Source organism: Cimex lectularius, unplaced genomic scaffold (assembly GCF_000648675.2).
Source record: "Cimex lectularius strain Harlan isolate CLEC.00 unplaced genomic scaffold, Clec_2.1 scaffold241, whole genome shotgun sequence".
NCBI classification, from domain to species: domain Eukaryota; kingdom Metazoa; phylum Arthropoda; class Insecta; order Hemiptera; family Cimicidae; genus Cimex; species Cimex lectularius.
This window is the reverse complement of record NW_019392841.1, coordinates 306350-450528: the sequence shown is the minus strand read 5'-3', so window position 1 is coordinate 450528 and position 144179 is coordinate 306350. Positions and strand designations below refer to the sequence as shown.

Below are 144179 nucleotides of genomic sequence, written 5' to 3'. Positions count from 1 at the left end.
TTCTCCCTCACCCCTCTCTTTCTCCCTTTTTCTCTCTCCTTTATTTCACTCTTTCAGTTGTTCTCTCTCTCTCTCTCTCTCTCTCTCTCTCTCTCTCTCTCTCTCTCTCTCTCTCTCTCTCTCATCTCTGTCACTCTTTCAGTTGTTCTCTCTCTATATTTTTTCATACCTCTTTCTTCCTCAAATTCTCACTTCTGCACTTCTCACTCTCTCTCCTTTCNTATATATCACTCTCTCTTGCTCCCTCTCTCTCTCTCTTTCAATCTTTAAGTTGTTCTCTCACTCTTCTCTTTCACTCGTTCAGTTGTTCTCTCTCTCTATTTCTTTCTCACCTCTCTTTCTTCCTCATTCCCTCATTTCGGCTCTCTCTCTCTCTCTCTCTCTCTCATAATAAAACCGTCAAAAATTAAATCACTATGAAATATGCTTAATAAAACGGTTTGTACGGAGAGAGTTGAGAACGTCAGAACTTTATTGTAGATTTTCCCCTTGGGCGGAGGGAAAAAATTGAGTCCGCCCCGACGAATCACGTACCTTCATATATCCATCCGCCACTTGACTACTGGTCATCCCGTTGTAATAATTCAAACGTCAACGGCCTCACTCTGTTTATAATTCTGAGGGTGGATGGTTCTAAAGACCGTTTTTTTTTACTTTCACACCCGGTCCGTTATTGCGCCCAAGGCTATTATTTATTTGCAATTGAATTTCCCCCTTAGTTTTTCTTTCACGCTTTTCCAGGTCAATTGGGTTATTTGTTTTTGTTTTAAATATTTATTACAAGGCAAGGCCAATTGCTGATTTCATGGAAATGGGCCAATGTTTTTAACCTATCAAGGTATTTCAGGAGAGATAATACTGTAATGTAATTATATTTTTAAAACCTATTTTAGTAACGGTCTTTTTTGTTGACATAGGAAACTAATTAGAAAATGATAGATATTGATTGATTCACAGCAAATTTTGTAAAAGGACGGAATAAAAATGGTTACGTTATTGAAAGAACAAAACAGTTCGTGAGGCAGAAACAGGAAATTAGAATAAAAATTAGAGGAGAAAAGAGTTACATAAAAAGAGAACGAGAGAAAGGGAGGGAATGTTAGGAGAAAGTTGTGGAGTGATAAAAGGAGAAAAAGAGTTAGACAGAGAGTGAGTGAGTGAGTGAGTGAGTGAGTGAGTGAGTGAGTGAGAGAGAGAGAGAGAATATATCTTCAGAGATTACAGAAGAGAGTGAGAATGTGTAAGATTGAAGAAGATAGGTTGAATAAATAATTAGGATAAATGAAAGATCACAAATAGAAAGAGGGTGAGAGATTCAAAGAAAATAGGAGAGCGATTGGGAAAAATAAATGAAAAGAAAAAAGAAAAGAAAAATAATAGGAGGAATAGACATTGTGGGAGAAAGAAAGAGCGAGTGAACGTTGGAGTGAGAAAAAATATGTTGAAAAAAGTAGATACTGCTCAGTATTGGTATAAGATAATAGTAGTAAAAAAACAATATTACTGATAAAGAAAGAGGGAGGAAGAGAGATTGAGGGAAAAAGAAAGGGTATGACAAAAGTAGATAATGTATTGCCATAAAACAATAGTAGTATGTAGTAAAAAACAATATTAGGGATAAAGAGAGAATGAGAGAGGAAAACGAAAGGGAGAGTGGGAGAGAGAGAGAAAAAAAAGATGATGAAGAAAGGAGATAATGCTCAGTAGAAAAGAGAGAGAGAGAGAGAGAGAGAGAGAGAAATAAGGTATGAAAAAGTAGATAATGCTCAGTATTGGCATAAGACAACAGTGCTTTGAAGTTAAAAAAATTTACATATAAAGATAGAGAGAGGAAAAGAGACTGAGGGAGAAAGAAAGCGAGAGAGAAATAAGGTATGAAAAAGTAGATAATGCTCAGTATTGGCATAAGACAACACTGCTTTGAAGTTAAAAAAATTTACATATAAAGATAGAGAGAGGAAAAGAGACTGAGGGAGAAAGAAAGCGAGAGAGAAATAAGGTATGAAAAAGTAGATAATGCTCAGTATTGGCATAAGACAACAGTACTTTGAAGTTAAAAAAAAAATGACATATAAAGATAGAGAGAGGAAGAGAGACTGAGGGGGAAAAAAGATGATAAAAACGTAGATAATGCTCAGTATTGGCATAAGACAATATTATTGTTGTATGAAGTTATGAAGAGATGATAGGAGAGAAATTGTGTACGGAACATTGATTGAAACGAGAAATTCGATTTTTTTCAGAAAAAGAATTCTTATAATTATTTTTTCGGTTGAAATGTGCCAGAAAAAATGTACAAACAATTTTTCGTATTATTCCAAATAATTCCTATACACCTAAGTAGGATTAAGTGTTTTAAGTACACTTGGTCCTTCTATATAAGTAAAACTAAGAATTCAATTGTCAATCGCTTCACCCAAGATGGGGGTCCGGAGGCCATCGGCGTTCAGTCGGCGTGGTCGACTATCAGGAATTGTTGAGTTAGGTTACTAAACGAATGGTATGTCCGGTGAGTGAAGATTTTTTGAATCTCGATTTGATGGCGTGGGAAACATAAGGGATACTGGTATGGTAAATGGTACGATTGGGCACTTGGAAAGGAGCTTTTGCATTACGCGGAAGGTTGTCGACTGGAAGGATTGGATTGGAGCTCCACATTTCCATACAGTAAGTCCATTTTGGTTCAAGTAATCTGATATAGATAAGTCTTTTATCCCTTAACAATAAAAGACTATTGTACAACACACTACTCAAACTGACTTTTCCCTTTCCTATATTGATCATGCCATACTATTGTGAATTTCAGGCAATTTATATGTTTCTATTACTGATACTGCTGTTTTAAATGAAAAAGAGAAAATACAATTCATATTCTCGTACTGTTCTCTCATAAAATTACTTGCTCATTACTTTTGCCAAGATTACCCTTTCTCTGTCTACCTGTCGGATTTAATTATATTTTAATATTTAGACTGGTACACAAATTAAAAATACATTTTAAAAATGACGCAAATCGGAGCGTGATAAATATTTCATTTTGTTGAGCTTATATTACTCATAATTGCGTTCAATATTACTGTACGCTTTTCGATTCGAAACTCTGCTTAAAAGGAGAGATAATTAGTACTGAAATAAGTTTAACTGAAAGAAGAAATGAGAGAAAGGAATAGAAAACCAGAAATGTACTAATCAGCAATTAGCGAGCCCTTCCTGCCTGCAAAGGGGCTGATTGTCGAATAGGTGAAGACAAATAAAACCTGACTTGAGTGAAGTTGGATTTTAGAGGAAGGGAGTTAGCCGGCGTTGCCCTTTTCTGAAAAGAGAACTTCGTCGACGACAACTTCTGCCTTTTAATTGTCCAGGGGACCGACGGTTCTATTGGGCCCACTAGCAACTTACATTCGGGGATTTTTCCCATCCCACCTTCTCTTACTTGGCTTTTCTTTTAGTTGTAAACCTTGTCGACTTCAGAACGGTTCATATTTATTTTTATAATAATAAAGTTATTGTATTCCATAATTATAATGTAATAATTATATTCCAACCAAAACCTAACCGCAAAAAAGAGCCAATTTTCAGATCCCTTTCAAAAAATTGCTTAACAAGGTGATACTACATTGTGGCCAACCTCACTGCACTCCTACTTTTATAAGCAAACTGTTTTTTTAATTATTTTTATTGTTTAACGCTTGGAAACTGAATGAGGATTAAAACATCTGTGTTTAAACAGGAGAGGCAGATGAAGGGATGGTACTACCGTTCATCATGGTAGAGAACTCACAAGAAAAGAAAAAAGTTCCAGACTCCTCATTGCTCATTCAGAAACTCGCATTATGGGAAATGTAGATATCACTGCTTTGAAAGGATGAGTTTTTGGGACGGAGTCTGGAACTTTTATCTTTTCTTTTGAATTCTCTCATGTTTTGGACTAAAAAAAATGGATTTAGCCAGTGTAGATATCATTAAATGGATAAGCTAATTTTTTTGGAGAGGGTCTGGAAATTAGCCTCTCTTTGTCAATTTATTAACTTCTCTCTTAATTCATCAGATTTTATAGAGCTTATTGAAATAGTGAACATTACCTATTTTTATCTTCATCTCTCACTCTCTATCTATCTATCCAATTAACTCTCCCTCCCGTTTCATTTTTCCTATAAGTCCTCTATTTTCTTTCATCCGTCGCTAAATACACTTTTCCTTTACTCATTTTCTCCTTGTACAACTTCATTCTCTCTTTCTCTCTCTATCTTTCTCTCTCTCTCTCTCTCTCTTTCTCTTTCTCTCTCTGTCTGTCTGTCTGTCTCTGTCTCTCTCTCTCTCTCTCTCTCTCTCTCTCTCTCTTTTTTCAATCTCTTTCTCAAATTTCTTACTCTTTATCTCTTTTTCATGTTACTCTCATACCCTTTCATTCTTCAATCACTCTCTTTCTCTCACTCCTCTCTCTCTACTCTCTCCTTTCAGTCTCTTTCTCACATTCTCACTCTTTCTCTTTTTGCAGTTTACTCTCATTCTCTTTCATTCTCCACTCACTCTCTTTCTCTCACTCCTCTCTCTCTCTCTGCCTTTCTCTCTCTCTCTCTCTCTCTCTCTCTCTCTCTCACTCTCTCTCTGTTTATCTCATTCCCTAACTTTCTCTCTCTGTTCTCTCTAATCTGTCTCTTTCTGATATTTCTTACTCTTTATCTGTTTTTCATGTACTCTCATTCTCTTTCATTCTCGACACACTCTCTTTCTCTCACTCCTATCCCTCTCTCTCTCTCTCTCATTCTCTCATTTTGTCTCTACTCTCTCCTTTCAGTCTCTTTCTCACATTTCTCACACTTTTTTTTTCATGTTAGTCTTATTCTCTTTCTTTCTTCAATCTCTCTCTTTCTCTCACTCCTCTCTCTCTCTACTCTCTCCTTTCAGTCTCTTTCTCACGTTCTCACTCTTTCTCTTTTTGCAGTTTACTCTCATTCTCTTTCATTCTCCTCTCACTCACTCTCGCTCTCTCTCTCTCTCTCTCTCTCTCTCTCTCTCTCTCTCTCTCTCTCTCTCTCTTTCTCCTTCATTCATCCATTTATCCATAACAATTGCCAACAATTATCCTATGAAATAGTTTACATAATTCTAACTAAACAATAAAATATTAATTTACATGGATCATTAGAAGATGAGGCCAACTGTGCGAGAAACGTTTGTAACGTTAATGAACATTAATTTGATTTCGCTTCAAAGTCTTTCCGTGGTATCGCACCCTTTTACAAGATTATGATGTAATTATCGATCTGCCAGTTTGACGTTGACTAATGCACCCCGGTGAAACGTAGACGTTTAACAATTTATAACAACCCTTCACCCCGTTGAGCCAGCAACATAATTAGTTATAAAATTGAGCATAAATGCCACATTTATCACTAATTACCCCTTGGGCTATGGTATTGTACACTACATAAGGAAGCTGATTCTTCAGTATTTACGAGATCGTACATTCATGGATTATTCTTGTGCTAAATTTTACCGATGTACATCCTCTCAACCTCCTTACTTACTCGGGTCGTTAATATCAATTTACATCACGGTGGATGGGAACAATCATTTATATAAGGAATATTTTAAGGGGAAGGATATTTCGTCAGGTAAAGAACACTCGTTAACCCGTTCCGCTTAGAACCACGAGGATCAATTTGTAATTATTCTTCTCATCGCTCGTTGGACCGGATTTCATTTTTATCCTTCTCGTTAGTAATGAGAGGGTTTTCAATTTCATTTCTTTGAACATTTTTGAAGAGTAAATTGAAAAGCTTCAATTCAATTTGAAGTATGAACAAATTATCATCTAATTGTCCAATTTGTCCGGGCAATACCAAAAAAAGATTTTTACTTTCTATATTCCATTTTTATGTTATAACAGTTAAATAAAGGGAATGTACGATGTTGGCTATGTAAAATGTAACCACAATTAAATTACAAACAGCAGCATGTAATCATTTTCCGTGAATGCATGCGAACAAATAAATTACTGAATAACTCTCTTATGTCAATCAATAACCCACTCTCACTTTCAGTGAAACTCTATCACACACACTCACTTTCTCTATTTCTCTGATGCACTTTTTGTTAATTCATATCTTCTATAACATGACCTCATTATTTAACCTATCTACTCTGCATCTATCTTCCAGACTAAACACTTTTCTGTCTTTATGCTCGGTGTTCGGCTACTCATGTCACAAACTTTGCCAGGAGATTCTACATTTAAAAAGGAACGAAAAAGTTCTAATTCACTATGGTCGGAATCTCAACAGTTGGGGAGTTATTTCACTTTTTCTTATTTTTAAGATTTCACATCACCATTATCATCGTTTATTTGAAGCAAGCACGAGAAATCTGAAAAATCATAACGAGAACTGCTGAGATTCAGACCGTAGTTAATTAGGACCTTTTGGTTCCATTTTAAATGTAGAATCTAAGGGCAAAGTTTGTAACACGAGTAACCGAAATATTATCTATCCTGCTCTAACATTCTCTCTCTCTCTCTCTTTCTCTCTCTCCACTCGATAATTGTCAGAGGTCGATCGCGACCTAAATTTGTGATTTTTTTTAAATAAAACGATATTCATTCATTCTCTCTCTCTCTCTCTTCAACTTTACGATCTCTCTATCATCTATCTATCTACCTAACTATCTATCTATCCAAGTAATCTATCTATCTATCTACCTATGTATTCTATAAGCCGGGAACACACTTACCTGATACAACGCTATGCGATGCTACCCGACGCTTGCCACGTTTTGGTGGGATGTGCACATCTATGCGAAGTCAAGTGCACGTCACGTACAGTCACACAGCGTGTATCACAAATCAGTATCGCAATCGCAACGCCTCTTTTGTTCTTAATGTATTATTTTGAGCAAAACCTTGTAATAAATTGTTAGTTAAATTTTATGAGCTCAACCATGTAATAAATTGTTTGTTAAACTTAATTGTTTTAAATAAAGTTATCCCGGTGTTTTGATAAATTTTCTGCCTAACCATCATAATTAAATAATTTTTATAAAAACTAATGAATTTTTGATCTCAGTTAATTTGGTTTATATTAAAATAAGTATGTTGTAATATAAATATTGATATAACGGCAATGATACATGTATTATGAATAAAATTATGAGTGTCCTTTTGTCTTCGACTGTACTCCATCCGACCCGACGAAAATCTGGACGGTGGGAATCGCATAGCGTGGAGTAGGGTAGCATAGCATAAGCATAGCATCGGGCAGATGTGCACGGGGGTAAAACTTATGGAAAATTGGACTTTAGATTTGCGTCGGGTAAGTTTGTTCCCGGCTATACGCTTTGTTTCATGACCTAATTCTCTTGAATTCCGGCAATGAATATTGTGAAGAGGGTAACTTCGATGCTTCTCTGAAATAACCAGACAACTGTGCGATACCACGTTAAATATGATGGGCATTATTTTACCAAGTTTATGGGATAGTTATGGTAGACCACATTCAACATAATAAGGCAATAGGTAAGTTCATAAGAAAACGTGACAGGAACGTGACAGGATGTAATTTGGAGAGAATTAGGTGTAATTTCATAATGGGCAAGGAGGGACTGGGGTAAATGGTTGGATGTTAGAATGATCAAATTATACCAAATTTTCTCGTTCTCTCTCTCACTCTCTCTCTCTTTTTCTCTCACTTTTTCGTATTTCGCTATAATATTATTTGCATATTGTTCTGCCGCTACATCTTTAATGCACTATGCCTTTATACCACCAGCCAGAGTTCATTTCATTCTCTTCCATCAGTGTATACATCAAGAATAAGGAACCTAAGATACTTATTTGTGTTGCTCGAAAAGCGGTGCGAGAGCAGGTTGAACATTTCCTAGTATGAATATTTTACAATGTTTAAGGTTCCATTGTGTAATGATGATCCATATTCAACTTTATCAGTTTTTATAAAAGTCCAAATGAAAACGTGACAGCATTTTGTCCAACAGTTGGGTTTGGAAAAAATTAGAGAGAATTGCAGTATAACCTTTGGCCAAGGAGGGATTAGTGTAACCTAGCAATTTCATCGATTTTAACTTGGTACCTTGATGCCGAAACGAACCGGTACAAACGTTAACTCAATTAAATTGATTACCATCGCAACGCACCACTGTGAAAATGGGATTATGCGGATCGGATGATCACGTGCTAAAACCCACCACATAAGACTAACAAGTCGATGTTGTTAATTTTAATCAACTTTCAAAACTGCTATCAAAAGGCATTCATTTCTATCTCTTTTCAAATTAGAAAATAATTCGCAAATTAATTATGAATGACTATTGGTATTTGGATTTTAGCTTTTGTCAATCCAGTAGTGTGCAAATAAATTTAAACTTTGCCATTACTTTTGTTTTTATAGTAACAAATGTTTAATGAAAATTGTCCAAACCGTTAATCTCTAGGGTTTTTTAGTTTTTGTAGACTTCTGACAATGTAAATATCAGGTTTGTCTCTTGGCCGGTAGTTCACTTCCTTCCGACCCCCTCCAATCGATCCTCTTGACTTTAACTTCCGTTTAATACTCTTAAAAAAGAAAATTTAAGAAAGAAAAACTTAAACCTTTTGTGAAGTATGACGCAAATGATTTGCCAGCTACAATTACAACTGGTTTTTTCCCAACTATTTACACCCTACGACTAGCAATTCATTAATATGCATTGCTTGCAGGTATTACACATAATGATTTTGACATGTATGAAAATAACAATATGAAATCCAACGAAAGCCGGGAACACACTCGATGCAACGCCATGCTACTCGATGCTACCAGACGCAAATCCAAAGTCCATTTTTCCATAAGATACCCCCGTGCACATCTGTCCGATGCCACGCAATGCTACCCTTCTCTACGCTCTGCGATCCCCACTGTCCAGATTTTCGTCGGGTCGCATCGAGTACAGTCGAAGACAAAAGAACCGGACACTCATACTTTTATTCAAACTACATGTATTATTGCCGTTATATCAATATTTATATTACAACATACTTATTTTAATATAAACCAAATTCATTGATGAGATCAAAAATTCATTAGTTTTTGTTTTATAAAATTAATTTTAATGGTTATAATGAATTTAATTAATAACTAACTAACAATTTATTACACGGTTTTACTCATAAAATTTAACTCACAAGTTATTTCATGGCTTTGCTTATAAAATTAAATTATTTTCGTCAAGTAGCTTCAGAACAGGATACTCATATTTGTAGTTAATTTCAAATTATGTCTATGCAATTTTGTCGTTATATAATTACAATATTCCTATTTTAATGTAATCCAAATTAAACGAGATCAAAAATTCATAAGTTTTTATAGAAATTATTTAATTATGATGGTTAGGCAAATTTATCAAAACACCGGAATAACTCTATTTAAAACAATTAAGTTTAACATACAATTTATTACATGGCTGTGCTCATAAAATTTAATTAACAATTTATTACAAGGTTTTGCTCAAAATAGTGCATTAAGAATAAAAGTGGCGTTGCGATTGTGATACTGATTTGTGATACACGCTGTGTGACTGACGTGACGTGCGCTTGACTTCCCAGAGATGTGCACACCCTACCAAACGTGGCAAGGCGAGTTCATGGGGTAAGTATGTTCCCGGCTTTATAATTTTTTGAAAACCATTTTGCTCACTCCACAGCAACTTTATTGAAGTCCGACACAAGTCTTGGACAATCGTTCAGAAGTGGTATCTTAAGCCCATAACATGATTCTGCTGTCGGAGTATCACAAGGAAGTGTCATAGGTTCAATCCTCATCAAATTATACACGGTTGGAATTCAGTAGCATGATGTCAACATAGAGAGCGTACTAATTAAGTAGTGACTAGACTAATAAGAATAGTTTTAGTTTGAAATTCACGAAAGATTTAATGGGTAAAATGGACAATCCAGTGTATACTGAAGATAGGTAGGGGACGCCATTGATCCGAAGCTACCTATTAGTAAGAAAAGTTCCTTTGTAAACGTCGGACGTTTAGATAAACGTTGTTTGATTTCTCAGAAATCGCACATTGATGATGGCAAAATGCCGAATATTCCTGACAGACTAGCCCAACAGACCAAAATGATCGTTTAGAATCAAATTTTATCAATGTGATATGTAGGTAGATTGTGCGAGAGAGCGAAAGATGGATAAGCAGAAAAATTTAGAAAAAATTTAGAGGTTAAACACTAATAGACATGTAATTTAGAGTGGAATATGATCTACCTGTATAAAGTTCATTACAGTTTGTGGTCCGATTGACCAATTAACTTTTTTCAATTAATCATTCTTTATGAAAGGTATTGGTTGAGATAAAAACGTCAGTGTCACGAGTGGGATTCGAACCCACGATCTTCGGCTAAATACGCTGCTGCTCTACCAATTAAGATACCGTGAAAAATGGCAAGAAGGAGGGAAAATTCGAGATGTGCGGTTGAGATGGGAAATTAGTGCCCGAGCGGATCGAAGTCACGATAGCTCAAGTGGTAGAGCAGAGGCGTATTTAGCCGAAGATCGTGGGTTCGAATCCCGCTCTTGACACTGACTTTTTTATCTCAACCAATACCTTTCATAAAGATTAATTAATTGAAACTAGTATAAAATATAGAACTAGACTACTATAAGACTTTTTATAACCGATTAGGTTCTTGGTTGTTTTATGGAGATATTAATAAAATAATTACCTGCTTAACTGATATAAAATCAACTTTTTTACCTACTCCGAAGGAAAATATTGATAAATATGTATTTCACTGTTTAACATTTGATATCTCTTTATAATAAATTAACCTGTTGTAATAACGCCAACTAAGTACAACGATGTAATTTGAAAAACAGATAATTATTAAAGGGGGAAAAATGAAATCTCGTTCGCTCTCCATTGAACAGGATAATTACAAATTTATCCTCGGGTTATAAGAGGGATGGTAGGGGGTTTAAAGAGGTGCTTAACGACGTCATTCAGGAAGAAATGGGCTATGCAAAGTAAGCCCCAGGCGGTTCATAAGTGTCAGAAACAAAAGCCAGTCCGGGGTGCGAGCGAATCTATATAGAGGTGTGTTAAGAGTTTCGAAGATCATTCACCAACTTTATGATAAATGAGAATTACGTAAAGTTAAAGGAGTCACGGTTGGCAGCGATGAGGGCAACGATATACCACTCTTCCATGCTCGAGCCAATTTTCCCACCTTTGAAATTGGCTTAGCCTCTTACATCAGTCATGGCAACTCTCTAAAATTCCATTTTACTATGATACAAAAATTCTCCATGTTCTTTCATCCAACCTTCCTGTCCTAATAACACACTGCTCCTATTCGAGTATACTTTGCACGCAGGTGTAGGCTGAGCTCGATCGGTGGCTTTTACCGTAGGAAGTATCCTAGGGGGTGTTAGCAATTCCACTTTAAACAGCGGATCAGGTAGTTTCTATGCTAGGGTAGCCCCACTACTCAGGGAGATAGAGTGGCTTTCTCTATCTAGGGAGTGCGTGGGAAAGCAGGCTGATGTATTTCGGTCTAGGTAGGCAGCCCTTTGCGCGCGGCATACGGTTTGATGCTGAATGCGGACCCGACCACTCGGAATGGGCAAGCGCAGAGCGAGATCGGTCTGTCTTGGCCCCTCGGGGTTGGGACAGCCTCTACACCAATGCTGCGGCTGTAACACCCATCTGTCGTATGCGGAGGTGCGTCAGCTCTCATCTTGAGAATCCAAACGTCCGATAAGGCCTGAACGTCTAGGTGCGGACGTTAAAGAACCTCATTGTCCTTCCTTCCAACCGAGAAGCATGCAGGAACCTAATGTCCTAATAATACACGAGGCCTTACTTTTCTTTCCAACACTAAAAAATCCCTCACACCAGGGCCATTGCGAATTCCACGCCAAATGGTGACAAATGAGAAGCACCCCTTTTCTTGATAGGAGAAAATATCTACAGTAGAGTAGGAAAACCCGTCACATTACCAGTACAGTTCAATAAACTTCATCCGAGGATTCAAAAGACAGAGTCTGTCAGCGATGCTCAGGAGGGATGACGTTCAACACGTCCTGACAGTTACTGGCCCATTTTCTCTAGGAAAAACAACAGGCTTTAAATAATTCGGTGAGCTCGCTTTGTTATCGTAGAGCTTCTTCTTTCGAGTCTGCACCCGTAACTAGATCATCGATATACATTTGATCCATGATGGCGTGGGATGCGAGGGTGTAATTTTTCCTTCATCGATTACAAGTTGTTGCATCACTCATTGGGCCAGAAAAGGACAAGAGGAAACTACATAATTTACAGTGTTCATCTGTTATTCTTGGACAGGCTCGACTGCAGAAAATAAATTATGCACATTCCGCTAGAAACTATAGTTACGCTAAATAAACAATAAATTGTTATGACTCTCTATCGTTGTACCTTTCGGTACATAGCACGCGGAAGATGATAATGAAATGCATCTTGCTTTGTTTATCAAATATTTAAAAGTAAATTGATCTGTTTATTATTTTGATTATTACTCCTTAATGTGTAGTGTTTAGTGACCGTTAGTCAATGATTATTCGGAGATCGTGAGCTGCGGTCTGGTGTGACATAGGTTTCAAAAAACATTTCTTTATCGTACCAACGTTTCGATCTTTTACAAACACATGTATGATGTGAAAAAATCAATTTATCCACTGCTAGAAATTTTATATTAAAAGGAATGAATTTATAAAATGCTAGAATTTTTTTTCAATCGAATCTTTCTAGCATTGTGTAAATTCACTTTTTTCCACATCCTACATGTATTTGTTAAATGTAAACAATGTTTGTAAATCCCAGGCCCTGAAGATGATCTCAATAAAGATCGAAACGTTGGCACGATAAAGAAAATGTTTTTCTGAAACCTACGTCACACCAGACCGCATCTCACGATTTCCGAATAATCATAGACTAACGGTCACTAACCAACAAATAAATTAATTAATTCAAACATACGAGGAATAGGCTTTGAGTGGCTATGTTTAAGTTCGAAATAATATGGGATTGGTGTTTTATGCATAGCTAAGTTTTTGTCAACATAAACCGCTAAGTATTTGACATTTTTGTTCAATTAAAACTAATCTGCGCGAAGTATTTAATGTATGGGGTGCTGGAGGTGAGAACAAACTTAGGATTTGTGTTATTGTTGATTTGTGTCCATTTTTTTAGTCCGATTCCTTTAGTTTTGCTGCGGTGTTATTTGCATATAGTGTCAGTTAAATTTTGGTTTTGATTTTTCGCCTGGTATGGGAAAGTTCAAAAGAAGGAATATCAGCTTGAATTTGTGTTTTAACCGATTATGTTTACATTCGACTTCGAATGTCCTAGTTTTGAAGTAGTTAAATAAAAAATGCATCAAACATTTTGTGAAATTATATAATTCTAATTTATATAACAAATCAAACCTAATTTCTCATTCAGATACATATATGATAGAATTCTGTAATCATGATCATTTCTAAATTTTAAAAACCTCTGAACCACACATCTACAGATACATGAGGTTTCTTCCTGTGATGCCCACAATCCTCAAAAGGCTCATTTTGAAAGCTTAATGCTATCCTATACTCAAATAAACTCGTTCCTTATCAACATTTCAGATATAGGTAGGTAGATAGATGCTGTTTATGTACTCCAAAAGAAAATAAACCGAATATACCGTTACTTTAATATCATTTTAACCTATTTTTTATCGAAAAGATCGAAACGTTGGCACGATAAAGAAAATGTTTTTCTGAAACCTACGTCACACCAGACCGCATCTCACGATTTCCGAATAACTCTTTAAGACACTTAGAACTCAAAGAAATTGAAATAACGTTTAAGATAGAAAGTCAGGGAAGAGACAAGGAGTTTACGAGTACGTACGAGTTTATGACCCCTTTATGCAAAGATATGCGAGCGTTTCCCAGGTCCTCGGCCCGATTCTATGCTCAGTATATACTTCTGATATCCTGCAGTTCACCATACTATCTAGACAGACCTATTTTTACTTGATTATATGTTTAAAAAAAATTGAAAATCAAACTCACACCCTAAAATTCAAACCATAATCTTTATCCACTGTCCCAACACTCTATTTTCAATCTAAACTCACCACCTTCCTTCTGAGAATGTCATCCGCTACTTTTGGCTATATCAAGACAGGTGACTATCCTAGAATCCTCTATACACGATTCAAAAGGTCAGAACTCTAAGTATGAAAATACGATATTACTATAAAGACTACAGACAGCAGATCTAAACCATCCTGGACCATACAATACTTACATATGTCTCAAATCTGAAACCAATATACAAACTATCGAAATAACTGCGGGCTCAACCAAATCTTCCATTGTCCGCAGGATCCAGAACCTGCAATCACAAATCCTTAGATGCATCGTCAACAACCCGTCCTATCTTTCCATTCATAACGATCTTGTTCTCTTTAGGGATAAAATATGTTGTTCAATTCAAATTTCACACGTGCAACGTACACCTTTTCTTCAACCCATTTATGTTTTAGTGGTCTAATTTAGCATATTCATTATTTCAAATAATTATTCTTTTTATGTAAAGTCTTGGTTTAGATGAGACAGGTAGTGTAACGAGCGGGATTCGAACCCACGACTTTCGGCTGGGGTCGAATCCCGCTCGTGACAAAACCTTTTTCATCTCAACCCAGACTTTACAAAAAAAGGAATAATTACTTGAAATTCTCTTCAACGTCGAAAAAAGCATTAGCGCCGTGATGCACTGGAATTGAAGAATCATGGTAATAACACATGAAAAAATGACTTAAATAATACCAAATATGGTAAGAGTATACAAATTAATTAAATGGATTGCACTTTTTTTTTAATAGTATATCTTCGCGAATAAAGTCACTGTGGTGTTTTAAATTATCATAAAACCTGTTTCAAAATCTACATTATGCTTAAATCCTAATGAATGTAAATAGTCTGTGGTTGGTAGTCTAGTCCTTATGGAAATACGGGTATCATTAGAAGTCCCTGACTAATGTCTGAAACTCTGAGACCTCTCGGTTTTGGCACTGGCTAATCTCTGGTCTCCCCCCGGAAGGGAATTTATACAGTTTATTCAGTGGCTAAGAGCTTAGAGAATAAACAGTCTTTTCAGGACACCGTTTGTACACGTTGGACGGTTTTCTCTCGGGTGGGACTCTTTGAGAACTCAAACCGGTTAAAAGGGGCGGCGTATTGGAGCGGATGAAACAAAAATATGCCGCCTTGGTGAAGTACGAGGTCTTAAACAAGCCTATCCAGGAAACTAGGAATAATAATAACTGAGAACTTTGAAACTTCTCCTTTTAGACTGAATTTTACTTCAGGGAGTGATAAAAATACTCTTTGAAAGACGAAACTCGAAAACGTTTTTATTCTCCCTATTTCAACTTCTGATTCCACTTAATTCCAAAAGTCCTATCCAGTGTCGAACTTGAAGACGTATATAAATACCGTTTCTCTATTAAAACGAAAATACGTTTTCTCTACAGTTATAAGGACTTATTTAAGGCGACAATAAGCAGGTTAAAATTTTCGAAAATGAAAACCCTAGGCATTTATCTTTTGTATAACATTCCCAATAGCATTCTAATAATAACTATTTATTAATATATCGAGTAATCAATAGTCAGTTTTGTTAAAAACTTGCAACAAATTGCATATATCGAATATATTTCGGCATCGAATATAGTGTATATATATATATATATATAAACTTTTGACAGTTTGAAATTGGGGGCACATCTTTCCAGGCTCCTCAGGAAAAAATCGATAAATCAACAATTTAATCTATCCCGTATTTTTCGTGTTTTTTAACTTCCTCTATTCATTTAATAAAAACTTTCTGCACGGGGACCGCGGTAGCCGAGTGGTTAGCATGAGAGACTCTCACGCCGCGGTCGTGGGTTCGATTCCCACCGTCACCTCTGGCCCTTTTTTCCCGATAACCCCCGATTTGAACAACACTTATATATAAGAATTCGTCATGGCTAATATGCAAAGATCATAAGGCAAAAAAAGAATTCTCTCCTCTCATCCTCTCTCTAGTTATATAATTATGCATATATCTACCCATATATCTATTTACCTATTCATCCATCTTTCGATTTATCTATCTATCTTACTTTGTCTCTTTTTGTCTCGTTTGGTCCCTTCTTTCAGAAATAAGTTTTAATACATTCTATTTCGAAAGACTGTTTTCCATTTACCTTTATATTTTCTCTTAGCTTCCCCCCCTCTCTCTCTCACACTCTCCCTCTCACCTCTCTCTCGCTCTCTNTTTACCAGAAATCCATAAGACTATATAATGATTTAAATGAAAATATATGTTTGTCAAGCCACAGTAAATTTAAAAATAGATATAGACTAAGGTTGTTGGACAATTACTAACTAAAGTATCTGTTTATAAATATAAAAACATAATATAATTTAATTTATTAGATATAATGTAATTTAATTTGAATGATTGTACATAATTAATAAGATCGATTGTGATATTTAATTGTGATAGAAAATGGGTATATTTGAATTAGTGAAGGAAATGTAATTAAGAATACAGAAAAAAAAGCCAATGATATTATTAATAATGTATATAGAATTAATAATTATTAATAACTTAGGGTATCAACTAGGTGTCTGTGTGTGCTAATAATGAATTGTACTGAATATGTGTAAATCTCGTTAAATGTAAGAGTGGTTTATGTAAACCAAATTTTGCGAGAATAAATAAATCATTAATCAATCTCTCTCTCTCTCTCTCTCTCTCTCTCTCTCTCTCTCTCTCTCTTTCTCTCTCTTTCTCTCTCTCTTTCTCTGTATAGTTATATATCTATCTACCAATATATCTGTATATGTATTTATTTATCTATCCATCCATTTTTCTATATCTCATCTATCTAAATTTTTCTATTTCTTACTGTTTCATTATTTGATTGGTTTTATGCATGATAGTTTATTTTCCTCTCTTGTCATTCACGTTCTCTCTATCCATCTACCTACATTGAGAAGCAAAGCTAAAGTTGCAATCATTATGATTTTTTTGTTCTTTACTGTACCTTTTTAAAGAAAAATATAAGGTAACTAAATAAAAAATTAAACTGAATAAAACCAAAAATATTACTATGGAAACAATGAAGAAAATATCAATTCAGTAGAGAATATTTCCTCCTTTTGTGTTGTCACCGCTTGCAATCGATGAGGTATCAATTTTATGAGATTTTAAATTTAGTGCTATGGAATATTTTCATATTCACTGGGCGACTTTTTACCCTCCTTGACAACTCGTCCCGAAGGTTTCGATAGAATGTCAGGACACGCTAGCTACTTCAAACATTGAACTGAAGTCCGTTCCAAGTAGTCACGAATTATCCTAACGGTGCGGGGCCTTGCATGCATAAAAATAAAACCGTTGCCAATTATTGGCATATAAGGAACAAATTCTTCTGATAACAGAACTTAAATAGGGCAGTTATCTCTTAGGGATGAAGATTACGTTTGTGCGACCTTCCATAGGTTCCATGCATGCCCAAACCTAAATACATCACTTCCATAGTTCCTCAGGAATAAAAACGTTGGGGATATATTGCTCTCCAGTTCTTCCCTCTGTATTTCCGGTTTGTTGGTATTTTGGTAGACAAGACCCTTCGGACAGTTGTTCTGGAATATTAAGCATTCTCGCCACATACTCTTGACTTCTTCGACTTGATGATTCTGGCCTCAAACAACATTGAAACTTAAAAATGGTGTAATGTTAAAAAAATCCAACCACCTGATCGTTAGAAAGAAGCTTTACAGAAAGCCTAACAAAGAAGCGATTAACTTATTCAGGAATAAACTTTCAAACCAAATTCTAATTTCGAATGGTGTAACGTCAGTTCAAGGAACGGACCAATGTGGATTTTTTGTTAATCAATTCCCAGGTGAGAGCCTGGAAAATTGCCGAATTCAATCAATATTGTAATTTTCCACGTGTGAGACTCGAGGCCTGGTGATTGGAGGAACAAACACGGCCGGCGTCACAGGGAGATTAGGTGAAATCCCCCCAGATGAAATACATGTACATGTTGCATAAACCAGGTTTTTTTATGTTGTGCGACACTCTTTGAACACGGTTCGTGTCAAAACAACCTGTTGCTGTTGACAATCTTGTTAAGCGTAATATCGAATTGGTTTTACATTTTACGAATGATAAAGGCGTTTCTGTAAGTGCTCTCAAAGGTTCAAACAAATAGTAATGATTTTGGTAAAAAAATGGCAGTAAAAGGTTAAAATAGGGAAGTAAAAAAATGAGATTAAGTAAAAAATATATACTTGGGAGTCACCGGAGTATGGCAATTGAGACGCAAAATCTGTTAAACTAGGGATAATAAATGGTTAAATTTTGTTATCTGATAATGCAAAGTACTTTTTATTTCATAAAAATATGTTTCGGAGGGGGTTTACAAATCGCTGGAGAAGGAACAGTGTTTCTTTATTAACACACTCTCCTAAATTTTGTGGCATACATGTAAACCGGGAGTGAAAGAATTTTGTATTCAACTTTAAATTCCATTTGAATAATATTAGAACTGTACCAGGGATCTGTAAATGTCGTAGAAAGAGAATATTTAAAGAAATACATCATTTGTTGAAAAATTGAATATCACAGTATTAGATTGCAAAGAATATATAAATTACATTCTCAACTTTAAAAATTTTAATCGACGAAACGATAAGTACAAACGATTTTGTTACTTGTACCGTCCAAAAGAAAGAGAGATATAGAGAGGGGGTGAGAGCGAAAGAGAAAGCGAGAATGTGAGGAAGAAGGTAGAAAATGAACGATGATGCATAAAGGCAAGAAAAGACTGAAAAACTGGGTGAAAGAGAAAAACATTTCATATGACAAAAATGAAAAAATGATAGTGAGAAATTTTCATTTTAAGAAGAGAACGGAATAAAATACAAGATAGAGTGAGAGAGAGAGACAGAGAGAGACAGAGACAGACAGACAGACAGACAGACAGAGAGACAGAGAGAAGAGAAAATTAGTTCTACAGAGAAAGGAGAAAACATTGCGAGATATTGGAATTAGAATATTGGAAGTCAACGGCAGGTTGAGAGGAATAAAAAATACGATATGTAATAAAAAGATTTTGGGAAATCAAAAAAATTTGGAGAAGTGATTTTCACTTTTAACAAAGAAAACGGAATGAGAGATAGATAGATTGATAAGCAGAGAGAGAGAGGGGAGAGAGAGAGAGAATGAGAGAAGAAGGGAAAATTGGAAAATTTAGAACAAAAAACTGTAACTTTTTTCTTTTCTTTTTTTGGTATATGGCCTTGTTCTACAGACGTTGGCCAGTGCGTGAAGTAAAAAATAAATATAACTGAGTCAGACAAAGAGAGAAAAATAAGATGGATAAAAAATAGATAAATGAATCTAGCAAGAGAGAGTGAGAGAAAGAGAAGGGAACTTTATTAAATATTTTGTCACCACAGCATGTTTTGTATAATATTAATTTTATGGTGAAAGATAATAAGAAACGATCTTTCCCACACTTTCCACTTCTCATTGTAAAATTATTTTTTGGCTCTTATTATTTTCCTAAGTAGCAAACGACATACTTGACGGAGTTCCATGTTTTTCCCTTTTGGAAGAAAGCCTTTTGAAGGATTTGTGAAGTGCATTGCGCCGTCCGTTGGTAACAGTTGTCCGGCTTTATCTCAAGTGAATTAGTATAGCAGAGCGCCCTTCACTAAGTGGATTTCGCTATAGTTCACAGGCCAGACTTAACTAAACGTATAAAACTTGAGTGCCCTCTCAACTCGAGGAAGCCCCAAGTTAACAATTTCACGAGAGATAAGTTTCCCTTTTAGCTCAGCTACACCAGGACCAGAGAAGATATTGCAATAGGTCGGAAGGTATCGCCAACTATCAAATGGTCGAGATGGAAACCAGGGGTTGACAATTGCATCATGGAAACCATATTTACAATTTCTAAACTGACTGTTCAGGAGGGGCCAATATTACAATTTAATTCTAGATAGGCTCCTCTTCACACATCTGCCAGACAGAGATACTAGTAGAATACTACATAACGTTGTAAATAATCCATAAAACAATGCCTTTGTGATAACAATGATTTAATAATTGTAAAGCTTCTAGCTTCTAATAAATAGTCGGAGATCGAGAGGTCAGGTGTGATGTAGGTTTTATAAAAACATTTATACATTTTCTTTATAGTGCCAACGTTTTGATCTTTATTGAGATCATCTTCAGGGCCTGGGATATATAAACATTGTTTGAATTTTCAATTACATGTAGGATGTGGAAAAAATTATGAATTTATACAATGCTAGAAAATTTTATATTTTAAAAAAGAATGATTTTATACACTGCAAGAAACATTACATCAATATAGATAAACACAGCAACTCAGTCGCATCTACGCCAATATCAATAATCAAATTCAATATCGATAACATACATATATCATCATCACATCGCCCAAAACATATAATATAACATAGAAAACAATAATCACATTCCCCACATAAAACATTTCTACAGAGTCTAATTCTTCAACAATTTGGCTGTCCTTTCCCTAATTAACCCCGTCTATACAATCCTGAAAAGATAATCAGGCCGAACCATTACCCACATTTTTTCCCATACCTCCTCATATAAAAATATCTTTCTATCCGGACTTCCCTCCCCACCCCTTCAAAATCCAACGTATATATGCATAAAACGGCAATATCTCACTGGCACTCTCAACAAGAGACACGAATGACACATCTACCCGGAAAAAGATACACTTTGACGATTGAATTTTCAAGTAAAGCTAAAATTTTCTAGCATTGTATAAATTCGTTTTTTTATCTAAAATTTTCTAGAAATGTATAAATTCATTTTTTTAACTCTAAAACTTTTTACCATTGTATAAATTCAATTTTTTTAATCTAAAATTTTCTGTACATGAATTGTACAAATTCATTGTTTTTTAACTATAAAATTTTCTATCATTGTATAAACTCAATTGTTTTTAATCTAAAATTTTCTAGAATTGTATAAATTCATTCTTTTTTAACTCTAAAATTTTCTAGCATTGTATAAATTCAATTTTTTTAATCTAAAATTTTCTAGCATTGTATAAATTCATACATTTTTTCCACTTCCTACATCTCCTCTCCACATCTCAATAAAGATCGAAACGTTGGCACGATAAAGAAAATGTTTTTCTGAAACCTACATCACACCAGACCGCATCTCATGATCTCCGAATAATGGAACGGTCACTAAACACCACACGCATCTAATAAAAGTAAAGCTTAAAATTTCTTGCCAAAAATTCGAGAGAGAATCAAGAAAAATAAATTATCACTGTTTAATTGCCTATCGAAACCATTAATGATTAACATTTGGCTTTGAATAACTACGTTACCGGCTAAATAACAATTTTTGAAATTTTATATTAGCAAATATTCTTTTATGTTTACAAACTTATGTTTCCTCTATTTTAATAACACTCTCAAGTAGAAAATTTGTTTCCGGTCTTTTATCAAGTCTGCTTTATATTAAAATTGGGACAGATTTATTTGACGGAGAGGAGGCTTTAAATTCGCCAGGAATAAAACACTTAAATTTTAATTGTAAATACGTCCTCGACTAGGCCAGATATGGAAAATCGTTTTTCTCTTCTTTTTCTGGGTGGGGGATCTCGAAAGCTTTTACAGTGTTTATAGAAGAAAAAAGTAAAATCAACTTCCACCCAAATGCACTCCAAGCAGGCAGCAAACAGGCTTTTGTTGTTTAAAGTTAAGTCAAATTGATCGGCACGTTCATGGCAACCTAAGGTCGAACACGAATTTCAATGAAACTTATTGGAGATTCAAGGTGGCAAAATGAGAAATAATATAAGCCCTATTCCAGTCTTCTTGCCAAAGGGCATTAGGTGCAAAAAAAATTGTGATTTGTGCGATGGCTTTACTCACAGATTTTTTGGTTACAACTGGCATATAAACAACAAATCTGTGAGTAGAAACATTTATAAAAACTGAATCTACATGCTGATCACATCTTTCATAGTTTCCTATTGTTGTACAAGTGTTACAAGGTTATTAATTAATATATATCGGCAGATTTGTGTAGAATCCTTAAAGGCTTCAGTAAATTAGCCCGAACAATTTGCATTTTGTAAAACCTAATTTGGATTCGTTTTGAGAACACTGAAAATTCCATAAATATAAATTTTACTGGTAGAGAGAAAAATAAAAATTCGTGAAAAGGATTTGTTGCAGGGTGGTTATTTTTCAACCTATGATGTACGGTGTTCCTTATAAAACTGCATGAATCCTCTGGATTTGGTCCAAATTAACTTTTGTTACGAATGATAGAAACCCGATTTCTTTAACTTTTAGACCAAGTCAGCAATGTTGAGATTTTATTGCCTTTGTAATGGAGAAAAATAATAATGAAAGTCACAAAAACGCCTCAAAGCTTTGATTTTACATCTCGTACGTAAGCAGTGACGAAATAGAGAGGCAGAATTGGAAAGAGAAAGGGGAGAGAGAGAATGAGATAGACAGAAAGAGATGAGGGAGAGAGAGAGCGATACAGACAGAGAAGAGGGGAGAGTGAGAAAATGAGTTAAAAAACGAAAAAATAGAAGGGATGAGAGGAGAGAGAAGAGTAATAGTTAAGATAAAATAATAAGAAATGAAGTAAAACACACACACACACATACCGGAGGGAGGAAAACCATATAACACAGAATGACTCGAAGAGAAGATGAACTAATTTTCTCATGTAATTTTGAACATAATTGATACGAAAAACAAAACCTTTCTTTATTAAGTTTGTAAGTTCATGTTATCTGACGTTATTCTTTTACTTGTACATTATGTATAAATTTTTAGTGATGTCTACACATGACAAGTTCAGCGGTGGAAACCGATTCTGAAAGGATAAAATCCTTATTTCATCATAGGAAATTAAGAACGTGAACGAGAAAGATTAAGTCCCCTACTTAACTTAATCCCTATTGATACAGTGCTTACCACCATAGCCGCCGGAACACACTATATTGCAAAATATTATATCATTTTATACTAAAGATTGTGAACTCGTTAATATTTATATTTAATAGTTCCAGCATACTAGGTGCTACATAGTTAAGGGTGGTGGTTTGTTTAATACGTTCTTAACAAATAAGCTCATAATTTTAAGTTTATCGCTGATACAAAATGTGGTAAAGAAAAAGATCTGTAAAATATGTATAAGGATAAAGTTTTTTTTTTCTTCTCAAGGGTGTGGAGAAATGACTTTCATTTCCATTGAAATCTGTTTTTTCAGTGGAATAAACAAAACAGAATAAAATTTGTTTAGAAATTGTCTATTTTTCTTGTATTTCTCCCCGTTATCTCAACGGGCGTTTTGGTCAGCGAATTATTTCCAATTGCTATTGAGCATCGCGGCTAATTTTCCCACAACACGCACACTTTTTGTTGCGTGCCCCTGCTCATTTCACGCCTCCGCAGAATGCTGTGTAGTACTGTAAAATTTAGAAACTGTTCAACCGTTTACTTTTATGACCGTGATATTTGTATTGGTTCAACCAGCTAATTTTTTTTTATAGACCTACACAAAAGAAGGTAATGTTCTTTGATGTATAAATATTAACTATTTGCTGCGGTGCCAGGAAAAATGATTGGGTTAGAAATGTTGATATTTTCGTTGTAAAACATTATTTTTAATCTAAAATTTTCTAGAATTGTATAAATTCATTTTTTTATCTAAAAATTTATAGTATTTTATATTTTTTTAATCTAAAACTTTCTAGCATTGTATAAATTCATTTTATTTATTTATTTTTTATCTAAGATTTCCAGCATTGCATAAATTCATTTTTCCCATCCTAAATGTATTTGTAAAATTTAAACAATGTTTTTAAATCCCAGGCCCTGAAGATGATCTCAATAATGATCGAAACGTTGGCACGATAAAGAAAATGTTTTTCTGAAACTTACATCACACCAGACCGCATCTCACGATTTCCGAATAATCATAGACTAATGTCACTAATCACCGCATAAATTAATTAATTCAAACATACGAGGAATAGGCTTTGAGTGGCTATGTTTAAGCTCGAAATAATATGGTATTAGTGTTTTATGTATAGCTAAGTTTTTGTCAACATAAACCGCTAAGTAATTGACATTTTTGTTCAATTAAAAATAATCTGAGTGAAGTATTGAATTTAATGGGTCTTGGTGGTGAGAACAAACTTAGGATTTATGTTATTGTTGATTTGTGTCTACTTTTTAAAGTCCGATTCCTTTAGTTTTTGCTGTGTTGTTATTTGCACATAGTGCCAGTTACATTTTGATTTTGATTGTTCACCTATCTGGTATGAGAAAATTTTATACTAAAAAAAATTAATTTATATAACGTTAGCACTGTATAAATTCATTTTTTTTAATCTAAAATGTCTAGCATTGTATAAATTCACTTTTTTCCATATCCTACATGTATTTGTTAAATGTAAACAATGTTTGTAAATCCCAGGCCCTGAAGATGATCTCAATAANATGCATATATATATATATAGAGAGAGAGAGAGAGAGAGAGAGAGATACACGAGAGTGAGAGAAAAAGAAAGAAAGAGAGAGAGAGAGAGAGAATTATCCATGATCAGGCCAGAATGGAAGATGTGAGACAGAGAAAAAGAAAGAAAAAAGCGTAACCAACCTTTTACTCGAAAGAGACTGAAGAGTACAGAGTGTAACAGAAAGTTGAAAATTGAAACAAATTGGTAGTGAGTGTGAGAAAGAAAATATTGAGTGATAGAATGTGATAGTTAAAAATCGTTGAAAATAGTATAAAAAGAAAGAATAATCAATTGTAAGAGAAAGGCAAGAGCGCGTGCAAGTGCGGGAGAAATAACCCTTAAAAACGCACAAAAAATATCGAAACCACTATAAATCGAGATAATATTTAGTTTTTGACCTTAACCACCCCTTTTGTCTACAATTCTAGTAAAATTCCTTGTTATACGAGAGAAATTAGGGATTTATCTTATCATCAATCAATGTTTACAAACAAACTAACGTTCAATATTTTTCTCATCAATGTAAGATAAAGGTCCCGGGTTCGAATCCAGCGGGTTCGAATTCGGACCCGACATACTTACAAACTTTTTTTTTTTTTTTTTTTTTCAAAAACACCGACACTGAGGGTTTATATGATCTCTGATGTTGCGAATCCTCATAAAAAAATGTTTTTCTTCCTTCATAAAATACAATAGCGCAAAAACTACAATGTAAAAAAGTCAGAGTTAAAAGCGGGGTTCGAACCGGTAGAGCAGCGGCGTATTTAGCCGAAGGTCGTGGGTTCGAATCTCGCTTGTGACACTGACTTTTTTATCTCAACCAAAACCTTTATTAATCGAAAAAGAATTTATTTGGTCACGCGGACCACGAAACTTAATAAATATATATAAACAAAATTAACACATTCACAACGTATGTCAAGCATATGCGGAAAGACACAAAGTATACGTAAAATAAAACTTCAAGATATTTTTGTTGCTCAGGAGATTTAAATGGAATAGTTTTCTCCTTGGTTTAAAGACAATTTGCCTGGAAGAATTCTCCCATCGATCTGAAAAAGTAATTATCAGAAATCCAATTTGAATGGCAAGTCGCAATTCAATTCCAGCCAAAAGCGTAATAGTCGGCTAGTTACTAGTCAAGAGCAATACGATATAAAAGGAGGGGAAATTGGGTTAGGCAGAGGCCGTCGAGGCAAGCGAAGAAGGACTCAGACCGTTCTCTGTTCACTGTAGTGAGACGCTAAAATCTAAACGCGGGGGTGCGTGATTGTGGCGAAGCAGGGGCCGACAGATGTTTCAGAATAACCCTCAGGGTTCACAACATGATTACGGTTTTGATGGCCCCAACTGGAATCTGGCTTGTTAAAGGCCCATATATTCATAAAGGAGTTTCAGTGTATACTAATTAAGTTAAAATATGTTCATATTTTAATCAAAATCAATAGATTAGCTAATTGATATTACCTTCTGGCAAATTGTCTAATTCAATCAGTGTAGGACAGCCTAAAGAGTTATTCTGAATCACAGATAAAATGTAGTTTGTTCGTTTTCAATCATTTTGGTCTGACTATTCTCGTTGTTCTGTTATGCCAGAGGTGAATCTGTAACTAAGCGTCTAATTTACACTAGTAAAATCACAGCACAGTTTATTTATTTATAGATTTTAATTTCCTGATTTAAACTAAACCGTCGCCCGTGATGCTTACATTCCGATCAATATACCAACTTGAGGATGCTTGTTGTAATAAGAAAAGAACTTAGGACAGAGAAATGCGAAACAACTCAAGCTATATTCAGGTTTTAACAGAATTCTTGTAAGCATAAAACTATCATGTTCATGTTCCAAAATTAGTTTTTGAAAGGTCACTGTAAACGGAAAGTAAGATTGGTCTTAAAACACAGCCTTGTGGTTTATTGCAGTTCTGCACAGAAAAAACTAAGAGAAAATTGCTGGTGTGCGATATGACTTGAAAGTCCAGCAGGTCTGAATCTTTTCCTAATTCGTACTTATTTTGACATAAAATTTGCAAATAAAACATGCCTAATTGTTGTTCTGGTCCTGTCATTGGTGAGTATGTGACGTCTAATTTATACAAGTAAAATCAGTCGAATTTTAGCACAGTGCATATACTGAAAAACAACAACTAAGGAGTTTGCAATCAGTTTATTTATTTTTACGTTTTTCGTGATGTTAATTAAAAGGTCCGCCCGTGATGCTTACATTCTGATTATTTTATAAACTTGAAGATGCTTGATGTAATAAGTAAAGGGCTTAGAACAGAGCAGGGCGAAACATCTCAAGCTATATTCACGTTTTTACACGTTTCATATAAACATAAAATTATCTGGATCTTGTATCAAAGTTGGTTTTTGAAAAGTCATTTGTAAAAAGAAAGTAAGATTGGTCTTAAAACACTGCCTTGTGGTGCTATCTTATGTTTATTGCAGTTGTATACTGCACAGAGAAAAACTAAAAAGAAATTGTTGTTTTGTAAAAGTAAGTTGCGTTCAATATGACTTGGAAGTACAGCAGGCCAGAATCTTTTCCTAATTCGTACTAATAATGACATAAAATTTGCAGTAAATTTGCAAATAAAACATGTCTAATTGTTGTTCTGGTCCTGTCATTGGTGGGTGTGACGCCTAATATCTAAGAGAAAAATCATTCAAGGTTCAACACTTAAAAATAATCCAAAAGTATAATTTGTTTATTTATTATAACGTTTGAACCTAATTTCAATGGAATTGCGTTTTTTTAAAATAAAAAGTTCGCTTACATTCTTATAATCAAATCAGTCAAATTGTAGCACAGAGACTACACTAAAAATAAAAGAAAAAAGTTGCAATGAGTGTATTTGTTTTTAGATAAACTAAAATATCCGCCCGTGATGTTTACATTATTGTTTTAACTTGAGAATCCTTGATGTAATAAGTAAGGGGCTTAGGACAGAGCAATGGGAAACACCGTATATTCTCGTTTTTACAGGCTTGTTATAAACATAAAACTATCTATGTGACAATGTTAAATTTTTGAAAAGTCACTTGCAAACAGAAAGTAAGATTGGTCTTAAAACTCTGCCTTGTGGTGCATATTCTATGATCCATATTATACAAAAAAAAACTATAAGAAAAGCGCGTGTGTGAAAAATTAATAAACATAAATTTAAATATAATATAAATCAAACATTAATATAAAACTCACTGATAAATATAGAGGAGAAATTTAACTTTCCTTTATTAGGGTGGCAGATAAATACTAATTATGGAATTTAAATAAAACTTGTCAGGTCGACGTTACAAAATCTTTAAACAATTGAATAATAAAATTTGATTAGTAAAACTTGTCAGCTGATCCCAATTAAAAAAGGTGCGAATAAGATTTTTTTAAGAAACTTTCTTGCAAATGGAACAAAGCTAAAAAGGTAATCCTGTGATTTGTTCCTCCTGTGTACAATTAGCCTTTCTCCGGTTTCGACTGAATAGGTCATTATTGCCATTCATATGGAAGGAATTCAAGCAGGAGGAAAGTTAATACGCCTTTGGTGATTTTCTCCTTAATTTCAAAGAAGGGAGTAATAATGAATGACAAATCCCGAATAAGTAGGGCCGAAATGTCCTTGATTTCATAAATAAAAGAGATGATTTTCGATGGGCGATTTTGTTATATTTCCTTTAGAAGTAAATCTTCAACAAGGATGTGCTAACAAATAAAATTTGCATTTCACCCTAGCGGCAAAGGGTCGGGGGGTGCAAGGTGCGCATCTCTTATTTTGAATATCTTTTTTTATTAAAATGATAAACCTTTGAACTTTTTTAATAACTTATCAAGCCTAAAGAAAACTAACAGACATTTTGAACAAAAAAAATTTGAATATAATTTTTCACATTGTGTTAGTGGCGAAAAATCGCAGAAAGGACAAATGACCAAGGGGATTATCATTGTAATTTCTGGTAAATAGGAAAAAGTCATTTTCGTTTTTCTCGAGTCCAAAGATAAATTGGCTCCATTATCATTTTCTCTCAGAGTAAAGATTCCATTATCTTGATATAAATTTCACCGCTAAATAACAACGGAAGGAGTTTTAATTTTAATTTTCCTTCTCCTTTTCCAGAACACACGAAAAGGAGCTGTACCGAATGCGAAGCTGTAATTAACTTAAAGAATCACCTGACTTCTCTCAATTAAGTCCTAATGTAAATTGCGTTAAGTACACACTCTTTCATTTTGGAGGGGTCTGCTAAAAGGGGATTTAATTTAATTTTTTTACTTTTTTTTGTTTTCTTTACCCGTTGGGTTTTAATAGTCAGGAGAAGGTCGATGTATCGTCTGGAAACGGCGAAATGCGGCATTCCAGCCCTGCTGAAATTACTTTGAAAAGTAAATTAAAATTTCAATTAGAAACGGGAAAAATACCAGGGCCACAAATTTTGCAACAAAACAGTACTTGAACTATTTTAAGAGATTTTTCCTCATTAATTCATTCTTATTTTTTCTCCCTTAAAATAACAACAATATTCAACAATATCTTGTAACGATACACTGGAAGTCGATCCTCGATCGAAGTTACCTTTCCACCGGGCCTCGGTAGAAATGGAAGAAAAAGGAAGAGAAGCCGATTGAATCATGTTCAAGCATATTGTCTCATTGGAAATCTCCATGGCATTTATGAGTTGAGTAAGTACCATTTATTTTTTTCTTTCGTTTTTAAGTCCGTATATTGAAATATTGTTTTATTCATATCAAATTAAGGGCCCATTTATTTTCATCTATAATTTGATTGTCTTTTTAAAAGTGTAATAACTTTATTTGTTGGATAAGCAAAAAAACAATTATTTTTCACGTATTATCTTCTTTTATTTTCACCGTTTCAATTTTAATATTCCCTTCAGGATTAACAAAAATCTGCGCAATTCTGCTAATTTGCTCTAATTGCGAGCAAAATATTTTTGTTGAGCTTTTAGAAGTCATATGAAGGTAAGTTTAATTTTAAAAAAGACTTCCAATGAAAAGAAAAGCTGACAATCTTATATTTCCGGAATTCAAAAAAAAAATTTAAAAATAAAAAAAATATTGCGGCTTTTACGAAATCCGATCACTAAAAGCTTAACTTTTTTAACAGGAGCAATCGACTTAGCTGAGGCGGGAATTTGCCGGACGTCAGTGATGTAAAACTGGAGTTTCCTGTGTTCCGGGGGTGCATTAGGCGAGGTGTTTTAGCCACCCCTGTTTGTTTACAAATACATCAAGCGTAGCCCTTCCTACCCTTTAGTTCACATCCACTTACGACCCATACCCTTCCTCGTTTATCCTAATAAAACCGATTTGGGCCCCTTCTGTAAAATTTACCAGTTGCGCCTCTTTCGTCCGTCTCCACAATTACAAACTCGAAAGAAAGAACGTCATTTAAAACCAAAATTGAACACGCAGAAACGACAAACCCAGATGCCAACGTAAAATAAAACTATAAAACTAACTACTTATCTGTATAGACCTTCTATAGTAGGAGAGATATCATGCACTAGGTATCGTTCGGTTGTAGTCTGTCTCCCCGGACAAATAGGTCTCGACGGTAACAAATAAAAGGAAGAGGCAGCGTATATGACCGGGATCGGCAGAAAGGTTCTGGTCCTCGGAGGATCAGAAGTGAAGAATAGACTAGCCTTGCACGAGCAGTTAAAAGACTGCGTATGAGTCCAAGTAAAGAAAGGTTGTCCTTGGCCCCATAAAGTAAGCGAGTAGGAATGAACCTAATTAACGAATTCTGCTTGAGGCAGCATTTAGATTCCCTGTTCCGATTTTTTTTTTCTTCTACTATACTTGAGTGAATGTATGTAAATAAGCAAGAATGCAAAGAATGAGTGATATTTTGAGCGCGTCTAGGTTTAAAACCTGCATTTCTTTGAATGCTGATATCCTTCCTACAGGATTTTCCTTCAAAGACCTTACTTCCTCTGGCCAATTGACGATTTTCCGCCAACGAGCTGGTATCATTCCGTAAGCAGTTCCTCTTTTATTTGCATCAGAAGCCATATCCCTGTCAAAGTAGTTATCTCCCATCTTCGCTCCGTACGGAAGGCCCTTGACTCCCCTCTATAAAGAGTTGAATTCTTCGTTCTTCGCCCAAGGACCTACTTCATCTAGCCAAGTGACTATCAACCTTTCTCACTCCATGCACAAGGACCTAGTTCCCTTCCATCCCCGTGGTGCTTCCTATCCGCCAAGTGTGCGACTTTTGTTTCTTGGAAGTGATACCCCGCTGCCGAAGTAACGAAATCTCATTCTCGCTCTCTACGGAATATCCAGTTTCTTTTTATTTCCTCGTGGCTTCATCTAAGACTTTTCTTCTTCTGGCAATAGACGTCCTTTTTCTTCTATTAAGATTTCCTTCGTCGTGCTTCGCAAGAAGCCAACCCTCTCTGGTCAGGTGACTACCTCCCAGCTTGCTACGTGCGGAAAGTACCGTGTTCCTTCCACTACGTGTTTCTTTCCTCGTGTTTCACCTGAGATCTTACTTCCTCTGGCCAATTGACGATCTTCCATCCTCGCACTCCACGGAAAGTACTGCTTCCTTTCCTTAGAATTTTCTTACTAGATGGTTCCTCTGATAACCTTCACCCTCTGCGCATTTTTGTTCCGTTCTCATCACCGTATTGCTATTCTCATATAGCACTTGACCCGATTTTCTTCAAACAACCCTTCCATTGCTCAAGGAGATGAACTGGAGAGCAACTGGCCACTTTTCATAAAATTGAGCATTCCAGAGTACAACTGCAAACCATTGGGAAAATACACCGAAGTCAAATCTTATTTATATTGTTTGCTGTACGTTTTTCGCATTTGCATGTGTTATGTTTTATAATGTCGAGTTCATTTTTCTCTTTTTTCTCTTGATTCGTTGTAATGTTAGGTTGACCCGTCCATGACGGTATATATTCAGCAATATCCACGGACAGAGAAAATTCCTATTTTCCAGGCTTTAAATAAATTTGAAAACTGGTAAACCCGGTCAATCTGAGCCCTGTTGACAGTCGTGTTTCTTTATGATCCGGTCGCTCCTATTTGTCACGGCCGGGGCAATAATTCAAATAACGTCAACGGCTTGAAATTAAAAGGGGCTTCCTCTCCCGTATGATCGATCTCATAAATTTTTCGTACCCCTTGTTGACTTTAATCCGTAATGTGTAAGTAAGAGGGGGCCAGCGGCCGACCTGACGCTAAATTGCATTAAACTTTATTGGATTACGAGAATTGTTGGACGGCCGTTTTGGAATACTAATAATGGCCCGTTGTTGTTCCATGCCACAGGGTAAAACGGGATTCGGAATTATAAATATGGATTTTACAGGCAATTTTTATATTATCAAAATAAATAAGATTTGAGTAAATAGTGGTTAGGGAGAAAATTATCATAAATCAAAATGCAGAGGAAATCATGTAATTAAAATAGGGAGAATAAAAAAGACAGTACAAAATATTTTCCCATACAAGCCCTTTTAACTAAAAAAAAAACAATTCAAATTGTTGTTATAAGTTCAGCAGCAAAGTTCATTTTCTTAAGCTACAATCACAAAATATCAAAATATTCCTTTGTTTTAATTAAATACAACTAAAACACGGTCGTGTTATTTTGAAAAGTTTGACTTTCGGATTGTCGTTTTCCAGAATAACAAGAAGGGAATTGTTAGATGTTTTAAAGCATTTTTTTCTGTCTGCTTTTTGCTTTTGCGGCGACGGGGAATTGTTCCTTTCATGTACTGCTCACTTGATAAGGAACAGAGAGACGGACCCTTTGACAAATTACATTCCCCTTAACAAAGTCCCTTTCATTTCCTTCTCTTGTCAGCGACTTGACAGGTAACTATAGCTTAACTCTTCATTCCAATATTTAATACAATTCAAAACCTGGACGTCTCTAAGTCACTGGAGGGCTATGTTCCACATTTTCATGTTGTTCTACCGAGGGAATAATAATAACAATAATACAATGTGAAAAATGTACGGGTTTTTTATATTTATTTATTGGTTTTAATGAGGTTCGCAACAGTGGAATTTCATATCAACCTACCCGGTGTTGCTGAAAACAAGCTCATTTGTAAGTATGCTGAGACTGACTTCAGGGGCGATGAATTATTTTTAAATAACAATTAGTTAAAAATTTTATTGAATAGAAAATTCCAACTCGACGAATTTTTTCACACATTTTTCCTTTCCCCAAATAAATTAAACCAGAAATTCAAAAATACATTGATTCCTTCTGGAGATATAGACAGTTTACTTGCGAACACCATAATTTCAATTTATCGTTGAATTCGTAAACTGATTATTGTTGTTGAAAGCCAAGTTAAAAAAATAATGATCTCAAATTAAATTTTTCTTTTTTATTCCGTTAAATTTTAAAAGATCTCCTTTTTTATATAATCATATAATAATTATACAAAAAATTGAAATTAAAGTGTTCTGAAAGAAAACTTCAATATAATTATATATAAATCTATGTATTTTTAAGTTTTTGATATTATTTTTTTAAATGGAAAGGCATTACGAAATGTGTGAAAAATGGGGCATCGCATTAAAAAATATTTTGACAAGCTCGGTTTAATTATTTAACTTATTCCGCTATCACAAGCAGTGATAAATTAAGGTTGGAATACAGTAGTACATCTTATTGATTCATTTAATATTATTTTTATTAAATTCATTATGTTTAGTGATCTAATAGACCAAATTACTTCTTTCAATTAATTATTCTTAATGTAAGTGCTTAGGTATGGATTTTTTTTATTAATCTATTTTGTCTATTTGTAAATTGTTTATATATTTAAAATTACAAATTGTCACAATGTTCACTACATAAATCAAAAAACACTGACCTCAATGGAAAATTTATTTGTTTTAAACCTGCAAGAGAAAAGATACTTCTTAAAACATAAAATTTATAAAACATATACCAAAACTTGCTCCATAAACCATTTATAAGTTCGTGGAATTTTAATTTTCTAACAAATATATCTAAAATCCAACATTATTTTCAAATTTTATTTATCGTACGACAGGAACAATTAATATTACGATTATTACTATTAATTTTATGTACAGTTATAGGAGAATAATCAATCTCTATAAAATAGCCATTATGAAACTGACCAATAGGGGATTTGGCATTATTTAGAAGAACTACCTTTCATCTATCTTTCAAATATGTTTTTATCTTTCTCCAGCTTGAATTTAGCCCTAAAGATTTTCCGTTATACAGCGCAGTATCATCTGCAAATCTTACTTTTCAGTATGAAATTTAATTTAGGGTTTGTGTTATACGTAATAAAAAAGTATAGGACCCAAAGGTATGCCCTGTGGTATTCCCGAACTGACTGAAATCTCCGTCCTTATATAAACAAATCTAATATTGCACAAATAATATCATAATATTTTATATTTGAAATTAGATGACTATCATCAACAGAATCAAAAAACCGTATTTCTTTCTTATAAAAAAAATTTCATTTCCCCAAATTTTGCTTAACATAATTAATTATGAATTACTTCACCACGGGTTTCAAGTTAAATTTAGCACAATAATAAGTGCAAAAGTGCAAATGTGGTAAAAAAGATAACAAATAATAATTTCTGAAAAAATTCCGTGAGTGGAGCTATGGGGAGGAAAAAAGGAAAAATAGAGAAGGCGAGTGGGGTTGTGGACGAGGTCAGACAGGGTGAGCAAACGAAACGAAAAGGGTGTTCATATGGGAGGGTGATGAAAGTTGGTATAGAGATTTATGCATTTTTCACGAGTACAGTACAAAGATCAATGTTTCTTTTTTTCTTTCTTTCGAAACATTATGATAAACACGTCTGGCATTCACCACAGGGACAAAAGAAAGAATATATTTCATTGTTTATACATTAATCGAATTTTCCTCCATTTTTTTCTCCCGTTTCGGTTTTCCCGAGGTTTTCCTGCGCAATAATAAAGGGTCTATCCGGCTCGTATTAATCACCGGGGCTCGTGCATACGCGGATTTTCGGATTCGCGTGTCCGTGTGTGCGATCTCAGTTATAAAAACTTATTGTCCCCGTGTCCGGCCCCTAATGCAGATTCATGGCTTAGACCGGTAGCACATTTACAATTAGAACTAACGCCCTTTTGTATTCGGCTGCACGTCATTGGTGACACCGATAAAAATCTACGGCCAAAAGCTGTCCCCGGGAGGTCATGGTAAATAAATAATTAATGACTATTCTGTTAACGTTCATTTAGTCCATTTCCACTCGGCTTCCACGCGATTGGCATTATCAGCCGGATTGATGTGATGAAATGGGTTTCCGTTTCATTTGCCGTAACGATTCGACTTAGCCAGCATATCGGCTTTATTAATAACAGCAGGATTGACCAAGCGATTTTCATGCATGAAAATTAAACGATTTTAAGTGTCATATTCCATTAAAAACAAGTGGCTTTAAAATAAATATGTTAAAACTTTAAAACAAAAACCAACAATTATGTAATGAAATCAAATTTTTTGACAGTTTTTTGTTCAATAAATAGAAATAGCGAAATCATAATTTATATGAATCTAGTGTGATGAAAAACTGTGATTTTTCATGCGTGGTCTGCGGGTTGATGAAACTGAACAAAACTTTCCAATGGTCAAATCACACCAGTCGTAAAAAACTAACATTTCGATAATTAGACATTCTGAGTTTTTTACGCCGTATGATTCAGAAGTCTCATAATAGTTTGAGGAACACCACGTTAAAGATCGTCCACCGGTTGGCCACGAGAAAAGTTCAATATATCACGCGTACTAGGCGCGTCCATTCAAGAAGAACAATCTTATGCAAAACACGCGTTGTTTATTTTTTATTTTTTTTTTTTTTTACTTTTTAATGCATGCTCCTAAAAATTAATAATTAATGCTTTACTCAAATTTATTGTTTCATCAAAAACCCGAGTTAGAAATCAACTAATTCACTCGACAAGTTGGCTCTGGGAAGGATGAAATTGAACTGATTTTCTTTATTTTTAATCTTAAGAGTCTAAAAAGTAACACTTTCTAAATGTAAACAACAAATCATGATATTAATTATTCTTTTTATGCAAGGTCTTGGTTGAGCTGAAAAATTTAGCGTCACGAACGGGATTCGAACCCACGACCTTCGGCTAAACTAAGTTCGAATCTCGCTCAAGACTCTAACTTTTTCATCTGAACAAAGCCCTTAGATAAAAGAATAATTAATTGAAATAATTAATATTGTCAGTTATGAGCGCTAAACATATATGGACTTATTTTATTAATGTAGTATTACTTTTTTATTTATTTGTACTTTACATTTTTTTATTGTTTTATTTTTTTTCCGGCCGGCTAGCTGCCTGGGCTATTGCCGGCACCTCACATTTCTTCCACCTCACGTTTTATAAATTTATTTATTTTTATTTATTTATTTAATTTTTTTTTTAATTAGCTTTTCTGTAGGAAGTCTGGCGATCTTTCTGGTTGTGTTCTGGGACGTTATTTCTACATTTTCAGCCCTCCCACACGTGGTGAAAAGGCTCTGAAACTATCTCATTCACTAACATTCAATCCTAGCCTAGCCTATAGGCGGGTTTCAGAGTACTCTATATTCCTCTGAAGACCCGCCCTCGTTCACGCTAATAAATACATCCATACATTATGTACAATTAAAATTACAATTAATCTAAAACATTAAGCTAGGTGGTGGGTTTATGGGGTACTTGATATTCCACCATAGACCCACCCATGCATACACTACTATCGCACTAATAAATACATTCACTCAAACAGTAACCAATCATTCTGTATTTACAAATTAAAAAATGCGGAGCCACTGGCACATTTAATATTACAACAGTGCCTCCGCCCATTCACTCTAAAAGATATAGCCTAATACTAACCTAAATCGGTGGGTCTGTGGAGTACTCGATATTCCTGCACAACCCACCCATACACACTCACTTTCGCGCCAATAAATACATTCATTCTACCAAAAACACACAAAGAGATATCTATCCTAGTTTGGTGGATCTGTGGGGTACTCGATATTCCGACCACTACCCACCCATACACTCGCACATTCTCGCTAATAAATACACTCACTTCAGGAAGGGAAAATGAAACCATGTGTGGAGAAGCATTAAAGGTGACCATATGCATTTATTTGCTTCAGGTATTTGATTACTTTCTTGCTGTTGTCATTGCTGTGTTGCAAAACCTCTTTCAAGCTCGAGGAAAGGCAACACTTTGTTCTATGCGGCGCCAATAGTTCGCATTCGGTTAGTAAATGTTTAACAGTTATTTGTGCGTCGCACAATGGGCATCTCCGTGGACTTTTCCTCGCCAAGAGATGACCATGCGTCAGTCTAGTGTGGCCAATTCGCAGTCGGGTCAAAATTATTCTCTCTGTTTTGCTCATACTATCCATGGCCCACGGTTTGACCGACTGTTTTAGTTCTGTTAGTTTGTCGGTCATTTCTTTTTCGACTTATGGAATGTATCGGAAATTAATATCGTTACAGTATATAGATATTATAATATTATTCATTGTGATACTTCAAAAACGATTGAGTTTAACTAGAGTCACGTAAGAACCCCAAATAAAACTGACATTAACTTTTAATTGCAAAAAATTAATTTAATAAAATAATGGCTACGTATCTTAAACTGAACTTTTTGCAAAATTTTGGTTATTTACGTAATGTTTCAATCGTCTTCTATTATGAAAAATTTGGCCTTCATTGCCAGGGCGAATTATTAGAAATGTATATGTTTGTGAGTAGTATTTTATGAACAGAATAGAACATTTACTCACAAGGATCTGTAAATTATTAATTAGTTGAATATATCTTAAAACAATCTGATATCCCTATGACATTTAGATTGAGAGAATATTGGGTTTGAAAATAGAAAACCTTTTGTCCGAAGAAGAAGGAAAAAATGTAATACAAAAACCACTAACTAAACTATAACTATAACAATGCCGAAATTTTGAAGAAAATTGGTTTATTTTGCACATTCACAAGTCAAATAAATGTATTTATAAAACCAAACAAAAGATGTAAAGTGCAGAAAAATTGTGATACTATCATTTCATCAATAGACTGTAATTAACTAGTCGAAAACAATTCACAATTAATGAAATTACAAATTTGGCATCACATTTCCCACGATAATACTGTTTTGAGTTCTTATAGTATGTATGCCATGACACACAGAAAGTCGGACCAACAATAAGATTGGATAACCCATAGAAGCATTTCTACGAGATCAAGTCAGGACATAATTCACTCAAGGCACCAACAAACAAAAAATGCCTACACAAGCATACTACCTCCACGACTTTAAAGGAAGCATGACAACAGAATCACACAGACACACTGAAACGCGTCTGACAGACCAACTCTACGAGGATAGGCATGCAAAAATCGTAGGTAAGTATCAAATTACAAGTTCATCACCCTGCAGACCACATGAGGAAATACCACGATTTACCACAGTGAAGCTAATACGAAAAACAGACCAACTTTACAAAATTAAAGTAAACATTACCTCGACAACTCTGGGATGTTGGTACCAAGGAATGACAGTAGTTCTGGAAGGAAAAGGCGTACATTCGTCAGTAAGTGTTCGCGTCGTATTTATCCTTTGACTTTAAAATCAATAGCATTTTGCTATAACTTTGAAACGTAAGTGTTAGGTTTGGGTGATAAATTCGCGTTAAAAGTTGTAAAGTCTTCTTCAGTAAGGCTTTCAAAAGATGCTGTACTATTTGGTCTTATCCTGGAGCCTTCTTGTCCGATGATGTCATATCGTTTTTGACCTGAGCCGGAGAAAATATTTTATTTCACGTTTTTGTAAGGACTCCTATCTACAATATGTGTAACATTTGAGTCTTCTAGACTATTAGGTTAAAGCTGAAGCTCCAATAAACTGGAAAATATGCCTGTTTTTTCATCATTACTTTCATACCACAGTCTATCGATTTTTACTTGAAAAATTTTATCGAACTGTTCGATGCACTTCTGTATTTCTGCACGTCTTGCGTTATCCATTTCAGTTTTTTAGTATATTTGAGACCTCTGAAGGCTCTGTTGAAATTGGTTTTATACTGAAGATTTCGAGTTCTCAATCTTAGCTTGAGATAGATTTTTTTAACAGTAAGTTCACAGCTTACTGAATATGACGAGTAACCTTACTGGCAGCATTTACGTAGTGTTGAAAATTGTATAGAGTAATTTTTATATTGACATGAATTCTAGAATTGCAGACCGTAATAATCCTTAAATATTTTGACAAAAAATTACTTAAAATGCATTATTCCTATGGAAAACATTGCCCTTATTTCACACTCTATAAACTATGATTAATCGTATGAACGTAATAGTTTTTAAAAGTCATGATCAAATGGAAGAAATAGTCGGAAAAAAGTTAAAACTGCTGTAGCGCTTTAAAGAAAAACAGATCAGTAAATTTTTGTGAACCGTTCTACACACAAAATATGTCATTAAAAAATGTTCTTTTAACACGTTAAAATATTTTAATAGCGCCCCGTCTCCGTCTAGTACTTGTTTTTATTCACTATAACAACAAATTTCACGGTAGATAAAACGAAGGAGAAACGCTCTTTTCCCCCACATATTTGAATAATTCATGAACGTGCCTGTAATAATATTTCGAACCTGGATGATATACGAGGAAGACGTCTGTGCTTATTACATGTAGTGGATGTTCAATTAGGTTAATTCGACGGAGAACCGTCAAAAACAATGATTCAAAGACATCCCCGGGGGTGGTTTGATACACCCCTGATCTCACTAGTCAATAGTTTACATGAGAGTTCGATGTAGATTAAAATTGACTCAGTATTTCTCCACCCATGATTTCATGACTTTGTTGAACTGCACCGGTTCATCTTTGATAGACATTAATTTATTTATCTATGAATTACTATATCAATAATTCAATGACCCCACCTAGAAATAGTCGATTCTGTCATTATTCCCAGGTTAATAGTATTAAAGAATGGTTAAATTCTATTAGAATGACGTATTTCTCCACTGCTGATTTCATACATTTTTAAAATGCTCCTGACCACCCAGATCAAACGTTTTAACAAGGTTTTTTAAATTCACTAATTTCGTGGTCCGCTTGACGCGCTTTTTTTTCCAGAGGCGACGGTGGGAATCGAACCCACGACCGCGGCGTCTATGAGCCGAGAGTCTCTCACACTCACCACTCGGCTACCGCGGTCATTATTATTTATTCAATTCAAAAGGTTGGGTTGAGATAGGAAGTTGATGTCCGAGTGGATCGAGGTCACGATAGCTCAAGTGGTAGAGCAGCGGCGTATCTAGCCGAAGATCGTGGGTTCGGATCCCGCTCGTGCCATTATATTTTTTTCATCTCAACTAAAAACCTTAATTAATTGTTTTAAGAAGGGTTGAACTTCGCATAAAATTGACACACGTTTTTCTCCATAATGATTTCATTCACTTTTAGCAAGTTCAATTCTTTCCTGATTTCCAGGTCAATAGTTTTAAGAATTAAACTTGGAATAAAATTAACTAATGTACTTCTTCCCCGATGATTTCCACTCTTTTTAAACTTATCTTTTTTTATCTTTGTACATTTACTTTAATTAATTTATATATCTAGGGACTTCGTATAAGAATAAGTAGTCTTAGAAATGGCCGATTCTTTCTTTTCTTCCCGGTCAATTGTTTTATGGAAAAATCAACTTCAATTAAAATTGGCCCACGGATTTCCATCGGTGATTACTTGCATGTTTTTACTGCCTATCGATTTATTAATTTATCTATCAATATTTCTACTATAAAAATAATTCAATGATGCCTCCAAAAATTGGTCGATACTTTTCTGATCTTTCAGATCAATAGTTTTAGGAGGGTTCAACATCGAATAAAATTGAATCACGTACTTTTCCAACGATGATTTCATGATTTTGTAACTGACTATTGATAATAATAATTAACTTATCTACCTATTAACCTACTATATAGATGATTCAATGACTTCTCCCAGAAACAGTTTATTTTTTCTGATCTTCCAAGTCAATAATTTTAAGGAGGGCTCAACTTTGGCAATTGACCCAAGTACTGATTTATTTATTCATGATTATGTTAAATATATGCACGTATTATTTTCGTTTAATGTTATCGGTTGCGATGTATCATCATGTAATCGCGTAAAATCTGTCAAGTCTTTTCTGAGCTTTCAAGTAACTTGTACCTCGTTCCTTGTCTTTCCGTCGTTTCCTCTTTTGGCAAACAGTGTCGGTAGGCAGTAATCGAACTTTGAAATAGGTTCACTAGTCCTTCGCATTATCATTCCACCAGTTCGAAGAAGATAATTATCTAACTTTCGATGTTTAAATAGCTTTTTGTATGCCATTCTCTCTTTCTCCCCATAGGTTGAATCGTTTATTCTAAAATAAATTGGGTTAAACGCTTCCATTTCGCCGACCATGGATTTTTTTCTTGTTCACCACTACTTTACAAAGAACTGAGTCACCTTTTTTTCTTATTTTTACAACCTCAAAATACGGTTTATGTAGTATAAAAAAATTAAATGGAGGTCAATAATTTTCCCTGTAACCACTATTTCGGTACTTAGCTTTTCTACGAGAATTCGCTCAAATTGAGAATTCACTTTCCTATCTATTACACCTGGAATTATGAATATTCATCAACCGTTTACCTATTCATGAATGGCCTATTTGGTTGGACGTTAATTAAATAATGGAATTAAGTTTGTTTGTCGTATGTACAATGGGGATTATTTCCAATTATCCTATTTGCAATTATTTATCTCTTTGTTCAAAGCGTGTTTTGTATAATTGCTATAATTTATTGCACAATAGAACGTTTAAAATTGATTTGGTGGCGTCGGTGAACGCAAGGGTTTAGGAGTAGACGGCGCTCATCAATGTACGGTTAAGGTCCTTGGTTCGAATCCAGCGGCCCTGCATTCCAACCCGACATACTTACAAATGGGATTTTTCTTCAAAAACACCGGTACCCCGAGAGTTAATATAAGCCTCAAAATCGAACTCGAAGTTGAAAACAGCCCGAGATTTTATCCTCTAAGACGATGGAGTACTCAATATTCCACCATCACAAGCTTATTGCTAATCTAAAGCGAGAGTCGATGGTCTACTGGATATTCCGCCACGGATCCCCTAACACTACTCAATCACGCTAATAAATACATTCAGTACGAGGAAATACAAGCCGAAATATCGCTATACAAAGTACTATATAAAATGGCCTGGTAAAAAGCCTCAAGCTTAACGAAGAGTTCTGGATAAAAAAATGGAAATGACAATAGATCAATACTGGTCGCGGTGCATAGGTCGTAAAGCGGCTGGCTCCTATATAATCTAATCTATCTATAAAAAATAAAAAAACACTCACCATTCATACCGATAGGACAATGGAGTACTAATATTCCGCTAATCTAAAGAGAGGGTCGATGAACATCACACCATCACACTTGCAAATACGTTTACTCTCAATAGGAATGGAAAACGATATTTTTAGTAAGTACTATATACAATAAAACAGCCCTACTTCCTCCAAAAATCAGTACATGGCGTTCAGAAACACTCCGCCGTGCCTAAGCACAATTATTACACCAGGTGGCATTTGTACTCGCTCTCTATAAGGAGCCAAGGAATGACACGAAAATAAGAGGGACACATCAAGCCTTTTTTATAAACGCCGAACTTATAGGCGAGGGCTTTGGCCAAAAAGTACATGTCTGCATGTCTACCTATTATGACTTCTATACTTCAGATCCTCAGAGGGTCAGAGTGTTTCATTACCAATCCGCTCACCGACGCTTCCCATCTATCAATATATCAATTCTTATGCCCTTCTATCTAACGATCCACGTATGTACAGGGTGTCCTTTTTAGATAGCCAGGCTGAATTTATCTTGAAGCAGTAAAACTATCAAAAAAACAGAGTTTTGCTTTATTGATAGAACTATTCATTCAAGAGAAATTCAGCCGGGCTATCTAAAAATGACACCCTGTATATATCCATATAACCATCTGATTACCCATATATCCATTAATATATCCACATATCAATCTTTGCACATGTATACTGTATATGCATCTTTCTTCAAGATATAAATAGCTATTCATATTTATTAATCCATATATCTATCCAGTTATATAGCCATATAACCACTAGTATGTCGATACGATTTTATTGCATGGGAAACCGTCAAGGCTGCAATATATTTTAGGTTGGGTGAAATAAGACTTTAATCAATCCTTCTCTATCGGATTATAATATTAAAAAAAAGGCTTTGGGTAGAATGTTGTCCCTTCTTCTTCAAAAGAGTCAGGTTTAATAACACGATAACTCAGGAATAGTGTCAAAGCTAATACAGAAAATATGACTTCAATATCCTGGCCGGCTTATAAAAGGCGCCTTTGCGTCTTTAAGTATTGAAAAAAATTCAGAGCTTTACGGTGGGTAAAGCGTGTTTGCTCCCACGTCAAAGTCATACTCGGGGGAAATGTGAGGTCGAGTCGCACGCAAAATAGAACGGAACGTTAAGCAGGTTAAACTATAACTTTCTTGAATAGTTACCAAGCCGGATTAATTGATAAAAATTCGTATGGTTTGGGCGTGTAATATTTTACCAAGAAGATAGTTAATATTTACGACCTAATTTATATAAAAAACTGATCATAAACAAAGGAATGCATTTGAATTGTTAAAATACTTTAACAGATTACTATTAAATTTTAAATTTTGACATCTATGTTCAAATTATAATTCTTTTCAATTAATTAAGGTTTTTGGTTGAGATAAAAAAGTCAATGTCACAAGCGGGATTCGAACCCACGACCTTCCGCTAAATATGCCGCTGCTCTACCACTTGAGCTATGGTGACTTCTATCCACTGGGACACTAACTTCCCATCTCAACCCACCTTTTGAATTGAATAAATAATAATGAATTCAATAAATAATTTTGAAAGCTCGTGACCCTGACTTTTTTATCCTTTTGAATTTTCCCTCCTTTTTGCCTGTGTCATAAGCGGGATTCGAATTAATAAATTTCGAATCCCGCTTGTGACATTAACTTTTTTATCTCAACCAAAAACCTTAATTAATTGAAAATAATTTATTTGGTCGAGCGGACCACCTAATAGAATTTAATAAGAAAAACGAAGTATACTTCACTACAAGCTCTCCGTGGCTATTTGTCGCCGAGAATCAGATAGATTACCCCACATTTGAAAAATGGCAAAAAAAGAGGGAAAATTCAAAAGGTGGGGTTGAGATAGGAGGTTAGTGTCCGAGTGGATCGAAGTCACGATAGCTCAAGTGGTAGAGCAGCGGCGTACCAAGCCGAAGATCGTGGGTTCGAATCCCGCTCGTGACACTGACTTTTTTATCTCAACCAAAAACCTTAATTAATTGAAAAGAATTTATTTGGTCAAGCGGACCACGAAACCTAATAAAATCAAATTATAATATTCAGACATTTTGTCGTGTATTGCATACGGGGCGTGACTTTCAAAGCCTCGGAAATTAGAGGAGTGAGTGATTAATAATTGGCAGAGATTAACATAGTTTTCAATAAAAAATCTCGTTGTCACTCGTTGATAGATTTTTTTGGCGTAGCCTTGAGAAAGGAAAAATATTTTCCGCAACGTCGGCTTAATGAAATAAAGTTTTCTTTCTAACCTAAGTGAACGCTATACCCATATCACTATAATTATCAACGGTCATCACCTAGCATAGATTAACCTATTTTATTACTATTTCTTTATACTATTTTATTGAAAACATGTAATCCACGTTAGATGTGGATTACACCTAACTTCATTAAGACAAAATATTCCGTTATCTTAATAATTAAATCATTCACTCATTCATTCTCACTCAGTATATCTCCCTCTCCCCCTCTCAGTCTCTTTCTCTTTCTTCGTTCTTCTGATTTTTCTTCTTCTCTCTCTATCGTTCTCTCTGTCTATGTACCTATCAATCGATTTATTTATGAATCTTTCTTTCTATCTGCATACAGATGTATCAATTTGGTTATCTGTCTGAAATATCAATTTATGTATCAATCTATCTATGGATTTTTTTGTTTAACAATCTATCTTTCTATCTTAGCTCTGTTTCTCTTGGTTATTTTACGCACCTTAATTTATGTAGGTTCTCGAGTTGAGGTAAGTTTTCTAATTGATTTTTAACTCTCGCAGAACGAGTTGCAATAAGAACAATGACAGCAATGTTGCAATAACAGTTTTTTAAGTTGTATCTTCTAATCTCTGTGACTTTTAGTACGGTATCTTTGTCATTATTGATTTTAGGGTTTAAAATACAATATTTTATGGCATGTCGAGTGGTTTTTTTTTTAATCCCGTCGAGATAATACATTTGACGTTTTGATATTTTCGAGTGCAACGTTTAAGAGGTAAATTAGAGTATATAAAACTGAAGTCGCCATGTCTGAAATTCAATATTTGCCTTAGATCCACGATGAGAACGTTGGTTTTTGTGTTATTCACGTTCGCGTTTGCGTGCTGTGAGCCGCACTACAGCATCGACGAGCATGTGGACCGACTTCTGCCGATCGTCAACAACTTCATCGGCGTGATGGGATGGCAGAACGTGACGCTGCCGGACTACGGTTTACCCTCGACGCCCGTTTTCATCGGTGTGAGCATGGCCGATATGGCGACTATCGAGAGGACAGGGCCGTGCGAGATGTGGGCCGAAGGGATCCACTCGCTCAATCTGAAATTCACCATCGGACTCGGAACGATGAAGGCGGACATCGAGTACGTCCCCGTCATGGGCGGACCGGTCACTCTCCTGATGGAAGGTGCGAGCGCGATCGTCGGCGTCAAATTTGTGAAAGAGAACCCGAAGAAAATCGACTGTGATACGAAATGGGATTACATCAACATCCAGACACTCGGAAATGTGACCGTACACACATCGAACAAGCTGTACGACGGTAAAATCTTACCTGATACTTGGACGAATGCGTTAATCTCGTATTACAACCGCATATTGAATCTCAAAGGAGAATTTTCAATTAGCAACCTCGACAGCCTCTTCAATATTTGCAATATTCCTGACAATTCAACTCCTATGAACTAGCACGGTTTTATTGAAGTGTCTGTACAAATAAAATCTCAATAATTTAGATACTTGTTGCTATTTTATAATAAATTTGTTTTATCACTATAATTCGTTGTATTCGTTCACGACATAATATAATACCCAATAAATAAATGTTTTTAGTAACTTTAACATATGTTGCAGTATACGGGGGTGATGAACCTCCAATTTGGTCGTTACCGATCATTTTGGTCTACTTATCTCGCTAGGTTGGTCTGTCAGACGCGTTTCGCCATCTTCAGTGTGTCTGCAACGCGTCTGACCCGCAAACCTACGGCTTTCTGACAATCATTAACATACCACAATATGTAGTTTTCCTGGGATCAACCAGTGCTTATTATTATTAAGGTTAAATTAATTATTCAATTGTGAGTAACTCATATTTTACGTGGTTTCTAAACGTTTTTCACTTTAGCACTGAACCAAAAAGAATTCTATTTGAATATTTGTAAAACATGTTATGACGTTCTTGTGATTTAAAATAAAAAGATATAGTAGGAAAGAGAAAGAAAGATTTGAGGGTGTACATGAGAGGTACTAAAAAATATATAAATACACAGATAGAAGGGTTTGGGAGAGGGGGAGAGAGAGAGAGACATAAAAAGAGAAAAGAACAATTAATTAATTAATGATTGAGTATGATTTTACTTATAGCCGCAGAATTTGGTCTGATACGACCACTTTTCAACCAACGATAACAGATAGGAGAGAGAGACATATGAATATGTGTGTTTGATATAGGATTGATCTTTAATGACAAAAGTGTAAATAATGTAGCATTCTGCCATTCTAAAAGCTTTTCTACGTCTCTTTCAATGTTGATTTTAAAATTGTATGGTTTGAAATTAACTGTTCCTGCCAACAGGACGTCTGAGATGAAAACAATTTTAACAATTTTGGACACATCACCAACCAAACATAGGAGAACTTACGACGCGTTAGATGGACAGGTAGAAATATTGTTGGAAAAATTTGGTTGTTGTTTTTACAAGAACTTTTCACTAAATTCTTTAGGCCATATCCACTTTTATATTTTATTTATAAACTTTTATATAATTTTTCAAAATGATTATTAATATTGTTTTATTATTGATATCTGACCTTTAGAAGGTAATAAAAATAATAAACTTCTAAATATTTTTCGACCTAGTAACAAAAAAAAATAGAAATTATGAAGGTGGAGTGAAAAAAATTTGTCCCAAAAACAAAACTACGTACAATTAAGGTACTATCTCTCGGTTCATTGATTGAAGAATTTTGAATTGAGATTTGAATTATAAATACAAACATAAAATGTGTTCTAAAGTAATTAAACAAAACTTTATAAATCTAAACGTCAAAAAATTAAATATCCCACGTATAATTAAGTCGATTGATAAAAAGAGAAATAGTAACAACGTTAACTTAAAAGCCGATAAAAAAAAAACTTAGAATATGTATCATTGAACACCAAAAATACGTTTTTAAAGTTGAATAGTTCCTAAAAAATAATAATTTTAAAGAAATAAAAAAGGCACACCTTAAAATTAAAAGCTCGAGTTCAAACGGCTATAACAAAATACTTATTCTTAAATGAGCAATATGCGGTTTAAAATACTCATACCAATGAACGCGGAACCATCAAGTTTATTTGCTACGGTCAAAATCCTTCAAAGAAAACAAAATTATAGCACCACTAGTGACTTTTATAATTCACCATCCCACAAACTCGCGATAACAATAACTGAAATAATTAAAAACAACACTAATTTCAAACCTACACATGTATTAACATATATCCAGAACTGATAAAACAGTTAAAAAACATAAATATACCTAACAATTGTGTTTTAGTGTCATTTGAAGTTGCTAATTTATTCACCAATTTCCCTGATAAACATGTACTAAACTAATAAAACAAACACTTACGTACTTACCTCTTTAATAAATGCCTACGATTTAATTATTGTAAATTTAATTATAAATTTTATGAAGTAAAGGGTTACGATTGGGATCACCATCATTCCTACTTTGTGCCGAAATGTTCATGGATAACTTGACAAAAATTTCTTTCCAATTAATTAAATCTGTCCCTGTGTGAACCGTTATGTAGACGATATTTTATGTGTATGGTCCAGACCACTATAGGAGCTAAAAGAATTCCTCCCATTAATTAATTCTTTACACCCTAATATAAATTTTATTTTAGAACTAAATGAAGATGGTTATTAAAACTTTTTAGACTTAAAATTGACGATAATAAATAACCAAATTGAAATAGCCGATTATAAAATCCCACACTTACAGACAACATGGGATTTATTCCTTTAACCCATGAACTTCTCGATCTATTTGCCTCATATACAATTAAAACTCCCTCTAACACCTGCTAACTATAAAAAAAGAATTACAAACTATTGAAACCTTAGTTTAAAAAATTGTTTTTTAAGAAATATTTATTGATAAATTGCTAGTAAAAACAATAAAAATTAACTTTAAAAGAGGCAACAATTGGATTTAGCCGCCCCACCAAAAAGACTTGCCATACATTGGTGAACTATCGGAAAAAATTGGTAAAATTTTTAAAAGAGAAGTTTTAGTGTACATTTTAAAAGTACATTTTCACTTAGAAACATCATTTAAAACTATAAAAACAAGGTTGACAACTTGTCAAATGAGGGGTTTACAAACATAATTGTAATTGCGATATTAAATATAGATATAGCATTATTTCCTAAAGGGGAAGAGAAATTAAAAAGAGAGATAAAGAACCCTTGCTTAAATCGAACCAATTTTCTGAATTTAAGGACCATCTAAATGAAACAAAACACAATCTCACTTTAAATTTAAATCAAACAGTGTTACACAGTTTCAACAAATGGAGATATAGATTGCGTTGAGAAATTTGAAATTAAAAAAATGGAAAATTAAACATGGAGATAACTGCATGAACAATATATTTTGATTTACCTCCTATTTTCAACAAGTAGCTAAATAATACTTAACATACAAATTAATCGCTAATTTAAAATTATTTTCTTACAGTATTTATTAGGATATTTTTTTTAGTATAATATATATGTTTACGTTGGAAATAACAAATTCTGTCGGTAGCACTAATATTTACAAAAAATTTAAAAAAAGTACACCGAATTTTAAAAAAAATTAAAATCTTTGTTCCCGTAGAATTTCCTTATAACTGTTGTTGACTTTTATTGTAGAAATGTTTTAGGTTTTAAGATTTTGTTAGCTTTGTTATTTATAATTGATACTATTATTACCTGGAGGTAGAAATTACGACTTTTATAAGGCTGTCAAATTTTCTTAAACGTTTTGCCGAACTCATTGCACCACTTTTAATGTTCTCCAATGGTTTTCTCACGATATCTACTGGTTATTAATTTCATTTTTTTATCTGTATCAATTCATAATGTAATTATAGGTACTTCTTGATCCCGATTGTCTCCAATGGAAAATTACAGCAATGTCGGTAAAGGGTAACAAAATTAAAAATTAATTAAACACGGATAAGATTTAAGAGGTAGCTAGACGATAATATAAAAATCATAATGAAGTATTTTTATCTTTTAATAAATCTAGGCCAGTGATAAATGATGAAACAACTAATTTTTTTAGAATTTAAGATAACGACATTAACACATCTCAAATCGTTTTTTAGATATACTTAAAATAGAAATCGATTACTTGAATTTGACTTTGAAATATTTCAGTTACTTATATAATATTTTTGTCCCTCTTCAAAGATTTAAGGTTTTAAGAGGCGCATAATTTTAGCCTACATAGCAGAGTATGTTTCTTAAGCAGGTGTTGATAGAGGTTGGAAACAAACTTGTTAATTAAATTATGTTTTGGGTAGAAGTTTATTAAGTTAGTTATATAGAGGCGCTAACTTTCTACTTGGCACAATAGGACAACTTTAAAGGCACACCGCATCATCTCTTGTTAATGAATTTCTACGGATGGCACCCTTGCGAATAACATTTTAGGAGATCTCGACTCACAGAGAACGGTCATAGATTTTTATTTGTTTGATATGTCTTGTGTTTGCCTGTTTGAAATATTAACAATATAGTCGTTAAGGCGAAAATTTCTCAGATGAATATTTTATTTTACACGTGTGCCCGGAGAAGAAATCGTGACATAATTTTGAGTAAGACAGAACAAAATATTTTATCTTAAACCGTTAAAGATAATTATGAGAAATGAGATAAACGTTGTGACTTTCTACACTTGAAATTAAATTTGAGATTAACCATAAAATCTAAATACGTAATTTGAAAACACATTCAGTTGTATTGTAAAAATCCTCTAATATTTGAGTGCCATGTAAAAAAAATCGGATTTAAGGGTTACATAGGTAATAATATACAAAAATATACCAAGTTACACAATACAACTTCTTTACTAGTACAGTAAATTTACTTCAACTGGTTTGAAATATTTAAAATTTTGAATAGTACAAAGTACGGCCTTATATTATGGCCAAACGAAACAATATTTATCTGAACGTGTGCGGCAACATAAGTATGAGTGTAGTGATGAAAAATGGGAACAGCACTATCAGAGCATAAGCATACTACGAACCATAAAATCGACTTCGACGGAGTCAGAATTATGGCTTCATAACAAAATACAGATCGTAGACTTTTGAGAGAAATGATATGTCTTCATCAGGATAACATGGCATGTAATTTAAAAATTTGAGTGTGCTACACTAGAAAAAGACAACGCCCCCTCCGAGGATCGTAGCAATACATGCATACATATTTCTTAACAGGCTGGGATAACATAGAATTACTATACCAGAAATCAAGATTATGATTTTTTTTAATTTGAAAAATTGTATAAAACGATTGTTATCAGTAGGTGACAATGTTAGAGAACCTCTCACCTGATAGCGTGATAAGCTCATTTTCTAGTCAAACGCCTGTGATGTATGTAGATAAAGAATTTGTTAATTTTAAAGTAATTGTTATTGTTTATATAGTAAACAAGCTAGTGAAGAAGAGGTTTTTATTTATTTATTTATATATATGACGAATTTGTATAATGTGTTTAAGTTGTGACTTCGTATCTGTAAGTAGCAACAAATTGACGAAATAATTTATAACTACCTACCTGACTATGTCCCTATGTCTCTGTAGATCCCCTGAAGAAGGCAATAAAACTTGTCGAAAGCTTGGGCGTTGATATAATAACATTGTAAGTTTGAAGACTACAACCCGAATCAACATTGTATTTAAGGCAAAAAGGAGGGAAAATTCAAAAGGTGGGGTTAAGATGGGAAGTTAGTGTCCGAGTGGATCGAGGTCACGATAGCTCAAGTGGTAGAGCAGCGGCGTATCTAGCCGAAGATCTTGGGTCCACTGACACTGACTTTTTTATCTCAACTAAAACCTTAGTTAATTGAAAGATATTAATTGGTTAAGCGGACCACGAAAACTAGTGAACCGTATTTAAAGCTGGTTGATCGCAAACATTATCGTACAAAGTACATTAAAACAGTAGTGATAACAAAAAAATCACTGAATAGATAGCTGAAGGTATGAAATATAAAATTAGACTTTTTTGGTGGGGTGGGGTCAAATAATTTAAGTATAACTAACTATATTTAATAATAATAATTTATTTAGTATTTTGGAACCCTCATGACTAACAATAAGACTAAAGCGCTTTTTCCACAAAGCTAAATTCTTTCCTTCTGTTGTGAAAATTACCTTACAAAAAGGCCTATTCCGTATACAAGTTCACATACAAAAAGGATATGCGATATGTCATTGGTTTCTCTTGACACTGTAGGCATGTTTCCGTCTCTGCTTAGCCCATCTTATTTAGATAGTAGTTGGAGTGCAATGGCCTGTATACTGGCCTACAAATTTCCACAAATCTTGTGAATCACATTCACGTTCCATTTTGAAAGATTTGTAAAATTAAAAGCTTGCCAAAAGTGCGCGAGACTATATTTGTGATAGGCCTGTTGCGGCATACCAAACTGGCCAAAAACTTAGATCCACGAGCAAATAAATAATGAGTGTTTTTAGCGACCGGTGGTTCAATAAGTGGTTGAAGTAGTGATTAATTAATTATTAACGGGATTAATTACAGACTGGAACCAAATACCAACGAACACAGACCGCTAACTTAATTATACATCACACCACCCCTACACGTAATATAATATAAACACGGCTAAAGCATTATCACCCAGACACATATCCTTAAGTCATGAATCTTTTCATCCAAAATATTTTCAAACATACAAACATATCCTACAAAACACTGCCTACCATGAAAACATAACAGAATCATAAACAATTACAATCCAACACTAAACCAAACAACATATTCAACGGCGAACGACACATCACCAGCTCAATAGCACACAGATAAACCAATATACAAGTTGAGTCTATTCGTTCACGCACTATCACAAAAATTAAGTAATTTATCATTTCAGACAACAAACAGCCTTCAAAAACCACAAAACACACATTTCTTACTAACGTAATATCCAACACCACTCGCCATCATATATGCCATTTAAAAAATTAATTGCATAAATTGTCCAGCCACATGCATTGGAATTACATCACAATATCTTGAAAAACGGTAAAAAAACAATGTTCCTATAATTGTAAAAAAAACGATATCTAACCCGATAGCATTGACCACTTAACATTTTGACATGTTCGTCACTTCGCAAAATACAAGAGAATCTCGCGACTTAATTTACAGCTGATTATTTGATATGGTATACATTTTCTTTGTTTACAGTTGTACGTATGTCGTTAAAAAAAGATAATTGAGCAATTAATTGTCGTCAACTCTTTCTCTAGTACGGTGAATTACTCCAAACAATTTATACTCAAGTTCTCATTACAGTGGTTTAAGTCGTAAAAAGAAATTAAAACCAAAAAGGACGCTTCTCTTTTCTCTTTGAAGCTCACTTTCCCTCTCATTTTGCTTTTACTCTGGTTTAAGCCACTAGAACTTAGTCGAGCAAAGGTCGCATAAATATAACCCCCTCTTTCTATCAAAAGTTGAGAAGAATTGAAACTCGCTCCCCTTTGGGCTTACAAATACAATTCTTTTTAAACACAAATGCCGATGTTCATCTTAATGAAAGGGGCCGAGTAGCGAAAAAGTCTTCTGATTCCTCTTTGACTTCCTCCAAAGTCACCAGAACATCTATACACTTTGAATTTATGCTATACCTTTTATGCTTTAAAATGTATTCAAATTTTACAACATACAGAAAAAAATATTTATCAGACATTAGAAAAGTACACAATTTATTATGTTGATTGTAAATGTATATGAAGAAAATAAATATGAAGAAGATTTTTTTTAATAAATCAATAATCACTAAGATTATTTGGAGATCGTGAGATGTGACGTAGGTTTTAAAAAACATTTTCTTTATCGTGCCAACGTTTCGATCTTTATTAAGACATATCTTCAGGGGGATCTTACACAGAAAACAAGCACTTTGAGCTCTGAAGATAATCTCAATAAAGATCGAAACGTTGAAGAAGAAGAAAAATAACTTCATTCTGGGACTGGTGTCCCCTAAGAATAATTTACATGAAATAAATAAAGGAAGTTCCTTCTATGCAGTTAAAAGTTAAAAAAAAGATAGAAATCTTGGCACAATGTATACCAGTAAGGCAGGCCAGAAGAGAAAAGTACGAGAATATTAAACAAAAATAACAAATGTTAACGTGAGGTCTCTGCTTGGAGGGAGAGGAGGTGGGATTTAAAGAAGGAAAAGGAGGCAGCATGACGAAGAGAAATGTTGGTACGATAACGAAAATGTTTTTCTAAAACCTATGTCACACCAGACCGCATCTCACGATCTACAAATAACCATTAAGTAACGCTCACTAAACACTACACAAATAATCACTTCTTTTATTTTAGTATTCCATACCACAAGTTGCGCAGATGACCTGGTAGCAACTATAAGGACAATTTGATGACACTATAGCGGTCCGGTGGAAACACCTACGCTAAGCGCTCCTCGCAGGAAGTGTGTAAAAGGAAAAATAAAGAAGACCATCCCTAAGAAAGGTTGGTCACTTCAGTGTAGTACAGTCGTTTGTCCTGTTTGGTTGAGTATTAAGAAGCTAGTCTACACCCAAGGTACCAATGTTGGAACATCCATTCCAAAATGAATATTAATTGTCCTCATGATCATTTTTGTAAAACATTTTGTAAACACTATGTAATAAAGGATGTCATTGCGTATTTAGTTTTTTAATCTTAATCATTATGAACTAGAATCTAGAACCACTTAATAAAAAACGCAATAACACTATGTCTAATCAGATGCAGAACGCCTTAAATATCGTACATAGATGGCATAAATATCAACCCTACGAAACTATTTCTCGTGCCCTTCACTAGAGGAAAGTTAAATCTATAAGCACCAACTTTAAAGATAATGCCGGGTAATTTTCTAAAGAAACTAAGCACGTAGGTATAATCCTTGGCCAACGGTTCAAGTGAGGAAAACATCATGACACTAATAAACGTGGGCCAGAGATTATACTTGGGAATAGTCGCCAGAATGGCATATTAGTATATACCAGAAGGCTCAAACCTCTGGGCAATGTATGGAACTCGAGTATGGTTACTGAATATACTGAACAAGGATACACAAAACAAATTACACATTCTTCAAAAACTAGCGTGTCTACTTGCTGCACGACATCGATCGAAACTGCACTGATTCCTTATTCTTACACATTCAAGTACAAAAAAGGGTTTCGATAGTACCAACAAACAATATAGAAGTACACCTAGTTCTTTCAAGCTGAAATGCATGGCTATCAAAGCTTGCGTCTTAGAAATTTTAAAATAGTTTTCACTGACAAAAATTCCTCATACAAGCAGGCAGCCAAGCAGTTCTAAAAGCTTCAGCATGTAAAAAGGTCACATCCAAAATAGTCTATAAATGCATCAATAATCTCCAAAACCTGGTAAAACATAACAACTAGGTCTTGCCTTGGGTCTTGGGCAAAAAAGAGTTCGGAATATTGAAAAAGCAGACAAATCGGCCAAACATCTGCAAGATCACATGTAGGCCAAGAATCTACAATTGGGATAATAAGATTAAAAATAGTTTCCTCCATCTGGAAGATGAATCAGAGTGGGTCCTCAAAATACAGAGGAGAAGTGGATGAATTCATAATTTAAAAAAACTCTCGCGAAAACTGGCTAACACATTGCTACAATTAAACAGGGCAAAATTCACGGGAGTTATAGCAATATGCACCTATATAGCATCTGAGAAAACATCTTCAGAACATCATAAGCATCTCATATATCTTAATTATTTTTTAAATTTTTTTGTATCAGTATTATTTGTTCGTACTGTAGAATAGCTGATTACATAAGAATCAAACTTATTGGCAAAAGCAATTATAACTGTTACAATTTAAAATGCAGTCACGAGAAACATAAACCGAAGGGAAAGAGCGTTTAATTATATTGAAAAGTAACAGCCGATCTTCCGAATTATTTTTTGAAATAATAGATTTCCTGTGTTTCCGCATTGAGGAAACAGGGCATTCCTGGTTATAAGTGGGGTCTTCTAACGATTTTCTAAAACTTAAATCGTTCAGTTTGCAATTGAAAACCAGAGTAAATTCGTAATTATATTAATTAAAACGAGAAAGTTGAGGATACGTACGTGGGCGAAGAGAAAGGCCCTGTCTGAACAAAGGGTTGAAGGTATTTGATGTTTGAGGTTTGACGGTTCATTGGAATTCGGGCTGCGCCTCTTTCCGGTTCAGCTACCCCCTGAGCCAATCACCGTTGGGGCTGACCGGAAACAGTTCCTCACACGACCCACGAAATTCAATTATGAACCATACGCCGTCATGTAACGTGTTCACCCTTGTTAGCGGGGAGAGAAATCTTTTCGGTAGGTTGTTTGCCCATCTTGTTTCTCTCAGGAAGTCGCTAATTGCCCATTGCCTACGCGAGTCTTCCCTTTAGCAATAAACGGACGGCACTAATGCCATAAATGTTTCAAAACCCTGTTTTGCTTTGGTAAACGATTACCCTTGGGCAGAAAGCATGATCTACTGTTCAATATTATGATCTTGGTCATTAACTACCAATAACTTTACAGTTTTAACAGTAAATGTGCCATCTGCCATTCAAATCTGCGGGGTGATGAACCTGTAGTTTGGTCGTTTCCGACCATTTCGGACTATCTATCTTCGCTGTTTTGGTCAAGGTGGTTAGCCATCATCACTGAAGAAGGCAAGAGCACCGAATCTTGAACTGATTTCGTCTCATACTTTGACAAAACTCGTAACTGGTCGATTATCATTAACCTAGAATTACCAAGTCTAGGTGCATAAAGCTCTCTGAAAATTCAAAATAATGGATATATTCTATAGGATGAAGTGCAGACCAAATCGCCGCAAGGTCGACCTAAAAGCACCCAATCCTTAACCCTTGTCCAAAGACTCATCTGGAGAAAACAAGTAAATACTAAATAACGCCAGATGTTATGAAGCAAAAACTGCAAAATAAACCCGAGTATGGCCTACTGGTTATACACCACAACTGGCAGACCTCCATTCACATAATGAGCTCTCGTTTGGTAACGAAAAACACTGAGCAAGAAGACGCAAAAGAAAATGCACTCCCCAAGGCGGGGCAAAACTTCAACTGCATTGCTCCCTGGAAGCCCTGATTCTTGTCCGTCAGATGAGCGATTATTTCTACCCCATTGGCAAAGAAGATCAGTAGGCTAAAGGGTGTGTGGGCTCCTAAGCTCTGAGTAAAGTATCCATCTCAATCCTCACAAATTATGTCCTATACACGTTCACACATATCACGTTATCCTTTTCCAATCTATTGATCCTAGCCAAATCTCCCAAGCTAAGGTGGAACAGCTTAACCAAGGGCTGCATTGTTAGAGGGAAGTCTAGTGTAAATTAGGTAACTACGGATACCAGGCACCTCATGTTTTAAATGTAGGCTTGTCCCCATGAAGATGGATTCGTGGGAATTTATACTCAAATAAACAAAATCAAGAAGTAGAGGTGTAAGGCCATAGAAGAAAATAGCCGTGAGGACGAATATGCACTGCTGCAAAGCCCAACTGAGCTATCCCAATGGAGATTTAAGAAGGAATAGATAAACAAATTTCTGAAGAGGCTGAAATGGCCTCAAAGGACAAAGGTTGCCTGGACTAATAAAATTGAAACAGGCAATATCCCTTGCTACTTTTAGCTCCAAACAAGTCTCAGAGTGCATAAATGGTCTAATGGCCCAAGAAGCCAATAAGGTGGGTTGTGGTACATGGAAGTATAGCATCAAACAACAGGTTGAACAATAATGAGACGTGAACCGCAGATAGGCAAACCGGAGGGTGTGCTAAGGTTGAAGCTGGAAAAATGGCTTGAGAAAGAGATTCAGGTATCAGAAGGGGCAATTCAGCAGATTCTGAACTGAAATAGCCTGACAAGAAGAAGGTGGAAGGAACTAAACCGAACAAAATGCAAGAGGCTAAAGAGGCCTTGGCAGGTTCCCTAACTCAAGAAAAATATGCTAACAACTTCAGAGGCAAGGGCACAGTAAAGAGGAGGCTATAAAGCTGTTGGGATATGCGCCCAACAAAAGTCCAAATGGAGCTGAGGTAGTCGGTCGCAATAGAATAATAATAGAAACGAAGGAAAAATAATAAAATAAAAAGCCTAAGATTGTGTGATGGCCGACATTTGCGAGCAATGGTCGACAACCTCGCGGACATGGCGTAGCACGCCATTACGATCCAAAGCGAGAGCCCGGACAGTGCCGAGTAACACTTGAGAGTGGTGAGAGACAATAACCAATACAAGTTAAGGCACGAGGAATCGAGGGGTTAGTACCAGGCAGTGGGAATCGGGGTTGTTTGAGAGGGAGGTAGTTTGATTCGACCCAGGTGGCTGTAATAAAGTGTAGTGTGTATCGGTTAAACATATTTTACATACCGACCTAGATGTGCAATGTTTTCGAGAATGCTTATCCAAACAATTAACATATCGACCTTAACTTTTTCATTCAAAGCGAGATGAATTTCGGTCATAGCATTAACAAGTGGGAGGCTCGACAAAACGGACAAATGAAATTCTCAAATCGCTTGGACTGAATCTTCGAATCCTGAGAAACTGTAAGAAAACTTTGTTGGCGTGAAGGGATGCTATTCGAGGTGGCTCGTAGAGTTCAAGTACTGTTACTTGTTGAGAGACAAATTTAATTGATTATTCGTATCTGGGGATGGTGTGGGGCGCTTGCCATATTCGAAAGCCCGTGTGATATGGGGTTCGATGTTTTTTAAAGCTAAGAAAGTCACAATATCTAGGAACTTCATTGTTTTCACAGAGGTTTGATGTATGTTTACGAATCCCCTGAAATGGTTGACCTAGGCAGGGGTTGAAGGGTTTGAAATTAATTATTGTTGATTGATACATGGAAGCGATTCTACTTGTATTTTGATGGCGTTGAGGTAATTTTCAGCAGGGTGGAATTTGGATGGTATTTAGTTGTGACGAGTCTCCCGTACCATCTCCATTCCTACACGATCCCGCTTGCGAGAATTAAATAAAATTCCATTTAACCGGAACTATGTTTCAATGGCTTCAACCCTGTTCGTTTCAGACTGGAGACTGTTATGTTCTAATATCTTATCCTGGATCTTAAAAAATGGGTCTCGTATTTGATCCTCAAGTAACGTGATTTTATTGTCAGTGAATTGTTTTGCAATATCAGATACTTTTACTACATTGGCAAATTTGTTGGATCGTTTTAAGACAGCTTATCCAATATTTCGATTGCTTTTCGTTCTTTGGTAGCCATTATGAAAGACTGAAATGCAGTTTCGGGGGGCTGTGTTTGGATTTGGGGGGTCTCGTAAATAAAATTTTGGAAGGGATGAAACTTACAGGTTTTGTTTTGGAATAAAAAGTAACGAAGAATAAGAAGTAAACAATCTTGGGGTTTTGACAATGGAAGCTGAGGGATTGCTGAAATGTGTTGGGCAGGGAAACCAAAAAACTATCATGGCCCGGGGGGACCAAAAAAAATTATATACGCGCGCTGGTCGGTCGCAATTTAATAAATAGAAAAAATAAAAACGGACTTACCCTTAGCTGGCCGCGTCGAGGCTCTCCTGGGACAAATTCTACCCTATAAAATAATGAAGGAGGAGTGAGTATGTAGATTCACTTTACATAAGGTGATTTTACCCACAAATTTGTTGTGTACAACTAGCCGATTTCATTCTTAAAGCTCATCAACAGGTTGAAAGGAGTAACAAGCACTTCTCTCGACATGAATTGTAAGAGTGAACGATGAGTCATTAATTGTATGTATTTGTATTAATTAATTAATTAAAATAAATAATAGAGTAATAAATTAATAATAAAAATAATAATTCACTAGTTTTCGTGGTCCGCTTGACCAAATAATATCTTTCAATGAATTAATCTGTATTTAAAGCGGTTGAGATAAAAAAAGTCAGTGTCACAAGCGGGATTCGAACCCACGACCTTCAGCTAAATACGCCGCTGCTCTACCACTTGAGCTATCGTCACTTCGATCCACTCGGACACTAACTTCCCATCTCAACCTCACCTTTCGAATTTTCCTTCCTTTTTGCCATTTTTCAAATGTGTAATCTATTTGATTCTCTGCGACAAATGAAATGGCCACGGAGAGCTTTAGTGAAGATATACTTCATATCTTAACCAATACCTTAAATACAGATTAATTAATTGAAAGACATTATTTGATCAAGCGGACCACGAAAACTAGTGAATTTAACAAGTTAAATGAAGTATATCTTCACTAAAGCTCTCCGTGGCCATTTCATTTGTCGCCGTGAATCAAATAGATTACACGACATTTGAAAAATGGCAAAAAGGAGGGAAAATTCAAAAGGTGAGGTTGAGATGGAAAGTTAGAGTCGAAGTCATGATAGCTCAAGTGGTAAAACAGCGGCGAATTTAGCCGAAGGTCGCGGGTTCGAATCCCGCTTGTGACACTGACTTTTTTATCTCAACCAATACCTTAAATACAGATTAATTAATGGAAAAATAATAATGTTGAGTAGATACCGTTATGATTAAATTTGTTTGAAGATTGGGATGCTCGGTCAGATAGATATGGAATAAAAGAAAAGATTATTCCATATCTGCCTGATCGAGCATCCCAACGAAAGCAGTATTCAAACAAAAAATAATAATAAAAATTAAATTTATTAATTTGTACGTCAGATATTATTTAGGTACATATTTAAAATAGGAGGTAAATCCAAATCTATTATATTACTAGCTTTTTTAACCCGGCGATGCCCAGAGGGATATTAAAAGTATTATTTAGCACATTATTTTGAGTATACAAATTGCTATTAATAGATAGTAGCATATAAGTAAATTAACTGCATACAATTGAATGTTTGATGATCGTACTTAGTCTTGATCAGTGACCGGATTTTTATACAGTCAAAATTACCAAAATATGCAATAAAATATGCGGTTGAAAGCCCTGAAATATGCAATAATGTGAAGTATTAATACGTTAAATGTTTTTATATTATATATAATAAATTATATATTTTTATTATATTATAGGTTATTTGAACCCTCAGGGAGCCGCTGGATTCGAACCCGGGACCTTACAGTGATGAACACTGTGTCAGCGGCTAAACCGTTGCAGCCACCAACGCGCTCTAGAGTTTATTTACATTTAACTAAAATATTTTTTCATTACATAATTAAATTACATTTTTTATTCTAATTGAGCATAATTAAGGTTAATAAACAAGTACTTCTCTAAATTGTCTTCCATTAAATAGTGCCTCTGATCAATTAAAATTTGTGAGAATATTGAATATTGAAATAAGACGTAAGAAGGGGTTTTATATTCTTTTGTCGGTATTTCTAGAATTTTCTCTTACTGCCATTGCAGCCTGTTTCAATTTGGCAAACAAAGTATGCAACTGCATAAAAATCAAGTCTCTAGTCATGATATTAGGTAATGACCCAAAGAAAACCCTAAACAAATCTTGGGGATTAAAACCGAAAATGGCCCTTTGGCTATATACGGCAGTAATAAGTCAGAATATAACCTATGAAGTGGCAATAACACCTAATATCTGGTGGACCAAAGCTCGACAAAAACTACCTACTAAGTCACACTTACTAGGCAGCACACTATGCTATACTACACAGCATACAAAGATGAACAAACCTAAGTACCAAAGGGGCAATGAGAATAACCCTCCAAGTGCTCTAGAAACTCTGCTCTACCTCCACTTTAAATATCCATACAAGGAGAAGCAAGGAAAAGCCCACATAGGCTCCAAAAACAACCAAATTAGATGGGAACTAAATAATTCGGGTACCCAACCATAATTAATAAAACGGTCCCCGTTGATGAAGCGGCAGTGCATGAAGAAGAAATATTATGGAGAAAATAAGTTTCAAAATATCAGATTATTATTACTTTGAGATGAGGAAAGGTATGCTGAAGGCATACTCTACAAACTGTGTTCCACCGACACAAACTAGTAGGCCCACGGCGAACTACGAGAATAATTAATAATTACAAAAATAAACGTAGAATGAATAAATAAAATTAAAACACCAATAACAACGAAAAGTAAGTTTTTTTTATTTTGCAGCAGCAGTCATTGTGTTCTCTAGAGATAAGCTTTATCCATGAAACCGATGCGAGGCTCTTTCAAAAGTTTTGAATGAGTCAGTTCAAATTATTTATTATATCAAGGCGAGGCCAACATTATGTGACTGTATGGGAAGCCTATTTCATTGTGACAGAATGTCAAACTGGCCAACGTTTTCAATGATGAGAAATGGCAATGTATTCTGTCATATTTATTAGATATTTTCATGAAAATGAATCAGATGTGTATTTCTTTGCAAGGGAAGAGTATCTAACTTTCGATGTTAATGTTAAAGTTTGCGCATTCAAAAGAAAAATCCAGTATGAATCTGTTGAAAAGGAAGAGTTAGTGTTTTCCTCAGTTAAATGATTTTTTTTTTTTTTTTTTTTTTTTAAAGAATACTAATTGGAGTTTGCGAACACTTGAAGTTTGGAAATGTCCTTTTTGCATTATTCCCAACAGATCAAGATTACAATGCAGCAAGACCATGAATGGGTAGTCAAACCGTTTTCAGTGTTGACGAAGCCAACCAGTCAATTTTCAAAAACGTACAAATGTTTGATAGATATTACTTCAGACAACACCTGGAAATCTACTTCCGAGTCTGATTTTTGGCTTGAAAACAAAAAAATTCAACCCCTCTTTGAAAAAGCAAAGCGTATTTGTCCATTTGCCACAATTCACCTATGCAAATCCGGATTTTCAATCTATACAGCCACCAAAGCTAAATACCGAAGCTGTCTAGATGCTTAACCCATAATCCATATCCAGCTATCAACAATTAAACCCAGCATATCCAAGTTTTTCAGGCTAAAACAACCTTAGATGATATGATGCTACTCTCATCATCATCACAACAGGAAGCCCAAAAAAACTTAGACATACTAAAGGAATACTGTGATGCTAATGTCCTCAAACTCAATGTTCTTAAAACATTTGCAATGGTATTTTCTAAGGGTGGTAAGTGGTAATTTTAGATCTCTGCTAAATGGTTCACATCATGTACAGTTCTGTAATAGTTTCACATATTTGGGGATTCCTTTCAGTTCCACAGCTAAATTTGTTAATACTGGCAATTTTTTTGAGCAAAAATGCTTCAACATACTAACCATACCTCAGTTGTCTTGGCAACATTGCAAGCTTGTAAAAGTTATGGTCAGAACACCAAAAATGTAATACCCTTTTCCATTTCTGAAAGTGTACTGTTATATTTCACAGAAATTTGGGGGCAAAGATGTGGTGACTTACTCGAACGGGGTGAGGTTCTTTAAATTACTACTCTACCAAAAACCCTGATGCATATGTTACGATGGAATCCGGTAGACTACACACAGATCTTAAAACATTTAAAACAATGCTAAATTGGTTGTTGGTTTTTCTGAAGATGTCTGATTCCCCTCTACCCAAACTTTGTTTTATTAGACTGGAAAAGCTAAGTTATACAATGCCTTTCAATTGGGTTGATGAAATAAGAACACGACTTGCAACTACTGGTGCTAAATATAAAACATTTCACAACAATTTAAAAAAATTATAACAATTACCTAGAGTCATATAAAAACAATTTGTTATGCAAAGGTATTGAATTTGTCTTAAATAGCCGCTTCAATTTGACTTTTAGAAAAATTAGCAGTCCACGGAATGAACCATGTATAAGTTAAAGTACATATCAATAAATTGCGAATATTTGCAGCGATATTTAGCTAAGTGCTAAATTGAGACTTGCAAATAAAACATCATATGGAATAAAGTTAAACAGATTACACTAATGAATTCTAAACAACCTTGTAATTTTTGCCCCTTAAAAGAACCTGATCAACTAGCACATCTATTATTGACCTGTCCATTCTTTGCTTCTCTCAGAACAAAATATATTAAAAATTACATTTTCCTAATTAATTACAACAATGATAACTGAAAAACGGTGGTTGTTGTCTGGGTTCCCGGACACGTTGGCCTGGAGGGTAGGTGAAAGTTGGGATGTGTCCCACCCTCCAGACAGGACCATCGTGATCAGGCCCCTTTGACACTAAGCACACAGTGAAAAACATGATAAAAGAAATATGGCAGTACCCAGTCAGCAGGTCCGGCGGAGAGGTTCTTGCAAGTCAAGAGCACGACAGGTAGATGACCTTCAGAGAACCTGAGCAGGAGATGAGGGATCATCCTCACCCGATAGAGGATAGGCCACACATGCTTTTGGGCCAAAGCCCATGCAGGTGCCTCTTAGGCAGAGAAAGGTTGCTCGATGTGTCCCACATAATTGAGACATGTCATTCCTTAGCTCCATACAGAGAGCGTGTAGGCATGCCTCTGGATTTAAGAATGGTTCTCGGACAAGGTAACGAATTTCAGGTCCCCTGATCCGCTTTTTAGGGGAATGAGGAATTTTTTATTGTATTGTAGTAAATATGTTTTTTTTTGTATGCATGACTGAGTGTATTTATTAGAGTGAATGGAACAGGGTGCAACAGCACCCCCAACACCCCTTGAGCTGTGTACATGACTTGAGTCGATGGCAGAATATTTATAAAAGTACCCCATCGACCCCAATCAGATTAGTTCGTTATTGTATGCAGGTCGATGGAGCAATATTGAGTACTCCCCCTACTAAATAGAATGAATGCAATATATATAGGTGTGAATATATTTATTTGTGTGAATATATATTGAATGTGTGGTGTTATATTTTGGGGCTGAAATGACCAAGATGTCAGATGCCCCTCCCCCCAAAAAAAGATAGATTTGTAAATCTACTCTCGACATCTGTCACAAGTGAACTAAACAAACTACACGATATATATATATTTTTGTTAAATATTTTCTAAAATATAGGAGCAATTTCTATTAGCTTGTTAGGATTAAATCGTTTTATTTTCTTTATCATATCTATAAATGTTTATTAATATTATTACTAATGTATTATATGTTGCTATAATAAGTTTATTTTATTTTATTTGCATTATCTATAAATGTAATTTTTATTATTAATGGTGTGTTGTATTGTAGGTAATGTCAGGATAACTTTATCTTATTTTCAATACAATATTTACAAATGTATATTGCTATTATTACTGATGGGTTACATCAGATGTAATGCCAGGATAAATAGGTTTTATTTTCTTTATAATATCTATAAATGTTAATTATTCTAATTTTACTACTGTATTTTATTGCATGCAATGCCAGGATAAATTTGTTTTATTTTCTTTACAAATGTATATTATTGTATGTAATGAAGACCAACTTCCATCTGTATGTCTGAGACTGTTACAGATTATTTTTATTTATATTTTTTTTATTCATAAATTGTTAATGTCGAATTTGGTTTGTATGTCAATATAATGTTTGTTTTCATAGTGATATTCCCCTCCATCACCGAATAGTAATAAACTGGCTAACTTATAAAATTTTAATTTATTAACATCCTAGTATATAATTTTCAATATTTGAATGAGGGGAGTCCGCCTTGGATTTTGTTATGTGAAAGGGGTCCAATGACTAAAGGTTTGGGAAGTACTGCACTTCAATAACAGTGCTGGTAATGAGAACGTTCAAACTCGGAAAACTGAATATTGGAGCTTTCTTCCAACAAAAAAATGCTTTTATGGAAATGAATGCTATTAAAGCCTTAAAATATAAGACATTAAAAAGTTCTTCAATAAATTCCTGAAGAAGAAAAGTTTTTACAATTCTTGATATCATGGCCAACATGTAAAAAGAACAGATCCTGGTGAGAAAGACTAGAGTAAAATCATGCTTTAATGCTGCTTTAAAAAACTTAATGTTTACTTTATTTCACTATTCTGCCTTTTCCTGACAATTTTTATTAGAAAATACAACCTTTATATCACTTTTGGTTGAAATGTTTTGAAAATCCATGAGTTTAGTGATGAAAGGGCTCATGCATGTCCACTACAGAAAAATTTCTTCAAATAAGCTGCAAATTCTTAAAAAAAATCATACAAATTCATCATACTTGAGGTTATTATCTTGTATTATTATTCATTTAAAGAGGAAAAAATGAACGGTGAGAAGTAAGAAAGTCTTTGTGATCTCGTGTAAAATTAGGAAAAGTGGACATGTGCCCTCTTTCAAACCTAATTGATTGAATTTATTTTATTAATTAATTTTAATTTTCTTAATTATTTAATAAAAAAGACGTACAAATTAATCACAAATTTAAAATTATTTATTACTGCATTAATACACTGACAGGCAAAAATTCCACTCAATTGATTTTTTTTTTTTTTCATTTTTTCGATAAAAGAAAATTCTGCTCTTAATTTGTCTCATTGTTTTATCAATAAATATGTGTTCAAGCTGTTTTAAATTGAGAATATCATTTAAAGGTAAACACGCTTAATTCTTAATCCAAAAGAAGGATAAAGGATTTTTCAATGTTTACTTTTTACGAAATTTAAATGTTTATTCAGTTTCATTTGAATTCTGAAGCAATAAACTGTTCAGTTTTCATCTTTTTCTTAATTTCAATTTTTAACTTAAAAATGCCACATAGTACTGAGGATGTTGCCCGTGGTGTGGCCCTTATTCATGATGGACATTCCATCAGGGATGCGGCAACTGCCATCGGGGTTCCCTACAAAACTCTGCTCGATGCTGTTAAACTGTTATGAGAAACTGAGTCCTACCGTAGAATGCCTGGTTCTGGACGCCCTAAAGTAACAGAAACACAGGATGACCGGTTTTTTTTTTTTATTTATTTATTTTTTGAGAATTTTGGCAACTGGCACCTTACTTTTGTTCAAGCAATTCACCAGCTCCAGGAAGTTCGAGGTGTCCAAATTTCTGAATGCACTGCTCGAAGAAGATTAAATCAGTATGGACTGATGGCTTTTTGCCCTGTAAAAGGACCAGAACACAAGAGTTGGGCGTGAAAGAGTGTGGAAATGGCAAAAAGAAAGGTACAAAGCTTTAATTTTTCCCATAGTAAACCTTTCCAACGTAGTTCAGTAATGGTGTGGGCAGGAATTTCAAAGGAGTCACGCAGAGTTAGTTGTTCGTGGAGGGTCTTTGACAATCACTCGCTATATGCATAAAATTTTCGAACATCATGCGTTGCCTATCCTCGATGAAATCAGCGACAATCCTATTCTAATGCATGATAATGCCCGCCCACATGTCGCTTGCATAGTAAAAACGTACATTCAACAGCATAATATCAGGGTCTTAGCCTGGCCAGCGCTTTCTCCAGGCTTGAACCCCATCGAACATTTACGGGACAACCTCAAAAGATGAATAAGTGCACGTCCATAACTTTCTTATACACTCCACGATCTTTAAAGGACTCTTCGTGAAGAGTGGGCTAACCTCGAGCAAAGAGACATTTCCAGTCTGGTAGAAAGTATGCCAAGGTGTCTTTGAGATGTAATTAAGGCAAGAGGAGGAAGTTCGCGATATTGAAATGTTAATTAAAATCTAAAACAAAATTAACATTTTTTTATCTGTCCGTCCTTTTTTTTCTTTCTTTTCCTTGGCAATTTACATTTTTTTTTTTTACTTTTTTAGACAAAGACTCATTTATTAAAGGCTAAAAAACGTGAAATTTAATTAATAATATAAAAATAAATACAAATCAAGTAATATTACAAGTGGGCGGAATTTTTTGCCTGTCAGTGTATGTATAGTTGTGTTGAAATTAACGGTTTTCGCATGTTCAAAATTGAGCGCCAATAAAAACGAGATTCTCATTGGAACGTCACAATCGTTGGCGGGTGATCGGTGGGAATCGTGTCAGTTCATGTCGAGACGTGTTCAGGCATTTGTCTTTTTTTCGTCAACAACAAATTCGTAAGTAAAACCGTATTTTACAAAAAGAGAATTATTTTGTCAAAGCAGAAAATGGAATTTTTTTCCAAATTGGCCTTACCTTGAGTTGAGCTCCGTCCAAACCCGATTCGATGTAACTGCTGCAGAAGGGTTCCGGACGCGGCACTCGCGCTTTAACTGTTTTAATTGATTACGGTCACAAATAAAATGAAAGGAAACTAATGAGGAAATTTAAAAAAAAATTACTCGAAGGAAGTAATAATATTGGGGGCGATTTGAGGTTAGCGGAGTGTAGGAAGGAAAATCTAGAATAGCAGGGGTAAAACACTAAAAACAGGATGGAATCTAAAAGGAGGCAATAACGATGATTATTATTAATAATAATAATAATAATAATAGTAATTACTAGAAGGGAGATAATCGGAAGCAAGTTTCACGATGGTAGCGGATCGGGAGCAAAACCGACAATGAAAAATGGCGGAATCGAGGGGACGAAAAAACGGAGTAGGGCGAGAGGGTTAAAGAATTGGCGGGAACAAGTTTAAATTAACGTATTTTATTTCAAATGAAACCTTGATTTGTTGTGCAAATGCGTGTACAAATAAATCAAATAGTTACAAATAGAGGAAAACAAAAAATAACTTTTTTCGAACTCTTTCGCTTACAATTAATACACTGTGGATCAAAAAAGCACTGGCGTACCCCACTTTTTCCAAAAATCTCAATAGGCATAAGATATTTTCCATAAATAACATTTATTTTAAATTTGGCCCTTTACAATAATTTAGAAGCAATGAATATTTGGAAATCAAAAAGTGATTTTAAAATATAAGTAAAATGTAAATTTTGAGGGTCAAAAAAATAATGGCACAGTTCAAATGTTTACCATTAGCTCCAATAGATTAGAAATGATAATACATAGTATAGTATGTGTTGAGGTGAATGTATTTATTGGCAGGAGTGTGATGTGAGAGGGGCGATGTTGGAATATTTACTACCCAATGACCCTCAATTAGGCTACTTGTATATGTGTAACGGGTGACAGAGGAATATTGAGCACTCCTTCACCCTAACTGACTGAATGTATGTATGTAAATAGGAGTGCATTTAAGAATGAATGGGTTTGGAACCATGCGTTGGGTACTGAATTGACCTAGCTGTTCTCAGCACCCCTCTTGTGTACCCAACCATGGTATAAGACTGAGGTCTGCCAACACCGGGGTGTGTGATTCTCATGTCTGCTGGCAATTTACTGTAAACAGAAAAAGTTGGAATTGCCGGTGGACTACAAGACGCCAGTAGGTTCAACTTGGCATGTGTTTCTATATAAACATGTATATGAGCCTACACAAATCCAAATCCAATAATATAATGACAACAATTAAACTCAGTCTTTATCATAGCAATATGAAAATATTTTTTACAAAATTGTTGATTGTTTAAAACTGAAACTTAAAATAAAATTAAGTGTATTAATACTTTTTTGATCCACTGTAATATGTGACATATAAACACTAAACAAATAAATAATTAATCTTTATGTAAGGTCTTGGTTGAAATAAACAAGCCAGTGTCATGAGCGGGATTCGAACCCTTGGCTAAATACGCCGCTGCTCTACCACTTGAGCTATCGTGACTTCATTCCACTCGGACACCAACTTCCCATCTCAACCCACCTTTTGAATTTTGCCCCCTTTTTGCCATTTTTTGAATGTCGTGTAATCAGCATTCGATTCTCGACAACAAATGAAATGGCCACAGAGCATTGAATATAAATAATTCAAATTTTGAAGTATTAAAAGTCCATGGAATGTTGTCGATAACTGATTTTAAAAACTATACCCTTCTAAATGACAGACAAATTTGTACTTTTTTATTATATAGTTGCCCCCTATTTTGTTTACTCTTTTATTTACATGGTAACAACAAGAAAATGATGACAAATAATCTAAAATGCAAAGAATGAGAAGCAGGGTGATAGCACTTTTTGTTAATCTTTGCTAAACCAGTTTCACAGCCGTTCATATTACAAAACCAAATTTATTTTGAGTAAAAACATATTAAATGGTTAACTGAAACAAGGATTCAAAAATCATAAAGCCAGATTTTATAAAAAAGATTAGATTTGTGCGTCAACGTAACACATTATTAATTTAAGTCAAAATCCTGTTTGATGATCACATATGAATCTCAAAAAAATCAAATTACAAATATCTCAGCTATAAGTAGATAAATCTATAGAAAAATCTCAGTTTATAATCAAGAAAAGTACATAAAAAAATATATAATGGAAGAAAATCAGTAAAATATTAAATATCATTTCTCCTTTTGCAATTTTTTTCCTCCAGGAATGTGAAAATACATTAATGATAATAAACATACACAGAAAGAAAATATAACACATGTGCACTAAAAGAAAAAAAAGAAGAGGGTTGTGATGCCCATGTCTCTTCATGTTGTCGTTATAGATAAAAAAAAGGATAATCACACACACAAAATAGAATTGTGAATAACATAAGTGAAAAAGCTTAAACGTTGGGTCCTAGTGAACACAATTTTTCAGAAAATAAATTGACTACCAAGTATGGTTTTGATATTTTTTTTACGCAATTTGACGACAATAAGTCGAATCGAAGGTACAATTGAAAACCGTTTTGGTTGTAAAATATAAAAGAAAAACTCAGTCTCAATATCCCCCTGAATGTCAAAACGAAAGAACTCTATTGCAGTTTTTTCAGCAAATCTAATAAATGCCCTGAAAATAAAATTTTTATTCTCACAACCATCAAATTATTGCTTTTCTTTAAAAAAAAAAAAAAAAAAAAAAATTAGAGTTGGCACTATTTCTTTTAAATAAATTTAATTTACACACCTTATTAACTAATTATTTTGATATTAACAACTTGTTTTTTATTAACATCAGAAACAATTTGATGGTAGAGAAATTCCTAAATTCCCCAACAGTATTACACAAGTGAGTATTTTATAAGTCTGTGCCCTGAATTCAATTGTCATTCTGTTCAGGGACAACCTTCAAAGGAACTTCTGTATATGTTGGAAATTCGATAGCCTCGACGACATTTTCAACCTAAAGAAAACACAATTAAGATAATCAAAATAAATTACAATTTATAAAAGTACAACCTTGAAAGATGGATAGAGTGCATCTTGATTCGTCCTCAAATTCCTTCCTTTTGAGTAACCGTCCCAGTGGTTGCCCGCGACCCCGACAATATCACCGACCTCAAGGTCCATCTGATCGGGCGAGTTGGCCCTATGACTCATAACTGCAACTTGTCTAAAATATAAAATTGGATATTTTTAAATTGGCCGTTGTTGATAAACTAATATCATGTTACCTGTGTATGCCTTGCCCGCCGTAGTAATATATGTCATCTAAAGATCTGAATCTTGATGCAGCATCAGGATGCAGCGACTGCATTATTTCATAAGCAACTCGACAGACCTACAATGTAATTTATATTATGGTGTTTTGGTAGTAGGGTTGGAATAGATCAAAAGATAGAGCAGAACTATGGGCGTCAGGTTCAGATCAGCTTTTGACAAAAGAAATGTTGCGGTTGTTGTGGATACTGAGGTTAGTGATGTAGTAAGAAGCATTGACAATTTGTCTGAGGACTTTTAATTGGTGGAAGGATTAGATGCGCTGGATGTTAGATAGTTAGGAAGAACCCTACAGTTCCGCTCCATACGTCCAAATTTGTCACAGTCAAATAATAAGGGTAGTTTAGTGTTGATGATCAACATGGATTTTGCTCCTACACGACTTCTACGTACATAGTAAGAAGAATTGACAAGCTTTGAAAACTTTTCATTGGAAGAATTGGATGCACTGGAGATTGAATGGGATTCCAGTTCCATTGCTGTCCACGAAGTATGTCTATTGTGTACGTACAGTCTTAAGTATCTGACTTTGGAAGTCAGTGTAAGTGTACATTTTCCTCATTCAGTCTTTTCCTCCACTTTTTCCACCAGTCAAATAGGTGGCATTGGATGTTGGAAGTTTCTTGTATACGTCCACTGTCTGTGGACTAAAGTCCCAAGTATCTGACTTGAGTGGAAGTCAGTATCTCTTTATTGTCGATGCACAGTATACATTTTCCTAATTCAGTCTTGTGCTCCACTTTTTGCAGCAGTCAAGCTCAAGGTGTAAGACATACAAGGTTATTTACATACGATTCAGGTTAGAAGATAAACTTGCGATATCATCAGCATGGGTGGTAATGGTGTATTGCGATGTGCAAAAAAGGCAGCAGTAAAAATGGTAAACACGGTGGAACCAAGAATGCTCCCTTGAGAGATTCCAAACTTTTCCGGTTGATATCAGTGTATGCAGCTGCACCTCACTCTGAAGCAGAAGTCAGTTAAATAGGATTCAAGGATAAAGAGAAAGTAGGTTTTAGTTTACAGAGGGGCCCTGGTGGCGCTTTGAAAGCCTGGGTCACATCCAGAAATTTATATATGCAATACTCTTTGGAAATGGTGTCAAAAGCTCAGAAACTTAGCAAGATGGTGGATAATGTTGGACACCATAGGAAGAAGGCTCAGGGATTTGTAGAAGCAGATGTGATAGGTTGGAGAGGTTTATGAATGAGATGACAATATCATAAGGAAGGAAAGAGAATGGTACTTAAGACAGCACTGAATATTGTTATTTTTCTGGGGGATTTTTGACTGTTACATTTGTGTATGAAGCACTAAACATTAGTTTAGAGCTAATTGATTTAGTAATAGTAGTATAGTACTATCAGAATATTTTAACAAATTAATAGGTGCTAAAAATTTTAATATACCTGAGAAGAAAATGTACAAACGAGATAATCAGACTGAGACAAGAAGTATATATCCATAATGATTCCATTTAATGAATTGTCCGAGTATCTAGTCGAGACTGCTGCTGTTTTTGCAATTTTCGGATCACCAATAACTTCATAATCAGGATACCTAAAGACATTGTACAAGAATGCAACAATGTTTTTATATATATACTCATATAATATATACTTTTTCTTTATTTCTGCAAAAACATTGACATCATCAGATGCCAAGTAGACACGTTTAATGGGTACAGGTTGCGATAAGGAAAGGATTTTGAAATATTCCTCTACGTGCGACATATATTCTTCGACATGATGAAAGGCTGCTTCTGTCCCAACTTTATCTGTCCTTCTTATGTGTACTCCAACGATGGGATGCTGGAACTTAAAATTGACCGCTGCTTTTTGAAGCATATCAGTCGTCGCGGGCTGTGGTCGTAAAAGGTACTTGAGAAACTGGCCGACCCACCATACAGAAGGGTCGCCATGGAGTCGTTCAATGCGTTCAGCGAGATCTTTTGGTACGGCAAGTGGCAAATAAGGAGGCCTTGGTGAAACAGAATCTATTATGCCTAAAAGGACGGCTGGGGAATTAGGAGTCCCTGAAATAATAAAAACGTTCAAAACATTGTATTTTTTATAATTTAGGTAAATAAGTTTACCTGGCCAAGGAGTAATGGGGGATTTAACTTCTCTGCATGTATCACTGACAGGTTGGAATACTTGTTCCCAACCATTTTTATTATAGCGCCATCCTCTTGATTGGAGTATTAAAGTCCTTTCTGTACCAAATGCTACCAATAAGCAATATACAGCATGATGAAGCTGACACCCATAACCACAACCCTAAAAAATGATTCTTTACGAAAAGAAATTTTAACGATCTAACAAGGGGAGGCTATGGATGTGAGATCACTGATTTAAATGAAACTTTTTTGGGGGATACTAAGTTGAAAAATTTAGACTAAGGACTTTTGGTTTTTGCAACTTTTTATCTATCTAGCCTTATTTACTCTTCCATACTAGTTTCTTATCCTAAATAAAAATACAAATTTACTGATGTTATCCTTGAAATATATTTACCACAAAGACAAAGAACATATTTTTTTAATTACTTAAATTACCTACATTTTTTCTCCAATTTTCAAGAACACTTGAAGGCATGTCTAATATTTTTGACCTAGTAATTTTTTGTTAAAAAATGATGATCCCATGCCCATAGCGTCCCCTTTGTAAGTAAAATTTCACCTTGTTCAGCTTGCAGATCAGCTTTTTGGCACTATCACAATCAGTTGGGTTTTGCAAGTAGGAAATCCTCCTTTGTACGAGGTCTGAAAGTTCGAAAGCCTCTTTCAACCTCCAGCCCGCGAACCCATCCAATTCACCCAGGCGAGACACATCTTTTAAAAGAGACCTCTTGTGCTCAACTCCTTCTTCGAGTATCTTATTCAAATGAGTCGCAAGCTGAGGGGAAGACTTTGACTTTTGAATCTGCTTCACCTGGCTGCTTATAAAATACCACATCTCTTCTACTCCCATCTGTAGACGTCTCCTGAGTTTTTCATATTCGAGGGATGGTTTTTTATCTCTTCGTCCTTCGATGTCATAAATATATGTACACTTTTTACAAACTTTTTTATACAAATTACATACCCCTGACAAAATCGTTTAGGTCAAAACCCTGCTGATTTTCAGATAGCATAGTTTTGTCTTGAATATTTTTCAAAATGGATTCTTTTTCATCCTGTCTCAGAGGAAGATTTCTAAGTAGATACAAACAAAAATTACAAAATATTTGAAAGTCCAAAATCTATAATAAATTTCCTACAATCCAGGGCATGCAAAATAAAACTTTGAATGAGTTAAGAGTTAAGATTTTTAGACCCTTGATAACTTTATGGATCGGTGATTTGGTAGACAAAGACATTACAAAAGAGGAGAGTCAGGATCCTCAGTTTTGCTCAGAGGTATACTGGAGCAATGAGAAAGTCCCCTACTGCCCTGGAAGTCCTCCTGCATTTATCACCACTATATTTCTTTATCCAAAGAGAGGCTAAAGCGAAAATTCACTGGCTAATCAAGAAACAGGCTACAACAGCCTACTCGCATAATAAGGAGAAATTAAAGCTTCAGGAGGAACTTTAGGCAGAGGACAGGGATATAGATGACTGAAGACTGAAGGAGAAAGAGATCCAAGTTAATGCTGACCGTATCTGGTATAATGGCCCTAAGATTGAGTATAGTGCCAGGAATATCTGGAAATAAACAAGGACTGAAATTCAAATAATAATTCAATCAAATAATTTCAGACAAAGACTGTAGTATCAAAAGGCTAGGTTATTACAAGTAAAAGAATGGCCATCTACTCAGGCAGCAAGGTGGCACTAAAGACAATTACTGTATTGATTGTAAAGTCTAGTGCCGTTTGGAAACCAGCTCACAAAAAGCAGAATTTCAATAAGGAAGCTGATAAATTGGCCAAAATCATAGAGCCATCGGACAATGGTTTAAGAATAAGTCCGGGACAGAGGCAACTAAAACTTCATAAAAGGACCAACACAGAAACTATCATCAGAACTAGGCCTAGAATGAGTGCAGAAGAAGAAAAAAGTGTATTGCCAAGAAGAAGAAAAAAAAACTGAGGAGCATGTCTTATATTTTGGCCAACTATCCTCACCATTTGATCGCACGTTTCAGTTGCTTCCTATCTTCAGTTTTTTTAAAATAACAATTCTGGTTAAAAATCCATTGCTGAATATGGCAAGAAACCAAAACATTCAGAAAGGACAAAACTAACACAGATCTCATGTAGAAAGCTCATAACTTAAGGGTGAAAGTTAAATAGAATTGGCAGTAGAGTTTGTAGTGAGCCAGACAACAATAACTAACCATTTAATTACAAAATCCTATTTAAATTTAACTGGAGATACAAAAAATTTTATAGGAAGGCCAAATTGTGACGACTGTGTTATATTTTGTCACAGTAAAAAATTACTAGAAAACAAAATTTGGTTGTTACCGATCATTTTCTGATGGGTCTGTCACAAACATTCAATGCCTACTAATCATTTGATAAATGGCATGAAATGTGAATTTCATTGTTTTCTTCTAGTTTAAAAAACAAAACAAAAACATGATTTTCTCCAAGCACAATAACTTAAGTTGCATGCATTATATTTCATTGTTATAAAGCCAAAATCAAGGGGTAAATCATACCCCGAGTTGTAGTCGGTGAGCAGCTTGCTGATTTCCTCCCTCTGGCGGTGGAGGGACTGGAGATCGCGCAGTGCCTGCGATATCCTCATGTTGGTCTGCTGGTCGGGTTCGTGCCTTAAGAAACCGAGGGCGATAACTAGGAAAATGAGCCAGAGTAGAAGGAGTAGGATCATGCTACGCCCCCAGGGGAACTGCCTCATCATTTTGGCCATTTTACCTGGCGAAAGATCAAAGTTAAGAACGCTTGAATGAAAACGATGATCGAAGGCACTGCAAATACATAAACATGCCGGGATTGTAAAAAGTGTTCCGCTCGCACGAGGCAAAACAAACAAGCTTTCAAAGAAAAATAAGTGCCCCTTTGCACAAACACATTTGTTAAAAAGGCACAAACAAGTCTGTTTACTAAGCTTAATGTACATAAGCTTGCGGAGAAAATGATCGGACAATATGTCACAGTTTAATTAAATCTGTTCTTGGAAAATAAATTTCCCTGAAAATATTGAATGCACACAGACAAACAAATACACAAATAGTTATATTTTAACCATTAAATATTAGGGTAGAGTATAAATAAAAGGGTGCACCTTTTGCTACAATTTTATTTATGTAGTCACTTCCTACAACAAATAATATCTGAAAGCAAACATGAGAGTACATTATAGTTATTATTACTACAGCCATTAACATTGATGGTACAGTAGAGGTAAAAATCTATTATAATTTTATTTTTAGATCTTGGAGTCTATTAAGAGCAATTGAATTTGAAACTAAAGATATCAAAGATTATGGTCGATAGGAGAGGGGTTAATTTGAGTTAGATAGATTGTTGGTTTTTTAAAGGTGAGAGAACTGATTAGAAAAGGAATGTATCTTGGTGTGACACTCAACCCCACCTTTCATTTCCAAACAACTAGAACAGAAAATATCTATTGCAAAACTTGCCCGCAATAAAACATAGGAGCCGATTATATATCACGGAATTTTATACTATTTGCTGCAATTCAATCATCGTTCAATACTATGTTATGACTGGCAAGTGTGGGATTTCCATAGATTTAAAACGATAGAAATAGTACAACAGATTTTTGTAAGTAAATTGTTCTCATTATCTCAGGCCAGCCACATCTCAATTATTTTCTTTATTTTAAGATAAATGTAATTTTTGCTTATAATTTTACTCTGCTCTTCTCGTTTGTTCTGAAATCTCTTATGTCCCTTTTATGGCAAAAATAATGGCATTAAAAATTATCTCCCCCAATATTCCTGGTTTGATGCGTTTTATCGCAGAAATGTAACATCCCACCTAGAAGAGTGCTTCAAATGTAACATCCCACCTAGAAGAGTGCTTCAAACCTCTGCCACACCTAAATTGGTATAAAGATCTACACTCTGGGTAACTTAATTTTAAGTCAGACAGCTTTCAGGGTTTCTTTTTATCAGATTTTCAGTGTTATTGAAAATTACGTGCAAGCTAATACATTTACACTTTACCAACGACAAGGAAAGAATGGGTTGTGCTCATATAATAATTTACAAAGTCCCAAGCGTTGTTTTCCACTTTCTGGTTAAATGTAGTATACTAGGTGAAATAAGACTTGGGTTCTTTTACAGTTATATCAAGATTAGTGGACTGTCAGAATAGTGTAAACATTTTAAATTCTTGGGCTGTCATGTGGTACTAGCATCAGACCTGGCTGTATATATACTACCTTTGGAGAAATTTAATTTCTTATAACTTAAAATAATACAATAATTACTCCTCTCCAAAATTCTTATTTTTATGCTCTTTTGTTGTACTTGTGTAAATGTTCAAATTTACTTAGTAAAATTGAAATTCTTGTGGTTTTTTAATTAATTACGTATTTCTTTATAACTGATTTATATAAGCTCAAATCTGCACATGTGTGTATATAAGCACATGTGCAAAGTTGAGCCTATCACCTCTTGCATACAATGAATCACATACAGGCCATGAGAATCACCCGCCTACAGTGTTAGCAGTCCAAGGTCAGAACTCGGTCTTATCTGTCCAGCTATCGAGGTTTGGGCTCTGGAAGCTGCCAACAGCTAGATTGTTTCAGCCCCCTTGCATGCAGTTCCAAACCCATTCGCACTCATTCTTAAAAACATTTTGTCCTATTTACATACCATTCATTCAATTAGGGTGATGGATTACGCATTATTTTTCCATCACTCTCTACGCACATTTTATAATTATTCTAATCGAGGGTCGATGGGTAGTAAATATTCCACTATCAACTGTCACACTAAACATTCAAGCTAATACATACATTCAGTCTACTAGGGACACAAAACAGTAATGTATAGTAAAACAAGCCTGTTTCATCCAGGAATCGGAACAGATATCCCCAGACACTCGCTACTCAAGCAAAACGCTCATATCGGGTGGCATTCCTATGCACTCTCTACATGGAGCTAAGGAATTACACCATCAAGCGACCTTCTTCTACTGGACACAAGCAAGCTTTGCCCTAAAGTGTCCATGTGTCAACCTCGCATGGCCCATTCTTTGTGTCAGGACAACCCTTCTTCTACATGTCAGGTCCTATGAAAGCCGTCTATGACAGTACTTTTGATATGTACCAATGCTGCCAGTTTTTTTTAAAATCATGTCCTTCATTGCATTGTGGGTGACCAAGACCCGAGGGGTTAAATGCCTGGGTAGACTTGAACCCCATCCCTAAAATGTCCGGCTGGTCGGCTCACAGTCCTGCATAAATCTTTTGGACTTATTCACAAACCCCAAGATTTTGGACCATTTTATCTCGGGGAGTGATTTGGTGATGTCCTCTCCTTCAAAGATTTCAAATCTAGACCTAGCATACCTATCACACTCTGCGAGGTAGTGCCTTGCCATTTCTTATTTTATTTCGCAAAAACGGCAAAAGGGATCTGGTAGAATACCCATTACAGAGAGGTGTCTTCTCAGTGGGCAGCGTCCCGTCAGGATACTTATCAGCCTCCTAATTCCCTTCTTTGAAATGGAGAATAGCTATTTCGATTCTGCTGGTTTGATCACCTTAACAAACTCTTTCGATTGCCTGTTCCGGGGGATAGATTCCACCCCTTAAGGAATTGTTTCATGCCCCAGTTTTTAATACTCTATTTCGCTGTGCTCATAGAGTGAGATAATACCGGTTGTGGCTCGACAAACGCAGTATTAGAGCCTTCTTTGGCCAGGCTAGCCTCTTCATTTCATAAAGTCCTTTATGTGCTGGCTTCATTGAATTTAGTATCAGAGGGCCAGATCGCAGTGATTATCTGAGGTTGGTACGTTCTTTGTGCAGATTAGGTAGGCAAAGCCACTTATTTCATTTATTATATTATTATTATATTTACGCTTTCTTTTTCCTTTCAATGACCTCCGGCAAACAGACAATGCCCATGCTATCCATGTGGGGGGGACGTTGTAACCAATAATGATTTGTTGTAAAACAAATATACAAACAAGAAAGAGAAAATGGCTATGTGGCTAGCAAATGCGAGGCTACTTTAGCCATTAAATTCCCAAGGTTTAACTAAAAATTAATTCAAATGTTTTAAATTGAATATTATATTAAAATATATAAAATTGTTTAGTATGAAGATGTGTTATTTCTGTATTTGAAGACTTTTTGTGTGAAGTACTCTCTTAGGAAAAAATATATATTTTGCATATTTAACTTAAACTAAGACAATATTGATTATAGTTACTACATAGATTTGCAGGCTTAAATAATCAAAAGTAAGTTAAACAAGCAATAACTAGCAGAAATGTATACCTTTGATCTTAGGCTTTGAGCATGAGATTCATTGCTGTCAGAAAGTGCACTCTTTTAATTTATGTACAATCAAAGGCAATTGTAGATGCATTTGAATCATTTTAAATCAGACGAGAAAATTATAAAAGGCAAGTTGTCGGATGTAATTGAAGAGTGTAGGAAAGCCAAGGACAGCACCAGATCACACTCCTCCAATTTGCTACTTGATCAAATCAAGAATTGCCATGGGGGTTTAACACGATAACACGACGTGGTACAAACAACTAACAAGATATCCAAATCTGGGGGTCGAACTGTCGAAGGAGGTTCAACGACAGTTAACAATATGCTACACACGCTGCCATCTGGCAGGGCATCATGTAATGTTTAAAAAGTGGGGATATTCGAAGTCTCAGGTGGAGATTTAAAGCTAAAATTTTAAGCTAACAGCTGTGTTAAAAGTGTAAAGTTTTTCCTCATATTTTTTTATTCATTTATATGGGTAAGTATACCCAGTTTTAAGTCCTATAAGTGGTTAAACTATGCATAAGTAATAACAATCATTAAATATATGGACATAGTCAAAATAACAAACTCAAATAAACTATTGTATTTGTCTTAATACACTTATGGAATAACAATACAAAAAATAAGCAAAAAGAGCAAATGTGTAATTCCACAATGGAAAGCATTCAACATATAACCCGAACGAATATCTAAGCCGATTTAAATGTGGCTAAGATTATCCCTAATGCATTATGCCGAAAATATCAAATGCGACAATCTGGGCGCTATGAATTACCCTATTACCAATATAAACTACCAGCACAGATGTAGAATGGTCACACCAAAATATGTATAAATATGGGATGCACAAGCAATAACAGGCAGGACTGTGATTCGCAATAAACTTGATATATTGGTAGTGGAAAAGAAAGCTAATCATACATCATAGATGTTGTGATACGTAATGATGAAAATACTCAAAAAAGCCAGGGTGAAAAAAGTGTCAAGACCTTAGTTTTGAACTGAAACAAATGTATAAGCTGGATAGAGTGCTCTTGTGATTGTACCAATAATATTTACAAGAAATTTGGTACCTAAAGCAACACTGACAGGTATTAGCGATATAGGCCTGCCAAGCAAACTAGTCATGGATGCGCAGAAGACAGTCGTGTTCGATACGGTTTGCAAGATAAGGAAGTTCTTAAATAGTTAAATAGCTATATACACAAAGTAATACTAAATACTACACATATATACACAAAGTAAGATAATTCAAAAACAGGGATTTTGACTAATCCCCCCTTAAAAAAATAATAATAATAAATATGTGCTGTGTAGAACAAAGGAGTGGCATCTTCTGGTTGTTGCTCCCTCTTTACAGCCTTTACACGACGAAGTGTATGCGATTTGGTACGTTCTCGGTGTGGTGCGAACTGAGGTTAACTAAAAACTATACCTCCCTTGTATGTACAGACTCTTTTAGAGCTGTTTGGGTTATGTGATACAGGTTCTCTTTGGACCTTCTTATCGTGCACTTGTTAGAGATTCGCCGAGCTGGAGCACTTCGGAAAAACAGTGGTGTTGTTTGGGGGAATCCCCACCACCCACCCCAAACTGGATCATCATGATCAGCCCGTCTGTTGCATTGAAAAACATGGTAAAAGAAAGATGGTAACATCGGTGGGCGGAGTCGTCCAAGAGGTTTGCGAGTTAAGAGCATGACCAGTAGATGGCCCTCAGAGAACCTGAGCCAGAAATGAGGGATCATCCTCATCCGATTGATGATTGGCCATACACGATTGACACATGGGCACTTACTTTTGGACCAAAGCCTGTGTACACAGAGAAAGGTTGCTCGACGTGTCCCACATAATAGTGGTGTGTGTAGCCATATGCCTTGGCTCCATACAGAAAGCATGTAGGTGTACCACCAGATTACAAAGTTCTTGAGTACAGCAGCTAGTTTCTGGGTCCCCTATTCCGTTTTGTACATGATGTGGGGGTATTTCATTGTATACACTTATATTCTATGTGTTTTGTCATTATGTGTTTTGTTTGAGTACATGCATTTATTAGCGTGAGGGGTGATGGTGAAATATAGAGTCACCATCGTCCCTCTATAGGTGTGTGTGTTTAGAGTTGATTGCAGAATATTTATAAAAGTATCTCATCAACCCTAATTTAGGTTTGATTATTAATACTGTGTATAGGTCGATGTAGGAATATCGAATTCTCCACCGACTAATCAGAATGTTAAAATGCATGAATGTATTTATATGTATAAATGTATTTATTTGTGCGACTGATTTATCCAATTTAAGTAGTATTGGGGGCTAGATTATAGTTTTCATACATTTAAGGCTGAAATGATGAATTAGCAGTCAATAGCCTTAACCCCGTTGGTAGGGAAGCAATAATCTCCTGAGCATTTAGCTTAAGGGAGATACTAGCAACCCAGCCACATAATGGGGTCGGTGAACTCCCTGACGTATAGACACTAAGGCCAGTACATGGAAGAGTGACAGCCCTTTTGGGTGAAAGTTCTGTTATAAAGTTATATAAAAGAATGTATGGATTGGATATCCATCAGCCGTAGAGTGCATAGTACACATAATAATAAAATAAAAATAATCAATAAAATGAATACAGAAGAAAACTAACATAAAAAAGCAACATAGCAATATTATATACAAAAAAGAATTACTACCTTCAAACATTGAAAAAAAAAAAAAAAAGTTAAACTAAAAATATATATAGTACAAAAGAATGTTTAATACGATCAACAATAATTTATTTTAGATTTATTTTACGTTTGTTATAGCCAATTAAGGCATAGAGAGGAGGTTGTTTTAATACAACATAATATCTAAATAAAGCAAACATAACATAAAACAAATAGGATGAACATTACATTGAAATTATATTGAACATGTGTATGAATATAATAAAATAGCAAAAGAAGAAAAGATAATAAATCAAATAGCATTTAATTTGTGAGGAGTTTCTTTAACCTGAAACTTTCTATTATGAAAGAAAGATTGCAATAATTTTGTTGTGTTTTATTTTATTATTATTATTTTTTTTTTTTTTGGTGCTTTTATGAGATTTTTTTTTCCAGAAAAAGACGATTTTCCACAACGTTTCAGCAAATTGCCATTTCATGTGAGTATTTATTCTTACAAATTATCACAATTTCTACAATTATATATCCAACAATAATTATTTACAAAATATCTTATAAAGAGTTTTATATCCTATTAAAATCGTTAAATAGAAGATATGATTAAAATTGTTATTAGCACAACAATCTTCTGCTCAAGTCAATGTTTAAAACTTTATTCGTTTGTCACCATAGTGGTAAGTTTAGGGCATAAATTTAATACAAAACCAAAAAATGTCATTAACAATATTAAACAAGTAACAAAATATGTTGCATATGAATTGAATCCCATCAGTAAAGATATCCATGAGCGACATTCAAATAAGTTAAGAATAAACAACATCATCAATTAAAAAAACCCACATATTTATAAAAATACAACAAATTAATTTTTCAATTTCATTTTTTTTTTTTTTTTTAATTGATAGAGATGAAGCTTCAAGACAACAATTTTTAAAGAAATAATTTATTGAAATCGTGGGTAGTGGTCAAGAATGAGGTAGTTTAGTAGAAAAACACCTTATTTTCCCCACAGGGTTTGCGTAATTTACAAAACATGTGTTGATTGTAAAAAATACCATTTAAGATGTAAATATAAGTATAGATGAAAGACTTGGATCAAAATTTATATTTACATCTTAAATTGTATTTTTTTCAATCAGCAAATGTTTTGCAATTTACCCAGGCCATGAAGATGACCCAAATAAATGTCGAACGTCAGCAAAAAAAAAATGTGTTTTTCTAAACTACCTCATTCTTGACCGCTCCTCACAAATTATGAAACAACAGGTCATTAAGAAACACAAACTTTTAAAGAAAACTATTTTTTATCATTTTTATTTTTATTTAAAGGGTATTTCAACTTCCAGGTTATATTAACTCTCACAATGTTGAAATTAAAAAAACAATTTTGTTAAGTATGTCAGGTTTGAATGCAGGGCCACTGTACCTTAACCTCACTAATGACTGCCGTGTCAACGCCTTAACCATTGTGGCCTTTGACACCCCTAAACCAAAATTTAACAGTGATGAAAGCGGACAAAACAAATAAAACTGTAATTATATACAAGAAAGAATACATCGAAAAAATGAAAAGGATGTCAGAAAATAAAAATGTATATAGAGAAATATGGGAAAACCCAACAGAACAAAAATGCAAAAAGATTATACCATAAGTTTTTTGATAAACTAGTAAAATTTAAATTTCTAGATAAATTGGTAAAATCAAAATTAACTTCACACGCTGCAATACCTCCAACTCCCTATGGATTAATAAAACTCCACAAACCAGGAATGAATTTTAGAAATACAGTTTCAAATTGTCAAACTCCAAACAGAAACAATAGTAGAAAAGATAAACCATTGTTTAGATGCAATAAGGAAAATAATAATTATGATGTTAAAAATAGCATTTAATTAAAAGAAAAACTGAAAAATATAAAATTTTCTGAAAATTTCATTTTAGTTTCATTTGATGTTTAATAACATAACAATAAAACAAACAATAAGTGCAATTAATAAAAATTGGGTGAAAATTGAAAAAGATTCTTTTATAAAAAGTAAAGACAACTAGATGGGTTACCTATGGATGGGTTTGTGTCAGAGAATTTAAGTAACTTGGTAATAAATGAAATGTTAAATGAAAACAAATCATTTTTTTTCCATTTATAAATGTGTAGACCATTTAATGTTCCCAGTATGTAAAGATAGTGTAGTTGAATTATTAAACAAATACAGCACTAAACATAAAATTTTACAATTAATTTTCTAAAAAGAAATTACCTTCCTAACGTATGACAATAATTATTAATTAAAGTAACATTTTATAATTTAAATCATTTAAAAAATCATTGGTGGTAGAATTTGAAATTGTTTCTTTGATTTCTGATTATTTTCATATGTTAGAAGGATTATTTTATTATTAATTTTTTTTTTACAAAAGAATTGTATATTTTTGTTTGCCTGTCAAATTGGATGTCTTGTATGGCATAATTGTAAAAGACTGGGATTCATCCAAAACTATAACTAACAACTTTACACTTATTTAAATTTAGTTTTATGCCTTTGCATGAACACATTTTACCATTATCTTATAGCAAAACATCTTTATTTGTGGTATTTATATACAACTAGTCCTTGTTTTCCTCATCGCATGATGTGAACAATCTGTTTGATGCATTCTCTCTAATAAAATCGTAGAGCTTCCACTTGATTCGTATCTCAATGTGAATGCAATAATCTAAAAGAGGAAAGATTATTAATAATAATTAGATGTGAATGTAAAATAAGAAAAAAAGCACAATACTTACACATTTGTATACCAAAAATCAGAATTGCAAAAGCCAGTCCCGAAGCGCTGAAAAATTATTAAATGAAATAATAACTCATACTTTTTTTTATTGGTGTGTTACCTTTTGGCTTGTTGATGGATACTTAGAACTGTTTTTGACATCATAATTAAGCAGATGATGTGTATGACAGTTGGGATGTATGAAATCCGATATACCCGCCAGCACAACTAGTTATATTAGATGAAAAATTAAAAATCCTTTAATGAAAATAATTAACGCCTCGTGATACAAACATTCCAGAATGCATAAAGCACAATTATCGACCATGCCCAATTCATAGATGCCAGGGTCATCACCGCAATCTCTTAAAAAAAAGAGAACACATTCACATTTTCACATATGAAAAATTGGTAAATAATCTTACTATCACCAACGCTTATTGGGCCTATCGCACGTAAATTGAAATAGAATACGCAACAGTTAGTCTGTAAAAAAATTGCAATAAATTGAAGAAATAAATAAAGTGCATAGTAATGATGAAGAACGGAGTGAGTGCGGTGTTCAATCCTTTTTTTTAAAATATTAAATAAAGTGCAGGTCAATGAAGCACAAACAATTGCAAAAAGTGAAAAGTAGAATGTAAATGAAAAGTAATTAGAACAAATTAAAAAAATAAATAAATAAAATGGTTGAAATAAGGCAAATAGGAGATTTAGAGAACACTGAATACATAATATCAATAATATTTTATCTGAAGCACATACTTGATAAAAAAGGCCATGTGAGGTTGTTGACACATGGAAACTTACTTTTGGGTCAATGCTCGCATACATGTTCGCCATGCAGAGAAAGGTTGCTCGATGTGTCCCACCTAATGAATGATTTTGAAGGGTGTCATTCATTGGTTCCATATAGAGAGCAAGTAGAAATGTTACATGGTACGAGAATTCTCCTCAATTGGATTCGTTATATAATGTTTGGAGGGTGATGAAAAAATATTGCATATTTCACAGCTCTGTATGTAATTGGAAAGAAAATATTTAAGAGCAAGTGTGTTTAGATTTAGGGATGAAATGAACCCAACCTCAATGGTTGGATGGATAAGATCAAGGTCTAACACCAGACTGCCAAAATTAAGGTTGATGATTTTCAAAGCCCACTAATAGTTTATTGTGAATTGCACAAAAACTGGAATTGCCAGCAACTGTGAGAAGTGACAGGCTCAACTCTGTACATAAGTGAGCAGAATTAAGCTTATATAAATCACTAATCAGTTAATAAATTATTCTAAATTTTTTCCCAGAATATTATACATTTAATAAATTTAACCAACATATAGTTTTGCTATTTGAAAACAATTGGAATTTATGAAACCAGAAGTTTGGCTAGATCAGTATAAAAAAGGAGATTTTGTTGAGTCATGAGTTGGTTGGTTTTGTAATATATTTTGCAATAATGCAGCAGAAAAAGCTAATACTTGCAAAGAAAACCACTTGAATTTTTTCTCTAAATTATCTACTTTCTCATAGCTAATACCTGCATTAGCTCTAAAACAAGCAAACTCAATGAATTTCTCTTGCCATGCAAGGAGCTGAATTTTGTATACTGAAACTGATTAGGACTTACATATTAGAACTGTGGGGCACTGCTAAACTTTCCAACATCCAAGAATACAGTACTTCCAATCCAAAGTCCTTAGAACCATTTTCAACACTCCTTACTACATTTTCAAAATTACCTTCACAATGACTCTCCAAATACCCTTTGTTACATACCTACATAACAAATTTTTCAAATTCCATGAAAAACCATCCTCACATCTTTACCCATTAGCTTGTAGCAAGTCATTAGTACCCATCCCTACTACCCAGGAAGGCAACTGAAGCAGAGATGGCCCTGGGGCTTCATTACAAAAAGTACTTAACTAATTTTTCAGAAAGCTGGGAGAGCAATAATGATTTCTGGCTCCCCTCAGAATATATGTAAATGATAAATAATATTACGCTACAGCCGAGAGATAGCGTGATAGACTCTCAGCTGGTAGACCCCACGGTCATGGGTTCGATTCCCATTATCCCCCTTGGCTCTTTTTTTTCACACATCCCTTCCCCCCTCCCAAAAAAAGATGCATCACATATATATCTCAAGTTTCTTGGCTAATATGCAAACTTCATAAGGCCATTAAAACAAATAAATAATATTGCATCTCAGTAAACAATGTATATACTTTATACGGATGGTAATAAATAAAAAAAGTTGATTGAACAAATTTTACACTGGTAATCAAACTAAATTGGTTCAAAGTCACATTTTAACTGATTATTATCATTTCCCAAGAGCTGCACAAATTTAATTGTATTATTAAAAAAACTATACTGTTTCCATCACAAAGTTTAACATTTCCATTGTAGCTAATAAAAATTACATAATTATAATTTCATTTGGGGTCTGATGAGTGATGAATCTGTAATTTGGTCGTTTCTGATCATATGGGTTTGCCTATCCTCATTGGATCGGTCTGCCTCATGCTTTTGGTCTCCTGCCATCTTATCGAGCGCAAACTTGGTGACTTCTCTCGCTGCATGAGGAGCTGAATTTTGGATCAATTTCTAATGTTGATTTAATGTTTTTTTACCTTGTAATCAAACTAACTCTTTCAAAAATCATGTTTTAACTGATTTTTATAATTTTATTTAGAGCGGTATTGCATCTGCCAATGATTTGAAATCATTCACAAATTTTAACATTTTCATAGAATTGTATCAAAGAAAATGATAGAATTGTCAGATTTTCTTTTTGTGTCTGCTCAGTGATGTACTTGTAGTTTCTGATCATTTTGGTCTGATATTCTCCCTGTTTTGTCTTACTCCTTGCCATCTTCAATGGGTCAAGCTTGGAGCTTATTTTTTTTAATGTTCGATGCCTTCATTGTTACCTATCTGAAAAATTGTGCGATTTCCCTCTTAACAGTGAACCATGAAGTTGATGAGAAGCCGAAATGCATCTGACAGACAAAATCAGTAAAGAAAGGCAGACCAAAATGTCAGTAAATGACCTTTTGCTCCAATATATCTGGCAGTTCCCGATTGACCTTCAGGGGTTATGCTATTTAATCGTTAATCAAAATATTGTGCACACTTCTTATAAATCCTCTCCTTTACTATATAAAATAAAATCTTTTGACTCCATAGCTATTTTTTTTTTGTCACTCCAAATTATGTTCTATTTTTTGTTTGTTTCAACCATTAGGTAATTTTTAAAAAAAATTGATCAGGTGATTAGAGAAGTCACACATCAAAGTTTAAAAAAATTGTATCTGTTAGTTCATGTAATATTTCTCTATAAAATTGTACTTACTTGTGTGAAGACAAACTGTGTCAACACTTCGCCCCAAGGAAGTTTAGACAACTTTTCAATACAGATGGAGATTTTAAGTTTTGTAAGTCTTATGTTGTCGAGATTCATGTTCAACACGAACACAAGACAAAATCATAAGCAATGAAGTGACATGAATTCTGTCAATCAAAGAGATTAAGCCACTGTTTAAACGATAATTAAATTTTATGTTATTTTCAGTCCTGACTGGCTATTCTGTTTGAAAATATTGTTCATACACATTTTTTTTATTATTAAATATTAAATCATTACATTGTTTGGTTTTTGATTGGTCAGTTTGTTTTTAGTCTCGATAGACTTGATGCTGGTTGTTGGTTTGCGACTCATGCTGCACTGGTATTGTCACTTGTGGATGTAGATGTATTAGACATGATGCATATCATACTGCACCCTTTAAGAGCTATAGTATCCTCGTTCTGTGCTTAAAGCACACTGGTAAGTCCTAGTTAATCAAGGAACTTGATTAGTAGGCCCAGTTTAGTGGATTGTTACTTATTGGGTCCGTCTTCACCTTTGAGTACAGCATGACTCTACAGATTTGTTTGCAGGATTGAAATTTTCTTGGTCTCTGGGTAGAAATGTTTACCTTGTCAGGCCTTCACTGAAGCAAATAATGTGTACTGCTGTTTCCTCGTATTCTTGGTAGAAATTGCACAGGCTGTTTTCTTCCAGACCCAATATTTTCAGGTGCCTGAGTCACCCTTTGTTGCCCAGGTCCTTTTTAAGATCTTTTATTTTTCCCATCTTTCATAAATTTAGTTAAGAAATTTTTAACGAAGTATTTTTTCTGTTTTGGGAGTTGTTACACCAAGGTATGAGTCATTTGTTATCCATTTTGCAATTGTTTCATTTATTATGGCTGAAATTTTGCAATGTTCTGGCACTATTGGTAGTTTTGCTGTGGAACTCTCATGGCCTACTCGTTACCCCTGAACTTTTATAATATTCTGGTCCTACTGATGCTACTGAAGTTAGGAGAGACATTTTTGACGATGTCTTTTAGCTTTTTTTGTCCTGAACAGTTATAGGCAGATTACTTTTTTAATGTGTCAATAGATTTACCAGAATATGTAATAAATAGATTTGGGTTGTTGCTTACTCCACTCCTGACATTTAAGGGAGTTAAGACAGTCTCAAAAAGGCAATCCATATAAAATAAGGTTCTACTGTAAGGGTATTCACTTTGAAAATAATGGAAAGGATGATTTTTTTAAATTTGTTTATTTTTTTTTATGCGAGGGTATTTCCCCCCTGAGGTACAAGTGTTTTGAAAGAAAAACCCATAAAAGCCCATTTGTAAGCATGTCGGGTTCAAATGCAGTGCTGGAGGATTCGAACCCAGGACCTTTTGCTTGCAGTAATGAGCGCAGTATTAACGCCTAAACCGTTGCGGCCATTGACGCTCTTAAAGCTTTTGATGGTTTTTGTCTTTTTTATGTGTCCGTTGTCTTTACATTTTTTTCACATTAAATGAGCAGTTGTTATGTAGTAGTAGCTAGTTTGGTTTGTGATGAATGTACACCAGATATAGAATAGGCCTCAAGACGTTGCCATGTGAAACTCCAGCTTTCAAAAATTTATTGCATTGTACGTGATAGTGAACTCAGGATGGTAGGTTGACTTAGCAGAAAAACTATCATTGAAGCAATATTGTTTGTTTACAAATTCAATACAGCTGCCAACCAACCATTTGTATATTTTTAATATTTTTTTCAGATCACACCACTTTCAATAATTGAGTATTTTGATTTATTTATTTATATAAAATCAATCTTATACACGTGAACACACGAAATCGAACCAATGAATCACCTAATCCAGTCCTTTGGCGGTCTGGGGTCAGACCTCAGTTATCTGTACACAATCAAAGAGGCTCCAGGATTTATCTGCAACAGGGTCGTTTCAGCACCCTATGCATGCAGTTTAAACCTAAAAATTCTTGCATACATCAATTGAGGGTTGATGAGGTACTAGATATTTCTCCTTCGACGCTCTTGTACTATAGATACATTCACACTTATAAATACATTCTCACGAAACAGTTAAGGGTAAAAAGAGAAAGCCTCTTTACAGCCTTGCACACCGCTACCAATGTTGTTCTTATTGAATTCACTAATTTCGTATTCCGCTTGACCAATTAATATATTACAATTAATTAAGGTTTTTAGAGTTTAGATAAAAAAGTCAATGGCACGAGCGGGATTCGAACCCACGATCTTCGGCTTGATACGCCGCTGCTCTACCACTTGAGCTATCGTGATCCACTCGATCCACTCGGACACCAACTTCCCATCTCAGCCGCACCTTTTGAATTTTCCCTCCTTTTTGCCATTTTTCAAACGTCGTGTAATCGGGTTGGATTCTCGACGACAAATGAAATGGCCAGGGAGATTGTGGGTTCGAATCCCGCTCGTACCATTGACTTTTTTATCTCAACTAAAAACCTTAATTAGTTGTTCTTATTATTGCTGTTTTTATCGGTCCCCAAAGATTTTTAAGTAATTCTGTGCGTATCTTTCAGGCCTGGGTTTTTCATCTTCCGGAAGTACGAATCTCAGCCTTCGCCCCAACGAAAGACCTGACATGCTATATACATAAATTACAGATGTACTCGTTTCCTCCATCATAGGAGCAGGAGATGCAAAGATCCTACTCGAACACTTTTGTCAGATCGAGTAGTATACCTACTCGCTCTCTGTACGGAGCCAAGGAATGACAAATTTTAGTTGTAGTTAATTTTAGTTTAATATTTTTAGCAATATTTCTGCTCAGCCGGATATGTGAGCTTTGACCCAAAAGTCCGTGTTAACTTTGTATGGCCGATTCTGTGTTTGGATGGTTTAGATTGTTTGGGTATCTATCGACTTAGTGAGTATAGTTAAAAGAACAAATGGTAGATGTAATATAATACGTTATTTTTTAAATCTATATATTTTTCATAGTCGACATATGAATAATATATCTTATTATACTGCAATGAAACTATTCGTCCGTATCGCAATTCATGGGATACCTATGGCATTTGCAATCGCTTACCCAGTAACCCCAACTGACAAATCCGTAACTTCGTAAAATGTATAGAGCACAATTCGCCGCTACAGTAATGTCATCTGTCATAAGAGCTATGGAAAAAATTGGTGAACAAGTTTTTTTTTTCCAAAAGCAATAAATTACATACGTCTTGATGCTTACATTCGCAAGTTGTGTTGCATAAACCGCCCGTGTACTTGTACCGGCAGTATTGTACTTCTGATATCTAAATGAATAAAGTGTTTTGAAGTTTTGACCATTTAGTACAAGACTATTTAGAGGTGCGGTCTGGTGTGACGTAGGTTAAGAAAATCATTTTCTTTATTGTGCCAACGTTTCGATCTGTACTGAGATCATCTTCAGGGCCTGAGATTTATAAACATTGCTTAAGTTATAAAAATAAAGATGTTAAAATGAATTTATACATTGATGTACACAATATAGAAATTTTAGATTTAATAAAAGCATTTATTCAGAATAAATACTAACAGATAAATACTTTGATTAAACCTAAAATTTCTATATTGTGTACGTCATTGTATAAATTTATTTTCAAATCTTACATGAATTTGTATAATTTAAACAATGTTTATAAATCCCAGACCCTGAAGATGATCTGATTGAAGATTGAAACGTTGGCACGATAAAGACAATGTTTTTCTAAACCTACATCACAACAGACTGCATATCACGATCTCTAAATAGTCATTAATTAACGGTCACCAATACTACACATTTAGTATACGTGCAATTTTTACCTGAAATAAGCCGATTACTCGTGGACCACCTGCATATACCATTGCCCGTGCTTTCGAGGTATCAAATCCAGTTCCTCCGTAAAGTGTACACATCCCTAAAACATAATATAAATGAGAATATTCAATTAATTTATTATGTGTTTTTATATTAATCATGCAAAACAGATTTCACGAATTGAATTTTTAGTTTGTAATTTAAAAGTTTTTACCAAAAGACAATAGAGAAGAGAAAAAACGTACAATCTCGTAGGTGATTTTTGTTGAAATGATGTTTTTCTACTAGCTCCTTTGCAAGTTCGCATTTTTCAAAAACCTTCGATTCCGATCCACAGACGAGAGCCGCAATAATCACAAGAAAACCTTTGAGAAACCCCCTACAAAACAGTAAAAATTTAGTTTAACGCAGGTTTTATTCAAAATAAATTGACTTCACAACGTTACATGGCTGGAAAATAACGAAAAACTCTAAACCCATTCGTACAATCTGCATCCATTATATATAAATATTAAACAAACATTGAATAACACTTGTGTAAATAGGGCCCACCATATAAACTTTAAAATACGAATGCTTAATAATTCGAATTGAATTTTGTTAAACAAGTCAGTTAAAGTATTGTAATATTATTTATATATATTTGAGTATGAATTTTATAGTGATTTTTGTTAAGATAATATTCGAAATTAAATTTGGTTCGCTGTAGTAGAGCTTATTGAAGGTTTTAGTAGAAAAGTAAACAAGTCAAATTATTTATTAGAATGAACCTTGGAGTGTATTTGGGTGATCTTTTATCGTCTTTTTCATTAACAGAAATAAAAAATGGGTAGTTAAATAGATGTAACAAATAAGTAGATAGAAAGATAAGAAGAAAAAGAGTAGATTTCCTTTGTCTCCAGAGAGGCCATGAATTTTTAAGCTGATCGCCGATTAAAAAAAAATTGGCCATTGCAAATTCAGAAAAAAGATAAATATAATTAATTCCATAAAAATGTAAATTAAATGTATTTTATATTATATTTAGTCCGATCCTGTAGGTGTACCCTGATATATACCAGGAACTCTCTTTATAAATGATCAAAAAATCATACATTGTACATAAATAATGTAAAACATGGCAAAAAGAAGGAAATTTCGAAAGATTGTAGGTTCAGATGAGGATATGGTGTCCGATTGGATAGCTCTAGTGGTTAGAGAACAGCGGCGAATTGAGTTGAAGGTCGTGGGTTCGATGCCCCCTCGTGACACTAGCTTTTTTTATCTCAACCAAGACTTTAGATTAAAAGTATAATTAATTAAAATAATTGTACACAAAGTAAAACATGACTTTTATTTTACGCTGTTCTTTCTTTCGGACTGTTTTTCCAGGCGCTTCTCCTATATTAAAAGACTAAATCTTAATTCAGCCTGGAGTGGCAAATATCCGCATTCTTTCTGATGCCTTTAAAAAGAGTTTGGGAATACAAGGGAATCCCATCTGTGTGGAAGGTGAAGTGTTGACACCAAGGTCCCTTTTGGATTCTTGGCAAACACATTTACCCTTACTCATTTTCTCCAAAACGCGCCCGAACGCTTGCTCCTGCTTTAAATATTTATTAGACAGGCCCCCTAGCCGCCCCCGGCTCACCGACAGGGCAACCACAAGTGGAAAAACCTGGGTAAACTTTTACAAAAGGCCCAATCCTTTCTTCATATCCGGAGAAAAGTGGTCGTCTATTTTATATATATATTTATGTGACAACGCAGCAAAAAGGGTTACGATCTAGATGACTTTCACCATGGCAATGACGACCATCCACTTTTATCCGATTATCGACAATTTTATTAAACAGAGCCTTGATGTAGGATGTTAGGTAGATATAATCAAAATAGAAAGATATGAAAAACAACAAACACACAAATATTGTACGACTAACCTCAACAATTTTCCAAGCTGAGGTTCATGCAATACAACTCCGTGCACAGGGGTGTTTAAATTGCTTAATGACTGGGAAAACAGAACAAGATTACCTTAAAGTGGGTTCTCGGAAATGTAGATATAGTAGGAAAAGGCAAACCAACTGGTCAGACTGGTTGAAGAGGCAGCCCTCTCACCCATGGGACTAGAACTTCAACTAGGTGCACCGGAGAAGAGAAATTATACCTTTGTGAATCTAGGCACCTGTATTTTGTGTAGCTACTTGCACACCACGAAAAGTACGCGAGATGCTTCTATGAAAGAGCTTAGTTTTTGTGGGAAGAGCTTTCTTCTATATGGTCTTAATCATATGGGTTCCACAACAGACAATATGAAAAAATTAAGGAAATTTCACTCAAGTTTCCGTTTTCCTTGTTTTCCTCATAAGATCTGTACAGGTAAACATAATAATAATAATAAAAAACACAACCATTTCCCATAATAAAAAGGAGTGAAATTGCTTGGTTGAAAGTAAGCAATTATCTGAGTACAAAATGTATTTAAATAATTAACTTGATAATTTTTTTCTTGTGAACCTTTCATCAAACAAACTGGAGACCATGCCGCTAATTTCATCTTACTTACATTCACGTAAGCAATCTCTCTCTCTCTCTCTCTCTCTCTCTCTCTCTCTCTCTCTCTCTCTTTCTCTCTCTTTCTTTCTTTCTTTCTTTCTTTCTTTCTCTCTCTTTTTCGAGGGTTCACGACAGCAGAGGTTATATGAACCCTCGCGGTGCCGATGTTTTTGAACAAAAGCCCATTTGTAAGTAAGTATTTCGGGTGCCCGGTTCGAATGCAGGGCCGCTGGATTCGAACCCTGGACCTTTACCTTACAGTGATGAGCGCCGTATCAACGCCTAAACCGTTGCGGCCACCGATGCCACTATCTCTTATTTTTATTAAGAGAAATGGTTGTGTTTAACGGTTTTTTAAACTATTATTATATTTACCTACCGACAAAAGAAAATGGAAATTTCCGTTTAATAAACATTTTCAGCAAATTTCCTTAATTTATTAATATTTTTTGAAATCCTAGTGCCGTCAATTTGGAGGAGTTCCAAAGTTAAGATACTCATTTTTCTCAGAAAAAAATGTAGTTTCAGAACATTTGGGGTTCTCTTTTGAAATAAAAAAATTGACATCGACGTTGACGATACATGACGTCGAAAAAAAATTAACGTCGGTTTTGGAATCTTAGAAAAAATGTAAGTGTTATCATTGGTCACTTTATTGTATCTGTTCAAAAAATTGGGAAAACCTGCTGGCACATGTTAAAAAAGACAAACTGTACCTTTATTTAACATTTAAAATTTTGAGGGACACCAGAGCGTCACATTCCTACCCTAATTTCTATCAAAGTTCGTACACAATCAAAATTGTAACCATTCGCGATGTTGATAGTGAAAATAATTGAAAAACTCGAGCGAAACAAAGAATATGTAAATTAAACATGTCATAGCACATGAAAATCTGTTTAAAAAAATTATGATAAAAAGTTAGTTCATAGAAATTTTTTGTAGGAGATAGGCGGTAATCCATTAGATAATATGAAAGATTATTGATTTGATTTGATACATAACTTTCCAGGAAGGCGGAAATAAAGAACAAGTCAAACTCAAAAATGTTTATTTTTCATTTGCTATAAAAATGTGTAAGGGATACTTAATACGAATCCGAATTTTTCTAATTTTCTTCTACCTTACTCATGTTAACTTCATTCTGCAAAGCATATTCGATTGAATCGGGAAAATTGTTGTTACAAACGTGCATCTCTGTCTGTTACATAATTCAGAGCCTATGCGTTTGAGTTCTTTAGCCAATGTTCTCGGCCAAGTTCAGTTTTATTGCTTACATTTGACTAGAGCGTTAGGGGGTAAATTGTTCTATTTGGTGTAGAATTGACCCTTGAGGCCACATCTAATCTAGAAGCTGGTCCTCCAATTGACCCTGGAATGACCCCCGATTCTCCCGAGGGAGCGGGTGGAACCCTTATATATTTTATACCGCCAATTCTCCCTTTACGCTTCACGGCTCGACTTTATATTCAATTTCTCCCCGGGTCTCACCGCACTGGTCAGCTAAGACTCGGGTTAACCCAGGATTTGCATATCGTTCTCGATCTCCGGGGGGGATGCATGTGTAATTATTTAACTACCCTCCGGCCAGGGGTGAATCTACAGAACCAACTGTTTTGTATTGCAACTACTGAGAGAGTGTTACAAAAACAAAACAAGTGCTGTCCTTAGAAGTATTTAGTTCTCCCTTTGAACTTTATTTTAATGGCTTATTCAAAATTTTCGACCGTCACTTGCAAACTACCTCACAATTATTACAGTGATTTTCAATCAAATTTTCAATCGCATAGAATTGACAGACGATATAAAAGCATACTAGTGTTCACTGATCACAGATTATTCCGTTATAGCTTAAGACACCCACATGAAAACAATTTATAATCGCGAGATTTATGCTCAAGTCTTTTGTATGGGTACCAGGGTACACAGAAGAGTAAGGAGCAGAACGTTCAAAGGAAAAGGCCAGGAAAGTTCCTCAGCAACACAAGTAGGGCCAGAACAATGTAAAATTTCACGTGTACCAAGAGGAAGCTAGATCCTGGTAACTTTCAGGTGCACCAAAGAAGAAAGGAGGGGTTCCTTGGAACATTAGTAATGCCACAGAACAGTTTAGAATTTCCAAAAGTAAAGATGTGGCCAAGGAGGGTTCCTCGGCATCACTACCAAGGCTAGATCCTGGTAACTTTCAAGTGCAGCATAGAAGAAAAGAGGGTTTCCTAGCAGCATTAGTAGTGCCACAGAACAGTTTAGAATTTCCAAAAGTAAAGATGTGGCTAAGGAGGGTTCTTCAGCAGCACCATCAGGTCCAGAACCTTGTAAAATGTCAAAAGTACCAACATGACGTAGCTGTTCGTCAGTAGAACCAGCGAGACAAGAATTGCGCGAATTTAATCCTTCAAGGATCAAGAAGTAGCCAAGAGGGTTCCTCAGTAAGAACTTGTAAAATTTCAAGGATCAAGATATGGCCATGAGGGACCCTCAACGGCACCAGCAAGACTAGAACCTTGTACACCTTCAAAGATCAAGAAGTGACCATGGCGGTTTCAGCATCCCCTGCAAGACGAGAGCTTTGAAACATTTCAACGGTAGAATAAAGGAAATGAAGCTTCCTCAGCATCACTAACATATGGAGCCACTACTTTGAACATTGGGTATCTACTAGAAACTTAACATGCTTTATTTTTAAGAGGTTTTGCTTTGCTCGCAAGCCGAAGCAAGATTGATAAATGAAAAGTGAGAAATTTGCAAGAGATGGAACAGAGCGGATGGCGAATATAAAAAAATGTTGAAAATTTTAGGCTCGGAGTTGAAAACTTGAACGAAGCGCTTAATAAAAAAAATTACCCTCAATTCGTTTACTAAATACAGTAAACCTGTAAAAATTATGTATTTTTACTTATTTCTATGTATGGTGTTTAGTGACCGCTAGTTAATGATTATATGGAGATCGTGAGATGCGGTCTGGAGTGCCGTAGGTTTTAGAAAAACATTTTCCTTATCGTGCCAACGTTTCGATCTTTATTGAGATCATCTTCAGGGCCTGGGATTTATAAACATTGTTTAAATTTTACAAATACATGTAGGATGTGAAAATAAAAAGAAGAAATAGTTATTTCTATGTATAAAAAATAATAATGATAAAAAATAGCAAAAAATCCGATTCTTTGCAGTGAACCTAAAAACTAAATTCGTGCAAATTAAGAATAGTGTCAAAAGGACGCCCTTTCCATGATTCGAATTGATGTCTTGGTTTCATCGCAATCGGAGTGGGCAGTAAAAAGTTGCAATTGCACGGGAATCTAGTCTTTACTGATGATATTCCTACCCGTAGGTTAGTGAGCACTAATGGCATTCAATATGGGACTAGTAATGTGCCCCTTGTGTGTGTGTGCTTTGTATTGACTTAATGTCATAATATTAGGTGCCGCACTTTCTTTGAATCTGCGTTTAGTTAGATTGGATTCTAGGATGAGGTAATAAGGAATAGGGTTAAGGTTCCTGGGTGTCAGACACAACATACTATATAATTAGTTTATTTTATTAATAATCTAAACGATGAAGAATATGCTTGGATTTTTTTTTGATAACGTGCTTTTTCGTATATTTTTATACAACTGCTTGGATATTTTTTTTCTAATAAGGACGATCTTGATTGAGTTATTACTACCTTTCAGTCGGGTGTCACTAGCCGGATTTGAAGTTATCGAACGGGTTTTGGGCTGCCTTTCGTCATAAATTCGCCGACTAAGAGTAGGTTCGAGGTTGGATACGCCTGTTTGCTCGTTCATGGTTCTGCGATCGTATTAGTCATCGCCTTGCCACTGTTGTTTAAATATTAGACGAGCCAGAGCAAACAGACATGCAGAAACCAGACATCATGCAAATGTCGGGGCATGCGCCCGGCCGTATGGCGGCCTCTCGGCGCAGCCTCCGTCAACAAATCTTCTAATTATCCGACTTCCCGCCTCGGCAAACACCTCGCAATTATGCCTGCACCCTTACAGAAATTGAATTATTTTCGAAACTATTGCATGTTACCAATGACGGTGGGAAGGGTGGTTTTGGTCCCGGGACAAAGGATCTCTTTATGTATGCAAATCCACCCCTTGGCGGAACCCCTCTCCTAAAATAAACCTCATTACGTAAATAACCTTATTTGAGCTTTTAAATTCCTTAGGTCTGCTTTTTAAAATCGATATTGGGGGTTGATTTGTCTTTAAACGTTACATTGAAAGCCTAGCTAATTTAGGTTGGTTTAATACATTTTATCGGAACATTTCCTACGTGCGCAATGATTAAGTCGTACGTTATAACAAGGGAAAAAGTTTTAATTTTATGTGTAGAGATTAGTGACCGTTAATCGATAGTAATTCAGATATCGTGAGATGCGGTCGGGTGTGATGTANCACAAAATTGTCTTTTATATACCGACTTCCTTCCCCACCGGGAAACAACCAAACATACATAAACATAAAACAGCAATATCTCACTGGCACTCTCAACACACCAAGGATGGCACAATTACACAGAAGACAAACACTTTGAGTGAGTAAAAATACTTTGTTTCAATATAAAATATATTTTGCATTGTATAAATTCTTTTATCCACATCCTAAATGTATTTGTTAAATGTAAACATTGTTTTTAAATCCCAGGCCCTGAAGATGATCTCAATAAAAGATCGAAACGTTGGCACGATAAAGAAAATGTTTTTCTGAAACCTACAACACACCCGACCGCATCTCACGATATCTGAATTACTGTTTTAATTTTATATAAAAAAAAATTACAGATAAGGCGGATTAAAAAAACAATCACTCTCTTAGCGGAGCTTTCGAGAAATACATCCCCTTCAGCAGGACTTTGAAACTATTTTGATTTTCATACAATATTAAAAATTATGGCTTCAACCATAATGAATATGTGAGCTTAGCTTAAGGAAGATCTACCCCTCGTAGAAGAGGAGCCCCTCTCCTAGAATAAATCTTATGACGTAAATAACTTATTTGGGCTAGTAAATTCCTTAGGTCTGCTTTCAAAATGGATATTGGGGGTTGATTTTTCTTTAAATGTTACATTGTAGCTCTAGCTAATTTAGATTGATTTAATACATTTTGTCGGAACATTTCCTGTATGCGCAATGATTAAATCATACGTTTTAACAAGGGAAAAAGGTTTAATTTTATGTAAAAGATTAGAGATAACGTGGATTTAAAAAAAACCTCACTTTCTTAGTCATAGTTTCGAGAAATACATCCCCTTCATCAGGACATTGACACTATTTTGATCTTCATACAATATTAAAAATGATCGCTTCAATCATAATGAATTTATGAGTTTAGCTTAAAGAAGACCTACCACTCGTAGAAATGGAACCCCTATCCTATAATAAATCTTATTACGTAAATAACTTATTTGGGCTAGTAAATTCCTTAGGTCTGCTTTCAAAATGGATATTGGGGGTTGATTTTTCTTTAAACGTTACATTGTAGCTCTAGCTAATTTAGATTGATTTAATACATTTTGTCGGAACATTTCCTGTATGCGCAATGATTAAATCATACGTTTTAACAAGAGAAAAAGGTTTAATTTTATGTAAAAAATTAGAGATAACGTGGATTTAAAAAAAAAAACTTCACTTTCTTAGTCAAAGTTTCGAGAAATACATCCCCTTCATCAGGACATTGACACTGTTTTGATCTTCATACAATATTAAAAATGATGGCTTCAATCATAATGAATTTATGAGTTTAGCTTAAAGAAGACCTACCACTCGTCGTTCTACTGAAAATTATAGCGTGTTGAAATTGATTCAGTATCCGATGGAGGTAGGAGCGTTAATTGATTGAGAGTAACATCCCTCGACTCTTTCATGCAAATCACTACAAGCCTACAGAATCAGGTGAGTTTAAAAAGTGCTCATTAGTTAGAACTGTGTCTGTGGGCGAGTCTGTACCGGGCAGAAAGGGCCCGAGACAAATGGCCTTCCAAGATGCACCCCTTGAGTTTTTTGGAGCGGCAGATTTATCTTTGGTTTTTGCGGTGGGTGGGGCCACGGTTCTATCTGGCATCTATCATGTGCTAAGTGGTCCTCGTAAGTCACCGTGTCACAGACAGCCCGGGCCATGGCCGTCCCTGCAAAAAGCCCTTTGATTATCATCATTAACCGTCGTCCGACTGTCCCCTTTCGTCCTATCAGTGTGCCAACCGTTTGTCTGAGGGCAAATTGGAAAACACGCAGTCAAGATGATTCGGCGTGAGAAAATGAATTTTTCCGACTAATGCTTTGTTTTTCGCCTTTCAGAAGATGGAGGGGCGCAACGTAATCCTTTTATAGGGAAATTATTCAAACATTTTCCACAGAGGGATGAGCTAAATGGAAGGGTAGGAGTTTGGAAAGTTATTTTTCGCCTTCTATCAGCACGAGGGGTTAATAGTGGGTTAAACTGTTTCCCTTTGAGAAGCTTTATCTAAAACCTGTTTTTTTTTGTTTTTTTTTTGCGAAATAAAACGTAAAATATAATAAGCACGTGACATATTAATTCATCTTATATACAGTGGAGTCCTGCTAATCCTAATGTTTGTCCAGTGGGGACAAATTTTGTAACACAAAAAATGATTTCGAAGTTTTTTTTTTGCATATTCAAATTAAATTTAAATACTGTTAATGGCCAGTTTTGTTGCTTTTCACCAATTGTGTTGCATTTTCACCTATATTGATTATATGTCCTTTTAATTGGAGGATCTTACATCGGTGGATCCTTTTAATACCCAGCACAAAATAGAACCAAAAAGAAAACTTGGTAACTTCAAATTTAAATATATTCTTAATAACAGATAAAACAAGATTAATGCTTACAATAAAGAATTGTTTAAATAAAACATAATAACTACTTACAATACTTGTCAAAACACAAAACAAAGAAACACTTACTTAGGTGTCGTATACAATATAATCAAACTAAATTACAACATTAACTCAAACAATACTTGATTTTATTGCACTTGGCGTTTTAAAATTTAATATGTGCCCTGTGTCTTCTCATTTTTTCATCAACAAGAATCTTCTTATCTGCCCTATCTCACTTCACACTAGGTCTATCTTTTTCTACTAGTTCAGATGGTGAGGAAAAATAGTGGCCTCTATTAAATCAACGTTATACATCCTTAAATTGTATGCTTTTCTTTTGAGGTCAGCTTTATCCAACTTGTAGTTTGGCCCTTTACAAACGATTTTCTCTGTAAATCATCCTTATTTTGGTTGGCCAGACACCATCTGGCGAGTATTACACATTCAGTTTTTTAACTAGGACGAACACGTAAGATGGTGAGACTTACCGGATACACCGAGCCAGCAAGTGGAAAAAATCAAAATTATCAGAAGCGTTCATACTACTTAGCATCCTTTTTCCGTGGCCATTATTGACTAATCTTCTGAAAGATATGTCGTGAGATTAAGTCGCCTTTTTTCGTAACCTTAAAATCTAATTTATTTAATAATGGATTTAAGGCTGAATGATGAAAGATGAAAGATCGCTGATGCCTGCAGTTTTATGATTTTATGGCACAGATAGCAGGATTTGATCTGTTTTCCATNTTTTTTTGAGAAAGGTGCGTTTTTGTTCTCCCGATTGTGATGTTGAGGAACTTTTTTGATTATTTTGCACCTGGTGAATTCATCCAGTTTATGGTCATTTTCTTTCTTCATCCATTTGTTCAGTTCCGCTTATGTTTCGCGCTTCTGAACCAAACGTTGGTTCCTGTTTTTGCTAATTTGTCAGCCTGTTCGTTATCTTAAATTCCCTCACGAACTGATATTAATGTCAGAGTTTCCTGATTACCCGAAGAGTACGTCACGCTTGTTCAGTTTTTCAAAACTTCTAGTTCATCTTTCAACTTACACGAATAATTATGACCTCATCCTATTCTTATACCTATTTACATTGCCCATAAAAAAAGTTTTACTAGCTTCAGTCATTCATCAGTAAATTCAAAAATTCGGGAACATCTCAATTTTTGCACTTTTTAGAAAAACTTCAAATTGATCTGTGGAGCTAGAAAATGGTCCTGGAGCGGCGCCCTATCGCAGTCGATTGGAAATATTAAGGACCTTTCCATTTATCACCTTCCACTTTGCCAGATTTTTCAATCATTTTCGAGTTATTCGCGATTTGTGGGAAAAAACCTGGATTTTTACGCGCTCATGGAAAAAACCGATCACCCTCTCTTCCTATTTTACCATAGTTAAACCTATTTTTTCAGTACGTTATTCGAAGCCAAACTGCCACAACACCTGTGAAATCAAAAAGTCCTCGGAACAAAAGTTGTAGAGTGTAAAATTTGCGAAAAGGTCACGCTTCAAAATTTATACATTCTTGAAAATCGGGAGAGAGAGTGATCGGTTTTTTTTCCACGCGCACCTAAAATACTACGTTTTTGCCCAAAAATCGGGAATAACTAGAAAACGTCTGATAAATCGAGCTATGTGAAAAGTAACCAATTAAAAGTTTATTTCCATCGATTCCTACAGGGCGCCACAGCTCAATTTGAAGTTTTTCTTAAAAGTGCAAAAATTACATGTTACCGAATTTTTGAATTTACGGATGCATGGTTGAAGCTAGGAAAACATTTAAAATAGCCATCTTATTTTCGTAAAATTTTCTAAACATTCTGTCTGTGACTTAAAAGGTTAAGAAAATATGCATTTCCAAGTTGGCCATTTTTTCCTGCAAAAACCAGGTGGTCGGTTTTTTTACCGTAGTGTATATACATATAGTTGTTCATATAAATAAAGTTAAATATATTTAAAAATAAAAAGATCAATCTCTAATTTTGCCAAATAACCTCAAACTGTTTTGGTGATTTTATGTTTCCATGTCATAATTGCCTATTGATCAGCTAAAAGAAGAGCTTGACATATCCACAGTCCTTAGCTTTTTAAGCTGCTCATTTTATACATAGATTTAAAAAATAGAGCCAATCTGACACTGGCAATACCGTGAGATATCAAAGGTAAATTCTGCTTCTGTAGCATATTCTATCGAGTAATGGTTGTTGTTTGTCACTTCTGGGCAGTTCTGTAATTTGGTAGAAATTAATCATTCTGTTTATTCTCTCTGGTTTGGTCTGTATAATACATTATTTTAATTAATCTTTTTATCGATACAAGTAAATTTTATTGTTACAATAAGAGTGGTTTTCTTTATAAAAACTAAAAGTTGTATTCATTTATGTGTGTATATATATATATATGATACGTTTTGAACATTTGCACGTTCGTTATCCTTGTTTGTTGTTTAAAAGCTCTGATTATTTACATTAGGAGGCAACGGGGTGAGCTTTGTTTGTGTTCAGATGTGTTCCAGGGTCGAGGAGATGCCACTCCAGCCATGATCATTAACATCACTATGCCTCCCCCTCAGGCGAAACGTTGAAATCTCTATTGTACCTGGTTGTTATTTTTACCTCCCTCTTTAGTATGCATCCGGCCGTCTCTTCTCGCTGAACGATAATATTTGCTAACATAGTCCCCCCCGCCATGCTCGCCCTTTGGAAATGCGCTGGGAAAAAAATAAGTGATACCTAATGGGGCTGAAAATGTAGTGACACCCCGTTTACAAGGGGGAAGGTGACAATCGGGGATAATGGAATTTTCAAACCGTCTTTATCTTCCAGCATCGAGTCGCTTGCTTTTTCGGAATTTTTGATAACATTTGATGAGTTTCCATTTCACAACAAATTATAAATTTTGTAACCGTTCCTTTTTGGTCAAGACCACAAAACATTCTAAAAGTGAAACTGATCAAGTTTATGGAGAAATATATAGGCATATACTCAATGTAGTTACCGGGTAAAAAACAATAAAAGAAAATTCTCAACATCTCGACTAGAAAAACAAAAATCTCCCTTCCTCTCAGTACGAAAGAATTACTGTCATTTAATTACCACCTCAAAAACTTGAGCATTACTGAGACAGAAACATGCCGCTCTGTAAAAAAGGCAGGAATATTGGAGCACGACCTTTGAAATTGCAAAGCGTTGGCCTAGAAAAGGTAGAGCCTCTTCGGAAAGTCAATACCGAAGCCTGAGTTGCTGTTTATAAGCAAAACCCCGGAAAGAGATCAACTACCAGAAAGGCTTGTAAATTTCGAAAATGAGAAAGATGGGCCAATTTCACAAGAGATCTTTTAGGTCGTAGTAAAATATGAATCGGATGCTTTCGGTAACGACCAAATTTCAGTTAATTCTCGCAGGCAGCACGGAGAAACCTCACAATAATCCATGTATAATTAACTGGCTATTCCACTATAAGATTCTTGTAATTATTGCACCATTTTTTCTCTGTTTATTGTAATGAGTGTGTAATTGTACACTCTTATTAATTTATCTCTCTATGTGGGCATCTGTCTGTTTATCTTTTTGTGTATAAATACCTTTCTACCTGTGCCACTGTTTTTCGCATACTTTGTGTTTATTGCTTATTGTACACCCTCTCATTCTTACTCTATCCATTTTTCTCTTTCTCTATCTATTTATCAATCTATCTATCTGCGTACCTATCCATCTGACTCTATACATCTGTCTTTCCCCTTTTTTCATTTCAATTATCAGTTTATCCGTTATTTCACTATAAATTTTATGTGATTTGCTTGGTACTATGACACTACATCTTTAGTTCGTTCTGTCTTCTGATATCATTCCTCTGAATTATAACCTGAGAAACCTCATTGCGATAAAAACTTCGACCGTCATGGCAGAGTTAGCGTTTAACTGAGTTAAATAAATTATTTAAATTAATTTACCTACCTAATTTTAATTTTTATTGTCTTTTTCGATGTAAAAGGCTCGTAGGCACGTTTGTTTTACTTATTTTTCAAGAAAAACGCAAAAAATTGAAAACAACAACACTTTATTGTTTTTTTCGATGTAAAAGGCTCGTAGACACGTTTGTTTTACATATTTTTCATGAAAAACACAAAAAAAACCCAAAAAAATCGAGAAAAAATTTGTCTTTTCGATGTAAAAAGCTCGTAGGCACGTTTTTTCGTATTTTTCATGAAAATGCAAAAAAAAAAATCGAAATTTTTTTTTTTCTTTTGCGATGTAAAAGGCTCGTAGGCACTTTTTTAAAATATATTTTTCATGAAAAACGAAAAAAAACAAAGAATAAAAAAAAATGTATTGTCTTTTTCGATGTAAAAGGCTCGTAGGCACGTTTTTTACGTATTTTTCAAGAAAACCGCAAAAAATTGAAAAAAAAACTTTATTGTCTTTTTCGATGTAAAAGGCTCGTAGACACTTTTGTTTTACTTATTTTTCAAGAAAAACGCAAAAAATTGAAAAAAATCTTTATTGTCTTTTTCGATGTAAAAGGCTCGTAGGCACGTTTGTTTTACATATTTTTCATGAAAAACACAAAAAAAACCCAAAAAAATCGAGAAAAAATTTGTCTTTTCGATGTAAAAAGCTCGTAGGCACGTTTTTTCGTATTTTTCATGAAAATGCAAAAAAAATCGAAATTTTTTTTTGTCTTTTGCGATGTAAAAGGCTCGTAGGCACTTTTTTAGATATATTTTTCATGAAAAACGAAAAAAAACAAAGAATAAAAAAAAATGTATTGTCTTTTTCGATGTAAAAGGCTCGTAGGCACGTTTTTTTACGTATTTTTCAAGAAAACCGCAAAAAATTGAAAAAAAAAACTTTATTGTCTTTTTCGATGTAAAAGGCTCGTAGGCACGGTTTTTTACGTATTTTTCAAGAAAAACGGAAAAACCTCAAATAATCGATGGGCTAAATTTTACCGTCTACATCGAAACTGGTAGGCAAGATACAGATCGGCCCTTCAGCCTGTATGCTTTAAGGTTTCGCTAGTTTTGGATAATAGTAACATTTCATGAATAGTTTTGTAGTTAATTGAGTGAATTTGGGCAGGATAGCCGATTGTATCTTTTATTATGTTCGTTTGTTTTGATTTATGCAGCGGTGGAAACGCATATTTTTTTTTCCTTTTTGAGATTGGTTCATGCAACACCGTGGGATCAGGAATCAGCTTACCTTATTAGAATTCTTGACTGTTAAGGCAAAAATGCTTAATGCGATACCTAATGATAATCAAGATAGTTGAGGTCAACACAAAAATCAACGTCCGTTCATATGTTTGACCTGTATCATTTTTTATCGGGAGCCTATTTTCGCCCGGACTATCCTGTACAACAAACGTATAAACATAATCAATCATAAGCTCCCTCTCGACAAGTCAAGAGCAGAACATTTATTAGTTTCTGAACGACCGCTGTTGAACAACGCTAATCCGTTAGGGCAATCAATCCTCGCCGTTTTTCCCATAAAAGCGGGCAGCCGAATAAAAAAAAGCTCAACCTCCTGGGGAAAAACTAAGTAATAAAAGAACAGTGACAATGATTCAGTGGCATCCGCATTTGAAGTTTACTGCTCCGACTGAGAGATATGATGTGTATATGAGCGTAATATCTCACCCCCCGCCAGGCCAGGAGAGAAAAAAAAAACGATTGAAGGGTGTCTGTTCTGTTTTGAGGATTTCCTGAGAGGCACGTGCTCTTATTACGGGAAAAAGAGGCGAGAATAATCCAGGGGTAAGGGATAATGACATCATCCCTTTTGAAAAACTACTTTCCGAAGGACCCTCAGGAATCGGTCGAATTTGGCCAATCCCATAGAAAAAATGTTATGAACATTAGAGGCAAAAGACCGTACGAGCGGTTTTCGAGTTGAATATCTTTACAGAGTCAAATGGGGTGGCTTTTGTTGGGTGCTAAATGGCCAGAATGGCATTAGCGGTGATTCGGTCCGCTGACGAAACCAAGCGTCCGTGACGGTTTCGTCCCTCTTCAATTAATTTATACTGTTTCCCCTCCAGTACCTCTTATTTAGTTAGTTCCTTAACACCACCTTGATTTATGGTCTGAGCCTTAAATATAATTTCAACTGGTGACATAATAATTACCTCAATTTAAAATTATATATATATGTATATATATATAGACCATAAATCAAGGTGGTGTTAAGGAACTAACTAAATAACAGGTACTGGAGGGTATGGTGCAAATATATATATATATAAATCATTAGATTACTTTGCACCATGAAAATCTACTGATAAAGCCATAAAAATTAATGGAAAAAAAACCAAAGCGAAAGCACGATCACTCATTGCACGTAGTATTTAAATAAGTTGATACAGTTGGGTACAGATCTTCAATACTGGTCGAAACTTCGTGTTTACAGAATACGTGGACTTTTCGTTTGTCGTTTATCGTCTAAGGCACGATATCTCTCCGCCGGTATTACTGAAATTGGCCTTAATGTTTCCTGCTGTCAGTGTGTTTAGAGCTGGCGTGACGTGGCTAGAAGACGGGCCCCGGAAGACAATGTTTCCAACCCTTCATTTCCTTCAGCCTCTATCAATAACGGTCATTTCAAAGTATAATTCTATGATACATCGCCCCTAATTACAACCGAGATACTCATTCAGGGTGGCACGCCAACCCTGCTTATCAACCGCTATGCAAATACGGAGGCCGGGCAAAAAAGTTCGCATGCCCTATGCGAATAATGTCCAAAAGTTTGTACAGAAAAAAAACATAAGTTATATCTTCGGAATATTGTCCAAACAATTAAAAATATAATTTGTTGCATAGTCAACCAATCACGTTAGAATTATAAACATTTATTGCAAACTGTCTTATTGATAAATTGCTGCACAAATCATTATGTTATTTAAAATTAGAATGTATGATTCATAGGTAAAGTTATGCAGTGATAAAGACAACAGGCCAACGTTCAATATTGATTCCAACCCCAATTCTTCTGCAGTCAAACATTTACAATGTCCTCTACCACCCGCCATTACAGTATTCTTTGCAGCCAAACATTGCAATATTCTATGCAGCCCAACATTACAATATACTCCTCGCCCCAAGATTAAACCAGCCTCTGCAGCAAAACATTCCAGTATTTTCCACTTCAATATTCCAATACCCTCCGTAGATAAATATTCCAATATCCCCGCAGCCCAATAATCCAACATACTCCTCACCCCAAAATTAAAATATGTTCCGCAGTCAAATATTCTAATATTTTATGCATATAAACATTCCGATTTCCTCTTTAGCCCAACATTCCAATATCCTCGGCAGCCTTGCATTTTAAGATTGTACGCAGACCAACATTCAAACAGCCTCTGCAGCCAATCATTCCAATTTTTTCTCAGCCCAACGATCCAATATACTCCGCACCCCAAAATTAAAATAATCTCTGTAGGCAAATATTCTGATATTTTTCGCATTCCAATTTCCTCCTCTGCCCAGCATTCCTATATCCTCTGCAGCCTAGTATTCCAATATTTTCCGTATTCCAATATCCTCCGCTCTCCAGCATTCCAATATCTTCTGCAGCTCAATATTCCAAAATCTTCTGTCGTCCAATATTTTCCTCTCCCCAATATTCCAATATCCTCTGCAGTCCTAACATTCCAATATCCTCTGCAGCTCAATATTCCCAAATCTTCTGTTGTCAAATCTTCCAATATTTTCCTCTCCCCCTCAACATTCCAATATCCTCTGCAGCCTAGAATTCCACTTTTTCCGCATTCCAATATCTTCTGCAGCCCAATCTTCGAAAATCTTCTGTTGTGAAATATTCCAATATCCCCCCCCCCAACATTCCAATATCCTCTGCACTCCCAACATTCCTATATCTTCTGCAGTCTAGAATTCCAATATTTTCCGCATTCCAATATCCTCCACTTCCAAGCATTCCAATATCCTCTACAGCCCAATCTTCCAAAATCTTCTGTGGTCAAATATTCCAATACTTTCCTCACTCCAACAATCCAAAAGCCTCTGCAGTCAATCATTCCAATATATACCGCAGCCAAACATTCCAATATCCTCTGCAGTCCAATCTTCCAAAATCTTCTGCAGTCCCAGCATTCCTATATCCTCTGCAGTCCAATCTTCCAAAATTTCTGCAGCCCCAACATTCCAATATCTCCTTTAGTCAAATATTCTAGTTACCTATGTAGCCTAGTATTCCAATAGTTCCCCTACGTTCCAATAGCCTCTGCAGTCAATCAGTCCAATATGCCCTGCAGCCCCAACATTCCAATATCCTATGCAGCCAATCATTCCAGTATCATTGGCGTCATCTTAAGTAAAACACGTCCAACTATTTTTTCCTCCACAAACATGTTTTTCTTGCAAACCTTGATTGATTGAAGCTGTTTTATTATGTTCTATGCAAGAAAACATTTTTTCAAAAATCTATATTGTTCTACTTGACTTTATTACAACGAAGTTTGTGTATTTTGCAAAAATATGTAACACGATTGTTTTAAAGGCTTCAATATCAAAACCACTAATAATTTAGGCAAGAATTATAATATGAATAAAGCTGGGTTTTTTCTTTCTGCGGGTATTATTTTAATGCAGTTGATACATTTACAACCCATTATCTAATTATGACAATAGGATATCAAAATGTATTGCCTTATACGTTATAGCATTAAAGCAATATCATTTTCCTCGATTTCCTCTGTCCAAGACAATTTTCTTGTTTTCCCTCCGACGACGTCCCACTGTCCCAATCATAAACCCATCAAGAGCCAGCGATGCGAATCGTAAGGAGAAGATTATACGTTTTATTATGAGTCAGAGTCGTCCACGTCTGTCCCTGCTATATTTTTTTCCATCCTACCCGGTCGAAACGGAGGGGTGAAAAGCGTTATTACCACCCTAAGGGCCGTGTCAACACTTGAAACTGTCTTTTTCATTTATGTCCAACGGCCATTACACCTCACCAGGGTTTACATTAACACTCTCCATTCAATATCAAGCAGTCTTTTTGGATATCGCCATTTTGAATGTTCCTGGGATAAGATATAAACCATTTCCACCACCAACAAACCAAAGGGGTTTGATATCAATTTGCGTAAATGTTGATCCAATTTTTTTGCAATTCAAATAATTTTATCTGTCCCAATGGCAGCAAATCATTGAGACTCATTATCACTATCATTGTAATAGAGTTCGCGGCCATGTTTCTTTAGTCGGTGAGAAACGTTGAAGGTAATTATCGGGATGGTATGGTATGATAGAAAAGGATACTAGGAAGCGGGGTTTGTATTCCCCAGGCACTGCAGCCTTCTGGCTTATTGTACCTTCTTAGTTCCTTAGTTCAGTCAATAGACTCAATCCTTCTTCTTAGAAGTATCAGATCATTGGCTGTTGCTCCTGCAATTTGATTCCCTACATTTTTTTCCAATGTTAGGTTAAACCTCCATTGAGCTGTTGCTTCGCATTCGAAGATCATATGAGTGGCTGTTTCCTCCTCCTCATTACATAATCTGCAAATGGGATCATCGCTGTATATACCCATGTTGTGTAGATGTTTTCTCAGATGCAAGTGACCGGTTAGTAGTCCTACCGCTCATCTGAGTTTAGCCCTCTCCAATTGCAGCAGTGTTTTGCCAGTCTCGGTGAGGGTTGTTTCATCATAAGTTTACTATGTCTAGCATCGCTAGAGTTTATCCACTTCTCCTTCTGTATTGTTTGGATCCATTCTGCGATGGAGGATTCTATATTTGTTTTTGTTATCCCAAGAATAGGTTCAAGGCCTATGTATGGTCTTGGATCCTCCTCTGGCCAGTCTGTCTGCTTTCTCGTTACCCAAAATTCCCCTGTGCCCTGGCACCCAGATATCATCGGGTTGTTGTGTTTCCCCAGGTTTTGGGGATTTTGGATGCATTCACTGACTAATTTTGATGTTATTATTTTATATGCTAATGCTTTAATGGCTGCTTGGCTGTCTGATCTTATGACGATTTTTTGTCAGTGTAACCTCTTTTAAGATTTTCCAGGGCACAAGCATTGATGGCATGTATTTCTGCTTGAAAGACCGAAGTGTACTTCCTTAATGAGTTTGATTGCTCATGTTTTAGGTTTGTACAAAAAACGCCTGATCCGACTTCGTTTATTTTGGAGCCATCTGTGTGCCATATCATTGTATCTGATGCTCTCCTGTGCTCTTCCTCTCCTTTATAGACCATTGAGACTTTATAGGAAGTTGTGAAGATTGTTTCCGAGAATTATCGGGATGAAAGTAAGTGGGTTAGAATGTTTGGCTGAGGAGGTTATTGGGATGATTGGTTGCGGAATACATTAAAATGTTTGCCTGTGGAGTATAATGGAATGTTTAGCAGCAGAGTATATTGGAAAGCTGAATAGTGTAAGGTGTTACTGAAGGATCTGAGTAGTTGTGACTACGTCTTGCTTGTTATTGCTAAGATGATTGCCGTATCGTCCGCAAAGATTATGGTTCGATAGGATTTGTGATGAGTATCCAAATGATTAGAAACCAGGTAGATTTTTTTTACCTACATTGTGGGCTATATTTGAAATTTTATTAATGAATTGTAATGAATTATGCATAATTGTATTTAATTGAAATGAACAATTTTTTTAAAAATTTCTGCGTGTTACATTATGTTGTTATTGATCTATGTGTTTCTTGTATTAAATTCTTTGTGTTTGTATTGTTGACGGGTCGTTTAGTTTTTGGGTTTCATTGTATTTAGACCTTTTGCAGTGTAGCTTTATGTGTACTTTATAAGTATTTTTACGTTAGTTATGTACGATCATTTTAGAAATTACTAATAATTAGTATTGGAAATAATACAATAACTTTACTTACTAAATGTAAATAGTAGCTTTAAATGGCTATTTAGTAGCGCATTTTTACGATTGTGAACAAATTTCTCAATTACGAAGCAAAAGGGTAAGCGTTGAATTTAAACGACGCCTTTAAATGTCTTTATCACGGCCTCTCGTAAAAACCCAATCACGTAAAGCAGCAATTAACACGTTGGCCCATTAACATAAACGACAAGAGAATTCCTATTTAATTCCAAGCTGTATATTCCGAAGCGATTAAAGCCTTATTAAACGTAAAATCTAAGCTTGTCAAATTACTACAGCCCCATTTAAAGGTATAAAGCGGGTGAAAATTGTGAAAATGTCATCGTGATAAATTGAAAAATAAAAAGACGGAGCTTCTCCTCCCCCAGGAGGGATTTCTTCTTCTTTTTTTATAAGGTCATCAGAGCCCGGCGTTCTTTCCCTTTTCTCCCCTTTAGTTCTTCTCAACAGGGCGACATCAATGATCCCTTATGACAAACCACAAATCCCGGCCGGGATTTACCGGGCTCCTTCTCAAAATAACATTATCGCCCTGGTAGAAAAGAATAAAGCGGGAGAGGGGTGAAAATATAAATCAAGGACCTGCCACCCCATTCGTCCATTGTGTTGTGTGTCCGCTTTTGTGTCTTTTCGTCGCCCATGTTCTGCAGACAAACTGTTGGCGTTAAGATAATTTAATGAACTGTAATGCAAGAAAGAAAAAAAAACAATAATTACTTCACAATGATTATTCGAAAATACTTTAATTAAAAACCATGGCAATTAAAATAATGTTAAATTGAATAATATTGCTAAAAAATAGGTTATAAGGGGGCCGAGGTGGACAACCTCCCGATTCATATTTCCCGTAGCTCATGGCTTTTTAATTCATTATAATTTGAAAAAAACAAAACGGTATTGAAAAGTGGTTTGATACTTCATCCGCAACACCTAATGAACTACCCGTTGCAGATGTACATGTAGACTTAAATTTAGGGGAATCTACCATACTGCGTCCTTTGAAGTTATTGTTCTGTACTCATTGTGCATCGGTGAGTAACAATTCATCAAGAAAGTGGATTAGGCCCAGTTTTAGTGATTTCTTCTTTGGTTATACGTCCCAAAGTAGTTCCACCTGCGGATAAATGTAGTCCTACAGTATTGCTAAGGTTGGGGCTCATCTGCCTTGTACGATCCGTACGTACATACCATGTTGGTTGATGCCGATCTTTTTTCATTCAATCCGCTCATTATATTTCTTGTACATTGTATAATTCTGTAGTTGCTTTTTTCCGAATCTCAACTGGAGACTTTTCGATTATTTGTGTCCCTTGATGGAATAATCACAAAACAACAAGGGGTTCAGGACCTATCAGTGATGTTGCAACCCTTTTCTTTGCAACGGCATCCTCTTCTTCGTGTGCCTATACTCCTGTCCCTGAACCTTCCTGTGTCTTACTTTCATCGGTGGACTTTTCCCACTTTTAGTACTTGTGTTTGCCCAGAAGTTTTGATGAAATTCAATTAAACTGTTCATGGACCTTTTTTTTCCCATCCACCTCCCCGCCGTACCTAAGGGAGACCCCATACCGGCGGACCACGGCCACTAAACTAATTCAAATGGGATGCAAGTTTAGGGGATCTTATTGTGCTTAACGTGAAAGGGAAGACCCAAGGAAGAAGGGAATTTTTTTTTAATTATTATTAATTTATCTACTCTAATAGGTTTCCCCCTTGCTGGTTAATCCTTTTGAACACACTTTCTAATAAATACAATATTTTAATAAATAAATAACAATTATGGGTACAAGGAGTAACCAACCCAGAATTAAAAGGTCAGGGAAACGCTAAGATTAACATGTAACAATATAGGAAGAAAAAAAAGAAAAGAAGGAAAGAACAAACTAATCAGGTACTTTGTCCACTATAGCTCGGACTGTTCATGGACCTATGAGTATAGATATTTTCTCATTTGGTTGTTCTTGTTGTTGTTTCTTATCTAATGATGTTATGCATAGTTTTTTCCGCTGTCTCTCTTATCATTTGGTGGAGGGGTCTAATCTTATGATTTTCTCCATTCCAGCTGTCGCATGTGCTCAATGCTCCAGTTCTTTCTTGGAATTTTTTCCCTCCAGTATGGCAAGAATTACTTTCAATTAATTATTTTTTTACTAAATGTTTTAATCGACAAATAAACTTCTGTATCTTGTAATTAAACAATTTTTCTATATTAGCAAAAGCATGGAAAAGTTAGTAAGAAGTAAGTAAGAAATAAGCTCTGCAATATATATATATATATATATATATATATATCCCACACATGTTATAACAAGTAGAAACATTAATTGAAGAAAACATAATTTAAAGAATTTGTATCTTTTTGTAACACGTGCGTTCTTTGCAATGGCACTCTTTCAAATTAAAAAAAAAGACAAAAAAAACTGTAGGGGCGGGAAATAAGGGAAAGATTGATGTCCTGCGAATGTGGTGATCCTCGGTATGAACCGGTTGGAAATTTTATAAACACCAGGGCGGTTACAAGTGCTAGGCACGGCTGCAATCTGAATACAATACGGGCGTTTAGCGGCCACAAATCTCCCGTCTCTCTTTTCCCTCGGCGGGGCTTTTCTTTTATTACTCGGCCTTGTTTCCGGTTAATTTACGGCTTATTTATGCCACCTCTGGCCGAGTGGAAGTGCCGGCAAGACGTAGATCACCGGCGCCTGGGGCTGATCCGAGGACGGTACCTCTAGAAGATAAATGGACTTTTGCCTTCCTCCCCCCGCACATCGGGAAAATACTTTACAATTCGGCACGAAATGTACTTAAGAGTATAATACTAATACTATTAAAATCATGCAACTAATAGGCTAAAACATATTGGGTAAAAGAGAAAATGATTTTATTAGAAAACTTCGGCTTACTAAAACTGATAAAATGTGAACCGTATGAATGTCATCTATATGATTCAAAATTCATCGGTTTGCTCCCCGCTTGTAATCTCAAAGAGCTTATTTCCAGAACTCTTCTTTATTCCTGACCAAATGTTCCGACTTTCGTCATTACCAATTCATTATAATCAACACAATTGTATTGGGTTGTCCGGAAAATAATGCAGGATTTTGGTATTAAACAAAAAAAAAGAAACTAGTTACTTTAAAGCAATGTTCTTTAATCAAAATAATTTCCAACGTGTTGGTAACTTATTAATTCCGTCTGAGTAGAATTCAGAATTTTTAGAATTGATAAAGTCAATAAATGCATTTTCCAGTTCCGTTTGATTTTTGAATATTATGTGTTGTAAGTAGTGGTCCAGGTGTCTAAAAAAATGGTAGTCAGTAGGCGAGAGGTCCGGAGAGTAGGGTGGGTGAGGCAAAGTTTCATAGCCAAGCTCCAATAATTTTTGTGACGTTACACGTGACACATGTGGTCGAGCGTTGTCATGCAACAAAATGGGCCCTTTCCGATTGACCAAAGAGGGCTTCATTACTGCCAATTTCTGATGCATGGTATTAATTTGGTTACAGTATGATTCAGCATTGATGGTTTCGCCAGGATTTAAGAAGCTGTAGTGTATTAAACCAAATGAAGCCCACCATACCGTAACCATTACCTTTTTTTGATGAGTTGGGGGCTTTGGAGCTTCTCCTTTGTCGAGCCACTGTCCAGAACGTCTAGTGTTATCGTAGAGAATCCACTTTTCGTCACATGTAACAATTCTGGCCAGAAATGGGTCATTTTTGTTTCGACAAAGAAGTGATGCACAAACATCAAAGCGCTGATTTTTTTGGCGATCGTTTAATGAGTGTGGAACCCAATTTTCGAGTTTTTTCACTTTTCCAATCGCCTTGAGGTGGTCAGCGACGGTCGTTTTACTGACTTTGAGTTGCTCTGCAAGTTCTCGAACAGTTGTTTTGGGGTTTTCTTCCACCACTGATCGCAGAACATCATCATTAAGAGAGGAAGGCCTTCCACGACCTTCTTCATCTTCAAGGCTGAAATCTCCCTCCCGAAATTTTTTAAACCACCTTTGCACAGTGCACTCATTAACACAACCCTCGCCCCAGACTTGGTTAATGTTTCTAGCCGTTTGGGCTCCGCTTCGGCCGAGTTTAAACTCGTAAAAGAAAATCGTACGAAATTCTCGCTTTGACATTATAAGGATGACTGAATTATTTCCAAGTAGCGGAATGCTACAGAGGTAAACAAACAATATCATTTGGAAGAGGATTAATAAGTGTTGACATTCATACAAATGAGTAATCCTGTAAACGTAAACAGAATATTTTATATAGATTTTTTTTAATGAAAACTTAAAATCCTGCATTATTTTCCGGACAACCCAATATAATCATTACTCCCACTGTATCGCAGTATTTGTGTCTTCTTTGATTTTCTCACGTATACGACTGTGTACAAGAAAATACTTACCACTACATACTCTTACTTTTACCTATTACCACGTCTTGAAATCATTATTTTAATGTAGTCCAATTCTTCTATGTGTTTTCTTTTTATCCTTTCCACTCTGGTGTTCTTCAAGGAAATGTTTTTGCACCACTCGTATTTACACTTTACACTGCTGACCTTTTGTTTATCGTCAATCAACGATGGAAAGATTCAAGTCGAGAGTCTACGTCATCCAGGTCTCTTACAGTGCCTCGTCAGCAAAGACACGCGGTCCACGTAATATCCCAGTCGTGTGCACAGTCTCGTCAGCAAGTACCTGATGCCCACGTCAACCCAGGTCATGTATTCAAGTTTTTCTTCAAGGTCCCGGAGTCCAACTTGATGTCTGAGCCAGGGTATAAGACTGGCCTACACAGGACAGTGTTAAAACGTTTAGTATTCCATTGAGGTTAATTTTCTTTGGGTAATTGCTTTCCTTTTGTTCTTTTGTTGATTGGAACGTAGGTGAACATCAAACAACCTAGAACAGGGATAAAGATGACTGACGATACTAGCTTTTTTTTCTTCTCTACACCACTTGGTCGCAAAATACATTTCATTTTAAGAATTTTTGATATGGGAGTTGTATTTTACATCGTCTTTTAATTTGATAATTCAAAACTCAATCTGATTTTGGTTCAACAGACAGTTTTTCTCGACCATCGACTGGTGGCTAACGGTTGTTCGACTTTTTTTAGTAGGCCAGCAGATTTTCTCAAGTTGTTTTGAATTAGTGATTTTGAACAATATCTAGGGATATCATATAAAATTTTCCTGCTAGTTAAAAGGACTCCTACCTGTATATCTTTGATAACATTATATTGATAGGTAGGGTGGGTCCAATTGGCCGATAAACAACTGAGTTCATCTCCGGCCCACCGCGTGTTTATACTTATTTTCCTTTCTTTTACGCCATATTTTTCAGCCTGCAGCTGTTTAAGCGTCTCAATATCCTACTGACATTCTCCTTCAGTATGAAAACTATGTCGATATTGTACATTATTTGTCTATTATTTGAACTTCAGGTTGTCAATTATATACATCAACGGTCTGACCGCATTTCACGATTTCTGAATAATTAAACGTAGTAGAGTGGGCAGATTCACGCCGCCAGAATGTTCTTCGGGGGCTGTGTCGAACCCACTCCATTCTCGCTAATAAATTATTTTTACTTTTACTCTCCAGACTCACACGCTCACTCCGGAGTATTCGATATTCCTCGAGGCGGGGATAAGCAACTCCTTCCTTTCATGCTAATAAATTATCCAATTTACGTTTTAGTGGCCGTTTGAAAAAAGTAATTCTTTCAATTAATTTTTCTTTTTATGTAAGGTCATGGTTGAGAGAAAAAAGCCAGTGTCATGAGCGGGATTCGAACCCACGACCTCCGGCTAAATACGCCGCTCCTCTACCACTATCGTGACTTAGATCTCGCTCGTGAAACTGGCTTTTTTATCTCTACCAAGACCTTACATAGAAAGAAAAATTAATTGAAAGAATTAACTTGGTCAATTGACCACTAAAACGCATAATGGATTAATATTTAATAAGTAAAAAAAGTTTCACTTCACTAAGCAGCTCCCCGTGTCCACTTCTTAAGTCGCTGAGAATCCAATCCCGATTACACGACGTTTAAAAATAGCAAAATAGGGAAGAATTCGAACGGTTGTAGGTTGAGATAGAGAGTTAGTGTCCCAATGGATCGAAGTCAAGATAGCTCAAGTGGTAGAGTAGCGGCGTATTTAGCCGAAGGTCGTGGGTTCGAATCGCGCTCGTGACACTGAATTTTTTTATCTCAACCAAGTCCTTACATAGAAAGAAAAACTAATAAATTATATTCATTCCAATCAATTAACATAAAAACAATGCAAACACTATATGCATATAAAAATTCCTATAGCCCGAGAAATATCTTGTTCTAATCCTAACAGGACCTTGATTCGACGATATATCAAAATATTGCCTGTAAACACTTCTACAATTGAAAATATGCCGAACCGTTTTTTTTTTTCATAATGGGCACCGACACGGTCCGCTTTCCGGCCAGAGGGTACCCGTGAGTTATTCATGTATGACCTATACGTAGTCTTTTTCCCTGGTGCTATTCTTACTTCTTATTTGCTCCCTTACTCATAATATTAATTGTGCCATAAAAATTTATGATAATATTATTTCTTTAGTCGTGAAAATCTGTTGAGTTGAAAAAATATTGGCTCGTAAAAAAGTGGAACATAACAGTGATGACTTAAATAACTGTTAATTTAACATTTAAGTTAATTTATAATCGATAATTTATTCCTGTTTAATAGAAAATTATAACTTTATGGCTTAAATTGCAGGAGCATGCAAGGCATGTGTACTTTGTTAATCATAGTGTTAATCCGTCATCCAGCGTAGCGTGCGATAGCCTTAACTATACTATTATACGTTGCTGTTATATTATTTCTGACATAATTTATTTTGGTACATTTATATGCAACAAAATTTAATAAATTTATAACAAATTAGAGAATGTTTTTCCAGTTTTTTTTCTAATCAGTCGCTCAAAGGTGTTGATGTGGGTCTGTGTGAGAGGAAGAAGATCCAATGTGGATCTGTATGAGAGGAATGAAAAGTCGTTATAATTTAACGCCAAGGGAGCTTCTCCTTTCATTTCCCATCAGAATTTGTATTCCCGTGCCAGGTGAGAACACGGGCGGCCAAGCAAATTCACCTGGGCTCCGGTCCCAATAAAGTTGCCGGCTTTTGAGCGGCTGATGGTTTCAATAACGTCGGGAAGACCGCTGTCAAATATAGATGGACTCATTTCCTTTTAAATTGAGTCTGAGGCTTTGATCGGAGAGGCTCATTGCATTTATATAGAAGTGGGTCCGAGGGTGTGAGGAGGCGTCGGCGGGTAAAACTTCGCCTCACACCTTATTTACTTTATGTTAACGCCTCGTCAAATACCCTATCTCATCTCGAAGAAAACCTGATCACACAAAGCGATTCATTAACTTAGCCTTGGTACACTCGTATAAACAGGAGCAAAAAAGGAAAGATCTCCCTTCCGATCAACTGGAATTTAAAGGCTATTCGCTAAAATGATGAGTTATCGACCTATCGTCTTATCTCCACGTTTCTATATTCACACAATCGAGAAAATTTACAAAGTCAAAGTTACCGGTGGACTTTTATGTACTTTGATTGATATCATTATCATTGACTGAATCTCGTAGGTTTCGTCCATATATCCATTTTCTCATCAAGTTCGTCTCTGTGTTATTTTGTCCATCGTTTCATTTTATAATCGTTTTGGCAATTTTTTTGTTTTTTCTCGGTGTATTAACAAAACACCAGTCAGATTTTTTTGGTGTTTTTTCGTCAGTTCGTTTTTATTATAGCAATTTATGTGAAACTCAGTGAAGTGTTTATTTTGTGTGTGTGTTTGTGTTCTAAATTGCTTTATTTCTTCATGCTATACGTACAACACTACATTCAATTAAAAGTCGCATTTGTAAACATTTTAATGTTAATATAAATACCAAATAAATCGTTCCTCACTGAATGGCGCAACACCGAAATAAGTTTAAGTAGTCCAACAGTGAAGGCGGAACCAATAATTGACCAATGCCGGTTCAGCATTATTTTAATGACTACGATAAAAATAATCTAAATTTCAAAATATTCACACTAAGTAAGCAAACGTTTTGATTTTTAACATAATCCAGGCTAGTTGTCTAAAAACTGATATAATTCTTTTATAAGTTGTTCGGTGAGTGTGAAATTTTCAGAACTCATACAGTAAGTGCGTGACCGTCTGGACCGAAACTTGCTCCCACGAACAGGACTTGCTTGGGATTATTTTGCACATGTACAAGTAACTTGCAATCTTACCATGGCCACATATAATTTGAGTTACTTATGGTTCAGGTAGAAGAGTTTCCATTCGAAGACGGCCAGCTATTGTCCGTAATAATTCTTTCGTTGATTTACTATTTTGGGTCTTGTTCTATTGTTCCTCCTTTTTTGCCAGACTAATCTGTTGCATAGTTTTTTGTACGTGCGTCATGAGCAAGTCGTAGTGGCTTGGTACTAGGGTGTCGTTGAGGTAGCTTTTGTAGTTGAGTTTGTTTTTTCATTTGTGCTGTCATAAGTTATGTTTTTTCTCTTATACTAGAACACTCTCTTTCTTCCTCTTTTCAGTCTCGTGGTTCACGGCAAAAATTTGCGAGATTTTTTTAAATAGAACGATATTCATTTACTCGTTTCTCTTCCTCTCTCCCTCCCTCTCTCTCTCTCTCTCTCTCTCTCTCTCTCTCTCTCTTTCTCTTTCTCTCTCTCTCTCTCGCTCTCGCGTCCTCTTATTCTGCCTCTGTATCATCTCCCCCTCTCACATTCTTCTTCAGTCTTCGTCTCTGTCTCATTATATCACACTAATCTTAAGCTCTCTCTCTCTCTCTTTTTTTTTCTCTCTCTCTCTATCTATCTATCTATCTATCTATCTATCTATCTATCTATCTATCTCTATCTATCTATCTCAGTAGTTCTGTTACTCTCTGTTTCTCTGTGTCAGTCTCTTTCTGTCATTGTCATATCTGTTTTTTTGTCTTAGTCTATCTCCCACTCTCTCGTTTTTCTCTATCTCTCACCAATTGTTTGTTACTTCCATTACTTTACTACTCTCTATTTTATCTCTTCGTCTCTCTCTCTATCTATTTATCTTTCTCGATCTCTCTTTCCCATTCTGTCTGAATCCATACATCTTTCTTCCCCTGTTGTCAGTAATTTCTGTGTTTACATATTTTCTCGCGTTCATTTTCCTGTGTCAACATATTTAATTACACTACATACAGCTACTTTCAAAATGATTCGCTTTTGATTTTTTAAAATTTCTTTTAGTATTTGGACTTACGTTCATCGCATGTTGATTGATCTTACGTGAACGTTGAATTGTTTTTTTTTTTTTTTAATCTTGGTTAAATCTTATGTAATTTTTCGTTAACTCTTTACATGCTTATTTTTCGTTTTTGCCAAAAGTCAATGTTATGTTTACGACGTCTTTCTAGGCCATTGGTTGTTTTTTATTCGTTTTGTACGTCCAAATTATACAATTGACTTTTTTGAGCGCAAGGTTAATGTGCCATCAAAATATCCGAGTATTTTCACTTTATTTTGTGGTAGGCTTTTTTATTACCTGCTTGTACTTGAAGTTAATGTGTTTTTAGATTTACGTTAGCTGTGCTGATAATTTTTATAATAGTAATAAATGAAATAGCTTATATTTGTTAACATTGATCCTTCGTGTTAACATTAAATTTTTTCTTGCAACATCTGCATTACCCAAGTTTGGTTTATTGCTTTCTGCCGTGTCGAAGGCGTCGGTTGGCGTGCCTGGAAGAAATAACCGGGCAAATTGTGTAAGAAAAAAAAGAAAGAAATTATCTGTTGTCCCCCCACCTTTTGCACCCGGCCAAAGCTTTCCTGAGCCTTAGGATTTAAATATTCAACAGTTGCCTATTTAGGGGAGTTATAGGAGCTCATTTACAAGTTAGGAGATTTCCAGGAGAGAGGAAAGTAGTGTTGTCAAAGAGAGATTACCGGCCTGTCCTCCCATTGGTGGATAAAAGAAGCCCCTAATGAATGCATATCGGCTTAAACTTGGAGAAAGCAAAGTAAAGAAAGAAGCCTTTAAGAAAATACTCTTAGCTCCCCTTTTTTCCTATCGGGCCTATGCTAATTCCCTCCCTCGGCGAGTGTCTCAAATTCAAATTCGGCCTTCTTTCCCTTTTTACCAAGTTTTCCTCTTTTTCTCTTGTTTTTTTATGCTACAAGTATAAAATACAAGAAACATTTATCTTTTACAAAACTCCATACGTGGAAATAAATTGAAATTGTTTTAAGAGAAAAACAAGAGAATGTATAATATTTTCGAAATATACAGCGAGAATTGGCAAAGTATTAAGATCGAGGAATACTAATTTTTACAAAGATAAAGCAACAATTAGCATTTACAAAAAAAGAAGATAAATACAGATTTTTCAGAACGACAATTGCATCAAATTGCATATAAAACGTACAAATTTAAAATAACACTGCGCCATTCTATTTATGTCTAATAAACGAACAATTTCGTCTGTATATCATTTAGACTTAACTTATTTTAATATCATTAAACCAAAATTTATAACAACGTAATTAATACTCTTTGTGTAATTTTTTTTACGAGAGTTCGCAACAGCAGAGGTTATATCAACCCTCAGGGTGCCGGTTAAAAAAAAAAAAAAGCCAATTTATAAGTATGTCGGGTGCCAATGCAAGGCTGCTAGATTCGAACCCGGGGCCTTTACTTTACAGTCATGAGCGCCGTTTTTAATTATTTCCTTTACTTAATTTCATCTAGTACTCTTTCTTCACAATGACAACTTCAGTGCAAACATTTATTGTGGGCATATGTCTGCGTATTTCAAACAGTTACCTGCGTAATATTGTGCAATTTACTTTATTTGTATGAAGAAACGGGTGGCATTATATATTTTGTAAAGTTAAATATTCGTTTACTACTGTTTTAAAGTGACATAATATTAACAGTCAAGCCTGTGACATATAACAAAATTTGGTAGATTGAACAAACGAAAAAGAAAGAATACTGACAAGAGTTAAGAAGAGAAAATATCGAAAATAGCAAAATAGTGAAAACACTAGTTACTGAGGTCTACTTGACACCATCAACAACTTTCTTTTCAACAACATTTTAAAGAAAAACGGCGCCGAGTAAAATTTGCTATTAACCGTATATGTTCAAGTTTAATTAATAATGCAAATACATATTCCCATTAACGTAAAAGTAAAGTCTTTCATGTGACTTTTAGTTCAGTTATGAGTTAGCTCATGTTGCAAGAGATACGACTCAGTCAACAAATTTAAATATTTTTTTTTGTAAAAAAATATACCAACTGACAAAAAAACAGCCAATTATACAGCAAAATTGTTAAAATAATGACATACATATGCATATGCCAAGTAAAGAAATTAAAGCCGATGGAATTAGACAAGGATCAGCCCTTGGCCCAATTTTATTCTTGCAGTACATCATTGATTTGTCTAACTTATCGCTGACTAGCAAAATATACTCAAAGACAAAAATAAACCGGACACTCGGGTTTTGTTGGTAGTTCAAACTATATGCATTTTTAACTTCTATTTACTTTTTATTTATATTAATTACAATATAGATCCGAGTATTAAACGAGAATATAGATCAGACATTCTTGATTTTGTTCGGGAAGCCGCGAAATCTGCTGTTTATGAAATTTGAAAAAAAAAACAGTAGAAAATATCGTACATTTTATGAGTATTAGTCCTTTATGAGGTGTAATACATATCTTGCTATATTAAAAAGAATGTTTTGAACATGAATGCAATTTTGTATGTGGTTAAATGAGGAGAAAATTAAGAAAATCGGTGTAACTACGTAAACATAGCCCTGCAACATTAGATAAAACTCATCGACCGATTGAATATGAATTTTTATACGTTTTACATTATATCATCGCAATTTTTTCTTTTATATTTATTTCGTTTTATTAAAGTAATAAAGTAATATCACTTGACACAGATAATACATATGTAACTAACACCGCAGACAAATGAATCTAATGGAACAAGAGTTTTTCTGTTTTATTTTAAATTATCCTGATTTTCAATGTTTTTTAAATATATCTACCTAACCTTATAATCTAATTTCCGGCCCCACTGGTGATTATATTTCATATTGTCGTTTTTCAGAACTATCATTTTATCAGCAAAGGTTCAATTAATCAACACAATAAATATATTTAGCCATAGGTAATTATATCATATCAGCATAATCTTCAGATCAAAATTAATAACCGATTTAAACCAACCGATCTGTCAAAAAAGTTTAAAGTCTAAAAAGTCATTTCCATTCAATTTATAATGTAATTTTATTATTTTTTAATAAACGAAATCAGGAATAACTGTTTTTATATTATCGTATGTTGTTTTTTTCTTCGAATGATGCAGAAATGATCTATTAATCTCGGAATTTATAAATAGTTCTAAAAAACGTTGTTCGAATGGATTTTATGTAAAGATCTTTCCGTAGATCATTACCTAGTATGAAAGAAGTTATCTTACTGTATTTGTAGAAATATTGATTTGTAGGCAAAAATGTTTCATCAATTAAGGTTTTTTGTTTGTATTTTACTTTGTTGGTGCTTGGTGTTCTGGCGGTGATTATATTAATCAAACTCTCCGATGTCAAATATTGTTTTTAGTTTATCGTTTTGTAAAAATAAAAAGGTATTTTTTTTCAAAAGAATGGAATAATATCTGAATACATTTTTTGATTAGCACGCAAAATATAAACATTTACTTCCCAGAGAGTGCTTGAGCGATTGGTAAAAATATATGCAATCCCTGATATTTTGTTAAAACTATCTTGTAATTTTCAAGAAGATACTTTTTTTATGCTGTGAAATTAGTTATCTCAAGATCCCGTCTAGGCTCTCGGTAAAAAAATTCGACTTATTGGAAATTCGAATGTTATTTGACTAACATACTTTTGACTTGTATTCTTGATAAAAACAATATTTATTTGATATTTCCATTTGGGTTATTTTTATATAATCAAATGTTAAAAACTTTTCATAACTTGGCACTAATTGAAGTGAGTGTGGATTTTAATGAGTACAGGTGAAATGGTAATAATTCTTATATCAACTATTTAATCGAGAATAATTTAAATTTAGAATTTTTTTCATCTCAACCAAGACCCATATAAAAAGTATGATTAATTGAAATAATTAATACAGTCAATTATTACTGCTAAATGTATGGGTTAATATAATTTTACTTTTTGTTTATCACTATATTTTATTCATATCTTTAAAATTTGTTATAGTTCCCAACGTACATGCTTACCCACGTCCAGATAAATTTATTGATTATGTATTTAAATAATATTTAAAAAAATTAATAATACAAAAATTATAGTTTGTAGGTAAGCCCGAAAATACGGCGCTCTGAGTAGGCTAATGACCCGCAATACGTTTGAATCGTGTGTTTAACATACTTCAGTCCCCGTGTTTTAAACATTATTTCTTAGCAATTTTGAAAGAAGTTCACTTTAAAAAAAATGTTGAAAATAAATATTTTTAAATTTTTAGCGGGGATGGGGGTGGTGTGAAGGAGTTTTGGTTTATTTGTTCAACGAATTGCTTTTTTGTGTTAATGTGAATCAGTTATTGATTTTTGCCATATTTTTTCTTTTTCTTCTCTGATTTTCTTATCGTAAGCAAGCGATATTGCTTTCCCGGTTGCTGGGAGTTTACTGCAGCCAAGACGAAAGGAGCGATGTGGGCGGCGATCGGAGGCGGGATCTGCAGGAGGCGGCTCCTGCCACGCCCACAGCACACGGATCCTCCCTGGTTCTTCGTCAATAGAAAAAAATATTTATTTTAATACAAAGGAGGACGTCTTAGGAGGGGATGGGCTCGTCGATATCTTGTGAAAATACAGGGGGTCAATGCGGTTCTCTCGGAACCTTGAAAAGAGAAAAATAACCGTCTGATGTCACGTTAGAAGAAAAACACGAAAAATTATTTATTACCCACAATTTGAATTTATCTCTTACAAGAGAACATTCCGATTAACATAATTTAAAATTTAACGATCTATCCAGTACGTTAAATATATAACCATTTTAGATTTGTTTGTAGATAGATCAATTGTAGAAATAATAGCCCCGAAAATACGGCGCTCCGATTAGGCTAATGACCCGCAATACATATAAACCATGTGTTTAACATACTTCAGTCCCCGTGCTTTAAACATTATTACCATTATTAATTATAAGGTAGCCACAAAACTTGCCTTTTAAATTTTATCAAGCAATCAAGTAAACACTACTTGTGATGTGTGGTACTTAGTGATCATTAGTTAATGGTTATTTGGAGTTCGTGAGGTGGTTTGGTGTGACGTAGATTTAGAAAAACATTTTCTTTTTCGTGCCAACGTTTCGATCTTTATTGAGATCATCTTCAGGGCCTGGGATTTATAAACATTGTTTAAATTATGCAATGTTTATAAATCCCAGGCTCTGAAGATGATCTCAATAAAGATCGAAACGTTGGCACGACAAAGAAAATGTTTTTCCAAAACTACGTCACACCAGACCGCATCTTACGATCTTCAAATAATCTCTACTTGCGATGTTATATATATATATATATACGTTATATGTTATTTATATTATATACGTTACACGAAATGTCTAATAATTAAAAAAAACTTATAACTTAACTTTTTCACCAAGTCATAAAAGGTCGGATATTTTGTTTGAAATTCTTTTAAAACGAACATGTTATTACATTTCATGTATTTTTGAACGCATGTTAATTTAATAAAATCTATATACAAATTGTTTAAAATCAATTGCGACTAACTAGGCGGACGTGAAACTATGAAATCAAAACCACTTCTGATTTTACAACTTGTACATCGTTCATTCGGTAACGCCACGAATAAACTAAACATAAATTAAGTCCATAAACAGCCAGTTTTTAAGGAAGAAATATAAAGTGTACTGTACTTGTTTTTCTAATGCCAAAATAGTTGTAATTTCGCCTTTATTTACGCTTGTTTTCCTTTCCCATTTTTAGAATACAGTCGAAATCATTGAAGTTTAAAAAAATAGGATTACTTGTTCCCGACCGATTTTCATAGAATTTAATGTCCGGATGTAAGAACATGATTAGTGAGAACGTACCGCTCTTAGTGAGTAAAAAACTCATTTTAGGGGAAATAAATCGCTTATAATAAAATCCGGTCTAATTTTACCAAGAAAATAATTTATATAGAGTGCCGTTATTCTTTTCTCTTTTTGTCACAGTTGTTCAAAGAAATGTGCAAAGATGAAGGTTACACGGCCAAAGTTTTACGTGTGAAATAAAATCTATATAATTTCGAGATTGCAAAATCGGGGAAAAAATTGAGAATTGGTGAAGGAACTAGAGGTTAGTCATGTGAATATTTCAAATATTTTTAATAATTAAAAGTAGAATAGGAATAGGACTGGCTAAACTAAAAAAACTTCGAAAAAGTCCACATCCTGGCCCAAAAGAGTGCCAACATTCCGATGAATGGACCGATTTTACAAACCAAAGCAAATGAAGTTGAAAAGATCTTTAAAAAAGACTACTATTGTGGCGGAAAGCTTTCAAAAGAAATATTACGTTTGGGAAAATTTAATTGCAGTGTAAAAATTAAAATTGTTAATGATCCGAATATGTAAAAAACCAAGGCTATTTAAAAATGTAAAAACTTTGCAAAAATTCAAATCTAAAGATGGGAGACATTTTAAAAAGTGGTTGCAGAAATGGAACAAAACAATTATAAAAGAGAAAATTCTTCTTCTTCTGAATAGCTGCCCAGCCATCCACTCAATCTTGTCAAGCGACTGAGAACTTTTTTTCCTCCAAATATAACGTCGAAGCTACGATTGATGGGGCAGGGCAGTGAAAAACTCGGTGAAAGTTAATTTCAGAAATCATTTAGTTTTACAAATCATCAACGGCATTGAAAAAACAGAGAACCGAAGTTCTCAATACTGGATGGTATCATGACGGCAAATATATGGAATTGTGTAAAATCAACGATTTTGAATTGTTACCGATATGCTAGATTCGGGGTTGACAATTATTCCATTTCTGAAAATCGATTCGATATTGAAAAACCACTCGAGATTTTCTTATTGATTTTCTTAGACTTGAAGATTTCGACTGGAATCTTACAACTCATGGGAATATAACGGATGGAGAAATCGTTGCAGATATAAGTGAAAACGTTCCCTACGAATTTTCTCACCCAAGTGTTAAAGACATGTTTACAGCGGTAAATAATGTTGATAAATTTTTGACTTGCAACAATGATTTTGCAAAGGATTCGATTCTAAATACTGATAAAGATCTTGTCAATGCATTTTATTTTCAAAAACAAAGTGATATTACTGAAAATTTTTCTGCAAACCAATGAATTTTTTATCGTCTATACACGTCAATAACTTTACTCTTTTTTTCATATTTTATTACATAAAAAAATATCCATTATTATTTTTTTCGGAAGTTTGTAAACATGCCGTATAAATTTAACGGACACTGTATTAAATACACAATAGTATATATTTAGTACAGTATGCATTAGAAAAAATTTCTATCAAACAATTCTATGTAGATGCAATAAATTTAGCAATCAATTTCTTGTTGGTTTGAACGTTTGATCTGAAACCTCGTTTTCATTTCTCTACAGTTGTTATATACATGACATGCAAATGCATTTCCAGCATCTTAAAATTTATTTTCTGACGTAAGAATTTTCGGCTACAAAAACCAATTTCTTAAGTCAGTATATTTTTTAGATTCACTACTTTTTGTGCTCCGCTTGGAATTAATATCTTTCAATTAATTAAGGTTTTTAGTTAAGATAAAAAAGTCAGTGTCACGAGCAGGATTCGAACCCACGACATTCGGCTAGATACGCCGCTACTCTACCACTTGAGCTATCGTGACTTCAATCCACTCGGACACTAAGTTCCCATCTCAACCCCACCTTTTTGAATTTTCCAAAAAAGGAGGGAAAATAATTTTCCTATAGTATCACAGTAATGAAAACTTTCTATCTAAACGATTGAACCTGGAACAATGTCAAGAAAATACTGGGTAATACTATATACTAATCCATTTATGTTTTAGTGGTCAATTGACCAAGTTACTTCATTCAATTGATTATTCTTTTTATGTAAGATTTTTTGGTTGAGGTTAGAAAGTCAGAGTCACGAAGTCATTATAGCTCAAGTGGTAGAGCAGCGGCGTATTTAGCTTTTAGCTTACTTTTTAAGAAAGCGTGAGAGGGAAGGAGAAAGAGAGAGAGGAAGAGAGATGGATTGACATAATTATACATAGATGCATAGATAGAGGAATAGATAAAGTAATAAAGAGAGAGATAGAATAGGGAGAAAAAAGAAGTAAGAGAGAGGAAGGGACAGAGAAAGAGGGAGAGAGAGGGAAAGAGAGAGAGAGAGAGAGAGAGAGAGAGAGAGAGAGAGATGTGAGACACTGAGATAAAGATAGGGAAAAGAGATATGATTAAAAAATCTTTTTAAGTAAGATTTTGGTTGAAATGAAAAAGTTAGTGTCACGAGCGGGATTCGAACACACGACATTCGGCTCAATACGCCGCCGCTCATGACTTCGATCACTCGGACACTAACTCCCCCTCTCAATCTACAACCTTTCTAATTTTCTTTCCTAAAAATGGCAAAAAGGAGGTAAAATTCAAAAGGTGGGGTTGAGATGGGGAGTTTGTGTCCGAATAGATCGAAGTCACGGTAGCGCAATTGGTTAGAGCGGCTGCGTATTGAGCCGAAGGTCGTGGGTTCGAAACCCGTCTCAACCAAGACCTTAGATAAAAATAATAATTAACTGACGTAACTAATATGGTCAATTATGACCCCTAAACAAGTATGGCTTTATACATTTTGTTATTAAATTGTAAATTGAACATGAAAACAAGTGATTTATTAATTTATTCAATTTTGTTCAGGATATCTTCTTTACATAGGGTTTTCTAAAGACTGATTTTACATAATTTGTGTCATTAAGGTAGGGAAGTCATATTTAGTTAATGAGTAAAGACAGTTTTAGTGGTATTGTCCAAAAGTGTGTATTTATCGTGATTAACAACAATAAGTTTCTCAGAGTAAGTTGGAAAGAAGTTACTAGTGGAGTAGAACCGCTCGACTTCGAAATTACCATTTTCCAGATCGAGTCTGCGGTTTGTTCTATTTGGCAACAAGTGCTGTTGGCAGATGCCGGCCTCCCCTCGACAACTGCCGATCCGAATTCATCTCAATTACGCCATCCGCGGCTCGCATAGTTTCGCTCGTAGCCCCCTCAACACGATGACGGCGCCGTGTGCCTCCGCCTTTATTACATGTCAATCATAACCGGTTCCGCGTTACAAGGGTTTCCGCTTTATTACAAAACGTTTCGCCGCAACCCTCCCACAGGCGCAGATGTAATAATAAGGCCATGTCCTGTAAAGATTATCTCATCTAGGAATTTCATAACTGAATTTTTCTAAGCGGTTTTAATTGTGAGAAGGTCTACATATAAAATAATAAAGCACTCTCTGAAGTAAGCCTAAAGAACACAGCAACTGTTGCATTTGGTTAATATATGTTAGTTGATTGATAGACCATTGGGAAAAGTTATAATTTATAATCTTACGTCTTCCAATTTTTACATCTTCTAATTTACCAACGGCCCCAAACCCCACGAGGATGAATAACTGATGAAGGAATGTTTGGCCAGCGAGAACATCAGTCAACAACGGTTCTCGTGATGTTATTGTTTGTTAGGAGGTGGATTAGGGACGGCGTACGGATATTTGTACAGGGTACACCGCCCACCCTCTGCGTTCGTCAGGCGGCCGGTTCGCATCCAGTCTAGCGTAACCCCGGGCCCGACACCGTTGGAAAAATACAAACAACGCGGGTATTCAAGCAAGAGAAAGTGTTGAATTTTAAAAGACGAACTTGGAAAAATACAAATGTAATTTATCTTGCCTCAAGGAGCCAAAGAGTTCGTTTAATACGCATGTGGTTTAGGTAATATTGAAATAAAAAACAAAAAAAATTGCGTCTTGAAATTTTTTATTTAAAGATGCCGAGTTCCTAGACTTTGAGAAGGCGTTTTACGAAATCTGGCATATAGTATTAAAAATCGAAATGTAAATCTTACGTAGGACGAAATATCTCTACGATATGCTTATCTCGTTTCTGACCGATTAGATATTCGATTACTATTATTTTAATTGTCCCTGAGGAGTACCCCTTACAAAGTTAAGATATTACATAAACAAAAATAAACCATAATATATAAAATCACTCTTTGTAATATATTAAATCATCATAATTATTTATAAATTTACTCAATGTTATAATTAATGTAAATTATTACAATACGGCAAAATATTATTCAGTTACGTATTTAATATTTGCTCCGGATATAGTTATGTATTAGTTAGATTTTACACTATTTTTATTTGTATATTAATAATGACTAATCGGAGATAGTGAGATGCGGTCTGGTGTGACGTAAGTTTTTTTTAGGTTTTAGAAAACATTTTCTTTATCGTGCCAACGTTTCGATCTTATATATATTACACAGGGCGGGCAACCAGGACCCGAGGGGTTAAAAGCCTGAGTAGGCCCGTACCCCATCCCTAAAAGGTCCGGGACCTGGTCGGCTCACGAGTCCTGCATAAACCTATTGGACCTATTCACAAACCCCAGGATTTTGGACCATTTTATCCTGGGGAGTGTTTTGGTTATGTCCTCTCCTTCGAAAGTATTAAATCTTTCCCTAGCATACCTATCGCATTCTGCGAGGTAGTGTCGGGCCGTTTCTTCTTTTGTTTCGCAGAAGCGGCAGAAGGGGTCTGGTAGAGTACCCATTATGAAGAGGTGTCTTCTCAAGGGGCAATGGCCCGTTAGGATACCTATCAGCCTCCTTATTCCCCTCCTAGAGTTAGAGAGTAGCCATTTCGTTTCTTTAGGTTTGATTTCCTTCAGAAACTCCTTCGATTGCCTGCATCCTGGGGACATATTCCATTCCTTAAGGAATTGTTTCATGCCCAAGCTACCTATACTCTCTTTTGCTGTGCTTAAAGAGTGGGGTAATACCGGTTGTGGTCCGACGAACTCAGTATTTGATCCTTCCTTGGCCAGGCTGTCCGCCTCCTCATTGCACGTTTCGATCTTTATCGCGATCATCTTCAGGGCTTATAAATACATGTAGGATGTGAAAAAAAATGAATTTATACGATGGTAGAAATTTTAGATTAAAAAAATCACATCCTACATGCATTTGTAAAATTCAAACAATGTTTATAAATCCCAGGCCCTGAAGATGATATCTATAAAGATCGAAACGTTGGCACGATAAAGAAAATGTTTTTCTAAATCCTACGTCACACCAGACCGCATCTCACGATCTCCGATTAATCATTGACTAACGGTCACTAAACACCACACATTAATAATTACCTTAATAAAGTGAAAGACCGAGTTTTTAAAATTTTGCTTATTACCTGGGGGAAAACACGCAAGAACACGTAAATGGAATTAGTATTGTTTATCAAAGGGAGATAGGAATTAATTTTCTTTTAAGACCAAAAAATAGATTTCTCAATAATATGGTATAGATCTTCTGGCGCTTTAAGATCACCTAATTTTGATTTGAAATTTATTGAATAATCTTATTAAGAATTTTTTTTGATTAGGTAGAGAAAGAGAGAGAGAGATTGGGTGACAGAGAGATTGGATAAGAAAAAGAGGGAGAGAGAGAAATAAAAAGTACTACAAATAATAATAAAAACTATAGAGGAAAACTTTAAAAGAAGAAAGATAAAAGATAAGAATGAGATCTAGAGTGATATAGAGAATTAAAACCGTAGAGAAAAAATCGATTAAAGGAACAGAAAAGAAGATACAGAAACGAGGTGGTAAAGAGAATGTGAGTGCTATAAAAGATTAAAAAAATGTTTAGAGAGATTGTGGCAAAAAAGCTGAAAGGAGAGAAAAAGAAAAAGAGAGAGAGAGAAATAGATGAAAAGAAAGAAATTGATACAAATAATGACAAAATATATCAAGGAAAAACTTTGAAAAGAGAAAGAAAGAGACAACAAGACAGATAGATTAATAGAAAGAATTTTTAAAATATATTCCAGAAAAAACGGTTAAAGGGAGAGGGAAAGAGAGTAGATGCAGAGAGAGAGAGGGAGAGAGAGGGGAGGGAGAGAGATAGATAGAGGGAGAGAGAATGAGAGAGAGTGTGAGGGGGAGGGAGATAGATAGATAGATAGATAGAGGGAGAGGGAGTGAGAGAGAGAGAGAGAGAGAGAGAGAGAGAGAGAGAGAGAGAGAGAGAGAGAGAGAGAATGAATGAGGGTGAGGGAGAAATATTGAAAGAAAGAATATAGTAGTCATTTATGTACATGCTATTATATAAATTGTATTGAAAAAGATAAACTTATTTTGCATAATATTTGGAGTAAAAACTAATATTTACTATTAGATTATAGAGTGAACTATTATTTGTAACTATCAATCGTCTGATTAATCTTTTTTAAAATCTTCCTAGGTTTTTCCTTTTAATGTCTGTTGCATTAATCAATATAATTTTCGTTTGCTTCTCTAAGCATCTTCCATTTGGAAAAAACCTGTTAAATTTAGTAAACTTATTACTATAATTATTCTTTTTGATAAAATTTATTTCAATCGAATTTAATATTTACAATATCAAATATAAGGAATGTTAAGATCTTCCTGCAGTATATTCTGTCCTAATTATTCAGGAATTAAACTAATTAATCTTTTACAAATGTTAAGTAGTGCTAATCTACAAAAAGTGCACACCTGGGCTTCTTCTGCATTTATCGATTATTTGATTTCTATGTAAATCCTTTATGAGAAACTCATTCGTTTCATCATACAAATCAATAATACCGAAAGTAATGTGTTAATTAAGTGGTGGGCTGAACCGACAGCCGGCCTATATCGCATTTGCTCCGTTCGGCTCAGGTGGCGTGCCGGAGGTATTGCATTCGTGTGTATTGTTTTCCGCCCCCCAAGTTGTTTTCGTGGGAAATCCGTGTAATCTGAGGGATTTACATAGTTTTAAGAAAGCGGGGAAAACGGTGTATGGAGAGGAGTCCGGAGGCAAGGGGACTTTCCTCACTTTATATGAATCATCTTATATGCATTTTCGAACAAAAGTAGAACCCAAGTCGTAAAAGTTCCCATGTAAATAAAACATATTTCACTTTGATAATAAGGTGATACATTTGTATAACATACATTGTTATCGCTGACAATTAGCAACAACTCTCTCAAAGAATATTTATAAAACACAGTAATAAAATCTTTATTTATATTAACCAATAATAACAGTTTTTCTACCAAGTAAAACCATGTTTTTTCCGTATCCATTCACAAATTATATTTTCAAGTTTTCTTTTGTAAAAAAAGTTAGCAAGATAGAAAATGTACTTTGGTTATATCTTCAACAATGTTCAATAAATTCAATTATGTCAACTCATTGCCGCAAAGTTCATTTTCCAACCCTGCAAGAGACCCAGGATTCCAATACAAAAACAGGTTCCAATAGATTACCATAGGGGAGAGGGATAGAGATAAAAGAGGCAGCCACAAGGCCATCTGCTCCTCGACCTGAGTAGATCTATTATGCTCCTCTGTTTTCTATAACTAACTGGCTACCTTCAGATTGTCAATCAACCTCCATAGCCTTACCGGCGGTTCCTTAGTGTAGGATCTTACCTACGGTTTTTCCTGCCCAAGGTGCAAGACCCTGTACAGGACTTCACAGAAGCATAAATTGTGTTCTGCGGTCTCCTCCTCTTCCAAGCAGTATCTGCACAGTGTTTCTCCTGTCAGTACTCCCATCCAGTGCATGTGCTTTTCTAATTGGCAATGCCCTGTCAGGAGTACTTTAAACAAAACCGCGGCAGGAGCGGATCCGGCAGTTCTTACGCTGGAGGAGTCCCAATGCTCTGGGGTTGCCTTCTCTATCTAGGGAGCTCGGCGGGACGACCCTGGCTGATGTATTTCGGCCACTTGAGGTTACCCTATCCGAGCGGCACACGGTTTGGTGCTTAATGCAGCCCCATCCACAAGGAATGAACAAGCGGAGAGTGAGGTCCGTCTCGGCTTCTCCACCAAAACTTGCGGCTGTAGCACCCATCTAATCGTGAGCGGAGGTGCGTCATCTCTCATCTTGAGAATTAAACGTCCGGTAGGGCCGAAAGGTTAGGTACGGTCGTTAATGATCCTCATGTCCTTTTAAGGGCTAACGAGAACATAAGGAAACCTAATGCCCTGTCAGGAGTCCAACCAGAATCCTGGTTCGGTTACGGTTGCCTTCCAGTAATTCTTTTGTAAGTTTTGCAGCTGACCCATCTAAGAATTAATTCGCGTGCCGCATGCCTGTGGTTTTATTTCACCAGATTTTGGACTTATTAAGGATCCATTCGAAGATGTATCCTCTTTTGTGGTAAGATGCTAGGCCAAAGTAGGGTTCAGGACTTATTGGGTCCATATTGGCCAATATGTCGACTTTTTCGTTGCCTTTATGGATAACAAACGATCCAACATGATTGAGTGTATGGAAAAATCGAACAACGGTGTGGAAGTCCTGTCTCCTATGTCGACTAAAATGACATACCGGAAAAAAATCTTCTATTCAATCACATTTTATCAATTGATATTAATGATAATAGATGATTAACCTAACAAGTCGAAGTTTCTATGGCAGCGGCAAAAGCTATAAATAATGAAACCCATAGGTGCTGTTATCGACAGTACACGAAGACCTACAAGAGAAAAAAACCGAGGTACGACACCTCAAACTCGAGGTAGGCAAAAAGCACCTTGTCACATAATAGTCACAGTTTTCTGCACTTAAAATTATTAATCCATTCCAAATTATAATTATAGGAATTGTAACGTTGCATTAAATATCAACTGTAGATATAGAAATAAAAAATAAAATATGTACATGCACATATTTATATTTATCTAGTTGTTATCATATGATATTAACAAATATCTTTACGAAATTGTGTAATTAGAAGGGGTAAAAGACAATAAAGGGGAGGAATAGGAGTTTCTTCATTTTAATAAAGCCAACGAATTTCAAACCTTCAAAGGGGTAAAATTGGGGGCGCATGAAACGTGATGTGAAGAGGTTCGGAGGGCGGTGGCGTGAACGGGGGTTGCGGCGGTTGGGCCCACTTGTCCTCAGGTTTTAATTACAGAGGTTGATCAGAGAGAGCAGGAACCAAAGCCCGGCAGCTGAATATTCAACAGGCCACACACCAACTCTAATTATTTGGGCCAAGTTTGAAAGCTCGCATCGTTTTCCAAGCTAACCCTCTTTCAGTCTGGAGGAGCCGGTTATTAGGGCAGACAACCCTGAAATTAATCTCGCCCAGATACCGGGAATTAACACGTACAACACTCTCCCCCGCCGGCGACGAGCCCTTCACCTATTTGCATTATAAAGTTTTGTTAATGCTGGCGGAATTTACATTTAACAGCTCTGTGACTCACTTAAGATTTCTCGACGATTTGTTAAAAGTAAATATTTCAATCTTTACTCCTGAGGGGAGATTTGATTGTGGCGCTATTTGAAGAAACAATAACAAACTAGGCTTAAATCCTGTTTAGTTAAACTTATTGAATTATTGGCTAACATGGGGTGGTGCGAGAATTGGTAAAATGCAACTAAATTTTTCTGTTACGTCTATTGTCTCTGTGGTTATTTTACTCATAACCAAAAATGAAAACATATTCATGACAAAAACCCCGAGAGAATGCAAGCTTTTATTTCTTTTCTAGTTTCCCATGAGCCAAAATGTTTATCTGACTGTCCAGTATTGCCGCATACGAATAGGGACCTAGCTAAGTTCAAAGACACTAATGAATGTTTTTTAACAGCTTAAGGAGGCTGAATTGTACAGTGCAAACTGTTTTTAATTTGAAATCGTTCACTAAATTATTCCCGAACATTCTTTTTTGAAAAAACGAAATCTCCAACTTCTTCAACTAACCACCAATTTATTTATTGTTTTTAATTTTTGTAATTTGCCTTTGTTAAGACATTTATGACTGGAGGGATTAATGATGTCTGCAGTTTTGTTTTTATTCGTTCAGTCGCTCGTCGGGGCTTAATGGACCAACCAATGATTGAGTCCGTCATCTGAAGTATATCATCCATCGACCAGCTCTTGTCGGCCTCTCTTCCTATTACCTTCAACTTTCCCGATGAGTACCTTCTTCTGTAGGTTACCCTGCATTCTCTTTATTTAGCCAAAGAACTTCAGTGTTATTTTTAATATCATTACCTGAAGTGAGAAGTCTGGGTTTCATGATCAAATATGGACTAGTTTGATTTTCCTGCAATACTCTAAGATTTTCCTTCAACGCCGCAGTTCAAAACCATCTACATGTTCGCTCAGTTTTCGTTAGGCTCAATCTCTCGCAGCCATAGGTGGAAATACCATCGTTTTATCTGTGCAGACCTTTGTTGTCAGTGTGATGTCTCTGCTCTTACCTTTTTTATCGACATTTGTCATTGCTCTCCCTCCCGCCCCCCAAGAAGAAGACTTCTTCAATGAAATGATGAATGGTGGAGTGAGTGCGGTGTTCAATTCTTTTTAACAAGATAGTTCCTACTCACAGTAAGAATTTCGAGCTTTTATCTCATCATCAGTTTGAAGGAGTTCTACAGCCACGTCTCTCGACATGAATTGCAAAAGTGAACCCGCCGATACCCCGTCAACGCGACGTTCCAATGAGAAGCTGGTTTTTAATGCCGCTCAATTTTGAACGTCTATTTCGAGCTTTTACCTCATCATCAGGTTCAAGGAGTTCTACAACCACGTCTCTCGACATGAATTGCAAACGTGTACCCGCCGATACCCCCGTCAACGCGACGTTCCAATGAGAAGCTGGTTTTTAATGCCGCTCAATTTTGAACGTCTATTTCGAGCTTTTAGCTCATCATCAGGTTGAAGGAGTTCTACAACCATATCTCTGACGTACCAATGAGCAAAATATGTAATATATTCTAGTTATAAATAGTTATTGGCTGAAACAAAACTGGAAACACATTTATAAGCAAGAATGAAGATCAATCTAACAATAAGTTCTTAATAAGGTTATGGTTATTAACTTTTTATTATATCGTAAATTTAACAGTAAAAAAACCTTAGAAGGATTTATTGTTGGAGAGTATTTCCAAATGCGATGAAAGAATTTTAATAATTAGAGTATTTTCTTTGTTTTTGGTGTTGGCTGGATTTTCGATTGCACGACTTCCAGTTGTGACCAACACTTGGAGGATACATTCAGTCAAATGCTCATAAAATGCCTAGAAATAAATTGAAAATGTATGGAAAAAATACAATCAATCAAAACTCGATTTCAAATACTTACTTTGCCAGCAAACGCGAGAGGATTGGTTCCACCTGTTAAATCGGTAAAAACATTGTTGATTTTATTCCTTTCATAATCCCAGTTGTGGTTCTTTAAGAAGTTTTTGCCCTGGCTTGTAAATAGCCAGTTGGAATTCGAATTCGAACCGATTCGATCTAGCCAAAAGTAAAACCAGCACAAAAACAAATACAGAAATGAGAATATGCTACAGTAAAACATATGACTTTGAGTTGACGTGATTATTTAATGAAACTGCAAAAAATTAATTAGATAACTGGAAAACCGAATAAACAAATTTAAGACATTTAAGACTAGCACTCTAATAGGGGGGCCGCGGTAGCCGAGTGGTTAAGGCGTCAGATTCTCGGCTATTAGATCCTGCGGTCGTGGGTTCGATCCCCACCGTCGCCTCTGGACTTTTTCTGACGCCTAAGGGGATCGGTGGCCGCAATTGAAAGAAATTGACACGGCACACTTCAATGGAAGGAGCGGGATCGGATCTCAGCGACCCTGAATTTGGTCCCAACCCTCTTCAAAAATGAATTTCTTCGATGGAAGAACACCGGTACAACGGGGGCTCAAGTTCACATTTGTGTTGCGAGCCCCCCTCCAAAATATGGAGCCAGGGATAAAGTACAATAAGCTGTACAGCTCAGCTGCAGTGCTCAGGAGGGAACTCATCCAGTCCCTGGTATCCATTGTAAAAAAAAAAAAATACTAATAATGGGGGCGTCGGTGGCCGCAACGGTTTAGGCGTTGATACGGCGCTCATATCTATAAGGTAAAGGTCCCGGGTTCGAATTCAGTGGTTCCTGCATTCGAACCCGACGTACTTACAAATGTTTTTTTTTTTTTCAAAAACGGGCACCCCGAGGGTTGATACAACCGGGATAAGATCATTACCATTAGTCACTTACTGTGAGTAGGATTGAAGACATCTTCTATTTTCCTCGTTTCAGTCTACGTAACTCCTTACTAAAAATACCAGGTCTTTTTTATTATTTTTATTATTCAGTACCTTCAAAGTTATAACTTTCAAAGCTACTCTTTTTGGGGGTAAAATCGTCGTTTAAAATTTCGTTAGCTATTCGTCAAATTTCCTTTTTGACAGATGGAAGGTTCAAATTTTGGTTCCTTTTTATAAATATTCTCGTATGGGTTGAAATCTTTTTCGTGATTTTATGATTGATTTATATGCTTTAGACATTTTTGAAAAACCAGATTTTTTTCAACACTAAACACTTCATTTTCATTCTTTAAAAAAAAATATATTTTTTTAATTATTAAAAGGAAGATGTTAAATAACGTAAAGATTGCCCAAACGACGGCAACCCGTTTCTGCCCCCGGGTGGGGGGTAACAAGTGTATTTTTGTGAACCGTACCCCATGATAATGTTCACGGTCGGACGGTGATTGAAAAATACCAAAAGGGGGCCCCCCTCAAAATGAGATACAAGCAAAACAGACATTCTATACACTTGGACGGAACTGTAAATATGAGCCCCGCGGATGGAAAATTGTTTTTCTTTTTGTGCCCGGCGCGGTGAACACGGCCCCTCGAATCGTCCGGTTTATTTTTACGGACGTTGTGCACGAAATTAATTGGTTTTTAATTTGAATAATAACGATAATGAAATGGGCTATTGCAGACTTCATTATCGAAAAATTCCTGCTGAATACGAAACGGTGCAAAAGCGAGCGCTCGTCGTTAACAATTTTAAATTTCAATAAATGATACGAAAGAGAGTGATGGAGAGGGGGTGAGAGAAAGAGAGCGAGAGAGAGAGAGAGNGAGAGGGATAGAGAGAGAGAGAGAGTATTTACTGTTGTGCATTAAATTATGATGTTGCCTTCCTTCCTTTTTATTTGGTTAGCTTTCCCTTTTATTTTATAGACATGGCAAGGATAATGATGAACTGAACAACCTTTTTTCCTTTCTATTATTTTTATTTGTCCGCAATGCATTTCGGGGCCATCTTCCCGACCCCCTCTTCATGGTTCCTTAATTAACAATTAAATTTATTTATATTAGATAAATAAACACATTTTAAATTGAATACAGTACACCAATTTGGCACTGACCTTTGGGGAGTTTATAAAAACCTCAACCTTTTTATGTCTACCAAACCGCTACCGGCCTTTATCTTTACCACAATGTTACGCAGTAATAAAAATGGGTGTATTGACAAGTTTTTTTCCTAACACCATTTTATCTAAACTTAAACATAATATTTTCTTTTTAAAGATGAGGTGATGTATCGACCTGCTGTTGAACAACTTGGAAAAAAGGATCTTCGGTGAGGTCACGACAGAACGATAAATCTTTAAGTTTTTGACGAGATTTCGACGATTTTATCGTCATCATCAGGGCCTATATATTTTAGGAAAATATCACAGTTAGAACATCTTGAAAACTTTCAATTAATTAATCTGTATTTAAGGTATTTGTTGAGATAAAAATATCAGTGTCACATGCGGGATCCGAACCCACGACCTTCGGCTAAATACGCCGCTGCTCTACCACTTGAGCTATGGCTTGGTGGGTTCGAATCCCGCTCGTGACACTGACTTTTTTATCTCAACCAAGACCTTACATAGAAAGAAAAATTAATTGAAAGATAATATTTGGTCAAGCGGACCACGAAAACTAGTGAAATCTTGAAAACTTTAACACTCATCAATTTAAAGAAAGAAAAATAATTATATTTGTAATATTTTTTAATGATATAACATGTTCTAACTGCGATATTTTCCTAAAATAAATAGGCCCTGACGATGACGATAAAATCGTCGAAAACTCGGCTCAAATTTAGAGAATTGTCATTCTGTTGTGACCTCACCGGAGATGCTTTTTTTCAAAATTTCCTTTTTATTAATAATAAATATTAAAAATAAAAGCTACTAAACAAACTGAACAGGAAGTAACAAGTATTATAATATACTCATACATAATAAAACATACGTAAATGCACACTATTCTAGAGACGGAAACAATATTATCTTTGGTTTGAGACCATTATTGATAAATAATTATCATAAAATAAATTATTTAATGTACATCCCAAAAATAATAAATAAAATTACATACATAATACACATTTACATAAATGTCAGAACAAGTATATTCATGAATAAAATAATGATATTCAATAAATACTATTAAGGATATAATGAATAATATTATCGCTTAGATTTTGTAAACGTGTATCTTCTGTTTTGGGCTCAACCCTGAATTCGGAGAACCGAAAACAAGGTCCCAGAGGTTTTCTTATGATCGGACCTGACTACATTAATTTAATTAAATGATCAGGCACCTTTTTTTGATATACAAAATTCCAATATTCAGTTCAAACCAAAATAAATACGAGACCAAAATATTAATTAAATTTAAATCTTTTATTACAATTTATTTTCAAAAAGATTACAATTTCTTTTATTAATTATTATTTTTAATTTAAAGAATCTTTTATTCTATAATAAAACCTATTTTAGAATCTACAAACATTAATTTTAAAATCGAAGTTAATTCTCGCTTTATAAAGAAAAGTAAATTAAAGGAAATTATTATTATTGTTATTATTATTAATTTTTGACCACCAATTAGAAAATACAATTAATATTTTAACATAACTTTTAAAATCAAATGCTTTCTCTTTTAGATTTCTTTATAAAAATATATATTTTTTGTGACAACCCTTTTTTAAATTAAAATACAATTATTATTTTTAGTTTTTTTACGTCAAAATATAAAATTTACTCACTTCAATTGTGTGCACACCAAATTTTCTTAATTACAAATAACCAGCTCTTAACCCATGGAGGACAAAAAGGGAATTGTTTTTATGACTGAAAAAGATAGCCCTTTCCTAGCCCCTACTCCTTTCACTGTCAGATGTGTGTGGAGGGGCATGGCGGTACATTCAAATCGAAACGTGACAATACTCTTTCAATTACCCAAAAGAAAAAGAATAAAAGAAAAAAAATTCACTTCTGGTGAGTAAATGACTGTTGTAGACGCTGCATATCCTTCCTCGGAGAGATAATCGTAGGAATCCAACTGCTTTCATGTTCAGCTGTAACATTCATAGTTTGTCCATTTAATTTTTTCTACGTTGATGAATCTTTATTTCCCAATCTAGATGTGTCATTGCTTTCTGTCCTTCTGATTCTTTCGAATTCTTCTCTATGTTTATACATACTTATTAAATTCTTATATTGTTTGTTTACCTTTTCGGAGTTTTCTGTCAATTAATGTTATCTTCATTCAAATTCATGTGTATGCCCTGCAAGACATTAAGTTTTACTTCATTCCGATCTCTGTCCAAAATCTTTACAATAATATAATCTACGGTATGTTTTGTTTTTAATATATGCTGTGATAGTCCAGTGATAGTATGTTCTTGTATGACTCTATTGTTATGTTTTTTCTTTTTTTCTGCAATGGTATGGTTTTCCCAACGTATTTCTTTTTGCAGGAGCATTTTAGCATATAAACTACTTTGTAGTTATTAACTTTTTTATTGTTTTTAATGGGTAGTAATAACCTATTCACCTGATTATGCATATAGTTTTAAGAAGAAAATTGCTTGTTCCATTCTTCTTTTTTTACTATATTTAATAATCTTTCTGTCAGACCATTAATGTATAACCTTTTTTGGATTGATATCATTTTCCTTGGTACTATTACTGTCATCGGTTGTGTTTCATTTCAAAGATTTGTATGATTTTGATCTTCCCGGACGAATCCATTGAGGATTTTCTCTTGTGACTTTCTGCTTTTAGACTAGCATTGGTCAAACAAATTGATAACAGAGCAAATAATTCATCCAAATTCACCCAGCCTCGCTCACTTTATTTATTTTGTTCACGTTTCCTGCTATTTAGAATCAAATAAATCATATGTCATATATTTGTAAATATTTGGAGGATTTTCCATAAATTACCTATTTAAAATTTTTGAAATTCAAATTTACAATTTTTAATTTTAAAATTTAAAAAATTTAATTTACATATTTTGACCAATATTTAATCCAATAAACAACAAAATGTTTAAAAATTAAGAAAATGAAAGAAAACGTAAGGGTTTGGGAGAATTAATTATATCAGTACGTGGAAATATTTCCAGAAAGGTGAATTTTTTAGGTATCAATTTTTTGATGGCCAACATAAAAAAGGATTTACTTAACGCGCTGAATAGAGTAAGGGTTTTAAACGATAACTATTTAGATTTATCACTTCCACCTCAACCCGTTGTTACAAAATGGGAGACCTGGTAGAAACCATGGGTACTACAGTAAAAAAATTGAAAAATGAAGAATGTCATTGCAAAATTCGAAGGAAAAGCTGTAAACCGAGAAAAGGCAATAAAATTATAGAAATACATACACTTGTTTACACAACATTTCATTTTTGGCAAACCCCAAGCCAACTCGAAACCCTGTGCGTCTCATTCTGAGACAGCATTGCTATAGTAAACGACGCCTTCCAAAATTTGGAACATATTAGTGGAAGGACAGGGGATAGTGTAAAAAAAAATTAAGGGTGTTCTAAAAAAATTACGGACTAGAAAAATCGAGAAAGATTGCCCTTATTAGTGATTGGGAAAATTTGGAAAAAAGGGATTCGCCTTGTTTAAAATACGGGG

At 35.0% G+C, this 144179-nt stretch overlaps 3 protein-coding genes and 1 non-coding gene across 5 annotated transcripts; 2 read left to right on the top strand and 2 right to left on the bottom strand.

Moving 5' to 3' along the window:
- The first annotated feature begins 44006 nt into the window (after positions 1-44006).
- Trnag-acc lies at positions 44007-44079 on the top strand. Its single transcript has one exon. It is a non-coding gene; the product is annotated as a tRNA-Gly (tRNA).
- A 1075-nt stretch (positions 44080-45154) lies between these two features.
- On the top strand, positions 45155-45902 carry LOC112127534. Its single transcript, XM_024228643.1, has one exon. The coding sequence runs from the start codon at positions 45186-45188 to the stop codon at positions 45810-45812; it is 627 nt and encodes a 208-aa protein (XP_024084411.1). The 5' UTR covers positions 45155-45185; the 3' UTR covers positions 45813-45902.
- Positions 45903-69328: 23426 nt separating this feature from the next.
- Positions 69329-79458, bottom strand: LOC106669161 (alpha-(1,6)-fucosyltransferase). 2 transcript variants are annotated; one of them, XR_002910610.1, is made up of 11 exons: positions 79148-79458; positions 75363-75579; positions 73800-73909; positions 73395-73741; positions 72809-72992; positions 72334-72748; positions 72123-72273; positions 70668-70774; positions 70453-70606; positions 70181-70396; positions 69329-70063 (listed from the first exon to the last, which is right to left on the bottom strand). XR_002910610.1 is itself a non-coding variant. In XM_014398460.2 (10 exons), exons 2-10 carry the CDS (start codon positions 75572-75574, stop codon positions 70313-70315), a joined length of 1764 nt encoding a protein of 587 aa, XP_014253946.1. In that variant the 5' UTR covers positions 75575-75579; positions 79148-79458; the 3' UTR covers positions 69329-70312. The 2 variants fall into 2 exon arrangements, 1 of the variants encoding a protein (XP_014253946.1); XM_014398460.2 differs by having other exon boundaries at positions 69329-70396.
- A 4775-nt stretch (positions 79459-84233) lies between these two features.
- LOC106669153 lies at positions 84234-135313 on the bottom strand. The gene is made up of 10 exons (XM_024228644.1): positions 135165-135313; positions 92008-92141; positions 91768-91862; positions 91172-91235; positions 91016-91101; positions 85008-85068; positions 84877-84947; positions 84704-84810; positions 84602-84648; positions 84234-84531 (listed from the first exon to the last, which is right to left on the bottom strand). The coding sequence occupies exons 1-10, from the start codon at positions 135311-135313 to the stop codon at positions 84422-84424; spliced, it is 924 nt and encodes a 307-aa protein (XP_024084412.1). The 3' UTR covers positions 84234-84421.
- Between the last annotated feature and the right edge of the window lie 8866 nt (positions 135314-144179).

Bases quoted from the DNA above. Each gene is read 5' to 3' on its own strand.
- LOC112127534 (XM_024228643.1), top strand. From the start codon at position 45,186: ATGAGAACGTTGGTTTTTGTGTTATTCACGTTCGCGTTTGCGTGCTGT.
- LOC106669161 (XM_014398460.2), bottom strand. From the start codon at position 75,574: ATGGCCAAAATGATGAGGCAGTTCCCCTGGGGGCGTAGCATGATCCTA. The intron at 72,993-73,394 runs GTGAAATTTTAC...ATCATTTTTTAG, and splicing joins TGATCTGCAAGCTGAACAAG to GGTTGTGGTTATGGGTGTCA. The intron at 70,775-72,122 runs GTATATTAAAAT...ATTACATTGTAG, and splicing joins TTTGTACATTTTCTTCTCAG to GTCTGTCGAGTTGCTTATGA.
- LOC106669153 (XM_024228644.1), bottom strand. From the start codon at position 135,313: ATGAGAGATGACGCACCTCCGCTCACGATTAGATGGGTGCTACAGCCG. The intron at 84,649-84,703 runs GTAACACACCAA...ATAATTTTTCAG, and splicing joins ATCCATCAACAAGCCAAAAG to CGCTTCGGGACTGGCTTTTG. The intron at 84,532-84,601 runs GTAAGTATTGTG...TTCCTCTTTTAG, and splicing joins GATTTTTGGTATACAAATGT to ATTATTGCATTCACATTGAG.